This window comes from Gastrolobium bilobum, unplaced genomic scaffold, assembly GCF_033153095.1.
Source record: "Gastrolobium bilobum isolate Gb01-03AN ecotype WA unplaced genomic scaffold, APGP_CSIRO_Gbil_v1 utg865, whole genome shotgun sequence".
In the NCBI taxonomy this organism is placed as follows: domain Eukaryota; kingdom Viridiplantae; phylum Streptophyta; class Magnoliopsida; order Fabales; family Fabaceae; genus Gastrolobium; species Gastrolobium bilobum.
In genome coordinates, this window is record NW_026896338.1 from 36,320 (window position 1) to 156,245 (window position 119,926).

The 119,926-nt window shown below is 35.0% G+C and overlaps 10 protein-coding genes and 1 non-coding gene across 15 annotated transcripts; 8 read left to right on the forward strand and 3 right to left on the reverse strand.

The window, feature by feature from the left end:
* The first annotated feature begins 18,805 nt into the window (after positions 1-18,805).
* Positions 18,806-26,747, forward strand: LOC133299224 (phosphoethanolamine N-methyltransferase-like). Its single transcript, XM_061498658.1, has 12 exons — positions 18,806-18,979; positions 19,062-19,180; positions 21,421-21,558; positions 21,696-21,833; positions 22,385-22,528; positions 23,217-23,327; positions 23,427-23,568; positions 25,026-25,306; positions 25,806-25,967; positions 26,056-26,109; positions 26,192-26,266; positions 26,362-26,747. The coding sequence occupies exons 1-12, from the start codon at positions 18,970-18,972 to the stop codon at positions 26,458-26,460; spliced, it is 1,473 nt and encodes a 490-aa protein (XP_061354642.1). The 5' UTR covers positions 18,806-18,969; the 3' UTR covers positions 26,461-26,747.
* Positions 26,748-32,872: 6,125 nt separating this feature from the next.
* On the forward strand, positions 32,873-38,781 carry LOC133299231 (protection of telomeres protein 1b). The gene is made up of 10 exons (XM_061498666.1): positions 32,873-33,040; positions 33,424-33,560; positions 33,824-34,013; positions 34,354-34,415; positions 34,585-34,673; positions 37,000-37,281; positions 37,377-37,453; positions 37,563-37,621; positions 38,025-38,177; positions 38,405-38,781. Exons 1-10 carry the CDS (start codon positions 32,914-32,916, stop codon positions 38,603-38,605), a joined length of 1,377 nt encoding a protein of 458 aa, XP_061354650.1. The 5' UTR covers positions 32,873-32,913; the 3' UTR covers positions 38,606-38,781.
* On the forward strand, positions 33,106-33,200 carry LOC133299242 (small nucleolar RNA snoR113). Its single transcript, XR_009749904.1, has one exon. It is a non-coding gene; the product is annotated as a small nucleolar RNA snoR113 (small nucleolar RNA).
* Positions 38,782-39,162: 381 nt separating the features above from the next.
* LOC133299230 (ERAD-associated E3 ubiquitin-protein ligase component HRD3A) lies at positions 39,163-43,031 on the reverse strand. The gene is made up of 6 exons (XM_061498665.1): positions 42,498-43,031; positions 41,893-42,384; positions 41,499-41,714; positions 40,941-41,264; positions 40,582-40,824; positions 39,163-39,613 (listed from the first exon to the last, which is right to left on the reverse strand). Exons 1-6 carry the CDS (start codon positions 43,029-43,031, stop codon positions 39,389-39,391), a joined length of 2,034 nt encoding a protein of 677 aa, XP_061354649.1. The 3' UTR covers positions 39,163-39,388.
* A 1,645-nt stretch (positions 43,032-44,676) lies between these two features.
* On the forward strand, positions 44,677-46,421 carry LOC133299234 (ABC transporter I family member 17). Its single transcript, XM_061498671.1, has 4 exons — positions 44,677-44,818; positions 44,927-45,271; positions 45,474-45,661; positions 45,834-46,421. Exons 1-4 carry the CDS (start codon positions 44,803-44,805, stop codon positions 46,086-46,088), a joined length of 804 nt encoding a protein of 267 aa, XP_061354655.1. The 5' UTR covers positions 44,677-44,802; the 3' UTR covers positions 46,089-46,421.
* Positions 46,422-49,666: 3,245 nt separating this feature from the next.
* LOC133299239 (uncharacterized protein At3g17950) lies at positions 49,667-50,370 on the forward strand. Its single transcript, XM_061498679.1, has 2 exons — positions 49,667-49,763; positions 49,870-50,370. Exons 1-2 carry the CDS (start codon positions 49,680-49,682, stop codon positions 50,368-50,370), a joined length of 585 nt encoding a protein of 194 aa, XP_061354663.1. The 5' UTR covers positions 49,667-49,679.
* Positions 50,371-54,000: 3,630 nt separating this feature from the next.
* LOC133299226 (uncharacterized) lies at positions 54,001-54,533 on the reverse strand. The gene has a single exon (XM_061498660.1). The coding sequence runs from the start codon at positions 54,496-54,498 to the stop codon at positions 54,001-54,003; it is 498 nt and encodes a 165-aa protein (XP_061354644.1). The 5' UTR covers positions 54,499-54,533.
* A 9,045-nt stretch (positions 54,534-63,578) lies between these two features.
* On the forward strand, positions 63,579-67,242 carry LOC133299233 (uncharacterized). Of its 3 annotated transcripts, none has more exons than XM_061498669.1 (6): positions 63,579-63,696; positions 63,776-63,913; positions 64,138-64,298; positions 65,196-65,282; positions 65,566-65,724; positions 66,674-67,242. In XM_061498669.1, the coding sequence occupies exons 2-6, from the start codon at positions 63,778-63,780 to the stop codon at positions 66,746-66,748; spliced, it is 618 nt and encodes a 205-aa protein (XP_061354653.1). In that variant the 5' UTR covers positions 63,579-63,696; positions 63,776-63,777; the 3' UTR covers positions 66,749-67,242. The 3 variants fall into 3 exon arrangements, with proteins under 3 accessions (XP_061354653.1, XP_061354654.1, XP_061354652.1); XM_061498670.1 differs by having other exon boundaries at positions 64,138-64,297; positions 65,189-65,282; XM_061498668.1 differs by having other exon boundaries at positions 65,193-65,282; positions 66,674-67,237.
* Positions 67,243-72,085: 4,843 nt separating this feature from the next.
* On the forward strand, positions 72,086-83,453 carry LOC133299228 (uncharacterized). 3 transcript variants are annotated; one of them, XM_061498661.1, is made up of 11 exons: positions 72,086-72,869; positions 72,972-73,229; positions 75,907-76,149; positions 76,448-76,594; positions 76,817-78,222; positions 79,531-79,604; positions 80,622-80,703; positions 80,776-80,895; positions 81,117-81,223; positions 81,947-82,107; positions 82,696-83,453. In XM_061498661.1, the coding sequence occupies exons 1-11, from the start codon at positions 72,429-72,431 to the stop codon at positions 82,933-82,935; spliced, it is 3,279 nt and encodes a 1,092-aa protein (XP_061354645.1). In that variant the 5' UTR covers positions 72,086-72,428; the 3' UTR covers positions 82,936-83,453. The 3 variants fall into 3 exon arrangements, with proteins under 3 accessions (XP_061354645.1, XP_061354646.1, XP_061354647.1); XM_061498662.1 differs by lacking the exon at positions 75,907-76,149; XM_061498663.1 differs by lacking the exon at positions 82,696-83,453 and having other exon boundaries at positions 81,127-81,223; positions 81,947-82,103.
* A 4,446-nt stretch (positions 83,454-87,899) lies between these two features.
* LOC133299223 (ABC transporter G family member STR) lies at positions 87,900-91,115 on the forward strand. The gene is made up of 4 exons (XM_061498657.1): positions 87,900-88,253; positions 88,401-88,580; positions 88,658-88,926; positions 89,468-91,115. Exons 1-4 carry the CDS (start codon positions 87,900-87,902, stop codon positions 91,113-91,115), a joined length of 2,451 nt encoding a protein of 816 aa, XP_061354641.1.
* A 467-nt stretch (positions 91,116-91,582) lies between these two features.
* Positions 91,583-96,377, reverse strand: LOC133299232 (TPR repeat-containing thioredoxin TDX). Its single transcript, XM_061498667.1, has 10 exons — positions 96,190-96,377; positions 96,074-96,107; positions 95,841-95,963; positions 95,669-95,756; positions 95,470-95,550; positions 95,232-95,296; positions 94,993-95,133; positions 94,808-94,921; positions 94,182-94,212; positions 91,583-92,139 (listed from the first exon to the last, which is right to left on the reverse strand). Exons 1-10 carry the CDS (start codon positions 96,297-96,299, stop codon positions 91,805-91,807), a joined length of 1,122 nt encoding a protein of 373 aa, XP_061354651.1. The 5' UTR covers positions 96,300-96,377; the 3' UTR covers positions 91,583-91,804.
* Positions 96,378-119,926: the final 23,549 nt, after the last annotated feature.

Genomic DNA, 119,926 nt, shown 5'->3' on the forward strand with positions numbered 1-119,926 from the left:
ATAATTTTTACTTGTTCAGAAACTTTGTTGAGATATATAGTCCCACATCGGTTGTATGTGCAACTAATGTGGTCTTTATAAGACCTTGGGCACTCCCACTCCTTGAGCTAGCTTTTTGGGTGGTGACCTCAAGGTTCTTTACATGGTATCAGAGCCTCACCGTCCCCCGCTTTAAAAAGTGGAATTAAAAATAAAAAAAAGCACAAAAAGGTAAACAAAAAATGGGCCTGTGCAATTTCCACGCTTCTAGCCTAAAAAGGCTCTTGCGTGAGGGAGCGTGTTGAGATATATAATCCCACATTGATTAAATGGGCAACTAATACGGCCTTTATAAGGCCTTGGGCACTCCCACCCTTTGAGCTAGCTTTTGGAGTGGTGACCTCAAGGTTCTTAACATGTTGAGATATATAGTCCCACATCGGTTGTATGTGCAACTAATGTGGTCTTTATAAGACCTTGGGCACTCCCACTCCTTGAGCTAGCTTTTTGGGTGGTGACCTCAAGGTTCTTTACATGGTATCAGAGCCTCGCCGTCCTCCACTTTCTCTTGTGGACTTTCTTAGCACAGGTAGGCTGGGCCTGTTGCATCTTCCACTCTTCAAGCCCAATGGGCTCTCGTGTGAGGGGGCGTGTTGAGATATATAGTCCCACATCGGTTGTATGTGCAACTAATGTGGTCTTTATAAGACCTTGGGCACTCCCACTCCTTGAGCTAGCTTTTTGGGTGGTGACCTCAAGGTTCTTTACAAACTTGTTATTAGCAAGTTTCCTACATCAAGGACAAAGGGCTAAAATCCCCTTTATCAGCTTGCATTAAATCAGAACCCCAATACAATGTGCAAAGACATAAAGCATCTACAACTCAGAATCAAAAGCAACACTCTAAAGAACAACACCTAAGAGATCTAAACATGCATCAGATTACAAGAACGAAAAGAAAAACACACACTGGCATGTAATATCACACAAAGTATCAGATACCCATGCACCAGCTGAACCAGTGAGCTTCTACGATCTTGGATTAAAGTCACCAAGTCCCAAGCGAACAACCCAGCCGCTCCTGATCTTGATCTTCAATCAATCCTGCAAAAGAGAACAAGAAAACAGAGGTGCACACAAGGAGAAGAAGAAGCACACAGGTAATCACAAGATTAACCAAACCGAAGGGGTGATTTCTTGATGAAATCAGCAAACCCTATGATAGGGTTTCAGAGCGCTTTTGAACGAGAGAGAGAGACGAAGAGAGAGATATTTCAATCGGGTAGAATGCAAGTTGTTTCAAAATAAAGGATATCAGTTTTGTATATATGAATAAGCAAAATTGTAGCGTTTAATTAACAAACGTAAAACGACATGAAGGAGAGCAAAACACAAATGGATTAAAAACTACCCAATAACCCCTGTTTTTAGGAATAACAATGAAGTCCACATATTCTTTATTACTAATCCACGTCTAGTGCCTTGTAATTGGATGATCTCTCCATTTTAAAATTGGATATCACGCTAATGATATAGTGTACTTATGCAACTGTAGAATGACATTTGAACCCCTAAAAGGGTAGTTTAATATATAGTTAAAGTATTGAACACTTAATCTAAAATGCTAAATCATAATTGTTTAAATTAATACAGACGAGGTAAGAATTATGAACCAAAAAAGTTTTGTTGTGTAGTCTTCAGTTGAAAATTATTTATACATTTCGTTCATTCTCAAACTAAAACATAATGTATAATAACTTCATTTAAGCTTTAGAAAAACATAAATAAAACTACTTAAAAATTTATAAGATTTTTACAAATAAAAGAAAAGCTTTTGCAAAAATATGATCAAGTTGAAACTAAAAATACATATCAATTTCTCTCTCTCTCTCTCTTAAATCATCTTTGCTGAAAAAAAATTTACATCTCCTTCTTTTTCGAAATTGTAGGATTCATTTCGATATTCATATATATAGAGTTCCAATTTTTAAATTTTTAACATTAAATTTATAAAAAATTATTAATTCGTAAATTTTTTATAATCCAGTAACAAAAAAGAAAAATTTACAAAATTTTTATTAAAATGTATAAATTGACAAAAACAATTTATAAAAATTATATTAAAATCATAAAATCTAGACAATGGTGGTCGTGTGAGCACCAAAAAGAAGCGACGTTCATATTTCATTGAGTTAAATGACAAATCACAATAAATAAATTTGATATTATATCTCAAACCAAAATCGGAGATCCCAAAATAGCCCCACACAAAAAAACCCTTCATATTTCAATGGGCTAAGGAGACAAGGGCTTGACATCACATTTTAACAATTACAACAAAATCCAAAATTTTAAGAAATTAAATTCATAATTCCTTCTACTTATACAGTCATCAGTTCATCAATTCCTAACCAATTTTAAACAATAATATATTTTTTTTGATACGATGATAACACTGAGATTTGAATCTATAAGAAAATTATTAATCAATTCTAATGACTTGTAGGTGGCGGCTTTATATACGTGTGGTTTCGAAGTTAATTTTATGGGCTGAAGTCTTTTCGGTGTTTACATCGTACAGAGGTTGTGCTAAGTCGTACATGTTAGCTGCATGCGTCAGCAGTACTTATAGCATCGAGGACATATGTTTGAATTGAATGACACAGTCCCTACAAGAAGATAGCAGATGCGTATGAGAGACATAAAATGCAATGTAATAATAAGATGTCAACGTTTCATTGTGCATTATTGTTCCCATTTGCTTTCAGTCTTTCACTGAGTTAAACCCCCAACTATCTCATTGCATACATCAAGAGGATGAGGTCAAAATGCCCCTCCATAATAGAAATTGTGATGACTCAGTAATTTGGTGACAACAACTTCTGTCGTTGCTTCTTTTAATATACAATCTCTTATAAAAGAACCCTCGCTTACAAAAATTTATAAAACCCGAATGAGGTGATTTTGAGATAGATTATTAAATCTTAAGTTAATAAGTGATCCTTTTTTTTAAGAGAAAATAGTGTTAAAAATGTAATATACCTTTCACATAAACCTTTAAACTTTTGGGACAGGGTTTTATAAAAGTTATATTGTAGGAAAAGTGATTGTGTTATTATAGAGATTCGTTTTTCGTGCCGTAGTTTTTTTTTTTTTTTTGCTTCAAAAAATACGAGCCCCACAAAATGTTGTGTGTGTAAGAAACTTTTTGTGGTCATGTTGCATGATGAATGCAAACTCCTTTGGGATAATTGGTTACCTAACATGTTAACAGAGTTTTTATGACCAAGTGGTCCAAAATTGATCGTTGTTGCAGTTATTTAGTGGATATAATCTTGAGATTTTGTATGAGATAGTACTTTTATGCGAATGACACAAATATGTGAGGTCCATAATCTAAAACAAAAAAATTAACACAAAATTTTATGAGTGTATGACATAAGATAGCTTTTTTATGCAACATGAGACTATTATTTTTCTATAATCTTCTAATAAATATTGTGAAATTTCATATAGCGTGGGTGAACCTTTACATCATTCACCCTCCAATCACAATAAATAATATGAGAAATGTGTTAAAAAATATAAAATATAAATCACTTATATTTGTTCCACCTAGCACAAAAAGATAATATAAATATAATTTCATACATGGTAGTTTTTCATGAAAGATATTCAACATGCTATTTTTTTTAGTGCAAATTTTTCTTTTAGTAGACATTTTTGAGTGCTAATTCAATAAGTATCAATTGAACTATTAAATTAATTTTAACGGAATTTGATGTAGTGACTTTTTTTTTACTAAAACAGTTTATTATTATTATTATTTTTGAATACAAAAACAGTTTATATTTAAACCCAATAAACATATGCCAGTGATATTATCGAATGCAATTAATAAAATTTGGTTTAAATACATTTTAACACCCTTATTTATAAGTATAATTGTACTTTTCATCCTAGTTTTTTTAAACTTTTTCCGCATTTGAGGAGAGAGGCACTTTCTCTGGCCCCAAAAGATTTTCTAAGAATTTGCTTGAAGCAGGGTTTGAACCCCTGACTCAAGCAACCCTTGGGAACTCAGTTCTCAACTGAGCTACTCTTGGAGATTTCATCCTAGTTTTTAAAATTGAGTGTATTATGCCCTAATTTAATAAAGGGTTCGTTTTTTCTGCAGTTACTGCAGATAAGTTATCTGCAGTAAGCCCAATACGACGTCGTTTTGGGCGAAAATCATGGTGTTTTTGTAATTTTAATTTATTCAGGGTTATAATAGTCTTTATATTTATACTTTTTTAAGATTTCAATACCAAAACGACGTCATTTTGAGAATAAATGCAGATAACTTATCTGCATTAACTGCAGAAATATTTTTCCCTTTAATAAATATATTGTAATATTTTCAATTTATTAAATTAAAGGTTATTTACCAGTAAATTTCTGTAAATATATAGCGAAAAATACTCGTCATATATATTTTCTCGCTCAAACTTTTCTCCGGATTGAACCAGTCAACTCATGGTGAGAATAATCAAATTTATGTTAATTTATTAAGGTCCACATTTGCTTGATTTCAATACAGATGGAATGATATTGAAAGAATTGATTTCGATCATAAGATAAGTACTTATATTAAAAAATTGTATTATAAAAGTTAATTTAGAAAATTGATTTTATTTAAATAATACAATGAAAATAAATAAATTTAAAATATGAAAATATTAAAGAGGACATAATACTATTTTAATATTAAAAGGAGTGAAACAAAATAGCAAGCTCAAAAGAAGGGTGATATATGATTTTCATGCCAAAACTATCCTCCCAAGATTTCAAAATGTGTAACTCAAATTGGGGTTCGCAAGTAAAACAGGGATTGGACAGCTACTGGGAGAAATCCAGATAGGGGAGAGTACCACTCAACCAAAACATTAAACATGGGTTTATATTATTCTTAGTCATTCAACTACCATTTTCAAATATTCGATCTATTCTAATCAATCAATTATTGACTCTAAACCACCACTGGTTAGGGGAGCTCTAATCAGGAAGATTATTATCAACACATTAAATGAACTTAACTACCAAATCCATAATTAATAATGGAATTTAATATTATATTTCAACCCAAAACTTAATATATTAAGTTTATGAATTTCTTCATTTACATGTACTATGCTTAGTCCATTCGTCTCCTACATGAAACTTTTTATTAATCATAATTAAATTCTCAATAATTATTACATAAAATTTTTTATACTTTTCATCGCTCAAAAACCAAATCTACATTCCCAGCCGTGAATTAATGGCCAAATTCAATTCCTTTAAGTTATAATTTCTCATATATACCCTTTTGCAATTTTGCTTTTAGGAGGGGTTTGGTTGAGGAGAAATTTTTTGAATACTAAGGAAATGTAATAGATAGGGAAATAATTGGAAAGTGAGATAAAGTGAGATAGGTAGGAAAATGTAAAAAAAAAGTTGTTTGGTGGGGAAAAACTTTACTAGGGAAATTAGGTAACTTTTATGAAATCAACAGTGCATTACCCGATTTTCCAAAAAAACCATCCTCAAATTTGGTTTCTAAACAGTGCGGATATCTATCTTTCTCAACAAAAGTTGATAAAGCCATACAAATTGCATAGATGGAAATTTGGTGAAAATCTATTCAAACAAACATTGTGTTTCTAAAAACCATACTTGATTTTTCAAGGAATTTGTTGAAAAGAAGGAAACCAAACACCACCTTAGAGGGGATATTTGGTATGAGTATTTCAATTGGAATGATGGGAAAGTGGGTTGAGAAAAATTTCTTTACCATATTTATATGAGAAAAGTGAATAAAATTACAAGCAAAATTATTTCCTCACCATTCTCCTTTTCTACTACACACACCTAGAAAAATTTCTCACTAAGGCCATGGTATTTTTTTTTCCCATTCTGAATATAATGTTTTGAGCCCAAAATACCCTGCTAATACATCAGCCCATGTATAAAATGATGGATATTTTTGATAATTTCACTTCAAATTTCCATCAATATTTTACCAACAATCAAATATAGCATCAGTAAAATTAATCCAATTTTTTTGAAAAAAACTTGGCCAACCAAACACTTTTTCATAACATATCCGAGATAAAAAAATTCCTATAATATCCTGAAAATCTTTTTTTTCTGATAAAAAAAAAATTTCTCCTATATCAAACTCTCCATAAATCTTAGCTTTCACCTAATGTTCGCTTAGTTTTTTTTTTTTTTTTTTTCACACACTTTATACGTTTTCTGCATTTGTAGGTGCTAACCCCTGCCTTATAGTTACAGCTCCTACCCTCGCATGGGTGATGGGATTCTGCATTTTTTTTTTGTCAAAAAGTAAAATATGACGCATGTTTTAAAGATTTAATAACATTACGAAAAGTCAAAAAAATCTATAACAACATTTATTTTATTTGTTAATATACATATATATAGGGCTTTTGTTTCGTCCTGCACATCAACAAAGATTTTTTCCTGCAACAAAAAATGACAAGTTAAATAATAATAAAAAAATTTGGAAGAGAAACTATTTTCAATAATTTTGTTTTGTCAGTAGTGTTACATGAAAGAATTTTTTTTCTGTAACATGATTGTTATTTATCCCATATATATATATATAGGGAAATGTATTTCTTATATTGCTGCAAAAAAATTGTTTGCTGACATGAAGAAAAAAAAAAATTCAATTATAACTATGTATTTTCATGAATACATAGTTATATATATATGTGTGTGTGTGTGTGTTGGATATGTTATATTTATGAACTTTGTATTTACAAACTCTTACAAACTATGTTATGTATTCACGAGAGTAAACTTTATTAGGAATGTACTTCCGAAAGTACACGATATAGTTTGTAAACAAAAAATTTATAAACATAATCCTCCCCTCATTAATATATATATATATATATATATATATATATATATATATATATATATATATATATATATATATATTAATGAGGGGAGAGTTATGTTTACAAATTTTTGTTTACAAATTACACTATGTACTTCCGGGAATAAAGTCAATTAGGAATGTATTCCCAAGAGTACATAGTATAGTTTGTAAATATAACTTACCCCAAAGAATAAAGGTAATTAGAATAAATCAATATAAAATTCATTTTTTTTTTAGTAATTATACATTCAAAAATAATTTTGGTTGATACTATCTAAAGAATATTAGATTTGAAAAATTATTTTTCTTAATGAAAATTTTCGAACATAAATTACCAAGTGGTGTTCTATGAGAAAAAGACAAGCTAGATCAATTATGGACAATTGAGATTTATTGTTTTAAGCAGTAGGTGTAGATATATAAAAATTCATTCAAATGAAATATCTTTCAGTCGATATTGTGGGCCTATAGCCAAATAAATAAGAATAACTAATATTAAGGAAGACACTTTCATTTGTTCATATCTATATGCCTCTGTACATCCGTTTAATTAATGTTATCATGAACACGGAATCTTGTGTTATATGCACAAACATTCGTGCCATTCCAATAAAAATATAAAAAGTTCGGGAAAAGAACAACTACATGTAGATGCACTGCGCAACAGAGATATGTCAAATTATCAACGACACAAGAAAACAAGTTTAAGATAGCTGGGGAGATCGATATAATCATATAACCTTTTTTTCTCACTAGCATTAATCAAAACCAATGTGCCTAATGGCGGGATGGGAAAACGACAGTGTTTGAAGCTTGTTATATCCTCATGCAGAAAAACATATGCGGAGACAGGATCTACTCCCAAATGATTCTAATTTTACTTTGTTATTATTCATGGTGTCCATCCCTTCCTACCCAAATTTCTCAGTATTTCAAAGGAACAAATTTGTAGCTTTTAATTTGAATATGGATCAATGGACATTTAATCATGACCTTACGAAATGCCATTAATATCGTATGGCACACACTATGTAACTATTATTTATTTTTTTGGACAAGATTATTTTTTTATCAAATGTTACCATTGATTTTGAAGCATTATCCTCGGTCCTAAAAAGGTAGTTAAAAACAAGATTTTATGTAAAAACAGAATGGGGATAAAAAATCATAAAACAAAAAAATCATAACGTAAAAAGTTGTAAAACATAACAGTGCTTAGAATATTGATAAAAATGTAAAAACTCAGAGATAAAATGAGATTTTAACTACCATGGTCCTATCACATAATTAACCACAATGTCCAACCTATAGTTTTCCAATATATATAAATTATTGTTTTTTTCCCTAACGCAATTTAAGCAGTAGATTATTTGCTTTTAAATACCAGCGGTTTCACAATCACTAATATAATTATAACCAAATGCGGAATCGAACAATTATAAAAAAACATTACATGAAACAGCACTATTTATGGGTTCGCTTTTGAAATATAATTATAATTAGTGTTGTAAATACAAATATGACGTTGTTTTGGGACGAAAATTATAATATTTTTATAATTTTAATTTATTTCATAGTTATTATAATCTTAGTAATTATAATTTTTAATGTTTCAATTCCAAAATAATATTATTTTGAGAGTAAATACAGATAATTTATCTGCAGTCACTGCAAAAATAATTTTATGTTAGTTTATACTTTATACAAACAAACTTCCAGTAACAAAAAATTAATTCTTCAATCACTACATCAAGGCTTCTTATAATTATAACATATGTATATGACTTGTTCAAAATGCAGCCGTCAAATACATGATTTGATCATAAATAAATAAATAAATAAAGGTATATTTGATAGGTATCAGTCAGTTATTTACAACATTTATCTGAATTAATGTATTTAAAAGTATTTAAAAAGATATTGCGCTTGGGAGATATAAAATTTGACCACCCATCTCTAGAAGATCTATATATACCACAAAAATCTAAAGTATGCACGCACTTGTATGGGGGATGCAAACAACTTTATGAATTAGTGAGTGGGGGAATTGCCGAATCACGCAGTGACACAGAGAAAAAGAAGGTATATTATACATGCAAAAACAAAGCATACTGCATTTTGCACAAGAAAACAAACGAGGTCACTCTTGTCTTTATGAGTTTTGTGAGAGAGAGAGAGAGAGAAAGAGAGAGTTGTGTTGTGGGTAACGTTTTAATTGTCCCCCACTAACTCGTGCTGTGTCGGCCGTGCGCCGGACACTCCTTCGTGGGTTTGTCCCGTTTGTTTTTGGCTCCACTCTGCTCTTCTTTTTCGCTTTTTTTCTTACATGTTTTATGGTCGCTGAATGTTTGTTTGCTTGCTTTCTACTTTTCATTTGCATATATAACTATATAATTATTTTAAAGGTTTGGTATTTGTCATTTTAAATGACATAAGTTATGTCATTTTAAGAGAGAGATAGACACAGAAAATGAAAAATTATGGAAGAGAGAAAGTGGGTGACTTTTTTTTAATTTAAAATTTAAATAAAAAATTTATTATGTGTCTATCTCTCTCTTAAAATGACATAATTTTATGTCATTTTAAATGACAAACACTTTTCCCTTATTTTAAACCAATTTATGAAAGAAAAAGAAATATTTCAATGAAATTTTTTACATATAAATAAACAAATATGAGATCCAATTAATGACTTTGGATTAAGAGATGGTTCAAGCGATGAATAGGAAGGATCATTAAATTAGATGTTGCAATCATTTCATTGGCACGGGGAAGGTTCGCAAGAATATGCGTATGGTTGGATTTGAGTAGGTTTTTACAATCAAGATTCAAAGTGGAAGGCAAATTGAAACAAATTGAATATGAAGGACTACATATTGTGTGCTACGCATGTGGCCAATATGGTTATAGAGCTGAGAACTGCACTATGACTAACAAAATAGCTGATAAAGATGACAAGTGTGAACATGCATAACAATTAAGAGATGAAGTTCTAGGAATATCAAGTCAGAAGCACGATTCAGATGGAAGATATGGGCCTTGGATGCTTGTGAGTAAACATAAAGGGTCTGGAAGGATGCCTAATCACAAAACGTTTGAGAATATAGATAGGGGGAAGTCTCAAAAAAAGAAGCAATAAGGAATGAGTCAAAGTTCGAAGCCTTAAAGAATCTGGAGAATGAGGTTGATGTGGCATATGACGTTGAGATTGTCAGGGAAACTGCAATGGAGCAGGAGAAGAATCAGACCACAAAGAATCAAGAGAAAGGCAAAAGAGGTCAGAGGGGGAAATCTAAATTGATTGAGACCTCCACGTCTTATAAGGTGATGTGGGATAATATAGAAGCTTCTGATGTTTATAACAAGGATGAGATTGTGGATAATGTGGTGATTCTTGTTGAGAACTAGGCCTACTGGAGTATGCAATAATGAATAGAAACAAGAAGATGGGATGGTTGTAGACCAAAAAGAGAAAAACATTCAAAACAGGGTACCTCAGAGAACAAAGGCAGCAGGTAAGGCTGATTCAATGGAGTGCGATGGAAAGTCAATTGGTATCGAACAACAGGATTTTATGCAGGTGAAACAAATGCATGCACACACTCCTACTAAGTTGTAATGTCCATTTTCTTTTGGAATTGTAGAGGGGAAGCCAAGGCCAAGCTTGGTCGCACTCTTAAGACCATGGTGGAAATAAATGATATATGCATTGTTGTTCTACTGGAAATGTGAACCCCTAGTCTCAAGAGAAGAAGAATAATGAAGCTGCTTAACTTAGATAGGTTGATTGCGGAGGAAGCTAATGGCTTTGCAGGAGGCATTTGGGTGATGTGGAACTCAACTAAAGCCAGTATTCACGCCATATCTCAAGAGAGTCAGTTCATTCTTATGTATGTTGGGGTAGTGAGTCAAAAAGAATTATTGTTCACTATCGTCTATGCTAGTCCACGGGAAAAGAGAAGACATGAAATGTGGAAAGCTATTTCTCAGATTAGTCAATCAATCTCGATCCCTTGGATCATGGCAAGGGACTTAAATAATATTAGAAGTAGTTGTGAGAAGAAAGGTGGGTCCTCTCCGGGTCTTGCAAAATGTAGAAGATTATAGGCATTTCTAGATAATTGTCAGGTTATGGACATTGATTGTCCTGGACCGAAGTAAACTTGGCAGGGCTCAAAATGGAATCATCTGGATAGAGTTTACAAGAAGATTGACAGAGTGTGTGCTAATTTTGGGTGGAGACTTAAGCTTGAAGATGTAGTGGTTCAAGTGTTACTAAGAATATTATCTGATCATAACCCACTCCATCTTTTCTTTGTCAAGAAAAGTCCATCAGTGGTAGGATAGGCCTTTTTGGTTTCTTGCTACATGGTTGGACCATCCTAGTTTTGATGGATTTATGAATGATAATTGGAGAAATTCTGAGAAGGTTAATAGGATGCTTCATGACTTGGTTTTAGATTTCATCTCTACAGTTTCGGATATGGTGATGCCATCTGCTTAAACAATGGATTTCGTTAAATGCAATTGATATAATTCGTAATACTCTTCCTTCTTCGTCGGAGGATGGACCAGACATAAGAATGTGGTGTTTTTCTAGGTCCTCATCAGTTTCTGTCAGTGATATCTATCATTATTTATCAGGTTACATAGGGGTTGATGAGGATGAAATGAGAGTTTGGAAATCTTTGTAGGATTGGAAGGGGCAGAAAAAAAAAAAGGAATTTTATGTGGAAGATGCTACATCGTAGACTTTTGACAAATGCAAGGTTGGCTCATTGGGGGAGGAGTGATCTGAGGTGTCCTTGCTGCAATATTGAAGAAGAGATAATCTTACACGTTCTAAGGGACTATGTAGCGACTCATCAGTTGTGGCTAAAGATTGATCCTAGCCTTCGGGTTCAATTTTTTACTCTAGGGAATTATGTCAGTGGCTGATAGTAAACATCAATAGAGGAGTGGATGGTCATTCGACAGTTCCATGGTTAACCACTTTTCTTGTAACGTGCTGGAAACTTTGGCATTGGAGGAACATAGTCAAGCATAGGGAGGGGACCACCCTTCTGGACATTAAATATCAAACGATTTTCGATTTGGCTTTAGAGGTGCAACGAACAGTAGAAGATAAAGGATGCATGATATATGGTGCTGGTAAAGTATGTTCTATTGTTTATTGGCAATTCCAAGAGTCTGGGGTAGTCAAAATCAATACTGATGATGCAGCACGTGGCAACCCAAGGCAGGCATCTTGTGGTGGTGTGTTATGTGACTCGAGTGGCAGGTGGCTGAATGGATTTGCAGTTAGATTGAGGGTATGCTCCTTATTTAAAGATAAATTATGGGACATTCTTCGTGGGTTGGAGTTGGCTTGGAACGAAGGATTTAATAATGTTATCATAGAAAGTGATTCTTCAAGGACAATCACTGTGCTCACTTTGGATAATGAAACAGTCCGTGAGCTTCAACATGTTGCTCGTATACGGACATAGATTACAAAAAGTTGGCAGGTTCGTTTGGAACATACATACAGAGAAGGAAATATGTGCGCAGTTTGGTTGATAAACTACATCCTTAATGTCAGTGACCAGATGGTATTTGTGGAACCTCCGAGTGATATACTATTATTATATCAGGTTGATCTTGCCTTTGTAGGGAGGGAGTGAATCATTGGTATTTCTCGATTTTTTTTTTGGGCCTGCTCTTTTGTTTATTGAAAAAAAATATGAATTTGTTAAAAAAAATGAATTTAACGGTTGAAGAACATATTAAATCTAGATTTTAAAGAATGAAAGTGATGATTCATTGATTTTCCCTGAGTAGTGAGGAGTATATGTACACATGTTTATTATAACTGATATAACATAATTTTGACTATCTTATTATAAGAATAATAAATAATGACTTTTTTTATATAATAGTAAAAATTAAACAAATAACCTAATATAAACTATTCAAATCCTTCACCCCTACAACAATTTCAATGACTTAAAAAAAAAGCGCATTATGTTATAAAAAAAAAAAAAAAAAAAAAGCGCATTGCTCCATGAAGAAAAGGCATTACTAATTGAAGTTACAACTGATCATGTAATAGTGTCAAACCAAAAAAATATCCACTTAACTCCTCGAATTACTAAATTAATAACTGATTTTTAAAATTCAAGAAATTGAGGCACGGGTTGTGGTTAATAAGATCATATAGTTATGGTGAGGCCATTCTGCAGGTGTAGACGATCTCGCGGGTTGATGAAACTTAAGATGGAATCAATTTTAAAGCTATATTTATCCGAACATTCACAACTTGCATCATTCAACCCGCATAGAATTGTAAAAAATTATTTCGGGTCCGAAAGTTTAAACTGTTGGATGATATTACATAAATAATTTTATATTATATTTTTTTAACACACTTTTTTACATAAAAATCTATTAAATTTGAAGGATGAAAAATGTATCCTGTCTTATCTAACTGTGCTAAATTTTTTTATAATGTATAAAAAATAAATTCAGTCCAAAAATTTAAACATTTGGTTGAGACTCTATTAATAGTGTGATATTATATTTCTTTAACAATCATCAAAATTGAAGAGACAAGCCATTAACGGAAAATAAAGAATTTTACTATCCCTCCTAAATTTTAGAAGATAGTAGAAAGAATTGACAATGTCCTAAAGTGTTTTTAACCCCTGGTTCATGGGCCTTAGTGGCCTGATGGCACTACGGACAGACAGCAGTCTTACAAGGCTTCTAAAGGGGCTATAATTAAGGTGCAAAGTTATTAGACGCAGGGGTAAAAATTATTGGACATTCAAGTCAAAATCCAATGGTTATTGTGAGATATTCTTATTATAAGGTCCGTACTCTTATGGCAACAGTTTCATTTAGTGGTATAGCCCAAGGAGTAACCCATCATCACCCATTGGGCCTTTTCTTTTCCACTTGGAATATTTATTGTGGGGTTTATGACAGTTGAAACACTGATGCATACTCGCTCAATTATAAGTATTGGGCCAAGATCTAAATTTTCATGCCTATACCCTAGGAAGCACCGACACTTCAATAACTTTGGCGTGTCGTGTCTGACACTTCTCGACACTCTCCGACACTCCACACTCCCCGACACTTCAACACGCGTTATAGAAATTCAAAAAAAGATCAAAGGTTGCGTTACGTTAAGTTTTTAGTTCCAACTATTAGATTCGTTGGATTACGATTACTATTTTATTGAGTTTAATATAAATATATGGGATATCTTATGTTTCTTTGCAAAATTGATGAATATTATAAGTTTAGTTTTATTTTTTATTAAATTATTGAATATTAAATATAATATACCACTACATAAATTAAAAATATTATTTAATATCAAAACGTGTCCTAACGTGTCGAAATCTAACATTTTTTAGAATTAACGTGTCGGAGTATCGTGTCGTATCGTGTCACGTGTCCCGTGTCGGTGTCGGTGCTACATAGCCTATACTTTTACACTATGCGTGAAATTACTTGATATATAGTTAAAAAAAGAAAAGAATATTTTTTTGCTTGGCGTCGGCATACAGAAGGCAAAAGGACTTTTGTTTGGTATTGCACTCTGTAACGACCACGTAACCTAAATTATTGAAGAAGTTAGGACAAAGAGCACATGATGTGAGGCAACGTGAAACGTATGGATCGCGACTTTCGAGGCCAATTATGTTGGACGGTACTGGAGATTGCTGTAGCGTCGTCGTGCCTATCATTCTTTTATTGACGCCGGGATCTAAATAGTGAATACCTTATAATATAATTCTATTATCATATTCATTAAAATATATGTGAATCTCTGACTAAAATTATATCTTAATAATTTTCAAATTCAGATTTTTAGTTGTTTTATCCTTTTTGTGTTCTACAATCTGAGTTATTCGTTTTATTGATGTTTATGAAAAAAATAAAAGAATATCCCAAAATATTGATAATTGTCTGTTGGGGTGTTCTTCACTTCTTCGTGATCTATCGGATTTTGCCAATTTGCACAAGGTTAGTTTCGACTAATCCTTAAAAATAAAAATAAAAATTCACGGTGCTCCTTTAGTTAACTTGTTTATTTCAAGGTTTTAAAGTTTATCGTATTTACTCTTAAAATAATATTATTTTGAATTAAAAAATTATTATAATTATGAAATAAATTATAATTATAAAAATATTTGAATTTTCACTCTAAAACGACGTCGTTTTGAACTTAATATAAACTCTTATTTTAATTCACAAAACAAAGCAAAATGTTTCTCTGAATTCCACAAAACTAACTTGAAATTTAAACAAAATTATGGCATGCTTTATAAGGTGTGTTTCTCTTTATGGGGCGTTTGATAGACTAATTTTTTTTTTTTTATTCAAAAATCTCAAATTTCAAAAATATAATAAAAATATTTAATTTACGATAATATTCAAAAATTAAAATTTTTAAAAAAATTCAGTTTCCTAAAAATCTTATAAAATACGTTGTAACAGATATCCCCTTCCTTTTTCAAAACAACAATATTTGACCTAATGATTTCTTACAATAATAAAGTATTACTACATAATATTTGCAAGAAAGTTGCATGGAAAAGAGCTAGACACAACTTTAGAAAAGTAAATCACATTCTCTTGATTGCCGCAGATCCAGAGTCTGCACAGTGGGCATTGCCTGCTGTAGTTGACAAATCTGAAATATATAGGGCGGCACATTATATTGAATCCAAATTAATTTACCAAGTTTGAAAATTCTCAACTTGTGAGAAACAGATTTCAGAATACAACAAAATCTAGATTATTTTATTTGAAAATTTAATGTGTTGATGTGGATGTTTTTTTTTTCCCATGAAGAAAAATCTGGATTTTATAATGCAATAACCTTTCTGGTTAACCTATAAATTGAAGCACTCATTACTTCATAATTTTTTCCTTTCTCCCCAAAGGTTCTGAATGAGTCACTACTATATTGATTCACTGTCATAAATATGCCAAGTAGGAGTTGCTTTAACAATTAAAATCTTAATTTCGGGTCTGATCCCGAATTGAATTACATGTGAAACAATTATCGATTAGAATATTTAAAAAAAATAATTAAAATCTTTTAATAGTAAAAAAGAGTATTTAGTTATTAAAAATAGAGTATTTATTGTTAAAAGTAATATAATCTTTTATTGTATTTATTTCCATGTGATATGTGCCTTAACTATTAAAACACATAGTTTCTATTTGTTATTATTATTCTATTATTATTTATTTCCAATATCCTTAAGTTAATTACTTTCCAAAAAATATATCATATCAATTTCTTATTTTTAAATTCTAATTTCTTATTACAAATATTAAATTTGAAATAATAAATTTAATTCAAAGATGATAATTTTATTATAATTATTTTAGTGTTGTTGTAAATTTGTAATGTCTTATTGTTTATGTTAAATATATTATTAAATATTTGTCAGATTGAATTAATAACTTACTTATGTAGGCTTTTTGACCCTTATAACCTTTTATTATTAATTAATTACCGATTTGACCTTGATTATAAACTATTTCAAAAATTTAACCCTCTCAAAAAACATAACACCAATCTACCCCTGTTTGACCGTTGACCACCAAGTCTACCCGGGTACACCCCTCTCTACCCGAGTATTTTTTTGAAAATTTTTGTCTACCCGAATAAGGAGAAGTGTACCCGTGTATTGTTCTTCGCACCTGAGAAATTGTTTGAATTATTTACCCGGGTAGAGAGGGGTGAACCCGGGTAAATCTTCGACCACCCATTTGGTACTTGCTATAACTGGGGCAACTTGTAGCTGATGGATATAAGAACAGATGAATGGTAAGATCGTTTGAGAGTGAGATCGGATGAGATCGACTTCTTAGATCGTAAAATCCGTAGGATTGTGCGATCCCATCGTTCCGGAGATTTTGAAAAAATTCAGAAAACTGAACCCAGAAACCATTGAAGGGACTCAGGGGAGAGAGATAAAGGAAATGATTTAATAACGACATTTTTACTTGCAAGCTGACAATTTCTTGTTGACAGGTTTGGTGTGTTGTGGATTTACATTGCCAAGCTCTTCTCTTTCTTGCTAGATAACCAAATGTTAGATCTCATCTTAGTTTCAAAATCGATTCGACGGTGACGGTGAGGATGAAAATGGGGTGGTGTTCACGTTGCTCCTTTTTCCTCAAAATCAAATAAATCATATCTGTTCTTATATCCATCAGCTACAAGTTGTCCCAGTTATAGCAAATACCAAATGGGTAGTCGAAGATTTACCCGGGTACACCCCTCTCTACCCGGGTAAATAATTCAAGTAATTTTTCAGGTGCGAAGAACAATACCTGGGTACACTCCTCCCTACCCGGTAGATAAAAATTTTCAAAAAATACCCGGGTAGAGAGGGGTGTACCCGGGTAGGCTTGGTGGTCAACGGTCAAACATGGGTAGATTGGTGTTATGTTTTTTGAGGGGGTTAAATTTTTGAAATAGTTTATAATCAAGGTTAAATTGATAATTAATTAATAATAAAAGGTTATAAGGGTCAAAAAGCCTACTTATGTATCATTAATGTAAATTAATTATTTATGCGCCTATTGTGGTTGTCTTTTTCGTGCAATAAATAATTGCCAGCGAGAAAAGTTAATTGAGATGGGCCTTGGAAGCCACGTGGCGATGGACCATTGACAGAACGGGATTCCGAATCTTGTTGTTCTGACCTTTTCGTCCTTTTGCAAGCTTGCATCTTTTTTCTCGATTCTCCGTCCCGCCTCGTCACCATTGCTAACAAATCACAAGATTCCCAATGTCTACATTCGCACAAGTAAAAATAAAATATACAACTATATTGGTAAGTGTAAGAAAAAATGAGATATTTCTCTTATCAAATTTGAACTCATTTTAAGTATTATTACAAAGGAAAAAAATATGTATTCTTGCTAAGGATATAAAGTTGTGTTATTTTAAATAAAAAAAATAGATAAATCATGATAAAAAATGAGTGAAAAAAGTTTTAAATGTGTAGATTTCATCATTTTATAAGAGTGAATATACAATGTGTCATTTAAAAAGACACACTGTTTTTTCTTATCACAAACGCCCCCTTAGATTTCATATACTATTAATGGGTTTATTCGTTTTCATTTTATAGCAAATAAATTTATTTTTTATATACACATAAAAATATGCATGTGTGAGACTTATATTTTTTCTTTTTCTTTTTTTCTCACATAGACCCAACATATCTTTATATGTGTAAAAAATAATCTCCTCATTAATATACTTTCACACAATATATATATATATATATATATATATATATATATATATATATATATACGAGGTAGGATCCTTTGATATTAGTGTCAAATTTGAAATTTGACACCTTATCTGAGAGCCATTAGATCAAAAAAGATTAATGGTGCCACATGCTTACAAATCAAAGTCGTTGATTTTTTTTGATCTAATGGTTCTCAGATGAAGTATCAAAATTCAAATTTGACGTCGAAAGATTTATATATATATATATATATATATATATATATATATATGTGACATAAATTTATATCATTTTAAGAGAGAGATAAAAATAAAATAATATTTTTTATTCAAAATTTAAATTAAAAAAGAACCACCCACTTTCTCTCCCATGATTTTTATTTTTTGTGTTTATCTCTCTCATAAAATGGCATAACTTATGTCATTTAAAATGACAAACATCAAACCCCATATATATATATATATATATATGTTAGTATATCATTTAATTATTTTCTTAAATATTAATTATTATGGCATAGAGTTTTTTTTAATTAAAAAAGAAAAAAAGGAAAAAAAGGGGAAAAGGGTGTATAAATGGAGGGCGTGGGTTGAATGGAAGAAGGAAGAGAGGAAAAAGAGGAGAGTGAGGTGAGGGTAAAGGTAATGCAGCAGAGAGGGAGAGCAAATAACCGAAGATCCAGGAGTTTCACAAGGTCTCGCATCGCTATTGAAGGCAGTTAGCACACACGCTTTCATTTTATTACCCCTTTCTTTCACTGGCACCATTTTTTCTGCAATGGCTTCAGGTTAGTGCTCAGTTCTTTCACTCCTTATTCTTAATCGTATTCGCATTTCAATTTCAACTTTGTATCGGATTTGATTGTGCAGGTATGGATGAGCGTCATGTCCAGAAAACCTACTGGATTCAGCATTCCGCTGATTTGTCCGTCGAGGCAATGATGCTCGACTCCAACGCTTCAGATCTCGACAAGGAAGAAAGACCCGAGGTCCATTTCTCTCTCTTCCTTCCTCCAAACCCTTCTCTCTCTCTTTCTTTTATTCCATTCTATTTTTTATTATATATTTTTTTCTTTTAGAGATACTTTCTTTGTCAAAGTAAAGAAAATGTTAACAATTTTGTTTAATATACTTATGGTTGAGCTTGGCTTCTAATAGAAGATTAACAATAAAGTTCCTTTTATTCTTTTAATCTGAGACGTTGATTGGTGTTTTCATTAGCTGTAGTTTTGTTTAGACCAATCTTATGGCGTGTAAAAATAACAAGGGGAAAATGGGGTGGTAAAGTAGGGTTCCATTTTTCTATTTTGGGATAGATTATTCTTACTATATTTTTTGCTGTATTTGTCTATCACTCCAAAACACCATTAGATCACAATTTCAATAAGAGAGAAAGATAAATCTTAGTTAAGAGTATGATCTCATGTTTTAGAATAGTAAACAAAAGGTAGACAGAAAAAATGGTAGGTAGAATAACTTATCCCTTTTATTTTTTATTTTTTTCTTTTCCGTATTTTAAAAATCAGGTTGGATTTCTGAGCTTTTCAACTTAAACGAATACGAATGTCTCTTGGGTTATTTTAACATAACAGATCCCGCCTCAGTTACATAAAGAATAGGATCTTTGAATTGCAGAACCATTATGTTTCATAGTAGTTAATTGCGTGCAGTCCTTAGTCACTGTCAGTATAATTCCTTATTTATTTTATCCCGAGCTGTGTTCACCCCTTAATATTGGGTGTCAAGTATTCTTATTTTATTTTTTGAAATCTATTTATCCTTGCAAACTCATTGTTTGGTCTACTTCATTAAATTGTCATTTTGCACCGATGTTTTCTTAGCACATGCTCGTTCTAACAACTGTGATCCAAAAATTGATGCCGGCTAAATCTTGGACTAATGTGTGGCTTCTTGTACGTGTTTCCCTCATATATATATATATATATATATATATATATATATATATATATATATATATATATATATATATATAACTTATCGTTTCTCAAGTTGCTTGAGACAATGTTATCTCCGGCTACTAAATCATAACTGTACAAAGATGGATCAATGGTGATAAAAGAAGAGAGAGAGAAAGAGAATCGTAACCATTCAAAGGTGAATCAATTAATATAAGAAAATAAATAAACAAAACGATGTAGTTTTAGGATGACCGGAGATAAACTTATCTCAAGCAGTTTGAGAAATGTTTTTCCCATATATATATATATATATATATATATATATATATATATATATATATATTGGATGAAATATTCTTATACTAACCAATAACATAAAAAAGAATGAAATTTTCATCGATCTAGGCATTAAAATTTTACTATTCATCATATTGATCATTAACTCAAAATTTTGAGAAAACAAAAAGATTCAATAATGGTGTAATTAAATATTTCATATTTACATATATTTCAAAAGTATGTTTTATGCAATTTCCATGTGTATAAATGAAGTATAAAACAATTTTGCATTATTGTGAAATTTTATTAGTATGATTTACATAATAGGAACTTTCAATCAGAGAGAGGAGTTTGTGTGAGAATTATCCAAATCAAAAGTTATTTGATGACATAAGAGTGGTTTTAACTTGTATTGGTATCAATTGATCCCCCCCTGCCACACAACACACTCTGTGCAATTATAGTTTCACACTTTGATTTAATTTCTTAGTAGTATTTTAATTTGTTCTTGAAAGATAATTATATTACACTCTTTGCAAACATGAAAAATTTGCAGTTATGTTCACCCCTCAAGTCTATTTGTACTAGATTTGTTGGGTCAAACACAAAGTGCAATTGTTCAAGTATGGTTGAGTATGTTTCAAACCCAGTGGATTCTTTGTAATATCACTATACTTTTTTGTTAACACATTATTGTATTTGTAGTATTGTGTTCTGCCTTTTCCCCAATTTTGAAAATTTCCACGTTGCACTTTGGAATCCTACTTTTGTCTTTTCAGGAAAAGTACCCAATCCTTTTTCACATCATTTTTTTAGATCCGTCCTTTTTACATGTTCGTAAAATACGCTGCTTTGGAGTTCAATAAGCCGCTGAAGTAAATTCTCTCTTTTTCCTGTAGTCATACTTGTGATATTGGTTCTTTTCTTTCTCGGTTTCCCTTTTCTTTCTTTCCCCCCCCCCCCTTTTTTTTTTGTTTCTTTTGTAAATCTGAGTCAGTGCTTTTGCAACTCATCTATTTTTATTTACACAGGTACTTTCCCTATTACCAGCATATGAAGGAAAATCAGTTTTAGAGCTTGGAGCAGGTATTGGAAGATTCACTGGTGAATTGGCTAAGAACGCTGGTCAGTTGCTTGCAGTGGACTTCATTGAGAGTGCAATAAAGAAGGTCATTGCAATGTTCTACCATTCTGAAAATTGATATGGTTGATGCTTGTTATATATATATATATATATATATATATATATGTATATATATCCACTATGAAGTAACCCAAATCACTCATCTCCCTTGATGTTCTGCAGAATGAAAGCATCAATGGACACCACAAGAATGTCAAGTTCCTGTGTGCTGATGTCACATCTCCAAACTTGCATGTTTCTGAAGGATCAATTGATGTGATTTTCTCAAATTGGTTACTTATGTATCTTTCAGATAACGAGGTTAGTTATGTTTATTTTAGAGAATATAATTTCGAAATTTTCGTGATTTCGTTTTCAATTTAGGCATGTTGAAGTTAACAGGTTGTATGAACCCATGAGTAATGGCTCATGGTGTCATCCAATATCAAACAAGCTATAAATTATCAATTTCTATTTTGGAGTTGTAAAATTGAATTTCTTAAACATAGATGATTCAATGTTATGGTTTCTTTATTCATTGGTTCCTGGATTTGGCCTTTTTTCTTCAAGAATTGTAAGAACTAAGCAAAGATAACTTTCCATTTCCTTTCCAAGGAATTATTCTAATATCTTATGAAATTTTGTTTCATCAGTGATTGAATGTCAATTATTGGGAAAATTATAATGTATAATCCTTTCCCGAAAATCTTTTTTTTGAGGTTTTGGGAGATGCTGAGCAAGCTTGAGCTATCTATTGTCTATAATAGAATTTCAAGCAAGCGCCATTTAATTTTGAAAACTAATATTCCACTTCTTACTATTGTGGCTTCATATCATTACCAAAGGCTTTTATTTTCCCCTTGATGCTTCAGGTTGAGAATTTAGCAGAAAGGATGATCAAATGGTTGAAAGATGGTGGATATATATTCTTCAGAGAATCTTGTTTCCACCAATCTGGAGACTCAAAGAGAAAATACAACCCTACTCACTATAGGGAACCCAGTTTTTACACAAAGGTTTGTTCTTTGAATTGTAGTTATCTCTCTCCACCCCACACTCGCTAATCGGGTTTAATGGGGAGTGATTTTGTTTTTTTCTCTCCCTTAGCCTGTGCCAGATAATTGTTTCATTGAAAATGAGCTGACATCCACTTTATATTAAATAAAGCAACTTCAAAGTATAAAATTTGAAAAAACCACTCCGCATTAAATCTCGACTAACAAAGTTTTTTCCGAATTCGAAAGTGTGACCTTTCAATTACAAATGAGCGGCTTTACTCTGCTTTTTAAAATTTTAACTGAACTTATTTAATGGAAGTGTTTTGTGATGGTAAAGATGGACCTAAGGTCACGGATGCCTTTACCAAATTTTAGTATCTGATGTCTCATGTAAAATTATTTTCAGATTAAATTTTCTTTTTGGAAATGTTTACAAATTGAGTACTGATTAGGTTTGAAGTGCTGAGTTAACGTGAGTTTGTCTCACTTCAGTTTCATTAAAGGGATTTTTTTATGATAAAAAATATAATTTGGACTTTCTGGCAGCTCAAAACGAACTGGGCCAAAAAATGTCTTAATAGATGCAATTCCTGCTTGCAAGCAAAGTCCGAGTAGACATGACACTGAAACACGGTCTATTTTTTATGAGGCAAATAATACCTTATCTAAAACTTTGGTTTGATTTGTCATTTCCTTTTATATGCAGGTATTTAAAGAATGCTGTATGAGTGATCATACTGGCAATTCCTTTGAACTTTCTCTTGTGGGCTGTAAATGCATTGGAGCTTATGTTCGGAAGAAGAAGAATCAAAACCAGGTAATAAAAATGGCATTTCTATTTCTTGTAATTATTATCACTAATTTCAACTTATCTAATTGCTGACAATATATGTGTCCAATAATATCTCTGTTGCAGATTTGCTGGACATGGCAAAAAGTTAGGTCACAAGATGATAGGGGGTTCCAACGATTCTTAGATAGAGTTGAGTATAGCCGTAAGAGTATTCTACGATATGAGCGTGTGTATGGCCCAGGCTTTGTGAGCACTGGAGGACTTGGTATGCCTTCATATTTTCCTTTCTCCCCTTATATCCCATCATAGAGATATTTCCTTTTTCTTAAATTTGATATGGAAGAATGATCTTCCTTGACTGTCTGCAAGAATGATCTCCTCTTATCATTTACCCAGGCAATGGGATGGATGAAAGCTATAAATAACTGTTTAACTTGCTGTTAAGTGTTTTGCTCCATGATTTCGAGGTCTTGTGTTATGGCACCTCTTTTTTCCTTTAGGAACATGGCAATAGATTGCTTTTCGATTCATGAAAGAATGCATGTTTGGGCAAGAAAGAGATTGGCCAATATTTCCAACCTTTTCATTCTGAAGTGTAGTTTCATTGTCAGTAGCGGAGGATTGTAGTTGTTAGGGACTTGGGAGTGGGCGAGTGGCTACGGCTCCACTAATTTATTTTATATTACTTTTGGGATATATCATATATGAACATACATGTGCAATGTGGCTTTCGTCATTCTTAAGCTAGTTTATATGTTATCTAAGTTTTCATAGAAATATGTAACTGTACCTCTTTGAAAGTATATGGTATAATTGCTTTTATGTTTAATTTTTTTTTATAAAGTCAATTGTTATTTGCCTATTGAGATTTACATATCGTATTTATTTTCTAGTGTATATATATGTAGGGTTAGGATCATTTTATACCGGTATAAGTTATATTCTTAATCTTAATCGTTGATTTTATTTATATTAAACGGTTCTGATTTATTAAATATTTGAACCGTTAGATGCGAACAAATCAATGTTCAAGATTTGATATAAGACTCCTCAATTTTACACCGGTATAAGACAATATCATTTCCCATATATATAATTTGATATATATATCTCTTTGAGATAAAATTTGCTTATCACATTGATGTGGCTATTGGTTAAATATATTTAGTTTTTTTAATGATTAATTATATATCATTTACAATTACATCTAGTGTTAACGAAAGTTGTATGCTTATTTCAAAATATAATGTTAAAGCTTAAGTAAGAAATAATTGATGTATATTTTAAGGGAGAAGCTAGTGATAAGAAGAAATATGATATAAAGCAGTATCTTTACCCTTTGAAATTCCTATTTTTGATGCTCAAGGTAAATAATGAAACACGAGGATGAGCATTCTTCAAAGATGGTAAGAATTGAACCTAATAAATTTGACATTAATTCTTTAGAACATAGCTTGTAATGGCACAAACAAGTATGTACACATTGTTTGCCTCCCCAAACAGTTATTTCAGGATCCGCGACTGTTCTTTGTTACTTCATATTGATCTAATTATGATAATTTCTTATTCTTAGACTGCTTAATATATATCATACTTGGGGATTTCTTCTTTTTTCTTCCAAATAATCTATCGTCCTGATCGGAATCTTTAAGGTTAGGTGCTGTTTATTCATCGTTGTTGTTTATATGTTTCTAACCTTTGAGGTGCTTATTGCTTGGGCAGAAACAACAAAAGAATTTGTGACAAAGCTGGGACTAAAGCCTGGTCAGAAAGTACTGGATGTTGGTTGTGGTGTTGGGGGAGGTGATTTCTACATGGCTGAAAATTTTGATGTTGAGGTTGTTGGCATTGACCTCTCCATAAATATGATTTCTCTTGCTATTGAACGATCTATTGGTATGAAATACACGGTGGAATTTGACTGTGCGGATTGCTCTAAAAAAAGATATCCGGAGAAGACATTTGATGTAATTTACTCTCGTGATGCAATGTTACACATCCAAGTAAGGAACTATCCTTTGTTTTTTTTCTTGATTAAATTTTGTATTTTATTAGAACTAAGCTTTATATCATTGAATGGATAACTTTAACCCGATAGGTGTATGCAACTGTAACTGTAAGTATGTAGGTTATTTATTCAAGGGACCATGACGTATGTTATCACGTGATATTCTGAGGAGGAACAAAATTATGTTCAGCAATTTAGAAAATATATTAGGCCTGTGACATCAAATATATGGTTTTCTCCCTCTTGTTCTAGATTTTGATTTGATCATTCTTTTTGTTGGGCAATGCCAAACTTTTTTATACCTTTAGTTGATTAAATATTTTAATGCGTCTTATTTACTTTTCTTTTGTCTTATTTATTTTTTTGTTTTCATCAATCTTTTCTTTTTATTTGGTTTAAGGGATTGCTCACCCCAACTAGTTTGGGATAATGCAAAGTTTTTTACCTTTTACTTCTGACATTTGTTTTCTGCAATTTACTCTGGATTAATACAGGAGAAACCAACATTATTCAGATCATTGTACAAATGGTTGAAGCCTGGAGGTAAACTTCTAATTACTGATTACTGCAAAAGTGCTGAAAGTCCATCTTTAGAATTTGCTGAGTACATTAAGAAAGGAGGATATTATATCCATGAATTGAAAGCATATGAGCAGGTATGGTTGCCTTTGCTATTAGTGACTTCATCTGGCTTCTCTTTCATTCATTATTTGAGTTAACATTTCTTTTGCATGACATCCGCAGATGCTCAAGAGTGCTGGATTTGATGATGTCATTGCTGAGGATCGATCTGATCTGGTTTGTCTGACACTTTGCTTGGCATTTGCATTATTTATTTTTCTTCTAGAATTCTAATAACTTTATTACTTGTTTGGTTCAGTTCGTGAAAACATTAAAGCAGGAGTTAAAAGCCCTTGAGAACAAGAAGGACGATTTTATTCATGACTTCAGTGAGGTGGGTTTCTCATGTTTTTAAGATGACTCCTTTGATACTTAATTTCAGGAATTTGCTTCTCTTAATTTAAAAGCATTCATTACTATTGCTTTCAGGAAGACTACAATGAAGTTGTCCAAAGATGGAAGGCAAAGCAGATCAGGGGTGAATCTGGAGAGCAGGTCTGGGGCTTGTTCATTGCCTCGAAAAAATGACATGCTTTTGTTCTTGTCATATTCCTTGTTCTACCTATATTGAGTCCCGTGTGAACGGAGTTTTCCAAATAATAGTTTGAATAATTATCCATTTATTAGTAGTGTCTTGGACAAAAAAGTTCATGTTTTGAATACGATGACCCGTGAAGAGGAGGAGCATGCTCTTCCATTTGAATAAGATGCTAACTTGGCATTATTGCTTCCATGCTAAAATTCTATTTCAATATCCTGTTTTTGCTTGGTTTGACATATTTGGTATGTTTGGCGTAACGATTGTTCTCATTTTCCCCAGTTGGAACATTGAGAAGAAAACACTTCATCCTCAATATTGCTCTATATTTGGTATGTTTGTCATAACGATTGTTCTCCTCGTTCCCCCACTAAAACAAAATTTTGCCCTTTCCCTTATTAAAAAAATTAAGGAAAAAATGTGTCATTTTAAACAACAAAGTTGTGTTATTTCTTAGATACAAAGAGATGAAAAAAATAACGGTGTCTGACTTATATCTTTTTGTGTTTATGAAATGATACAACTTTACGTTGTTTAAAATTATACATCCTTTTCCAAAAACTAAATAAGTTTGAAGTCACTTTTCCTTCTTCCCTTTCTCCCCTTTACTAATTATCTAAAGATAGCAGTGACTTCTTGTAGGCTTTTTAAATGTGCCGTCAAGATTAATGCTTTAGAAAAATTACGACAATTTGGACACAATCTTTAATAATGTTAAAAAAATATATTCTAATTTTGAATAATACCAAAGTTTTGGACCGTGAAGAAGTTGCATGAAATCTTTTCATATGAAGAAATGTAGCATAAACGCAAAAATTGAATCTAATAAAGTTTAAGGAAAGGAGGTTTTCCCATTCTAAAACCAGAGTATGAAAAACTATCGGCATTTAATTGAATTCAAGACTCTAGTCCTGACGCAATTCAATCCTACTAGTTAAAGTAACCTTAACGGGTAAACTAATACATGTTATTTCTCATTAATTTCCAGAGGTTAAGCATCGCAGCTCTATCTTCTTCTTCTCGCTAAATGATTTTAAAGTGATGTTATTTTTCTGTTGTGTATAAAGAACGAAGACATAAATGAAGTTAGGATACTGCTAATGCTGTAATGCAGATAAAACGAATGCAACTATATAATCGCTATGGCACAAAAGCTGGACACCTTCTTCACGGGTCATAGTGTATGATTTTTCTTTTTACTAATAGCTACCAAACTCTTGTGGACATATTAACCATCTGGGCTCAAGGATAACGAAAACTTTATCGTTACACATTTTAATTAATAGCTACTTCAACAGTAGTTCACTCAGAAGCCAAAACCCAATGGTTCAAACTTCCTAATTTCTGCTTTCCACTATTGAAGGTAAGTTTCGTCTATATACATTCCAATGCCAGTGGAATGTGTCGCTGCACCAAAAAAACTTCTCCTTTGAAAGGAAAGGAGAAGTTGTTTACCCATATATATTTCTCCTATTACATAGAAGTTACCCTCTTCCACATAAACAAGGAATGGTACTGCAAGAAAGTTAATAGTTTCTTTCGGACAAACTATTAACCCTATATATATATATATATATATATATATATATATATATATATATATAGGGTAAGTATCCGTTTATAAAAAAAATTATAAATTTTTATAAATTATATTATGTATTCTTGAAAATACATAGCGTAATCTAGTGTATTTTTAGATTATATATATATATATATATATAATTTTTATTAATTTCATGTTAAAAGAGATAAGTTATCTCATATCATAGAGATAAACTTGTGGGCTCCACCACCTAAAAAATAAAAATAAAAGAAAAGAAAAAGGTGACACATTTATCGAATGATGTGTAGGAGAAAAACTTATCACATGTTTTTCCTATATATATATATAGGAGAAGTTTTTTTGGTGCAGCTCACACACTCTATTAGCATTGAAATGTGTAATATTTTTTTTTTTTTTCCAAAACAACCAATGGACCCATCAAAAAAAAACTTCTCCTTTGAAAGGAGAAGTTGTTTACCCTATATATATATGGGAAAAGTGTGTATAATTTTGAAGGACGTAAAGTTGTGTCATTTTAAGAGAGAGAAAGAGATAGATAAAGGAGGAGAGAGAGTTGACAAAAAAAAAAAGTTGTGGGTCCCACCTCTTTGTGAGAGTGAAAGGATGTAAGTTGTGTAATTTAAAAGTATAGACACTTTTCCCTATATATATATAGGGTTTTATAAGAGTTATGTTGTAGGAAAAGTGATTGTGTTATGTTATAGAGATTCGTTTTGCGTGCCAGAGTTTTTTTTTTTTTTTGCTGCGGGCCCCACAAAATGTTGTGTGTGTAGGAAAATTTTTGTGGTCATGTTAAATGATAGATGATAAACCCATATATATATGGGTTTTATATATATCATGTTGTAGGAAACTTACAATGTCATGTTACTCTCACAAAAAGTGATGGCCCCACCTTGTTTTATTTTTTCTTCTTTTTTTTTAAGTGGGACCCACATCAAATGTATTAGATTAACATGACACTACAAGTTTCCTACAACATGACATATATAAAACCCTATATATATATATATATAACAAAATCTATCTTTTTTGTTTTTGTTAATATGCAAGTTTCCAATATATATAAAATTTTGTCTTTATATTTTAGAAGTTTATAACTTGATTGATATAATTTTAAAAATTTCTAACAAAACTATTTCTTTGTTTTTGTTAGTATGTAAGTTCCAATATTGAATTCTTGTATTTTTAAAATTTCTAATTAAATATTTATTATTGAGGACTGTAACAGAATTAACAGTTATTAAAACAAAACTCAATTATAAACTCTTTTTTTTTTTTTGGAAAAAAGGAAATTAAAACAAAAACACAACAAAAAGAAACTAGGCACAAAGCCTAGACCAGTGAACACCTATAGTGTCACCATACAGACTATCAATACAACCTGACGGTGGACAATCAAATTCCTGAATTACCCAAGAGTAAGAGGCTAGAAAGTCCGCTACTCTATTTCCTTCACGGTGAATGTGAGACATATAAATCTGCCAATCTCGCTGCATCAAATTTCGAATACGATTCACCAAATTAGCCGCAGGGTAATCATGGTGGCACCCATTTGTAATGAGCTGTTGAGCTGAAAGAGAATCTCCTTCGAGCCAAACTTGCCTAAAACCTCTATCCCAAGCTAGCTCCAAACCAACCAAGCAAGCCCATAACTCAGCATGCAAAACTGTACAGGTGTGTTCATTACCGCAAGTCACCTGTGAAGAGATTGATAGGAAGATTCGAAATTTTGTTTGGGGTTCATCTCCACACTCTAGACGTTCTCATCTTGTGGCCTGGAAGCAGATTTGCATGGATAAAAAAAATGGAGGCCTTGGACTGCGGAGTATGAGGGAAATGAACTCAGCATTTATCATGAAGGTTGGGTTCAACCTCGTAGCTCATCCAGATGCCTTGTGGTCAAAGTTCTTACGTGCTAAGTACAATGTGGAGGCAGGCATGACACCAATTATTCATGCTCCAAACAGCAGCTCCCAGCTTTGGAAGGGAATTTCGTGTCATTGGAATATTATAATGGATCATAGTCGGGTGCAGTTAGGCAATGGTCAGTCCACTATGTTCTGGCTTGATAGCTGGCTGCCCGATTGTGGTCCTTTGATCTCATATACAGGTTCTCAGTTTTCTATTAGTGATACTCTTCAGAAGGTGGTGGACTACGTGGATGAATTGGGGCAATGGAAATGGAATTCTCTTCGACAATTGCTTCCAGATTCTGTGCTGCATCGATTTATGAATTTTCTTCCTCCTTCTAGTCAAGATGGCCAGGATCATTTAATTTGGAATGGAACGACAGATGGCAAGTTTACTGTTAAGTCAGCATATGCAATATTAGCCATCAAAGATACTACAATCCAATAGTTTCCTTGGGAAAGTGTTTGGAGATGGCAGGGGCCAGAAAGAATTCGCTTTTTTCTTTGGTTAATGGCAGGGGTGAAGCTGATGACTAATGTTTGTAGACTCCGCCGTCATATGGCTCTTTCAGATCCGTGTCCTAGATGTAATCAGTCTAGTGAAACTATCCTTCATACTATTCGCGATTGTCCACAATCAAAGGAAGTATGGTGCATGATAATGCCTCATATAAATCAGCGTGAATTTTTCAACCTCAACCTGCACAATTGGATCATTTCTAATTTAGACAGCTCAAAGGATTGGGGGATGGGGTCGGACTGGCCTCTTTTATTTGGAATCTTAGCCTGGAAAATTTGGAAATGTAGGAATTCTTGGGTTTTTGAAGGTGATCGCCAGAATGCTTATTCACTTATCCGTTCAGCAATTGGTTTCAGAGATAGAGTCGCTCTTGCAGCTAACCCTGTTTTTGGAGCGGGCAATCAACCAAGGAATCGAATAGAGAGATTGGTTGCTTGGTGTTGTCCTCCTGTGGATTGGGTTAAGCTTAATGTTGATGGTGCATGTGATGCTAATGTTATTAGGACTGGGTGTGGAGGAGTTTTTCGCGATGCCTCAGGAACTTGGATCGTCGGATTCTGTAAAAATTTAACTCAATTATAAACTTTAAAATGTAGAAATCTAATTAAAAATTCCTAAATAAATAGCACAGGAATTGACATAGCTTGAAACTATAAACTTCAAACTTGAACAGTGAAGTAACTGGACACCGCCGTTCGATGCGTAGTGCCTGTTGGTTTTAGATTTTTTGTTTTTTTGGTTTAGTATTTGTTCAAGGAATATGGAGTTGTCATTTTAAGTAAAAAAAAAAATATAAATAATGAAAATTATGAAAGAGAAAGTATGTAATTTTTTAAAGAAATTTAAAATTTAAATAAAAAATATTAAGTTGTGTCTTTTTTTCTATTAGAATAACACAATTATATATTATTTAAAAGGATAATTTTTTTTAAGTACAATTTTGTTTTAGATTTTGACAGTGATAAAAGTAGGGGTGTCAAAACGGGTTGACACAACACGAATACATCAACACTAACACGACACGAATTTTTATTCGTGTCAAAATCTTCAACACTGACACGATACGAATTTTTTGCGGGTTGACGCGACACGTCACGAATAACGCGCAAAATAGGGGTCAAAACGGTAATTGACAAAAAAATGGTTTAAAATTAAAAAATAATAAAAATAAAATAATTAAAAAAAATATGGGTCGACACGAACACGAATACCTCAACACGAACACGACACAAATTTTTTACATGTCATTTTTTCTAACACGAACACGACACAAGTTTTTTATGGGTCAACCTGAATACAAATTTTGGTGTCGTGTCGCGGGTCGACCCACGTGTCATAACCATAAATAAAATAACGTTTGTGACGGTGGTATGCTTTCTCCGTTTGAAAAAAGACATGGCGTCACTTGGAATTAATTTTAGTGAAATTGAAAATTTCAAATATTATCACCTTTGCTTTCATTAACATTAGGGCCGGTAAAATGGAATTTGCTTTACGGGCCGGGCGGATGGACTGGACCGCTTATTTTGTCTCTAAGTCTAACATCACATTTCCATTAAAAAGATGTATATAAGTTTAATAATTATTCGGCCCTGTATATCAATATCATAATAAGAGGTTTTTTTTTTTTTTTTAAATAGCACAACCTTTAGTTTAATTTTTTAAATGACACATTTTTTTTTTAAATTTTAAAATTCATTATGCATATATAGTTTTTATATTCTTTAATATATGTTTGAAATTTCTTGAATTTATTATGTATATTTATATACTTTTAAAATTTTTAAAATACTATTTCCTTTTTTTATTTTTTTAAATTTAAGAATATTCCTTGAACGTATGAAGTAATTCCTAGTAATATATTAAATTTTATTACATTTCAGCAATTAATATTTAAAAGTAATTCTATTTTATTTCATTAATTTTAAAAGTGATTTTTTTTTGTTGCTAATATGGAGGGAATAAAACAACCCCAAAGAGACTATTCTAAATGTGATTCTTTCTCTTTTAAAAAAAGTAAATTTTATTTCTTTTTTATTTTAGAAGTCTTTTTTATAAAATTTAAAGTTATTTATATTTTTATAAAAATATTTAATTTTTTAAAAAAATATTTAACTTTTGACTTTTTTTTTTTAGAAGTTACAATTTTTAACTTTTAAAAAAAGTAAATTTTTGACTTTTTTTGTGATTTTTATTTTTTTTAACGCAAATATCCAAATGAACTAAAACTGAAAAGTAATTAAAAAAAAAAAAAAGTAACTTTTTTGAAAAGAAAAAATCCATCCAAACGAAAGCTGAGTAATTTGAACAAATAGTGATTTAATAATTCATTATTATTTTTTAGCGGAAGGGGTCCTCGACTTTAAATTGGTTTGTTCTCTGGCAAAAGCAAAACCCTAACTCTCTGTCTCTGTGTGTGTGTGTGAGAGAGAGAGAGAGAGAGAGAATGGGAATAAGGGATTTTGATTACAAGTTTCTTCCAATACGAGATGCGCATACATCTATCAATCAGAAAGTGAATATTATAGGCGTTGTCTTTGAGTTTGGGTTCCCAAAGCCAACTAGGGGAACTGGTAAACTTAACTTCAACTATCTCTTTCATTTCAACCTTCAAAGTTTGGATCTTTCCTCCTTAAACTGGCAATGATGATAAAAAGGCCGGTCTTACGGCTGCCATTTACTTCCTTGGTAGTAGATTGATGAATGTTTTCGTGAAAGTGTGTTCTGAGCCAGTTTCACTCTTTTCATGTTTTGCACTCAAAATTTTATTTTTCATTTAACAAGTTTGAAATATTTCATGTTATGCGCTTGTGTCTTTCTGGGTCCTCCTACTTTTACTGGACACTTAGGTCGATTTTTTATTTTTATTTTTATTTAGGGTTGAGGTTTCTCCAAGTTATTAGCATGAAATATCCTCCTGCTACTATTGCTTATCCTTCATAAATAACTTGTGCAGATTACTGCTGTACCCTCAGAATAATTGATGAAACACATCACCAAAACGGCATGTCTGTTAACATTTTTGCTGAAAATGCAGAAAGACTTCCCCGTCTTGCTGCTGTTGGAGATATCATTCAGCTTTGTCTTGTTATGGTATTCCCTGATTGTAACCTCTATTTGTACAGATATGTTTGCTGTGTTTGTATATATGTATGTATATTCATATCCTTAAACAGACATGTTATTTCATGATTTTACAGAGCTTATTAAACTTGTATTGTAAAACTGAAACTACATTGAACATCAACTCTGCTCATTTTCTTACTGCTGGTGCATGTTCAATGGAAATAGACTTTCTCATGTGTAGATAAACATATGTCTTTTTTCTTTTAAATTTTTTATTTTATCTTTTGTAGGTAAAAACGTATGGTGGGGAAGTAAATGCTGTTTTCAACAAAAAATTTTCCTCTTTTGCTTTATATAAAGGGACAGATGGTGATGATTTGGTCCCTTATCAAGTTTCTTCAAAATTTCACCCCAGAGATGAGGACAAGATGTTCATAGCCAAACTTAGAAAATGGCTGGTCAATTTTCAGTTTTGTGAAGGTATTATAGGATTGCAGCTTTTAGTATAACTTGATTTCAGTTTATTTATCTTTAATTTCTGTAGTCTATTCTAAACTTAATAAGGACATGCATACTTGGACACTGTTGCTTGTGATTTCTGGGAGAGAGAGTATAATTTTGTGTTACAATCCTATTGTTGTTCTTATGTATAAATTCTTTAGACTTAAATTACTTAAGACATTGTCTAAAGCATTCATCAAAAGAAGAATTGAACTGAAGAAGAAATGTTGTTTGAGGTAGGTTGCGTTCATCATCTAGTTTGCTACTTTGATGCTATATTTTGATGTGTGAATATTTACGGTTTTAATATGCTGTGTAGATACAAGTGATTTTCCTATGTTAAGAGAAATCAAGGGTGGTCACCTTAATTTGGTGTGCAAGGTAATTCAGCTGTATTTTAGTTCTGATTTTTGTATGAGTGAATTTTATAGTCCCTTGTATAAATATAATAATTAGACTACATAAGCTCTTTATAAGATTTTTGAGTCTTTTTAATCGTTAACATTCCAAGGTGTTGAATCCTTCTTCATCCTTTTCTTTTCTCATTAAGATACTTCATTGCTGTGAGGCTGCAAAGGATGAATGGTTTTTCTTTGTTTGGGATGGTACTGATTCCCCACCAAACACCATATGTGCAAAGTGAGTTGATTCAAATTTACCTTAACATTGACAGTTCAGCTCCCATTCCCTCAAATGTATGTGCTGTGTTTGGATAAAATTGTATTGAATTCTGTTTCTGGCAATTTCTTATAACAAAAGCAGCTGCATTTTCTAGTATTCTGTGTATAATATCTTTTCAAAGGTAAGGTACTGGGCATAGGCATAAAATGTAACAATGGGCTATTGGTGTTTTATTGATCTAATACAGAAAAAATACTGATAACCTTTATCTGCCCCCCCCCCCCCCCCCCCCCCCCCCCCCCCCTCTCCTTCCTTTTTGTACTGGGCTGTTGGGGTAATGGAGTATTGGACAGGTGATTCAGTGGAAATGACCTGCTAAGAATTGTATAATTATGGGTTAGAGAAAATGTTTATATGATATGATCAGGAGCATCACTTGTGACCATCCATCCTACATCTAGCTTGGATTAATGCATATTTCACTTAATTAGGTTTGAACCCGTTTGGTTTAGATCCTTCACTATATTGAGTCATGTTTGAGGCGATGTATTGCCTCAAATGCTGCAGCAGAAAAATGTAATGGTTCCTTATATGAGTTTTTCACATGAGAGGGTCTTGTGAGAAGAGAGAGAGAGAGAGAGAGATACTCAGACCCTAAATAGGGCCCCACTTGGGTTAAGGTTTTCAGAATCAATTTTGACTCCAAGAGTTGAATCTAATTAAATGAACCTTGGCTTACTTCAAAATTGATTTTAAGGTGGAGACCACGTGATTTTCTGGCAAATCCTTACAATCAATTTCAACAATTGGGACCCATTCATTTCTCAAAGTTATCCCTAGAATTATGCTTTGATGAGACCTTGGGATGCACTACTCCAAAAGCTAGCTCAAAGGGTGAGAGTGTCCAAAGCCTTATAAACCCCACATTAGTTGGCCATACAACCAGTGTGAGATTCCAAGTCCCATACCTTGCAAATAGAACCCAACATTGCACCACGCTTCCCTAGTGCGTGCCCCCACGCACAACTCCATGTGATAGATGCTCTGATTCCATTTGATGAGACCTTGGGATGCACTACTCCAAAAGCTAGCTCAAAGGGTGAGAGTGCCCAAAGCCTTATAAACCCCACATTAGTTGTCCATACAACCAGTGTGGAACTCCAAGTCCCATACCTTGCAAATAGAACCCAACATGCTTCAATATTGATTTTATATTACAACACCTTGACAATATCAACATCACCTTTACCTTGAACTAGTTGGGGCATACGGTCGATGAATCCAAATGAAAGTAAGAAAAGATTGAGGGAAAAGAAAAATAAATAAGAGAAAAAAAAATATAGTAATAAATAAAATGATACATAAATAAATACAAGAAAAGATTAAGAGAATTTTTTTAATGAATAAACAAAATAAAAATAAAAGAAATAAATAAATATAGTAAAAAAGGACTAAAAAGGGCTATTAACAAATTGTAAGCTAATCTATTTTTCACTCAATTAAATTTTGTTTTACCACTTTCTCGCAAGTTTAGGTCTTTGTGTTTTGCTCTTGTAACAAACTCCTATTTTTGTGGGATAGGAATCTTCGAAGAAGATGCCCAAACAATCTTAATCTACTCTCATCTTTCTAGCCATTGGTGCTACTATTATTTTTCTTCGGATATCTTTATGTCTTATCTTATGCATCTACCTAAATATTATCATTTTGCTATTCCCATTCTATGTTAATAATGCTTATATGTTGGCCAACATTCAGCTCCGTATAGCATTGCAGACCTTACTGTCATTCTATAAAATTTTCCTTTAAGCTTTAGAGGGAGTTTGCAATCACACGAAAATCATGATGTATTGCGCCACTTCGTCCAACCTATACCTCCTATCCTAACATATGCACCGAATCTTGATGCTGTTCTCTTGTCGCAAACTAACTTCATGTACTCATCCTAACAATATTAAAATTATTAAAATCAATTTTTTTCTGTCAGTTTGTTTGCATTTACAGTCAAATCTTCTAACATAATTTTCATTTATAATCTAAACCCAAAGAGGGCACTTCACTGGAATAAGATTTTCCAAGTTAGGAAATTGACTTACGGATGAGCTAGCTTAGAAGGCTCTCATAAGCATAGTAAAATATTTGATGCGATGTGGAACATAGCTGTTGTATGCACATATGATGAAAGAGAACATATATTGATACTTTGTTAGCAGAGGCTAGGCTTAATTTTTTCTCTTCTATATAAATCACTAGGCTGGATGCCACTTGGCAATTGGTTTATTTGTTTGTGTATAACGTATTAATATCCTAGTACGAATTTGATTTGCTTCTTTATGAATTGCAGGCTAGAAGATGAAACGAATTCTCCACTTCCTTTACATCTGGAACCTTCGCCTTTATCAAGAGAGTTATTATGTACTTTGCCTACTGTTGGATCCATCTTGAGGATAACTTTTGATGTAGGCATTGAGAAGAATCATCTCCACCTTCTAAACATTGGTAAATGGATCAAGTTTATCAATATGCGTCTCGAAGTGCATGCAGGACTTTGGCGTGGTGTTTTTACCCCTTTTACAAAGCTTCGATATACACCAAATGAGGACTGTCTTATTATAGAACGCCAAAGGTGGTTGCTAAATTAGTTGACTCGTAATTTATGGTTTGGATATATTAGCTCAGTGCACTAAAGCATCTATATTCATTTTATTTATATTGAGTCAGGTTGTATGATGAGCGGAAATCCTTGAAATTGGGAAGAATGCCTTCTTGCAGTTTCCCTAAGCCTTCATGTGTTACAGGTATTTCAATTGTGTAGCACTAATATAAGTCACTGATTTTTATGACTGTCATAAATGTGAGCATTTCTTAATGGGATAACCGGATAACAACTGTGCTTTATCCTTACAGAGGCTAAACATGATCATGTGCGGCATGTTACTTTAATGGATGTCCTCACCCATTCAGAGGTACTGCTATACTGCATTTTCTTCACTAGTACCCACACTCTGAACTTCATTGAAATGCCAGATTAGAATAAGAGACTTATCTGAGAGGTCAAACTCTTTTGACAATATAACAACACACTGATTCAATGATAGTACGGAAAAATTCTAGATTTTCAAGGGATCAAATTAGGAGTAGTGGTGAAGCTATTCTTTTGTGACTGAAAGATTACGGGTTCGAAATTGAAAAACAGCCTCTCTACATATATGCAAGGACAAAGCTGGGTATAAGAATTGTCTTCGCCCCACCATCGCCAGTCGGGGTTTAATTCAAGGGATCAAAATTTAAGTTTTGTTGATTGATATTACATAACTCTCTCTCTCAGCATCCCTGTTACTTTTTGCTTAGCCAATTCGTATATTGAAGGTGACAGCTAAATTCAAGTGTGTTGTTCGGATGGTAGCAGTAATGCCATGCCAAGCTGAAAAGATTCGCTCTCCTGCTGGGACATATAGAATGCAGCTGACCCTAGAGGATCCAACGGCCAGAATCCATGCTTTCGTAGTTGCTGAGGATGGGGTCAGAACAAATTTTAACCTTTATCCTTTGATTTAGAATTCTTGGCACTAATTATTTTATCCACGCGTGGACGGCCGTTGTTGTTTCTAACTTCTATGGGTTGCAATTTTCCACACTAGGCATACAAGAGAATACTTCAATTTCTCCAATTTTCTTTTTTTATTTGTTAAGTTCTTCACCTTCTATATGACTGATCAATTTTCTGTTCGCTTCATGATATATTACAGGAGACTCTCTTTGATGGTTATCCGGCCGCTGACATTTTGACGAGGAAGCTGAACAGATTACTAGGAGTAACTGAATGTGATGATATAAGAAATCCCCCATGGGTGTCTATTTGTCTTAAATCGTACTATGTTTCTAAAACTGATGTGTGGGGCTCTAGACACTTTCGAATATTTGACACCAAAATAGCGGAAGCATCATGATATATATTGTTAGGAAGGTTTTTCTTTTCTGTCTGAAAGAGAATGCGTCGTAGGATGTGTATCTAGGTAGGTTCATTAGAAAATGTAATGTAATTATATTAAGCTAATATAGGATGTGCATAGAATGTACGAAAGCTCTTCTATGCTTTTTGTCCAGAGCTTTCATGGTGTTGGATTTTGACTGTAATATGTAAATGAAATGCAGAAATTACATATGGTCAATTTATGTCTGATTATTATTGTGTGCGGCATTGTTTGGGTGTTACCATATACCTCCATCGAAGGATCCCCGCCTTCTGATGTGTAAACATGTTTTTAAGGTCTTCATACAAAACTAACCTCGTGACAGACATCGACACACCAAGTATCTACCTTTTTTTCTATATTTATTTATTTTTAGGGTTCAAGTCATGCTTCACTTGCAAGTAGCACCTAGGCTGAAACTCTAAAGAGGTTCTGTACTGATTTGTGAAATTTCTGTGAAGTTCATTATCAAAGCATTCCCGTGCGAACTTAGACAACAGTGTACGCAACTTTAACTTTCATCTCTTGGGTTAAACGAATGTGTAAAAGCGTGTTACCACTACCTTGCAAAAGTTATGATTAATATCTACAAATTCACTTATTTCCACCAATGTAAGCTTTCCTATGGTACAATTTGCCCTAAAGCTAAATAACTATTTCCACCGAAAAGGAAAGAAAACCTGACACCCCGCATATTATATTGCACTCATAGCACCTTCTTGTATTCTTGTACCTTCTCAAAGCTAGTAGTGCCAGGAACTAGATGAGTGCAGGTACACCAAGCTCATTAGGGCGGTTTGGCTGAGCCACCTCACCAACTACAACAGCAGCAGCTTGCCTCCGTTGCCTCTCACGGAAATATAGCACAGTTAGCAGGCATAAAAAGAGGGTGAGAATTGTGGCATTTCCCTCCTCCAAAAGCACATTCTCCACCCAAACTTCTAATTTAGGATATACTTCTGGCAATGAATCAATCATATGGACCTAATAAGAACAATAAGCACATTGCAATCAGGATCTAGGATCTAGAACAGCGAGAAATCTGAAATAATATTGGAAAAAATGTAAAAGCATGGCTATTACAGGAAATAGTTTAAGATAACGAGGACATACTTTAACACAAAATAACAATGGCGAAGTGTAAGACATGTTAAAGACAAAAATTAAACAGTAAAAAACTATTTCAACCCAAAAGCTCAAGTTGTTAGATGAGGTTACATTTCATGGTTTTTATATTTTTTTAACACGCTCCTTCACAAGAGAGCCCATTGAGCTTGAAAGGTGGATGATGTATCAGGCCCAGATTAGCTGTGCTAAGAAATTCCATAAAGAAAGTGGGCGGCAGCGAGGATCGAACCCAGGACACTGAGGCTCTGATACCATGTAAAAAACCATTTCAACTCAAAAGCTTAAGCTGTTGGGCGAGGATACATTTCATGGATTTTATATTTCTCTAACAAAGCAAATTCTTATTTCATTCTCTTTTCATTAACCTAATTTTTTTAATAAGCCAAGAACTCAAAAACTTAATATAATGACCGCATTGTGTTGTTCAACCTATACAAAAATAATGCAATGCTATACATCCAATCAAATTGAAGAAAAGTGTAATGACTGAGTATCTACTACCACAATATTAAAGTAGTTCTACCCCAAATATGTGAGTTATTGTCCATTACATTGAAGAAAATGTAGTGACATATATATATGGCAAAAATCTAAGCTTTGTTAAAGAAATGCAAACTGCTAAATTGGCCATTTATTAAGATCCTTGGGTAATTGAGAGAGAATATGTTATCATTATCATAATCTATGTCCTAATTCAACACAAACTAAAACAGGTAACTAAGATAGCATGAAAAAATAAAAATAAAAATCATCAATAGTTTCAAACACTGTCAAGTGTGACCGGTAACTGTCAGCATTGCAGCAAGTAAACCAGAGATACTCACCAAGAAACTGTCAGCATGGTTCTTACGAACCCACAAGCTACTTAGAGCCAGTGTGACCGGTAACTTTGCAGCAGGGTCATGCTCTAGAGCCTCATCATAGTAACGCTTGGCTAGATGAAGGTCAAATGGAAGCCCTTGGCCATGTTCATGCATGTATCCAAGATTGAACATGGCTTGTGCATTAGATTGTGATTTGGCATGCATATAAGCCTCAGCAGCTCGCTCATAATCCCTTGCAGTTCCCTGACAGAAGGAATAAGAGAAACAAAAGAGAAAGTTAAGAGAAGTTGTGGGGAAAGAGAGCACCATGGGTTAATTGAATGTTCAAAGCATGAACATTTCATCCCAAAACCACATACCCGACCATAGTAATATGCATCTCCAATGAGTAAAGCAGCATGTTCATTGCCCTGCTCAGAAGCTTGCCACCACAGAGAATGTGCCCGCTGATGCCTTTCTGCATCAGTGCAATATCCAGATTCACCAATGCACATGCTCCGTTCCCCATATTTGTCAAGAATCCATGCAGCATTACTCTGCGCAACCTCATAGCCCATCTCAGCCATTCTAGAATACAACATAAATGCCTTGCCAACATCACCTTTTAAGTATGATTCTAGTGCCCATCTAGACAAAGAACTCCATGGTCCCCGCTCCGCAACTAGTTTGTACAGTGCAGTAGCCTAAGACCACAAAAATTAAAACTGTGTAGGCAGAGACCTCTGATGATAATAGTCATTAAGGAATGAAAAATATAACAATTCACAACTTCAAATCTAGGCAGGTGCCAGGTACTCAAAAATCCAATTTACCCAATAATAATGTTACTTGTATTCTAAAGAATTATGCATATAATCTCGAGTGGTATCACCTGAAATAAATATACACAAGGCTTTGTTGTACAATAATCCACTTACCAAGGGAATATTTTTCTTGAACCCAACCCCAATATGGAAAATCTTTGCTAGCTGGAAGAATGCCTTTGGTTGACCATGGTTAGCAGCCACTATAAAGAACTTACATGCCAACTTCACATCTCTTTTCACTCCAATCCCCTTGAGATACATGACCCCCAGGTTATAGTGCCCGCCAACCTCATCATTATCAGCAGCCTTTTCGAAGTACTCTTTTGCCTGTAATTTGCAAAAGATATCAGAAATGAAGCATAGATGTACATACATACAGGAAAACTCGATAACGATAAGGTCGCTACAAGAAGCTAAATAAATTTCCTCTCCAATCCAACACTGTCTAAAGGCATGCCTTGATATACACGGGAAGAAGATAGAAAGCAGATAAATATAATCTTACTTTAGTGTAATTCTTCTTGTCGACTCCATAGCCTTTGACGTACAAGTAGCCCATGCCATTATAAGCAGAATATAGGTGGTGCTTAGATGCAAGGGTGAGCCATTCGAAGGCTTTGGTGTAGTTTCTTTCAACACCAGCTCCCCTAGCATAGATCTCACCGAGAAGTTCCATAGAGCGAGGCTCGCCCTTCTCGACAGCCTTCAAGAACCATGAGAGTGCCTTGGCATGATCACGCCTCAATCCTCGGAGGCCAAAGTAGTAAAAGAGGCCAACTTTGTACATGGCAGCAGCATTCCCTTTCTGAGCTTGATACTCGAGTATCTGGAAGTCCTCGTCCTCTTCCCCTTTGGATTTTCTGAGAGCTTCTTTGTTCTCCTCAGCTCCACTGTGGAGCCTTACGGGTTCAATGACAGGTGAGTCTTTGGAAATCAAAAAGCTATTCACAGCAACTTCTGCTAATTCAGCATAAAGCTTAACTGCTTTTTCAAACATCTGCGACAAAGCAACCATCAATTGAAATGAATGCAGATCTCTATATAATACAGAAATGAATGGAAATGGTAAGAGTAAAGTATAGAGAGAGAGAGAGAGAGAGAGAGAATCACATCTTGGCGCATGTAGGTATAAGCCAAAGCCATCTTGGACTGCATATTGCCACCCTCAGCAGCAAAGTGATGGTAAAGAAATGCCTTCCCTTTGCTACTCTCTCTCGAAAGCCCAATCCTCCACAAAAACCCTAACACCGATTGGGCACCCGGGTGCCCCCATTCAGCGGCGGACTCGATCTCACCTGCACCCTCCTCCATTAGCTTCATCTCCCCTGACATAAGCTTCCCGACGCCAGAATAGTACACGGTCTCCGATTCCGATAGGGATTGGGTGGTGGAGGAGGATGGAGCAGAATCGGGCTCGAAGATAGGGCGCCATGAAGCGGGGTCCAGTTCATCTTCGGACTTGTGGGGATCGGAGTCGCCGAACTCGTCCCACTCGGGGTTGTCGTCGGGATCGGGGGGTGGAGCGTCGTCCTTGAAATCTTCCTGAGAGAGGACGAGGACGAAGGGGCGGGCGTGGGCGGTGATTGTGCGAGAGAGACACAAGAGAGAGAAAATCAGGAGAGAGAAAAACAACTTGGCGGTCATTTTTGTGTTTTGGAAGTGAGAGAGAGAGAGAGAGAGTACCTCAAATTAGGGGGGGCATTACTGGAATCTTCTTATTCTAAGTATGCATGCCACGTTTTTTTGGCTCCTCTCACCAATAGAAACCCTGCATGTCAGCAGGCTTACCTCATCGTCACTGCCAACCCCATGGGCCATTGCCTTGTGTTTTGGGCTAGCCCAATTACTTTCGGTTCACTTTAAGCTTTGAACATATTTAATTCGGTTGCAACCCGACCCACAATGCGGCCCAAATAAAGAGCGAGTTAGATATTCTTTGGGTCCTTTTTTAATTTTATTTTTGCATATAAGGAGGGAACTAGGCAAGAAAAACATAAGAAAGTCTAAGAAGAGAAACTAAAGCATTACATCTTTTATTTAAGGGATTTATTAATCTCTTTTAATAGAAGATAGCTTGTCTCATTCATAGAAACAAATTATGTGGGTCTCACCATTTTTTAAAAATAAAAAAAGAATGGCACAATTTTTTATACCTCACTAGCATAAGATAATTGTCTTCTATAAAAAGAGACAATTTAAACCCATAAAAAAGAGAAACTAAACCTAAAGGAGGAGTCTGGAAACATGAGGATGGCTTCCTATCTTTGAACCTAATTTAGCTAACTAATAGACCAATTCTTCTGTAACCTATGATGCATGGACACAGGACATGGGACACGACACGCCTACACGTTAATTTTAAAAAATGTCATATTTCGATATGTTGGGACATGTTTTGATATTAAATAAAATTTTTAATATATACAATGTAATTTATATTTAATACATATAAGAGTCCATAATAAGTTATATAACCAATCAAATATTTAAATTCATAACATAAATATAAATATAAATAATTTTTCGTACTTTGCTAATAATTTTTCATGGCAAATTTCATAATAGAAAAAAAAATTAATTTATAAATTATTTCTTTTATATTTAGTTAACAAAATAAAATTAAGATTAAAAAAAAAACGTGTCCGAGCATTGACCGCGTATCAGAAAAAAGTTGACTGGTGTCGGAAAAACGTGTCGGAATGTGTCGAAGAGTTGACCGCGTGTCTCCAAATGTTGACCATGTATCAGACGCGTGTCCGAACGTGTCTGTGCTTCCAGTATGTAACCACTAGCATAAAAAATTTGGTCAAATAAATTATATAAGGTATTACACAATATGAATAGTAACTTTTTTATTTTTAAATTTACAATATTAAAGTTAAATATAAATTTTCAAGATCTATGAAAAAACTATGCTAATTTATTATATGAAAAAAGAAAAATCAACACGAAATAAATATTTGAGCAAATTACCTTTGGCAATAATATACTTATCACCAATTAAATTTATCATTTCTTACCATCAAATTTTAAACGTTAATTTTTGTAAATCTAACGATTATAGTTTATTGGATGATACTTATTTATTAATTAATTATTAATTTTAAATAAATTATAATCGTTATATTAACAAAAATAAACGGTTAAAATCTGATGGTAAGAAATGATAAACTTAATTGACGATAAATATATCATTCTTGAGTTACTTTTTCTAGTAATTTATTGAATAGTAATAAATAAATAAATAAAAAACGAGTGTTCCGTGTTGTATTGTATTGAAGAGGAGGACTCATCTGGTGAACGAACAAGCAGAAGAACGAGACCTGACCTGACCTGACCTGGGAAGGTTGATTCTGCTCTCACTTATTTATTCATCATCATATTCTCTCTCTCACTCACTCTCTCACAGCTAACCATGTCTTCTCTCTTGGGTAAAGTTTCAATTCAATGATTTAATATCACCAAACACCCTCACTGAAATCTTCATCTTCATTTCAATTTACACTTACGGGTGTGTTTGTTTGATTTGACTTTGACAGATGAGTCCAGGGAGCACTTGCTGGAGGTGGATGGCTACGCCAATGGAAATGGAGGGGAACAGGAACATACCAAACCCAAATTCCAGATACGAAATCTGACCAGAGTCTCCGACGATGGAGTTCACATACTCAAAGGCATCAACGTCGATATCCCTAAGGGTGTCATCGTGGGGATCATAGGCCCCAGTGGTAGCGGCAAGTCAACGCTCTTGAGGGCCTTAAACCGCCTCTGGGAGCCACCCTCCGCCTCCGTCTTCCTCGACGGCGCTGATATCTGCGATCTCGACGTTCTCTCCCTCCGCCGTAAGGTTGGCATGCTCTTTCAGCTCCCCGCCCTCTTTGAAGGTGATTCAATTTCAAACACCCATTTCTTTCAATTGACAAAATATGCCTTATAATTAGACCCAATAGTGAGTTTGTTCGATTGAGTCAGTAATTTTCAAAAAATTGGAAGAAATTTTAATTTTTTTTTGTATATATTGAACATGCGATTAAATCTTGGGACGAAGGAAGGTTTGCTTAATGTTGGAGGGTATCTCTTCTACAGGCACAGTTGCAGACAATGTGAGGTATGGACCACAACTAAAAGGGAAAAAGCTAACCGATGATGAGGTGCGCAAGTTGCTGATAATGGCGGACATAGATGCTTCTTTCCTGGAAAAGTCTGGTGCTGAGCTCTCTGTGGGTCAAGCTCAAAGAGTTGCACTTGCCAGGACTTTAGCTAATTCACCAGAGGTAACAGTCTAACACTAACGCCTAGTTGATATATATATAATCATGCATGAAAATATTGGCTATGCGTTTCTTGCTAGTTTATGGATTTTGTGTTTTGACTCGGGCGATTGCTGATTTATTTGTCTTTTAACAGTATTCTCTGGTTGTATTTGTAATTTGGTGTTTTTTGAAGGTTTTGCTGCTGGATGAGCCAACTAGTGCGTTAGATCCAATATCCACAGAAAACATAGAGAATGCCCTGATGAAGCTGAACAAGACTCGGGGCATGACAGTGATCATGGTCTCTCATAGCATCAAACAAATCCAGAGGATAGCTGACATAGTGTGCCTGCTCGTTGATGGTGAAATTGTTGAAGTTCTTAGGCCTGATAAACTCTCTGAAGCCAAGCATCCCATGGCACAAAGGTTTATTGAACTCAGTTCTTAGGGGGTCCTAACCTAAGTATTGTAAAATTCTGTCTCCACTTACGGGGTTTAGAACTATGAGTATGTCGTTGAAGACAATTCTTAAAGCCAAGATGATATACTTGCTTATTTATATATGTTGCTTTCCATTAAGGCAGGTTGATCACATTTTCCACTTATAGAAATGTGATATTGCAGGATGTCATCAACCTGCAATACTTATAGATGTCCACATATGCCGGAGGAGTAGTTATACTACTGATTTACATGTAGTGGCTGTTAGTGTATAATAATGGGAATGGTCAAACATTAGGGTTGATATTTTTTTTTCTAATTAATTGGAGGAGTTAAATGTGTAAGGAAAAATATTAATGAGTTTAAATTACGATTTTTTAAATTAAACTAATGACGAATATTTTCTTATCTATTCACTTTAAACATAAATTCACTTTGTAAGAATTTTGTCCGGTAGTTAATTGATGAATGTCGTGAATGACATGGAGCAATTAAATGAGAAAAAAGAGAAAGAAATTGATTCTGGTGAGTTTCATAAAAAAAAGGTTGAGGATGATTTTTGGAAAAGTTGGGGCTATAGTAACAAACAAGGGTTTTATTAATCTCATGTTAAAGGAGATAAGTTATTTCATGTAATAGAGATAAACTTGTGGGCTTCACCACCTGAAAAATAAAAAGAAAAGAAAAAAAAAAGATGACACAGTTATCAAAGGGTGTGTAAGAGAAAAATTTATCACATGTAGCATAAGAGTAGTTTTTCCCAGCAAACAATTGCATACCGTTTTTAGTTCCGAGGCTTTGGAAAGAGAATTAGTGTATGAAATAACACTACTATTGTAAGTATTATTACGAGGTGTGGCTTAACAAGAAACATTTATTTATGAGATATATTTCTCTTGATTTATAATTTTCATTCGAAATAACACAGCTCGTTTAAGCATTATAACGAGATGCGGCTTATTAATAAACATTTTTTTTGGATGAAAATAAGAAACATACATTTATGAGATATAATTACGGGTGTTTGCAAATTAAAAATTTGGCTAAGAATTTAATGAATTTATACTAGTTTTAAAAAAGTTAGCCAGTTAAGATTTGCAGGCATACTTTTGACGTTTTCTCTTAATTTAATTTTAGGGGCTTTTGGCAGGGAAGTTTTTTTGTAAATTTCAGGAAAACTGATATTGTGAGTTCTGTTTATTCATATGTGGTACAAAAATTGTGAATTTTTTTTCTCAAAATAGTCAGATTCCCAAAAAGGCCAATTCAAAATACCACTGGGTGGGTGGCATTTTGAGATTTCCACCCGATGGGAATGTTTTTTTTTTTTTTTTTGGGACATAATTAACCGTATCTCTTCTTCTTCGTTGATTTCTGTTTCTGTCATTATCTGCTCATCCTTTAAACACTGTTAATGTTCCGTGATTTCTACTTCTGACCCTTAATCGTAGCTAATAGTACTTGCACCGGCACTGGTTGTTGCGAGGCTTCTATCCCCGAGGAACTATCCACTATCGTTTTTAAATCTATTAGCACACAAAATAGACACACTACTGTACACGACTTCAATCCATGTGATCATGCGTTTTTGGTCGAAGAAGGAGCTTACAACTCGTGTCCACAGAAATTGAAAACTTGCGGAGGACAATGTTTTCGGTGGTGGTGGATTGGTCGTAGTAGATGGTAATGTCTAGCCCATATATATATATTTTTTTATTTTTTTATTTTTTTTTATGGGCCTAACATCTATTTATGTTTACAGGAAAGCCGTTTACAATTTTTTTTTATAAATTTTTACAAATTATACTATTTCCTCCCGAAAGAACATAGTGTAAGTAGTGTTCTCCCAGGAGAAAATAGTGTAGTTTGTAATAATTTGTAAATATAACATGCCCCTATGTTTATATAGGAGATGATTTTTTTTTTTTTTTTTTTTTTGCTAAGCATAATTTTATTTCTTATAATATGAGAAATAACCTTTTTCTTTTGTTTCTCCGGAAAAATAATGTCAATAATTAACTTTCCATATTTAAATCTAATTATTAAACACACACAAAAACTATCATTTTCTTCTTTTTACCTAAATCTCTTTTTTTCTTTATTTCCGAGGAATTCAAAGTTCGAAAATTAACTTGCATTTACATGGCCAACTTACCATTTTGATTGATTTGGGATACAGATCGCGTCAAGTGGAGCCAAATTTATTTCCTTTTTGTTTTACAAAAATATTTTCCTATTTTCCATTCTGTAAAATATTTATATTTCCACACTCTCTCATTTTAAATGATAAATATTAAAATTATCAACTAATATATTATTATAATTATTAATGATAATATCTAGTAATTGATGATTATTAATTTATCTTAGACTTTAATTAATTTATACCGTGAACAATTACTTTAAGTAATTAGTAATGGTAATAATTCTACTAATTATTAATTATTAATTAGTGTTTTCCAATTTAATTATTGAATATTAATTGTATAAATTGATTATAATCAATTAATGGATTTACATAATATTTTTATTAAAAATATTTAGTTATTAGTAATGATAAAAAATTATTAATATTGTTATAAAAAAAATATTAATATAATCATTAATAATTGTAAAAAAATATTAATTAATAATATTAATTATTTATTATTTGAATTATGTGAGTTTTGGAAAGATGTATTTTAAAGAAAGAAGAATAATAATTTTTTTTTAAATAAAGAATAGGGGTTGAGACTTGAGTTAATAGTGTTGCAAGGGAGGAGGAGGACTTTTCCCGTTTTCCGGTATTGTCGATGTACATACATCGATACTCAAATTGGAAAACTTTCTGGACTTACAGAAAAAGATATGGATTGAAGTATAATATATTATTTTTCTAATTAAAAAAAATGAAAATACTGAATTCAGTACTCTCGTAATGTTAAAAAAAAAAAATTCGGAGAGGAGGTGGTGCAATTGCACTTGTAAGGAATTTTTTGTACATTAAAAAAAAAAGTAAGAAGAAAAGTCATAGCCTCGTAGAAGATGGAGGAACAGTAACCATTTTGTCACGTTTGTACACAGTGTAGCGAATTACTTGCATGTATAATTCGCTACACTGTGTAGCGAATTATACCGCGTGGCATTTTGACGAAATTTACTGTTAACGTGACAGTCTGATAATTTTTTTGTCCAAACGTGACACATTGATCACTGCCCCAGAGATGGATGGGTACCAAAATGACCACTTTAATTGGAAAATATATTTCTAATCACCGCATTTGGAGGTGTGTTTATTTATTGGAAAATATTTTTTTTATGTTATAAGAAAATAATTATTTTATATTATAGAAATAAAATTATAAAAGAGATTCACATTTAAAATAAGAGGGAAAAAAAAAATGAGCGGCAGGATTCACTCTTCTTTTTACGTGTGCAAAAATTATTTCTCTCGTAAAATCAGATAAATATAAGTCTTATTTATTTACTTATTTAATTAAAGGGTCTGTCCAATATGATTCGGACAGCACCTTTTCCTTTTCGTCTTTTAATACATGATTCTTGATCAGAACTGTGATCACTGCATAAACCACAAACTCAAAACACTCACGACTCAACAATGCTAGATCCAGCTACTGAATTGGTGCCACCACCATCTTCACCAACTAACTCTTCCATTTCATCCTCTGATCTTGACTCTCAGGTATCACTTTCAACTTCACCCAGTTCTTTTTTCTTTTTTCTTTAACTTTCCTTTCTTTACTAATTAATTTGATATTTTTATTTTTTATTTTTTTGGGTTTTGATAGTCTACGGGATCGTTCTTCCATGACAGAAGCACCACATTGGGTACTCTGATGGGGGTGAGCTTCCCAGCTATTGCCTTCAGAGCACCGTCTCAGCACCGGGACCCACATTCTCCCGCTGCCGCCACCTCCGCCTTGGGCGGCTCTAGGAAGGCGGCGGCCAAGTCCAGGAAGAAAACAAAAGTGAACGCGGTGGCCATCGTCGTGGCGGATCGGCGGAGGAGGTGGTGGCGGTTGTGCAGTGACGGCGACATGAAGCCGGCTTCGCTAGGTGAGTTCCTCGAAGTGGAACGGCGGTTCGGAGACGGCGCGTTTTACGGCACGGCGGCGGAGCTCGAAGGAATGGTGATGGATCCGCAGAGGAACCATGGGCGGGCGTTGTTTGCCGACGGGAGGATTCTTCCGCCTGCCGTCGTCGTCGACGACGGAGCATCGACTGCGGTGAGTCTTTGTAGTAGATTTCCGGTTTCTCTCACCGGGATTTGCAGCGGCGGTGCTGGATAAGATAAAGTTTGATTTTTGATTTTCTTTTCTAATAAATTAAAGAAATAGCAAAGATTGTAACCAAAAAAAGAAAAAGCAAAGATGATTAAATCTTTTAGGATTGTTTGGTTGTTTGTTTAATTGATTAGTATATTACGTTTCTTTTACCTGTGTTTGAGCGCAAAAAAGGTTTTTTGGCTTTAGATTTTCACTGTTATTTGGATAATATTTGTGGAAATAAAACTTTTTTAAAAAAAATTATATGGCTTAGCCTAAAATGAGAAAACAAAAATCGAAAACAACGTGTAAAACTATTAATTTGTATGTACATCTTTTTTGTAAAAATATGTTGAGATCCCATATGTCATCTTTGAAAAGATTTTAAATATTTTCATTGTTAATCTTTATACTTTGAAAAGAAGGGGAGAGAGGGAAAGAGAACAGAAGCAGATTTTAACGTGGGAAAATCTTCTCCAATGAAGAATTAAAAACTTACGGGACTTAGTCCAGTTTAAACGTCTACTATGAAGATAACGGATACAAACAATCAAAATTCACCAAAGTGTTGATTAACACAATCTCTCCAACAATGATTATAATCAAACTTTCCTAGAGATGTTTCACTCAAACTCTCTCTAGAGATCTTTCAAATACAAAGCTCAAAGTTTTGCTCACAAATCTCTCAAATAATTTTTTTTTCTCAATCTAACCTTGTTCTCTCTAATCTTGCCTCCACCACAACTAATGAATATATATAGGAGGTGAAATCTAGGGTTTAGGGTTTTTAAAAAATGTCATAATGGGCTTGGGCTTAGTATAGAAGGAGGAAGCCTAACATTTGTGTCACCCAATTTATAAAAGGGGAAGTGATAAATGAATTGAAGCTTATTGCTATAGAGAAAGTTTAGGAACAGTGACCAAAATGTCACTGTTCATTAAGTTTTTTATTCAAATGCCATGCGAACAGTGTTATTTCCCAATATGCCACGCGGGCAAGTTCACTATAGTGCCCAGCAAACTTGGTAGCTAGTGATTTCGTTACACGTGGCACATTTTCGCAGGAAAAGTTAACCGCCACGTGTCCAAGTTCGTTACGACTGGTAGCGAACTTGGTAGCCAATGATTTCGTGACACGTGGCACACATTTGCAGAAAAAGATGACTAGGCAAAGTTCGCTACCAGCCTACCAGGGGTAGCGAACTTGGTGTGCTATATGGCACAATCTCGTTGCCCAATCAGAATTAATATTTCAATCACAATAAAAAACAGAAAACGAATGAAAATGACAACTAATTGTCATTAATGTATTAATCACAATTAATGTACGAATCACGAATCACAATTAATGTACCAATCACCAATCGCAATTAATGTATCAATCACCATTCACAATTAATTTTGATCACAATTAATGTACCAATCACAATTAATGTATCAATCACAATTAATTTTGATTGGTACATTAATTGTGATTGGTGATCGGAACATTAATTGTTTGGGATATTATTGTTACAAATTCGAACAATGTTTGTGAGAGATAAAACATGACAAATGAGGTGTCATTGAGTGGATCTCGAAAAATTATGTGAAACAAAATAAAAAATATCTGATCTGGATATCCGAATTAAAACTTATGGCCCTCCGAAGTGATTGGTGATTTATACATTAATCATGATTGATACAATCAAAAGTTAATCCTATTGGTATGCTAATTGTGATTAGTACATTAATTGTGATGGATGATTAGTACATTAATTTTGATTGATACATTAATTAAATAGTCATTTTCCTTCGTTTTTTTTTTTGTATTGTGATTGGTACATTAATTCTGATCGGACAACGAGATTGTGCCACGTAGTGCACCAAGTTCGCTACACGTAGTAGCGAACTTTGTCCATTCAGCTTTTCCTGCAAAAGTGTGCCACGTGTCATGAAATTATTGGCTACCAATAGTAGCAAACTTGGACACATGACAGTTTACTTTTTCTGCGAAAATGTGTCATGTGTAACGAAATTATTGGCTACCAAGTTCGCTGGGCACTGCAACGAACTTGTCCGCGTGACATATTGAAAAATAACATCATGTGGTGACATTCGGATAAAAAAGAATAGTGACATTTTGATCACTGTTCGGAAAGTTTAAGCGGATGAACGAAGCTAAGCCTTCTGCTATAGGAAAAAAATAAAAATAAAGGGGAGTCTTCTGCTGGTGATAAAATTGTAGTTGAGCCTGATTGTCAGGAAAGGGGGCGATTATACTATAGAGATGAATGAAGTAGAAGCTTATGCAGATAAAATTGAACTTGAGTCTTTATCCTTACAGGGGCGCACTCTAACTCTTCCCTGCTCCGTCACTGCTCACCGTTAAGCATATATATTTGGTTACGGAAAATGTCAAGTTCGATAGTTAGATCAAGGGAAAAAGAACTATCATTTAAAAGGACGTGTCTTTTTAGATGATTTACACAAAGTATGACCAGGTCATACTTTGTGTAAATTATAAAAGTTACTTTTTTTTTTTCTCTTCAGTCACAACTGACGTGTAAAGTGAAAAAAACAATTTTTCAGAATTATATAGAGTATGATCGGTCATATTCTGTGTAAGTCACTAAAAAACACAACTTGTGTCCTTTTAAATACTTTAAAATGACACACACTAAATAGATCAAATATGTTGTTGTTGATTGTTGATTTCCCGGTGCTTTGAAATTTACAACACTTAACAATAAGAGATAAAGAAACATGATTAGTCTCACATTCACTCAGGCTTTGTGTGCTTAGAATCCCAGTGCTTCCTCCATAATTCAACACCATAAAGATGGGTCAGCTATTTTTTGTGTCTGCAAAGAGTCAAATTCTTTTTGTCTACTCTTTTCTAAATCTTCTACTTGTGGAGTTTAGCTTCTCATATAAATTTTCATAATAAAAGAATGCTGTTTAAAATCTGGTAACAAAGACATCAGGGTGAGTTTAGCATTAGAGGAAACCTGCGATAGTTAAGGCTTCAAACTGTCTTAATAGGCGCAAATGAACATCCCACTTTGATTATTAGCTAATTATTATTGATTTCAGAACAAATATGAACATTTTCATTTCTGTAGGTTTGTTTTCCAGTTCAACTGTTAAAGCATATTTGATTCTGGCCTGAACTAGTTCTAACAAGTAACAACAGTTTCCCAGATAAATAGAACTAATCTACTCTACTCTTATTTGGAAAGAGAACCACATTTCTATTAGAGAAGCGACCAAAGAGAAGGCAATGGCATTTTGGGTGTGTCTGAAGATGCAAAATGAGCATGATGCTGTATCAAGGCATTGGCTCTTTTCCATATTTTAGAAAAATGAAATGCTACGATTACTCCCACCCAGTCAGGGCTTTAGAAATAAAAAAGACAAAATCTTGCTTTTTCTTGAAGGAAAACTCCTATAATTGATACATAAACAAGCTATGGAGATTGCAGGGAAGGATTTACATGAGAATTATTTCCTTTAGATTATAAGCCAATCATGCATCTCAGATATTTTGGTTATGCGAGTGGCGCAAGATGAAAATCATATGGACTAAATCTAACCTGAGCGTACAAAAAAATCCAATAATTTCTACCAGATAAAATGAAGAAAATTGAGACAAAAAGAACATTTTATCTTCATTTATGGAGTTTCATCAATGGTCTCCAGTGCTGGTCTCCAAGATCTCTGCTTTGAGTACCTTTCAACTGGCTCAGGCTCAGGCTCACTCACCGCCAGACTATCAGCTTCTGATCTCTTTGTCTCTGAAGGAAACATACAAAGCTCACTAAACACTGGAAAAATCTTTGCCAAATTGTTGAAACTACTATGCTTCATTGCCCTGGATGCTTTGTAATTAAGAGAGCTCATTTCTTCATGAGTTAGCACGGAGTATAGCAGTTCCATTGGTAGAAGGAAGTAAAATTTGCGCCTTTCAAGTTCTTCATCAGCTAAGAGCCCTTGAATACGGTGACCTACTTTGAGGTAGCTGGAGTCACAAACAAACTGTCCAGGGTATTCTAGCATGAGTTCTGCAGCTCTCATTGGTTTTGTATATGCCTCTAGTCTCCCATCTAAGTATAGGACCTTAAAGACCCCATTGGCTATCAAGGAAGGAGTACAAGAAGCAGCATTGCCCATTTCTTAAACAGAGACTAGGGGTTTGAAAAATGGGTACTTGCAATTCCCCCTTAGAAATGTTGGCAAGTTAGAGCTGAGGAGGTAAACAGCTTCTCAGAATGTGACTGTATATATTAGGCAAGCTACCTGTCAGTTAAGAAAGAAAGAAAGAAAAATAGTTGATTGTCTTTTTCTTTCTCAAGGTCCATAGTTGGGTAATCAGTTGGTATATCTTTACCATATTTTTTATTTTATTTCTTTAATACTCAAGTTGGTCATCCTTTGAGTGGTATGTCTTAGGAACAAAGTTACATCTCTGGCAGCAGGTTTGTTTTATGCAGATACGAAATTAAGAGAAAGTAGGTATGTATCTTTGAGCATTTTAAGCATATAATCTATGTTTCTTGCGTCACTTTAAAAGCCATCTTTTTTTAAATCTAGATTAGAAAAGCCACAATAAAGGAAATATGGCCAACCTGGCAAATTTGGCCTTTTTTGACTTCAAACGCATGGAAAATTCAGTGCACATAACTTTCCAATTGGTTTAATTTTGTATTTCTGAGTGTCTTCTAGCTAAAAGGATAGGAGACTAGTTTATTGGGGTTGCACATGGAGAGGGATGGACAAAAGGCTAGCCGACAAAGATAACCTCAATTAAGGACACCACCAAACTAATGATTAGATATGGTACCAAGTAATTTATCTGATTTTATTCCATTAACAACGGCTTCAGCTAATATTTTCTATATTACACATGCACTTTATTTTGGATGATAGCCGTATGCATTTGATGGCAAACGTCAAATCTTTGCTTGGTATGTAGTCACCATCCAATGCTAGCTTGCAATATATTCCCATGAACTCATAATATATTAAGTGCAAAAACATTTCTCTTCTTACACCTATAGGGTCTACCAGTTGTCATGAGCTCTGCCATATTAATATTTTCCACATAATTATTGGCCGAACACGCAATTAACTATATAAACAGTCTCAAATCTTAGGAAATAATTGAAAGAAAATCAATCATTTTGGCATTTGTTATTGTTGGATCAAAATCAAATAAATGGCTCTCATTTGATGTTGTTTTGTAACCATTGATTTGATTTTGATCCAACGATAATAAGATTGATAATGAGAAATGATAAGAAAAAATGGCTATAAATATAATCTCTCTCTAATTTTCATAGGGTGTTTTCATATAATAAATTTCTTGGGAGAGTAGGTGATTAAGACCAAAGTCATTGGGTATAGAATTGATTGACACAAGTTGGTATAACAGAGTGAGAAGTATTGAATTTGTTTGCTTAATTAACAAATGAAGAATATTAAGTAGGACAACTAAATGATTAAGTTTCGTTTTGGACTTAGCAAATAATCAGTTGTTAAAGAGGTTGAATGTTTGATTTGATGGGTTTTCTGCTTGTTTCCTATTAAACAGAAGGAATGATAGCCAAGCAGTGGTTCGGTTGTTGCTGAGATGGTTGGCATCAACAACAGCAAAGACACAGTGCACAGTGTTAGACAACTTGCTTTCATTGCTCATTTCTACAAGCCACCGTTTGTTTATGATTGGAATGAACATATATAATCCCAAATGCAAAACATACCAACTTGCTTACTGCATGAAACTTTGCATAAGAAAATCGAAGAAATGAATAAAAAAACAACAGAAAAATATTTCTACAATTATGCAAATAAGTTATCTGCATTTATTTCCAAAACAATGCCGTTTTGTGATTGAAATTGTTGTAAATATTTGTTATTTTATTATTATTAGTATTTGTTGTATTGGGCCAAGCCCATTAGGTCAAGTATTAGGGTTTTCATTATCTATAAATAGAGACCTCTTTGTATAGATTATTTACACAATTCAATAATATTTCAAATACCATTTTCTTTCAAGTTGGTATCACAGCTCTCGATCCTGAGGGCTCTGCTTCCGCAATTACCGCTTCTCCTTTCCTTCTCTTGCTGCCAATCAGCCGCCACCGGGAATTTTTTTCGGGGACTTTTTTTGGACCGAGAGGACCTGTTTTCAAACCTTTTTTCTCTGATCTATCAGTCTGCGAACCTTTTACAATCAATTGACGGCCGGATCTCTTAAGAACGACTCAAACCCACTACTGTTCATCACTGGAACAGTACTTTCTGGTGACCGTTTGGACTCTGCTCAGCCACAGAAGGGACCGCCACCTCCGGACGACCTCACGGTGAAAATCCCAGCTCCGGCGGCCGCCGCACGCGCTCCCATGCGCTGCCACACTCCCGGCGAGTGAGGCCTACTCGCAGACACCTCCACCGGCGCGTGGAGGCGCGTGACTGCTTCTTTCCAGCTCCGGTCAACAACGTTCTGATCGTCTCTTCATCCTCTTTCTGGATCTGTAATTTTTTCTCAGATCGGACGTCGTTTGGTATTTTTTCCGTATTTTTTGGATACTTGGTGCTATTCTTTGACAAGTTTTGTGCAGTATGGCCTCTTCTCAAAGGAGTTCCTTTACCAAGTTTTCTGATGGTGCATCTTCTAGAAGAGATGATCGATGGTGTTCTTATTGTAAAAGAACAGGTCATATCAAAGATCTATGCTTTCGCCTCCATGGAAAGCAAACTGTCTTAGAAAAGATGGCAAGGTTGCGTGGTCAAGCACATTTTACTTCCTCTGAAATAACTCCTGCACCTAATAAGACCCAACCTGCATTTCGTCCAGAAGAGTTGGAACGGCTCCGAACCATTCTTGATTCTATGAGTAAGCCATCTGATACTAGTGCTTTGACTATTACTGGTATGAGCTCCAAAACTTATTCTTTCCTTTCTTTATGTAATGATTTTAAACATTCTTGGGTTGTTGATTCTGGTGCTACTGATCATATGGCTTGTTGTGCTGACTCCTTTACTTCTTATCATCCTACCATTGGAACTCATACAATAGCCGTAGCTGATGGCTCTCATACATCAGTTGCGGGTTCTGGTGACATAAACTTACAGCAGTCCTTACATCTTAAGGATGTTCTTCATGTTCCTAAACTCTCCACGAATCTTCTTTCTATTCATAAAATTACAAAAGATTTGAATTGTACTGTAACCTTCTATCTTACCCATTGTGTTTTTCAGGATCTCGCCACGGGGAAGACGATTGGTAGTGCTAAAGAGCAAGGTGGACTGTAATATCTGGTGTCACAATCTCCTGCAAATAAAGTAACAGATCACATCTTGATGTCTCATGGTCAATCAACTGCTGATTCTTTGATTTGGCTTCATCATAAGCGCTTAGGTCATCCTCCATTTAGTTTACTCAAATCTTTATTTCCGTCATTGTTTTTGTCTAAGTCTGTTGAGTCTTTTCATTGTGATGTTTGTGAATTTGCTAAGCATCATTGTGTGTCTTTTCCTTCTAGTATTACTAAGAGTATTGAACCTTTTGATCTTATTCATTCTGATGTTTGGGGTCCCTCTAAAGTCCCTCATGCTTCAGGAAATAGATGGTTTGTTTCTTTTATTGATGATTGCACTCGTGTAACTTGGGTGTACTTAATGCGTGAAAAGTCTGAGGTACCACAACTGTTCTTTCAATTTTATAAAATGGTTGAGACCCAGTTTGGTAAAAAAATCAAGAGACTAAGAACAGATAATGGTACTGAATATGTTAATCGTAGTTTTTCCCAATTTATAAGAAATAACGGTATGATTCATGAACTTACTTGTGTTGACACCCCCCAACAGAATGGGGTTGCTGAAAGAAAAAATCGTCACATTCTTGAAGTGGCTCGTGCATTAATGTTTCAGACACATGTACCCAAATACTATTGGGGAGATGCTATTCTTACTGCAACATTCTTGATCAACCGTTTACCCACTCGGGTACTTGACCATGTAAATCCTATTCACTCTATGACTTCTTTTTTCCCTTCTATTCCAACTATGAGTCTTCCTCCACGAGTGTTTGGGTGTGTTGCTTTTGTTCATGTTCATAAACATCATCGCAGTAAGTTGGACCCTAGGGCTATTAAATGTGTTTTTCTTGGTTATGTTCCTGATAAGAAGGGCTACAAGTGCTATCACCCTAGTAGTAGGAAATTTTTTGTTTCTATGGATGTTACATTTCAGGAATCTGAGTCCTTTTTCCAAGGTCCTCATCTTCAGGGGGAGAATCCTTCACCAGAAATCTCATCACCTCCATTCTTTGAGTTTGAATCTTCAGTGTCTACTCCTTTACCTGTGTCAGTGTATCCTCCTCTTGGTCCTGTTCCTCCTGTGTCTGATCCTCCTGTGTCTGATCCTCCTGTGTCTGATCCTCCTGTGACTGATTCTCCTGTGATTGATACATCAAGTACACCAGAGATACGGAAGATTATGACACCTGAAAGAAGGAAACAACCCACATTGTCTCAGCAGCAACCTCAATCGTCTGAACCACTGGTAAGTCCTGAATCTCATATTTCTGATCATGATGTTAATACTTCTGATGACTTACCCATTACTACTGATTCTGATGATTTACCCATTGCTCTTAGAAAAGGAAAAAGAGCTTGTCCCAAGAAATCTTGTCCCTCTTGTACTCAATACCCTATCTCCCATTTTGTTTCCTCTGCTAATATTTCTGTGCAGCACAAAAGCTTTATTTCAGCACTAGACTCTATTGCAATCCCAAAATCAGTACATGAAGCCTTGAAAGATAGGAATTGGGCTCAAGCCATGCAAGAGGAAATGAATGTGTTGGAGAAAAATAAAACATGGGAGGTTATTGATAGACCTAATGGAAAGAAAGCAGTAGGGTGCAGATGGGTTTATGCCCTGAAATATAATTCTGATGGAACTTTTGAGAGATACAAGGCTCGATTAGTTGCCAAAGGTTACACTCAAACCTATGGCATTGATTATGAAGAAACATTTGCTCCAGTTGCAAAGATGAATACGGTGAGAGTCTTGTTATCCCTCGTTGCCCATTACAATTGGGATATAAATCAATTTGATGTGAAAAATGCTTTCCTCAATGGTGAGTTAGAAGAAGAAGTCTACATGGAAATCCCGCCTGGTTTTGATTCTGTGAAGGGAGAAAATAAAGTTTGTAGATTAAAAAGGCCTTGTATGGATTGAAGCAGTCACCTCGTGCCTGGTTTGGAAGGTTTACTAAGGTTATGATGACCTTAGGATACAGACAGAGTCAAGGAGATCACACTCTTTTCTTCAAGCACTCCCATAATGGGAAGCTTACTGTGCTCCTTGTATATGTTGATGATATTATTATCACAGGTGATGATTTTGTGGAGAAACAGATTCTGCAAACACGGCTTGCCTCTGAGTTTGAAGTCAAAGACCTTGGGAAACTGAGATATTTCCTAGGGATAAAAGTAGCTCATTCAAGGAAAGGAATTTTTATCAGCCAAAGGAAATATGTTCTTGATCTTCTCAAAGAAGCAGGAAAGCTCAGGTGTAAACCCTTTAATACTCCTATTGAGCAGAATCACAAGATAGGCTATGAAGAAGAGAGTCCTCCAGTTGATAAAGGACAATATCAACGACTAGTTGAGAAATTGATATATCTGGCTCATACTAGACCAGACCTAGCTTATGCTGTTAGTGTTGTCAGTCAGTTTATGCACGATCCAAAGGAGAAACACATGCAGGCAGTAGAGAGAATTCTGCAGTATCTTAAAGCTACTCCTGGTAAAGGATTGTTATTCCGACGTGATGGCAATCTCTCTTTAGAAGTTTACACTGATGCTGATTATGCTAGATCCGTGACTGACCGTCGTTCTACCAGTGGTTACTGCATGTTTCTTTGCGGTAACTTGGTGACATGGAGAAGTAAGAAACAAGATGTGGTCGCCAGATCAAGTGCAGAAGCTGAATTTCGAGCTATGGCTCAAGGTATTTGTGAGTTACTGTGGCTGAAAATTATACTTGATGATCTCAAAATAAAATGTGAGGGACCTATGAAGCTGCTATGTGACAATAAGTCCGCTATTTGTATAGCTCATAATCCGGTTCAACATGATCGGACTAAACATATTGATGTCGACTGCCATTTCATCAAAGAGAAACTTGATAGCGGGTTGATTACCACTCCATACATTCCCACTGGGCGTCAATTAGCTAATCTATTGACAAAGGGACTTCCTTCAGACAGATTTCAAGAACTTACTAGCAAGCTGGGAATGATAAATATCTATTCCTCAGCTTGAGGGGGAGTGTTGTAAATATTTGTTATTTTATTATTATTAGTATTTGTTGTATTGGGCCAAGCTCATTAGGTCAAGTATTAGGTCAAGTTTAGGTCAAGTATTAGGGTTTTCATTCTCTATAAATAGAGACCTCTTTGTACAGATTATTTGCACAATTCAATAATATTTCAAATACCCTTTTCTTTCAAGTGAAATATTAAAAAATATAATCATAAAGACTATAATAACCCTGAAATAAATTAAAATTACAAAAATACCATGATTTTCGTCCCAAAATAACTTCGTATTGAGTTTACTGGAGATAAGTTATTTGCATTAATCGCAGAAAAAGCAAACCCAAAAAACAAAGATGGAAAATAGGAAATTTTAAGGACCAAATAGATCGAAAACTTATTATACCAACATTCCAACTAGTTCCATGAAAGCCAATATTTGTAACTGCGTGGATAGGATAAGAATCTCCGGTCATTAAATCATAATCGGATAGATTAAAAATGATAAAAGAAGAGAAAAAAAATCATAATTATTCAAAGATGAATCAATTAATATAAAAAAATAAATAAACAAAACGACGTAATTTTTTGGATAGACGGAAATAAATATATCTGAAATATTTTTTTTTCTCTCTTTCTATATATATATATATATATATATATATGTGTGTGTGTTGTGAGATAGGATCTTTTGATAGTTGACACTGATGTCAAATAAAAAGTTTGACACCTCATTTGAAGGTTGTTTAATTAAGGCAGATCAACAATGTCATATGTTTATAAATCGAGTCGTTAGATTAAGGCAATATCAACGACTCTCAGATGAGGTGTCAAATTTTTTCTTTGATACCGGTATCAAATGATTTACTATATATATGGACAATACTTTTCTTATATTGCATAAGAAAAATATTATCTTTTACATTCATATTCTTTAAATGGGTTCCACACGAATTTTTTTTTTCTCATTGCTAGTTTTTTCTCTTTACTATTTATTGTTTGGGTAAGTGATAATACTTATTTTATACAACATAAGAAAAATATTATCTAATATATTGTTTTTTTTCTGTATTTTAAAGAGAAACTTGCGAATTTTTTTTGGCCTATATTTTAGTGTCTTCATGACAAATTGGCTACAGCTCCAACTTTTTTAAATATCTTTGGCCAACTCAGACTGAAATAAAACAAGGAGTTTAATTGTTGAAGTATTGCACTTTTTGGAGCAAGGAAGAAGGGCGGGAGGGGACTGATATTTCATGGAATTATATTTTTTTATGCAATAGAGATATTTATCTTATGTTGCACTTACAATTTTACGTGAGTCTCATTACCCGGAAAAAGAGAAAAAAATTAAAGTGAGACTTATATTTTTTTGAGTGTGTAGGAGAGAGTTATTGTCTCATGTGATATAAGATTAATATTCCTCATATTTCATATGCATAAGCTTAGGAAGAATAACAACATAATTTTAACAAAAGCAAGCTTCTAAAAAAGTGAACGAGGTTGGTCGGAATTGGTTAAGGATTAAGTTCATATTTATAATTAATAAGAACCGTAATTTTTTTCAAAAATTCTAAAAGAAATTGGAATTTGCGCTTACCCTAACCCCATCTAAATTATTAATTAAAAAACAAATTTCAAAAGAATAAAAAAAAATCAAATACTAAACTTTTAATAAATTGAAAAGTTCGATTGAATGTATCAACCAGCTTTGAGATTTGAATGAAAACAAATTTCAATATTTCATTAAGTATAAAATATATTTATTTAAAAGATAAAATATCGCTATATTCCTTACAAGTTAAAATATGAGTGTAAATAATACTCTAATCAAATTAATCAAATAATTGATAGATCGATTAAAAAATAATATATAACCCTAATGTTGTTTGGTACGAGAGTTATTGAACAAAATTTATTACGAATGTCTAATATATTATTTGTTTGGAGTACAGAATGTCTAATAATTAACCATGCTTGGAAAGAGCAAAAGAAAAGTAAAAATTCCACCAAATTCATTCATTAGAGAAATTTGGTATTAAATAATTTCTTTTATGTAAATATTTAGCATTTTTTTAAGGGTTATATTTCTCTTAAAGAGAGAAATCAAATTCCTACACATGTAAAATAAAGATGAGTTTCTCCTCTTTGTTTTTTTTACTCTCTTAATACTTGTGGGTTTTATCTATAAAGCACCGACACTTCAAAATTTCTGACGTGTCGTGTCCGACGCTTTCCTACCATCACCGACACTCAATACTCGTTACAAAGACTCAAAAAAGTTCAAAGGTTACGTTTGATTGCATTTTGAGTTCCAACTATTAGATTCGTTAGATTATGATTACGATTTTATTGCATTTAATATAAATATTTGAGATATATTATGCTTCTTTGCAAAATTGATGGGTATTATAAGTTTAGCTTTATTTTTTTGTTAAATTATTGAATATTAAATTTAATATATATTACATAAATTAAAAATATTACATAATATCGAAACATGTCCTAACGTGTTAAAATTTAACATTTTTTAAAATTAACGTGTTAAAATATCGTGTCATATCGTATTTCGTATCTCGTAGCGATATCCGTGCATCGTACGATTTCATTCGTGATTTTGTCTCGCACTCTCAGTTAAGGAAAAATTTAATACGCTCCAGGTCCACCACTTATTCAGTGGTCTCTTTTTTATAAATAGAAAATTTTCTTTCATTTCTACTCTTTTTTTTTTCTTTCCCTCTCGCACTTTTTTTTTTCTATTTTGGAAAAGGATCACCATAGTCCAGGCCCACTAAATACCTTCTCCTCGGTTAAGTAAGATAATTATGTAGAATGAAAAAATGATTTTTCTTTTTCTTAAAAGATATTTTATGAAAGTTTCTGGCTACAAGGGAAGAGTGGGACCCAACGCAATGGTTAACTGGCACGTATCGAGGAGCGGGAGCTAACAGCGCGTTTAGAGTGAAGTTGAACAGAAGAATCTCATCTCAAATGCGTTAACCTTCTCCACTCGTCCCCTGCAGCATATTCTTCTCCTTCCACAGGTATTCCTTATGCAACATGTTTGTGCTTATGACTTCATAATTCTTAATATGCAAAGTGCTTTATTTCTCTTTTCTTCAGGGATGGCTTATGTTCCACATGTAAATGTAAATGCAAATTGCAGCTTTTTATTCCAAAAATGTGCAATTTCCTATGTCGGTATTCCTGCTTTGTCCCTCTTGCAACCTCGAGTAAGAGCTTTAACATCTTTTAAGAGAGGTAAATTAACTACTCAATTACTTGTATAATTTTTGTTTTGCTTCATCGCACTTGTTGTTTAATATAGTAAGCTTCATAAGCAAGTGCAGAGTTCTTTCAATTTAACTCAAATTTGACAAACTGTTCACTACTAATATTATTTATTCTATTTCTCTGCTCAGAAATAAGAATGATGATGCTTCTTCATTAGTTTGGTTTCATTAATTTTTCTGCTATATGTTCAGGAACAATCGTTCCCCAATGCTTAAATGGAAAGAGGAATTTTACTTTACCAGAAAAGAGATTTAGTGGGAAGTTTTCAAAGAAAGAGAGGTTCTCTATCCTTAGAAGTAGTAGCTCTTCAAACTCTACTGGCACTACGGACGACCGCTCTGATCAGACAAAGGCACGTATGAGCGAATACTAATGTGATGATTTTGTAGGATGCTCTTAGCCAATGGCATTTGACTGAACTTGGCTATCAGCTTATATTTTGACCTTGAAACTTGAAATTTTTGACCCCAAATATATATGCTTAATGGTCATTTTCGAATTTACACTCTAAGAACTGTACAAAAACGTACAAAACAAATAGACAGTGGCTACTTTTCAGATGGTTGGAAAATAAAAATATTTTTCCACATTTTTTACGGATAGATATGGGGCATTTGATCTATTAGTGGTATGATTCTTGTTTTCAGATGGTTGGAAAATAAAAATATTTTTCCACATTTTTTATGGATGGAAATGGGGCATTTGATCTGTTAGTGGTATGATTCTTGTTTTTAAGGTTGCTTCTTTGTGACTAGAAGGCTATGAGTTTAAGTATAGAAAACAACCATTTTGCAAAAATATAAGGATAAGCTGTATACAATCAACCCGCCCCTACCCTCCCAAATTTGGGGAGCCTTTGTGTAATGGGGTTTTCTCTTTGAGGGATGAAAATGAATATAATTATTCTTTTTAGAGATTTCTTCTCTTGTCCGTAAGTATATGTATAATAGAGTTTGATCTTATAGACTCACTTCCTTCTTGTTTGATATGTTATGCTTTTGTCTTCTGAAAGTACAACCATTCACGTGGTGATTAATATTGTGTTTTGGTTGTTGAAATACGTTGAATAAATGGGGAATAGAATGTCTGCTTATGTCCTCATCTGATTTATTACAGAAAATTGTTATTCTATCGTCTGATACTTGCACTTAAATTCTCTGGTCACTCTATCGGTCTTGCAATTACATAAAATAAACAGGCATATAACAAAAGAAATCTGATGCTTATACTTTTTTGGATGTTTCAGAAGACACCATTTGGGTATACAAGGAAAGATGTCCTATTTATTGGACTTGGGGTTACTTTTCTTGGCATTGGGTTAAAAAGTGGACTAGAGGTACCTTGCTTTCTGCCCTTATGTATTCGTTGGAATATATTTCCGTTTTTTGGTTTCTTATATTGTTTCCTTCATCTTCTTAGCGCTTAGCTTATTCCAGTTCATATATGAGAAGTACATAGTCTGAAGGCTATTAACAAATGGGTCGGGTGCCTTGTGAAAAATAGAACTTAGCCAATGTGCCCTTCTTATAACTGCTTTCGCCCATGATGTGAAGGACACCATGTATATGCACTAATGCACTAGGATTAATCAAGCAACTGTTCTTGGTTCCTTTATGCAGTTTGCGGGAGTTGATCCACTACAAGCAGGAAATGTGGTTCAGCTGGTGCTGGTTTTGGGCCTCACAATTGGATGGATCTCCACGTATATCTTTAGAGTTTCAAACAAGGAAATGACATATGCACAACAACTACGTGACTATGAATACAAAGTGATGGAGGTACAATAATATTTTTTTTAGAGTTTCAAACAAGGAAATAACAAGGTTGCTTTTCTCTTGTTTTAAGCAAAATGAACTAATTGTTTTTTTGACTTACCACAAGAATTGCAAGTGCATGACTGGGTATTGGCAATGAAATTTCTTGGTCAACCTTGTCCTTTTTTCTGAATCTTTTTCTTTATCTTGTAAATTGATAAAAGGATTTCTATCTAGTGATATGATATCATACCATTTTCCTTTAAAAAATATGAATGAAATTAAAAAAAAAAAAACAGTGGTCCTTCAATTGTTGAAATTGAGTAGCTTAAAAAGAAATGTAATCACAATGTACTGGTGCTGCTACATTAGCTGGCTATAAATAAAATGGTGTCCTAAAATTATTTACAGTAATTTGAGGTGGCCAAACTTCAGTCAATTGGGTAGTAAACCAGAAAATATCATTCATCAATTGTTCTGTGCCTTATCATTTCTTATAGAACATTTTACGAAGCATGTTGCTTTTTTTTAGCTACTGCGTGTCAAACAGCTGCTGTGTGTTTGCATTGGTTATGATACTACTACACCTTTCTATTATTGGAGAAACTGTTCTTTATAATGCCCAGGACTAAAGAAGAGTTGGATAGATGCCTAACTTTCTTAAAACGTATTACATTTTTCTTTGATATGTCGAGTAATAAGTCCATTGATAAATACCTGTGGTTGTAGTTCAAAATTCTCAAATTGGGAGCAGCTGCATTCCATATGACACAATCTTACTCTAATTTCCTCTTTTGAACTGAGCCTGAAAGTCTGAGACACATTCAGATATCCCAAAAAAATGTGTTATTGTAAAAAATTTCTTTCCAAACATGATTGAAGCTTGAAACTTGGGTCTGCAATATGTCGTGTGTTCACATTATTTCACAATATAACATGCCATAGAATAATTTTGCCTCTATTGAATCTACAGAAACGGTTGGATTCCCTAACTGAAGCAGAGCTAGTAGCACTGCTTGAAGAAGTTGAGGAAGAGAAAAGTCGCTAGCTAGTGGTGCGCAGGTGAATTGAAGTAGCTTGTTTGTATATATACACTGGAGTTTTACCACAGTAATTGAAACAGAAATTTTAATCTATATGGAACTAGTTCAGAAAGGTTCATAGCTTCAGTCTACTCACAGATAAAAGGATGAGATTTCTAATCCATAGTATTCACAAAAAATTCCTGGTGGAAGTAATCTGTAAGGTACGATGATAATGCTTTTAAATTCATATAATTTAGCGGCTGTTCTTAGTGCCGTTCACCATTGCACCTCATGTCATGATGGAGAATGTTGAAGGTGAGTTTGGATTTTGGCCTGGAGCCATTTTCCTCATACCCAGAACTGCTAACTCCAAGAGAAAAACGAACTGCACATCCTTTAGGTACATAATTACCAACAAGTCAATGGGACCACTTGAATTGGGATGAAAACATTTGGACAATTGTGAATCTTAGCAATACGTACTCTGCACTGCCCTTTATTCGAAACGATTGTGTTCAAAATAAATAAATAGATGTTTTTTTTTTTTGGTAATCTGATAAATAGATGTTAATTCCATAGAAGGACTGCTCTAAATTTGAATATTTCCATTGTTTCTTCTTTCTGTGTACGTTCTTCCCCATTTTTTGAGAATAATATTTGGAATAGAAGTAATGACTGAGGAAAATGTCTTCTGAAATGAACAAAAAAGTAAACCTCTTTCTGGCGTTTGCTAAGGTATTGATTGATAATTATCATATCCAGATTGATATTGAAATGCTTAAGCCAAAATTATTGGTCATGTACCAGAACCATTCACGTGCTGGAACAGCCCCTAATTCATATATCCCTTCCCTTTTTTGCATATATGAGGGAACCATTCACGTGCAGGTTTGAGGGGACCTTTGACCCTTAAACTACCTTAAACTAACTGTTGAATATCATAGATACAAGAGGAATTGATAGTAATCCTTGTTGTATTAAATTACACAACATTGGTGCTATTATATAGCAAACCAATTGAAGAATACAAAGAGACACACTCAATGTGGGACTTCTATACTATTAACACTAACACTCTTAACACTCCCCCTCAAGCTGTAGCATATAGATCATATGCTACAAGCTTGATACATAAATAATACTCCCATTAGGAACCAAAAACAACAATGCTACATCAACGAAATGAAATGACCAAGTACAACAAATCAACTGGAATGACCATCAGTGTGAAGAGCTGATAAAGAGACAGTGCTGAAATGGACATCAGAGCATGGATGGTGCCGGAATTATCATCGGCAAAGACAACTGAGCTGACCAGGACATCGGCATCAAGATCCTTCTCAGACATTTCATTTAACAGTTGGTGAGCAGCCGTGGTTTCCCCTTGACTATACTACAAGCTTATTACAAGAAAGACCAAGTAACATAATATCAAAATAAATCTCCTAAATGAGAAACCAAAAATCAACAATGTGCTAAAAATGGCGTCGAAATGAACATCAACATGGAAGATGCCGGAATGATCATTGACAAAGACAATTGTGCTGGAATGACCATCAGCAACATTGACAGTGCTCCCCCTCAAGAGGAACTTCTAAACAGTGCCGGAATTATCATCGGCAAAGACAATTGTGCTGGAATGACAATCAGCAACATGGACAGTGCTCCCCCTCAAGAGGAACTTCTAAACAGTGCCGGAATTATCATCGGCAAAGACAATTGTGCTGGAATGACCATCAGCAACATGGACAGTGCTCCCCCTCAAGAGGAACTTCTAAATAGTGGCAGAATTATCATCGGCAAAGACAATTGTGCTGGAATGACCATCAGCAACATGGATAGTGCTCCCCCTCAAGAGGAACTTCGGTATCAGCGGAGACAACATCAGCAACTTGGACAGTGCTTCCCCTCAAGATGGATGATGAATAGTATAAATACTCCATCTTGGGAAGAAAGAAGATTAAAGAAAAACAAAGCTTCGCGGAATCGAAAAAGTCGCCGGAGACGGCGGTGGGTCGTCGGAAAAGTCGTCGGAGACGGTGGTGGATCGCCGAAAAGTCATCGGAAAAGTCACCGGAAAAGTCGCCGGAGACGGCTGTCAACGGTGGACGACGCGGTCAACGGTGGTCGGTCAACGACAACGGTGGTCAACCCAACAACTTCCCAAGGATCATTCTTTTCTGATGTGACAGATCAGTCTAAGCTGCAGTCACAGAGCATACTAAGAAAAACCCGAAAAAGAAATAGCAACGGGAATCCCTCAAGGAGGGTGATATCTCTCTATAACCATATTGAAATTATGGAAAATAGAACTAAGTTAAACGGATTAAGATTCCTCTTGTTAGGCTCTAGATACCATGTTGAATATCATAGATACAAGAGGAAATGATAGTAATCCTTGTTGTATTAAACTACACAACATTGGTGCTATTATATAGCAAACCAATTGAAGAATACAAAGAGACACACTCAATGTGGGACTTCTACACTATTAACACTAACACTCTTAACACTAACAAAAGAAGCAAGCACAGAGGGGACCTTGCAGAACAAATTCAGCTCATTCTAAAATCCAAATCAAGGCAAATAATGCCACGCGGTACTGAATTGCGTACAAAGCTAACAATGGACCCTTATTGTTTTCTTTTTCAATTTCCAGTTGTTGAGATATATAGTCCCACATTTAGTTGTATGTGCAACTAATGTGGAGTTTATAAGACCTTGGGCACTCCCACCCTTAGAACTAGCTTTTGGGGTGGTGTATCGCAAGGTTCTTTACATGGTATCAGAGCCTCGCCGCTCCTCACTTTCTCTTGTGGAGTATCTTAGCACAGGTAGGCTGGGCCTGTTGCATTGTCCACGCTTCAAGCCCAAAAGGCTCTCGTGTGATGTGGCGTGTTGAGATATATAGTCCCACATTTGGTTGTATGTGCAACTAATATGGAATTTATAAGACCTTGGACACTCCCACCCTTAGAGCTAGCTTTTGGGGTGGTGTATTTCAAGGTTCTTTACACCAGTTGTTACTTGAACAGTGGAAGCAGCATCTTTTTATTTGTGTTCAAATTTTGTCCTGTAAACTTGTAAGAAAACTCATGCAGACATTTATATTTTTTGGGTTTAATGAGTATAATGTTGCATGATGTAAGAAAATTTTCTTACATTCACAATAAAGAGGATAGAGAAAGTGGAATAATGAAAGAGAAAAAAAAATATATAGACCCCACCTCTTAGTTATATGTGTAAGAAAGTTTTCTTGGGTCATATAATATTACACTAGTACAACTCTTAATTTTTAGTAATAAATAGAGAGGGAAAACTTTTTCTCATGTTGCATGAGAATTCAACTCTCATGTTAGTGACCCTTCGATTTGCGTGCAAAATTTTTCTTTTCTTTTTCGTTTTTTAATAAATATGGGACCCACCATTAATTGAGTCACAACATGAGAATTAAATTCGAGAAAATCAAATCCCAGGAATAGCTAATGCCAAAACAATAGGACTCATTAAAGTTGCTCGCTGTAAATACAACATAAACTTACGTGTGCTGTGAAACTCTCTGAAGTTTTAATAATGCGGCCGTATTTAAAGGGGAAAAGAAATCCTGCTATGACACTTGGCACAATAATTTAAACGGAGACTTAAAATAAGAACGATATTATGTGTAATTGGAAAATTAAAAAATTCAAATGAAAAATAAAAAAATGAACACAAAGGAAAAAAAGAAGAAGAAGAAGCTTACTTTAGTGTTGTTTTTTAATTATGAAGATCTGACATCTGATGAGTTGAGTGGCAATAATTAAGGATTACTTTTCTATGACTCGCAAATGTACTTCAATATTTAATATAAACAATATATAGTTGAACATATTACATGAGATTTGTGTAGAACCTATATATAGAGAGAGAGAGATACACTTAATTCCGCTGCTCATTTATCGTAATCACACGGATTCTATGGATAAGATTTTGTATATGTTTCCCTCTTATCTATAGTTAATTACAATATTTGTTGGCAAATCACATCAAAAAAATAAAAAAAGAGATCAAAAAATCATTGTTCGGATATATTGAAGCACTATGAGGTTAGGTAAACATCTTCAAGATAAAAGAAGAAAAAGAGGTTACAAATTAATATGGTGGATCGTAGATGTCCAATCAAATAGCCGTGGGTCTTATGGGATCAATATGTTATCAGGTATTTATAAATGAAATACTTTAGAAGTTTGCAAATTATTGTATATTATGATTGACGGCATAGCAGACCGAAGTGTATGCATATACACCGAATACAATGACATGACAAAAATTAATTATTTTTTTTAAATTTCACATGATTTGTTAAATGAAAATTTTGTATTTATATCTATCAAGAATAATATAAATTATTAAAAAAATTCTTATCTAACACCTTAAATTTGTGGATTGAATTAGTTTTTTATATGGTATCAGAGTCTTTTTAATGATTTATATTATTCTCTAACACTTCTCCTCACGCAAGAGCTATTTGGATTTGATTGAACTTCTGATCTTATGGTTATTAAAGTTTTGATACCATGTAAAAAAAATCAGTTCAACCTAAAATCTTAATATGTTAGGTGAGAGCTTTTTTAATGATTTATATTATTTTATAACAATATCTCTCTTCACCTTTATTAAATAGGTGAATCTCAATTATCATTAACGAAGAAAAAGAGATACAAAAATGTCACATGAACTGGCTATTTGAAATTTTAATATGAGAAAATTCATTTACAGGAAATAGATCCTCTCTATAAAAAAATCATAATATTATCATGTGAAAAGATCATATTTATATAAAGATACATTAAAGTTATAATTTTATAACAATCTATTTTAATATTTTTTATATTGTATGTATGTACGGTTTACCATACATAGTAAACAGTTTGCTTGGTGGATACGTAATTGGTCTGGCTGTATACTGGAAACTGTTGTAAACCGTATTAAGCACAATAATACTTGATTGAAATTATCAGTGAGTTGTGTGCATAAGGTATGGTATGGCGAATCTTATCTTAGGGTAAATAATAGAATATGAACATTGGGTTCCCTTCCCTCCTTCCTACGCATGTCCTTCATTGAAAGTTTAAACAGGTGAAAAACTGACAGGTCAGTGCAGTGACAGAAATAGAGGCATCCAGATCACGCCACGTGTCCTTTTTCATCCCATGCTTTCGTCACACACACTTCCATTCCCATTAATATCATTCGTTTGAAAATTTCCTCATATTCAAACACCCAACCCAATCATTACAATTTATTCACCACAACACAACACAACTCATGTGGTTTTCTTCCTTTTACTACCCTCTATTTACAAATATAAATAAATAAATTTAAAATAAATAAAATAAAAACGTCACTCTCTCTCTCTCTCTCGCTAACGCTTCATCCGTACCCATGGCCGTTTTTCTTTCGCCCATCCCTCCCAATCCCAAACCACCTTTTCATCTCTCTCTGTTCTGAATTTCCATCTTCGTCTCCATATTCTCTCTCTCTCTATCACTCTCTCTCTCTATATATATATATTTATACATATTTTCTTCTTGTGCATCTCTATCTGTTTGTTCGTTTCAGTATTCACCCGCGTTTTCCATGGAGTCGGCGAAGATTGCTGGCTTCTCTCTGAAAACCCTAATTAGGCCGTGAAACCTACCTCATCGATCTCGTATTTCGAAAATGGCGATTGTGACGGGAGATCGCTACCTGGAGAAGCTGGTGCAGTTCGTGGAGAAACATGTGGGTCCTCTGGTCGAAGGAGCCTTGGTCCTGAAGCTTAATCCGGCGGGCCTTCACTATGTCCAATCCAGGCTGGAGGCACTGCACGAGCTCGAAAGCCTCTTAGCCGGCGCCCCCGTCGACTACCTCCGAGCCTACGTGTCCGACCTCGGCGATCACCGCGCCCTCGAACAGCTCCGGAGGATCCTACGGCTCCTCACCTCACTCAAGGTCGTTTCGGTGTTGCCCACGCCCGTTAGGGATCCCACGCCCTTGTCCTTCTTGCCGTTTGGGCGATTGAAGGTTCTGGAGCTCAGGGCTTGCGACTTGTCAACTTCCGCCGCCAGAGGCTTGCTCGAGCTCAGGCATACTCTCGAGAAGATCATTTGTCACAATTCTACCGTGAGTTTGAATTCCCGATTGTGATTATGGAATGATAGTTTCTGAATTGCTTTCTTCATAATTTATTGAGTGAACTGAGTCTAGGAATTTTGTGTATTTTAGAATGCTCTGCGGCATGTGTTTGCTAGCAGGATAACGGAGATAAAGGATTCTCCGCAATGGAACCGCTTGTCGTTTGTCTCTTGTGCATGTAATGGTTTGGTCCTCATGGATGAGTCTTTGCAGCTTCTTCCTGCTGTTGAAACACTTGACCTTAGCAGGAACAAGTTTGCCAAGGTAGATAATCTACATAAGTGTACGAAATTGAAGCATTTGGACCTTGGTTTCAATCACCTGAGTACATTTGCACCTTTCAGCCAGGTATGTGGTTAAACAGTTAAAGTATTCATTATCTGGTCCGGTCGAGATGATTACATCCAGTATTATATGCTAGACCTTGTATGTCTCGGATGATTTATATTTTGTTTGTTTTAACTGAGTATAAGTGGAATGCTATAGTTGACTTTATCAGTATCGTTGTAAAACTGGAGTTTCTTCTTCTTCTTCTTTTTATTGGGTTGTTTTGGTTTTTCTGAATCTGAAGTAATCTTTCATAATCTGGGCTACAAAATTGTAAGAATTTTAGTTTGGAACTTTTGGTGGATCTGTTAAAGGCCATTCATGGAATTGTTGAGACTTGAGAATAAAATCAACTGAAGTAAAATTCTATCCAGGTTATCCTTGTAACTTAAATTTTACTCTCAACATTTAACACCGTATGACATTGTGGGATTTTAGAAATTGTAAACTCGAATATAAATCGTTTTATTCATACTTTCTTGGTTGCGACAATTTTTTTCCCCCAGCCACCTTTATTGAGAATATTAGTTAGCTTGGTTATGGTTTTCTCTTAGATGTCAAGGATCAAACATCCCCAAAGCTTAAGTTATTAGATGCAGTCCCATGAATGTCTTTGTCTCAAGCAGCACACTGGCTATTTCAATGGATGGGATGTGGGTTTGGTGTCCCCAATTGGAGTTGATTTGGTTTGATTTTTTAAATTCAGGATAGGTTCTTCGTGTAATTACTGCGAGATTGAAAATTCAGTATTCTGCTGCTGATCCTGTGATGAGCAATCTAGTAATGGGTTAAGTGGAAGCTAAAATGGTGTGGGATCAGCTAAGATATGACCGTTTAAGCTTTGATTGACTTGTCATCCTTTGATTATCACTATTCTGCTATTTCTGTGGTTGTCTTTGATAAAACAATAATGATCCTAGTGGGCTTTTTGATACATTTATGTTCAGAGTATTTGAGGGTTAGTCTGAACGATCCTAGCATGATCATGACCGAACTATTGACCAGGTGGAATATAGATTTGAATGAAACTAACCTTGTAAACATTTGTTTCATAAATTATATTTCCAGAATCCAGATTTATTACTTGGGAGAGCCATTGCAAGAGTGGAATTCAAATCCTGCAGAGTTGGCTCAATTGAAGTTGTAAATATAGGTATAGAATGAGTTTCTGATTGCACATTATAGTGGGAAAAGTAAAGTTCATTAGGTGAGGGTTTATGAATGTTGTAAATGTCGTTTTCATGTTGATCACACCATGAACAAACATATAAGGAGTAGATGCAGACATGCCACACAATCACCAGGTTAGATCCTTAGAAATTGTTATGTTCCCATAATTAGCTGCCGTTATATTTATTTTGAGCATGTTCTTTTTTGTACTCCCTCTACACACTCTCTTCACAATGAGATTCAATTCATAGGAATCAAAATTAATGATTGCATTGACTTCCCCGGCTACATGTAAAGAACAGCTCGGTCCTCCGAAGTTAATCTGCTTGCAGTTCTGAGATTCATGGAAATATGGATTGACATTTTGGGACTGAAAGTTGAATGACTTTTGCTTGAGACTTCAAATTTATTGTCCTCAGAACTGGATATGGAATTTCATTGAAAATTCGTCTGTTTGTGCTAGCTAGTTACTCAGAATACTTAAATGCAGTGAAAGCAAATTATTTTTAGGAAAGTTCTTAATATCTTGTGTTTTAATTGCATAGTTATCAAATGCGAATTGCGGTCTGATGCGGCCAACCCTCAAAACCGCTATAGCGTTATTGCGGGTTGTGGTTGCGGAAATAGCGGAAAAAATATATTTATTAAAAAAATAAATTATATGTGTATATATATATGTGTGTGTGTGTGTGTGTGTAACATAATAAATTATTAAAAAATAATAACACTTACAAAATATACAAATAATAAAAAAAATTAAAAATAAAGGTAGAGTTGACATGTTACCTCTTAGCAATAAGTGTCCAAACTTTAGCTATAGTTGTACTACCTTTAGTTGTAACTATACTTTACTGATTTACCAGATTTATCTTAGTTACTTTAGTGTTTTACCTTAGTTACCTTTTAATGATGCATTCTTTTTATTTTTGGGATATAGAAATAGTTTTACCCACTATCACTATAACCAGGTTACTTGGTTACCGTGAATTGTGAATCACTTTTCTGACAAATGTACTTTTCTTTTCTTTGAATAAAGATAGTTTAGAATCTTTTTCTCTCTCACTTTTTCTCTTTCATCCGTTCTCTCTCACACAGTTTTTCTTTTTCTCCTTCATATGTTTTCTCTCTCTCTCTTACTATTTCTCTCATTTTTTCTCCTTTTCTCCGTCATCTCTCTCTCTCTCTCTCTCTCTCTCTCTCTCAAAGCTTTGCTTCTTTGTTCATGGCTTCCACATTGAACTTCAATATTATAAGAGAGAAAACGAGCGCGATAAAGAAAGCAAGAGAGGCAGAAGAGAGACACACAACAGAGAGGCAAAAAGGCAGAAAGAGAGAGTGGGTTAGGGTTAAAACCATAAAAAGATACTGTTGTGGCGAGCAACAGCCGCTATTGCGATCTGGTGCGGCGCGGCATGGATAGTTGCGGCGAAGCTCCTCCAAGCGCAACTGGCGCGGCTTTATGTTTAATTGTATGCCTTTCGTTTAGGAATCAGCTCTGGACTCATACCAATTTTGTTGGATCATGCAGGTTTCCTGTCATATTGTTAAACTAGTTTTGAGGAACAATGCTCTAACTACTTTGCGTGGGATTGAGAATTTGAAGTCACTAGAGGGACTTGATGTTTCCTACAACATTATTTCCAATTTTTCTGAGCTAGAGTTCCTTGTGGGCCTTCCATATCTTCAGAGCTTGTGGTTGGAAGGAAATCCTTTGTGCTGTGCTCGATGGTATAGAGCACAAGTATTCAGTTTCTTCACCAACCCAGAAAAGGTAAGTTTATATTGTTTGCTTTCACATACTCTGTCTCCATTTCTGTCTATTTGTTTGTAGCTTTGTGCTGCATGCTCTTATTTGAGGGTGTGATTATCCATGTGTCTGCTTGTCAGTGTTGTGTTATGCTATATTAGATTTGACTATACCTCAATTTCATTTTCAGATATCATTTAATTTCTGAAGTTTGCAGCATTTTTGGTGTAATATTATCTTCATATTTTTTTTTCCTTTTTAAATTTGGATTTTGTTCTTCCCCTTTGCTAAACTTACATATTTTCTTCTTTGTGTTGATCAGTTGAAGTTAGATGAGCAGGAAATAAGCACTAGAGATTTTTGGCAGAGACAAATAATTATTGCCAGTATGCATAAGCGACCTGCCAGTTTTGGAATTTATGTGCCCGCAAAGGATGAGCCTCTAGTGGAAGGGGGCAATGGTGGAAGGGTATGTAATTGGTGAAATTGGATATGTATCTGTAAAAATGAAAATAATAATTTATTTATTTTGCACCTTAGGTATGTTGCTAATTATTCTCATTTCTGAAAATTGTACCTGAGAGGCCAATTTCATCTGGACATGTACCTATCATGACTTTGAGAAGCGTAATACTTTCTTTTTTGATCTGCATAGAGATTAGCATCATAATATTCTTGTTTCCTCCTGCAGAGAAAGGCCTCTCGCCTTGCAAGTATTAAGAGTGAAGAAGAGATCACTAGCATATGTTCTGACGAGGAGTCTGTGTCATGTGCCAGTGAAATGCAAAATGGAGAGGATCCTGATTTATCTAATGAAGAAGCTGAAATAATGGATTTGATAAATAGAGTTGAAAATATGAAGAAAGAGCGTTCTAACCTTTGGTTGCGGGAATTTAAAGACTGGATGGATATTGCTTCTGATAAATTGGTAGAAACTAGGAAAGAAGGCAGAGCTGAATTGCATCATCGGAAAGAAAATTACATCAGAAACAAGACAAATGAGGAGCAGCAAGGTGGAGTTCAAAGATATGCTTCAGACTCTGTTTTAGCCTCAGGAGATGAGAGTAGCATGAATATTTTAGAATCTGATAGTTCTTTTGTAGATACGTCTGCTAGTTTTCATGGACAGCAGTACTTTGATTATAGAGGTTCGCTTGGTAATGCTAGTGGGGCCTCTCTTTCTGAATTTGGAGGAGTGGATGTGGAGCGTCTGAAATCTTTTTCACTTGAGGGAATTAGTAGTTCACTCCCACAATCTAAAAGTTCTCATTCTGACACCACGTCCAACCAAGGGGCACATAGACTGGCTGAAAATGTCAGCATCTCACCATTGACCACCATTAATGATATATCTGAGTCTCAGTCATCATCTGCATGTCCTACATCTCCTCCTCATTTTCAAGAAGACCTTCTTCATCGCCGGCAACACTTGATCGAGGAAATTTTGCAGTTGTCAGCAGATTCCTTTTCAGTGGCATCTTCTGATAGTAACACAAGCTGTAGTGAAGTTGATAACAGTGAATTTGAGCCATCAGTGCCTAAAGTTGATAATTTCCCATGCAAATTTTTTATGAATGAGAGTGTTGATGGTAATATATCTCAAAATCAACTCAAGGAAAAGTCTTACAACCCAAGACAAGGAATTCCTCATGCAAAACAAAATGGCATATGTTTATTTGGTTCATCCAGTGACCAAACTTCTAAGCAGCATTCAATTGATTTTACTGCTGGTGCTGACAATGGTGAGAGTGCTTTTTCTGCCAGTCGAGATGCTGATTTGTTGGAGAAAAGAAAAATCAGAAAAAAAGCCAAGAAGAGAGTTATTTCAATATTAGAAGAGAATCATCCGGATGGCAATGCATGTGATCTCGAACAAGAGCAGATAAGTAAAGGACAGATTTATACAAATTACAAACAAGAATTGGATGTTGATGATTTTACTGATTTTTCTGGGGGTTATTCCTCTACCCAAGAGAATGATGATTTTATTGTGACATATTTCAATTCGAGTATTGCTGACTCTGAAGCCAGTGAGATCTGTAGTCATTGCATACGCTGTAATTGTGTCCTTGAGAGGGAGACTATCTATACAGAAAGGTAATTATCAATTCATAAGCAATTAAGTGAACTTGATGGGAAGAATCAAATGGATAATAATTTCATCTAATGCAGTTTTGGTTGCTTGGTATCTTTTGTTATGTCTGCAGTAATTTTTTCTTTTCAGGGCTACAAGTCAATTATTGTTCATATTTATTATTTTTATGTTTTAACTTTTTACTGTTCTTTTCTGATTCTCATGGTGTGCATCTCATCTGCAAATGAAATTAAGATATGCTCAGTTTGTTATTTCACTGAATTCTGTGAATATTTTGTTTCGAACTCACCAAATGTCTTACCTTGCATATAATCACATATATTGTTAATATTTTATACATGGTATCTATTTTTATCTTCTAATCCTTCTTAATCGACTAGTTTTTCTATGATACCAACTGTTGAAGGTACTTTCCTATAGTTTCCTGTTAATTACATTCAACAGTGTCTCCAAGGAGTTGCAAAAATATTTGTATTTGTCTAAATGGCCTTCCTTTCCTCAAGTGTTCAAGTAGAAACCTCCCTTCTTTTTTCTACCCGGACACTTAACTTGTGCAGAAGGTGGAAGATTTAAGACTAAAAGTATCAAAGAATTTATAATTTTTTCAAAAAGAAAATAGATAAGTCACCTAATTTTTATAGCAAGGGTAGTAAAATAGCATTGAACGTGACTTAAAAGTCATCCTTTAAAATTCTCAGTACTTAACCTTTTAGTGTACCAAAGATCCTATTTTGATTTGAAAGGAATGTAGTAATTATTGAAGATAAGTATCATTTTTTTAATCTTAATCATGTGAAACTAACTGTAATTTAAAATTGAATCAACGAGAAAACTTAATTCATTTTAATTTTATTTAAATCAAGAGTAAAACTAGTTCTAATTTTTGTCATTGATTATTGTCAAATATTTGCATTTGTTTAGTTAATGTAAATCAATAAACAGGATCATATAGATAAATTTTTATTGTGAAAATTCCTAAAACACATTTCATAATTGATGTATTTTATAATACAAAAGAGTGTCATGATAAAAAAGATATAATTAATTTCTGCATTACAGGATTCTGTACTTTCTTCTTTTTCTCTTCGTTTTTTTTTTGTTTCCTCTTCCACCCCAAAGTTCAGTTCTAGATCCATTGCTATTACCCTCCATATAGATTATATGATACTTTCTAAAAATAACACTTTTGAGAAATGATTATCACTGAAAGTATTCCTTCCCACATTGTTCTGCGCTGATTATAGTTTGTACTCTCAAATTTTTGCTCATCCCTGCTATGGCATATGTAATTTTGATTTTTCCCCATGTAGAGAAGTTGCAGTATTGCTGAGTAGCCATAAGAAGCTCTATGTGCTGCTAATCAGTGTTGCTTCTGATGGATCAGGTTAGGCTATACCCTTTCTTTTCTGTTGGCAAGCGTTACTTAATTGTTTCTTTCGTTTTAGTGCAATCTCTTTGCTCCTTTTGTCCATGCTTATCATATTAATTTCTGTAAATTATTAAACCTCCTTTTCTGCACTGGAGGTTAAATGATTTAGGAGGCTCGGACTGCCATTTGTGTTTTTTAAAATGAGGTTCCATAGCATTTATCGTGTTTGGCTACTGTATTGCTGAAAATAGGCGTGAGATTGCATTGTTCAAACGTCAAAATTAATTCAAGTGACAGCAACTCCAGGGAGCTTTTACTTTTGCACTGTTGAAATGTGCATTGATAATTTACCATCATACCCTCATTTCTCTCTTCATTTCTTTTAAGGTTACATTGCGTTCTTTTTGGTAATTTTACCCTAAATTTGACTTATAGAAACAAAAACAGTTTTTTAAACCCAACTTTTAAAATAGAGTAAATACTCTTTTTGATCCTCAGCAAATTTCACGATGCCCATTTTAGTCCCTAGCAAATAAAAAGGCCCATCGTGGTCCCTAAGAAATTCAAAATGGACTCATTTAGTTGAAATCGTGATCCTTCACAAATTCAAAAAAGACCCATATTAGTCCCTAAAAGGACTAAAATGGGTCCATTTTGAATTTCTTAGGGACCACGATGGGCCTTTTTATTTGCTAGGGACTAAAGCGGGCATTGTGAAATTTGCTGAGGACCGAAAAAGGTATTTATCTTTAAAATATCATTCTCAAACAAAAATCAATTCCTTTGAAATCAGTTCTACAAAATTTAAACCAAAGTGGCCCTTAAAAGGCCTAATTTTCACTTCCTTTGACTGCAAACAATGGCATTTCATACATACCAAGTCGCCAATATTTTATCCATGTTTTGCAGCTTAAAAAATAAACAATACATTTTAACCCTCCCTTATTAATTCAACAAATTACATCTTGAAATCTTTTTTCATTGATTGCTTCTTTTATAGCTATTAAAATCCCTCTTGAATATGCCATCCAGGAACACTTCTGAGCGTATTGAGTTGCCACAAGATTGAAGAAGTTAGTGAAGTGGTTGTTGGAATGGGACTTCAGGTGTTAAGGTTAGCGAACTTGTATACTTACATGAACTAAAGAAGTGGTAACTTTATAAATGTAATTCTTTGGCTCGTCAGGGTGAATTTCGAGAGTGGTGAAACATACCTTTTTGTAACAAGAAGTATTGAGAAATCAAGAGAGTTATTATGTACCATACACGATTCATGTGGAGGGAACAGTAGATGCTTAATAACAAGGTGATTTACCTTATGCCTTACACTTTAAATTATTAATTTGGGTGTCAATGTATGCCTATATTTGTATTTTTTTTAAAAAAGTTTGTCTTTATGAAAGTATGTAATGAATATTTCACTTTGATATTATTAATTGCTTTATAGTTATGAATATATTTCATTTCTTTTTTATTTTCAATTCTTCCTGCTATAATAGACTGGGGTTTTGGAAATTTAAATGGCAGTTTGGAGCAGGTCCAGGTTGAGTTGTTTGACAACCAAATATGTGGTGGTTCAAACGGTAGCATATATCAGTATGCAATGGTGCTCGTCTGTTGTAACAATGACAGTGGTATGCTTCTCTCTAGTCATTTTATGTTGTACACTTTTCCTTTATATTCTATTCATAATGAGAACAACAGCGGTCAGTTCTTGTTTATTTTAGTAAGACTTCTTTGAGATTAATTTGCAGCTCTGAATTCTGAAAGATGATATTTTATAACAAAATCTCTTAAAAGTAGGTATGAAATGCTATTGTTGGAAAAAATTGTTTTATTAGTTGGTAGGAACAATGAATGCATAACTCATTTAGATGGTTGATTATGTGAATCCACTAATTCGCTAGAGTTTTTGTTCAAGTTTACCTTCACCATTATTACCTCTTGAAGGTTTCAGAGACTATGTTGTATTTTTAACTGTACTGGTATTGATAATCTTTAAAATATGTCTTGTATTAAAAATTGCTAGGACTTTTATATTCTTTTTGGAGGGAGGTTATATTTACAAACTCATATATTGCACTTTGTACTCCCCGGAGTATATAGGCAAACTATGGCCACTACCCATACAATAGCAGTTCACATAGACCAATCAAGCCATAATCTAACATTTAAAATAATTCCCAATGTGAATGACTATTGTATGGGTACTAGCCATAGTTTGCCTATGTATTCCGGGGAGTACAAAGTGCAATATATGAATTTGTAAGCGAAAAAGTTTGTAAATATAATCTTCCTCTTTATTTATTAATTAATAGTTTACAGACATAAACTTGTCCTTAGTTTTATACCTACAGAGGAAGCATGGCTTTCGAGATCGCTGTTTGTGATTGGAGGAGGGTATATGCTTTTATGCGTTGAAGATGTTAAGCAGCTGTACTCATTTTCATCCGATGCGTCGGTGTCTCCATATTTCAGAATTGATTCATATTGCTCCATTACCGACCTAACTGAGATGGTAAGTACCTTTTTGGGGCGTTATAAAGTGATGCAGAAAATACCGGACGTTAGAAACAAACAAAGCCAGTGGGTTTTGAATTATCATCCCAATCATCCTCATAAACAATACATAACTTGGGCCATCTTCTTTGAAGAGCAAAACTAGCATGAAGACGTGAAAAACACCCTTTTTTTCCTGTTGAGATATATAAAACCATTAATGTACCCTCATCTTACAGCTTAAGCTTTTGGGTTGAATTGGTTCTTTACATGGTATCAGAGCCTCGTGTCCCGGGTTCGATCCTCGCCGCCCCCCACTTTCTTTCAAGTGGAATTTCTTTGTTCGCACAGGTAGGTGGGCCTGTGCATTGTCCACCCTTCAAGCCCAGTGGGCTCTCGTGTGAGGGGGCGTGTTGAGATATATAAAACCATTAATGTACCCTCACCCAACAGCTTAAGCTTTTGGGTTGAATTGGTTCTTTACATTTCCTAATTAAATAACTTCTCTAAAACTCCCCCGGGCACCCCGGAACATTGACTGTTCTTTACCCTCCCTTTTGATTAAACATTCGTTAATTGGCTTATTGTTTAATGTTACTCTTTCCAGGTCATTGAGGTTGGTGAAAGCTGCTGTGTGACTTTAGTTCTGACATGTCCAATGGCAAAATTTCATCCCTCTACCAGAATGAACCTTGAAGCTACCGGTCATGGAAACACAGCTCCAGGCTCTCTTAAATTGAAGCTTCAGTGGTTCTCCAAAGATAACCTTTTGAAGTTCGGGTCATTGTTGAAGGCAATCCATGCAGAAAAAGGGGTATCTCCTTTGGTAGTAAGATGTATATCGTAAATCTTTTTTGCTCTCTATTCATATTCATTTCATTCATTTGTTTTTGGTTTTCATTTTTTTTTTTTTTTAAATTAGTTTGCTTGCTTAGCGTGTTGGGTTTATGATAGCTTCCTTCCCTTTTAATTCTTTGATTTATATCCACGCAGTGGTTGTTCATTTTCAATGTATAGAATTGTACAGTTTCACTGCACATTGTTAACCTACTTGTGTTGCTCCTTCCTCCCCTGCTTTCCCCTCTACCTTGATGGAAAAATATGTGATGAGAAAGATCTTCATGGAAATGTTGCAGCAGTTGTTTCTTTATTCAAGATGCCTACGCATGAAGCTTATATGTTGTATAAAAGGATGAATTTTGTAGAAAATTTATTAGAGTATCACTAAAACCATTCCCCATGAAATCCCAACTTACAAGGTTAAGTGTAAAGAAGATATTTATATGCAGCCATACTCTTGTCTATTTGCGGCCTTATCAGTGCTCCTCGCTCACCTAAAAAGAGTTTGACTAGTAAATGTAATCTCTTGCCATTTTCTAATTTGTGAAGACTATGCATCTTGGAATCTTGTGTGCAACTTTCGTTATGTTTACCAATTGAAAAGTATTGTCAAAATCTCATTTTCTGTTTGTAAGTTACATATCTTTTCTGCTCTTGAGCCAGAGATATTGAGAGGAAATGGTCATTGCGTATTATGGAATGCTACTTGTTAGTGGGAATAAAATACATAAATCAAGCTGAATCAAAAAGTAGATTGCCTCTGCTTATCTGGTTTTTTGCCAGGGCCAGTTGGAAACTTTTTGAATATGCAACCAAATCTGTAATTGTTAGTAGTCAACTTCAAGAACCATTAAGAATTAGTGCAGCAATTACCCTATTAAACTGCTCAGTGGACAGCATGACTTTGAAATATTACTTCGGAACGTAAGTAGGCAATGTCCCCTGATATCGTAATTTGAGGGATGACGCAATTTTAAATGATGATATATAAATCAGTTATTCTGGTTCAATTTAAAACCAATTGAAAAGTTTGCAACAACAACCAAGCCTTGAATGGAATATACTCACTGTCCACGTTGGGACTAAATCTTATTTTCATCTTTTAAATCTTGCCAAGAATATTATTGGGAGTAATAAAGGAAAAAGCTGCTGTCTCTCGTTGACTAAAATAAACTAAAGTATAAATCATCAAATAAAAGTGTGTAGGCTCATTTGAAGAGGAGAGAGGAAAAAAGAAATGAGCCCGACACATTTTTATGTCAGTGTAAAAAATAAAATTATCTCTTATATATATATATATATATATATATATATATATATATATATATATATATATATAGTCCGCTTTTTTACAGTTAAAGATAACTTATCTATATTAAGCCCAAAACATGACGATTGACGTCGTTTTAATGCGAAAATCAAGATATTTTCGTAATTATAATTTATTTCATGGTTATAATAGTCTTTTTCATTATAATTTTTTTTTTCAATTCAAAACGACGTCGTTTCGGAATAAATATAAATAACTTATCTACATTAGAAATATTAAAGCCATATATATAATTCACCCAAATTTAAAATAGTAGTACTACGTTTTTACCCAAAAAATAAATAGTAGTACACTACGTACCCGAACATACGACTTCACATCACTACTTGACCGTCCCACATCGCGATCTGCATCCGGTGATTCAAAACTGTTTTCAAATTGGGTCATCCAGTCCTTAACCGTACTTTCTAATAGGCCCAAGGACGGCCCAAATTAAATCTAGCTAGGGTTTCCTATCCTCCCAATTTATGTAGTATATATATGTATGTGTAGGTGTATGTGTTGGTGCAGCACGATCAGATATCAGAGTGGGACGTAGTTGGTTGCTACGGTGCCAATGTTTTCTGGGTTATTTGTTGTGCTGATATATAATTAATCTCAAAATGAATTTTTGTTCGTTTTTCTTAATTGCTTCAAGTTTGTTATTTAGTTTCAATTTAGCGTTTTGTTATTTCTGAGATGAAAATGGAAGGAAAGGCAATTAGATAGCGTCACTGATGCGCTTTGTTTGATGAATAGCGTATTCAGCCCTTTTCGTTGCCGAAAGTGATGATTGAGCAGATATGCTTGCGATCGCCGTTCTTCTTTCAATACGGTTCTTGCATTCAGATGCTCAAACATTTATTTGTTTTTCTTTTCTTTTTTTAATATCTTTTTTATTTTTCACCATTTCAATAAGAAAAACCATATCTTTCAAATCAACAACAATAGAAAGACATGCTCTGTAATCAATCACCATCATAAAATGTTTTGTTTTGTGCTGGGTTATCTTTGAGCATGCTCAAGAATGCATAAACTACTCATAAACCGTAATTCTTGAAAGATTATCTTAGTTAGGTGTTAATTTTAAGGGAGGATACTAACACGCTCGAACTTTACGTCATACAAGCTCATAATTAATTCATGCTCGCGTATGTGCAAGCCTGTAAATTTGTACCTTTTATCTGGCATTCGAATCGAATATACTGTGTAGGCCTGATTGATTGTATTTTTTGGTTTATTTCTAGAGAGTATTTTATAAATTATTTTTTCAAAATAAAAATATCAATAGTGTGTTTAGTAAAACCATTATTGTAAACAATTCAAACCTTAAAAAAGAGTCAAAATCACGCTTGTTAAATTGTTTAGATATTAAGATTTGAAAAAGAAGAAAATGTTATATTAATTTTTTTAATTTGAAAGTTTCTGGTTTTGGAATATCATATCTTTCTGTCTTTTGTTTGGCACGGCCCGTGGTGTTCTCTCTACCTTTCCCTTTTTGGGAGAAATATTCAAAGATACAAAGTTTTGGCAGCGTATGTTGGATATAATCATGCTACATCTGCCGTTTGCCATGGATGAAACAACTATGGAGGTTGGAAACTGTAGCCAACAGGGTGGGGTTCATGATATCGTGAAAAAAAAAATATTGTAATTTTCCTTAAATTGATAACAAAATGGAAGCATAAATAAGGAATTATTAAGGTAGAGGCTATAAAGGTTAGTAACACATACATGATACACCTAACATTTTCTAGAAAATATTAAGGTAGAGGCTACAGACTTAAGAAGATTATGTCCGTTAAAGAAAATCAACCTTAAAATCATGAACCTGTTTGTTCCTAAAATCAGGTTGTCTTTTCCTCAAGTAGCACACGGAAAATATTTTCTAGACATTATAAACCTGTAATTCTACCTTATTGCTAAATCATATTCATATCATCTCATAAGCAGGTCTCTACGTCCAAATCATTTGATTGTAATAATAATCCTTTTATCTTATTAAAATGACTCAAAACATTAATTTGAAATTTTTTAGTAACCACAAATAGTTGAAGAAGAAGTAATTTGCAGAAGTTTCCATAATCCAGATATTATTGGTCTGTCACTGAAATAATGATCAAGTTTAAAGTAATGCTAACCTGGTCTTCCTTCGTTGAAATCAAAACTTTCACCAATGCAGTTAGAGAGATATAATAATCCGGTCATTTTTAAGGAGCCTGTCATAAGAAAAACTTGGATCATATCAATCAAACATAATGATCAAGTTTAACTTAACTGAAAATAACTAGAAAGGAAAAATTAAACAAAAGGCACGCGATATTGGCGCGGCTCAATCAGATCACAGGGTCAAGCCATATTGATTGAAGCTATGATCAGTTTGAACCGTTCCAACACCTCGGGTTGGTGCCTAATTTCGATTTTTTCCACCCCCACATTTGTACCCAATTATAGTTGCTGCTGCTGAGAGATTGAATTGAAGAACAACACTATGATGCTTCACAATTTGTGCAGTGCATTGAACCCTGTTATAAAGTAATTATAGCCAACAATTTTCTTGTTTCTTTATTAATTAATGTACACATTTGGCCATTGATTTGGTGGATTGTCAAAACAAAGAGAATCCTCTAAAAAGAAAGTGTGTGAACTGATCTCTCTATGATTGCCGGCCAGCTTCTGCATAACTGCACATATAGCCGGCCTTTTAATTCTCTAAATATTCTCACCTTTCATCATTGATATTCTCTTTGTTTATATTTATAAATATTAAATTTAAGCCCGACAAAAAGAATTCACATTATATATCAATAATCTCAATAAACACTAGGGAATAGTTAAGTGATGAACTGGGGAGGAATGAGAATGGTAAATTGGGAACTCATTTTCCATACAATAGGAGTATGTATGTACTCCTTTTTCCTTTAACCAAAAAAGAAAAAACATGGGATATGAATGAAAATAACTATAAAGATACAGATAATGTAAAAGTATTACTTTTACTTGATATAACATAAATTGAAAATATTTTCATAAATTGGATAGATTACTTGTACGAGTTCTGTTGTATCAATTTAATTTGTGTTTGCTCACCTAAAGGAATAATTAGGGTGATGGAATCCAATTTTTACATATGTATTAAAGAAAACACCATTAATCGTTATTGGCGTTTCTTTAAGAAGTAAGAAATGAAGTTACTGGATTCTTCTGAATTAAATTTTGAGCCAACCTAAAAATTCCATGCAACAAATGAAATGAGTTTCTTATGAAAAACACATGCTTGATCTTCCTAGCTGACACAAATGCCAGCTTCCTTGCCAGCCCTAAATGTTGAAGTCTTAGAGAAGCAACACAATCAATGGAAGTTAAAGTTGTCTTGTCTCTATCGCTGAATGAAACAAAACTATGTCATTCTTCGACACAACCCAAGCAAATTTTAACGACAAACCCAAAGGGAAACAGAAGTGGGACTTGTACAAGGTTTGCCGTCTGATGCTTTGTTCTGTTTATATTGTCTTCCCCATTATTCACAAACTTCCATGTCATTGAAATGCTTTCATTTTAACCGTCACCTTTTGTCCACAGCTCAACTTTAGTGCTTTAAAGACCCATAAACACCAGCAGCAATCAAGGAGAACCAAAAGTGGTTGCTGAAGTTCACCGCAATGGCGAGGCTTGACAGGATGGGCAGAAATAAAAGCCTAGAGAGTCTAATGGATTCAGAAAAACCAGGAAACGCAAGAAATGTGAAGCAACTGAGGCCCCAGAAGTCCATTCCTGGCCATGGCCTTGAATTCAGTAACCTCTCGTATAGTATCATAAAGAAGCAGAAAAAGGATGGAGTTTGGACCAAGAAAGAAGCATATCTTCTTCATGATCTCTCTGGTCAGGCAGTAAAAGGTGAAATTATGGCAATCATGGGGCCTAGTGGTGCTGGCAAATCCACCTTCCTTGATGCCTTGGCCGGGCGAATTGCGAAAGGGAGTCTAGAAGGATCAGTTAGAATTGATGGAAAACCAGTAAAAATGAACTCCAACTATTTCATGTTTTTGCTTTAATGAAATCACCAAAAAGCAAAAAAAAAAGAAAAAAGAGAGGAGATATTTCACTCTTCTTTTCTTTCTTTAATTTAGGAGTGCTCATGTGCGCATGCTCTAATTATGCAGGTATCTACAAGCTACATGAAGATGGTATCATCATACGTGATGCAAGATGACCAGCTCTTCCCTATGTTGACAGTTTTTGAAACATTTATGTTTGCAGCTGAAGTTAGGCTTCCGCCTTCCATTTCTGGGGAGGAAAAGAAGAAGAGGGTTTATGAACTCCTTGATAAACTGGGCTTACAGGTATAAACCTTTTGTTTCTCTCACTCACATCACATGCACACATACAATGGCAGATTAATGACTTCATGACTGTTCAGAGTACTACGCATACCTATATTGGTGATGAGGGAACGAGAGGAGTTTCAGGAGGGGAACGACGAAGGGTATCTATTGGCATAGACATCATTCATAAGCCTTCACTTCTGTTTCTTGATGAACCTACCTCAGGCCTTGATTCTACAAGTGCTCTTAGTGTAGTGGAAAAGGTTAAAGACATAGCTCAAGGTGGTAGCATTGTCCTTATGACCATACATCAGCCTTCATATAGAATTCAAATGCTCCTGGACAAGATCACCATCCTTGCAAGGTGAAAATTTCAGAGCCTATATTTTTATAGCTGATAAGCCTGGTATAATGTTCATTTGACTTTCTGAAGTGCCTAAAATGAGGAGATACATATAAGGCTTCATCATATAGACCATTGAAACTGATAGGGAGTTCAACAAATATATTGAACACATTTATGAGATGATAAGAAGGTAAAACCATATGACAGACACATATAAGGACTTTTGGCTTAATCCTAAGATTGTAAGTCGAATGGATCTCAGTTGGATACCAAAAAGTCTCTACAGTATGCCTATGCATAGAGCACAATATGAGTCCAAAGCTTTTGCTCGAAGTTGTGTGATTAAAAAACACAAACAAACAAACAAACAAAGAGGAACTCCTTATCTATTACCTTACATCTATGAACTTGAATAACATATTTATGACATGTACTTGGGTTTAACTCAAGGGGAGTGTGGATGAGATTTGGGTAGATATTGTAGGCTCAATTTACTTGTAAACAAAAAATATATCCATGTCATGACCAGATTTGCTACTGTATTGACTTGGTGTTATAGGGGAAGACTGATATACATGGGAAAGCCAGATGCACTTCAGGCTCACCTTTCTGGATTTGGAAGGCCAGTACCTGAAGGAGAAAACAGTATTGAGTATCTCCTGGATGTGATAAATGAATATGATCAAGCAACGGTTGGGCTTGACCCCCTTGTCCAATACCAACATGATGGCCTCAAACCTGACCCAGCAGCCATGACACCTGTTCCAAAAGCTCAAACACCTTACAGAAGGAACAGCCCTGCATCCAAACACATGATTAGCCTACGCAGCCAAGGATTTACTGCTGGAACCCCACAGCCAGATTCTGCACAATTTGGTTATCAAGATGAGGAAGATGATGATGATGCTGAGAATTTTGATAGCTCCATTGGAAGGAGAAGTGTTCATACACCAAGGAATAATATGACTACTGGTGTTTACCCACGTTTGGCTTCTCAGTTCTACCAAGATTTCTCAGCCAAAGATTTCTCTGTGTGGCTTTATCATGGTGTTGTAGGAACCCCCCGTCGCCAACCATCATGGACTCCAGCAAGAACTCCAGGATTGACACCTGGAAAAACACCCATCATGTCAGGACCAAGAAGTGCTGTTTCCAACCAATATTCTGCAGCTTATCAGGAACCTTATCGCCCCAAAACGCCTGCAGTGGGTAGCCAGTCTCTGGACTATTCTGCAACTTCATATGCAACTTCATATGAAGAGTTTCAGATTGAGGAAGTGCTTGATGAGCCAAACCATGGATCCAAGTATGCAAATCCATGGTTGCGTGAGGTTGCGGTGCTATCGTGGCGAACAGCACTCAATGTAATTCGCACCCCAGAACTCTTCCTCTCCCGTCAGATTGTGTTAACTGTTATGGCAATTGTCCTGTCCTCCATTTTCAAAAATCTAAGTCAAACTTCTTTCCAAGACATCAATAGGCTCCTCAATTTCTACATCTTTGCAGTGTGCCTTGTTTTCTTTTCTTCCAATGATGCAGTCCCATCTTTTATAATGGAGAGGTTCATCTTCATCAGGGAGACTTCCCACAATGCTTACCGTGCTTCTTCATATGTCATCTCTTCCCTCATTGTTTACCTCCCATTTTTTGCAGTTCAAGGCCTCACATTTGCTGTCATAACCAAATTATGGCTCCACTTGAAAAGCAGTCTCTTTAATTTCTGGCTAATACTTTATGCCTCGCTTATAACTACCAATGCATATGTAATGCTTGTTAGTGCTCTTGTGCCTAGTAACATTACAGGCTATGCAGTAGTCATAGCCACAACAGCACTCTTCTTTTTGACCTGTGGTTTCTTCCTCAAAAGAACTCAGATACCCATTTACTGGAGGTGGCTCCACTATATTTCTGCAATCAAATACCCATTTGAGGCATTGCTCACAAATGAATTCAAGAACCACCGTGGCTGCTACACAGGAAACAAAGCAGATTTATCCCCCGGACCATTAGGAACCGTGAAGCCCAGCAAACAACATAGTCCCAATCTGCCTCCTGACTGCTTATTAGGAGCAGATGTCTTGTCCACAATGGATATTACAATGGAAAACATATGGTATGACATCATAATACTGCTAGCTTGGGGTGTTCTTTACAGGTTCTTCTTCTATTTGGTTTTGAGATTTTACTCCAAGAATGAGAGAAAGTGAAACATTACCACCCCTTTTTCTCAGGATTGCCTTTAGATTATATGTCATGCCCTGTTAAAAAAACTGAAGGTCATAACAATCACGTTATTTCTTGTGTTTTTGCTATCATATTCATAAGATATCATAGTTTTGTTAAAGCAGCTTACGAGTTTTTGGCTTTTCTGTCCCGAAAGAGCGAATGACAATGCTTACGCTAAATTATCAGTTAATTGCTCTTGGAAAAACGAAAAAAACATTATTAGTTGAACCCCAGCACTTATTTAGCAGATGAAGTGTGTTGTTAAAATACACTGCTCTTTTTTTTTTTTTTTGATAACAAAATACACTGCTCTTTAATTACAACATGTTGCATCCTCAAAAAATATGGCCCGACTTCAAAATGAGAAAAGATTAAAAAAAAAAAATTCAAGTGAAATTAGCCCAGCCACAACTTTCCAAATAAGTAACCGTCCCCTAGGTTATACATTCTTGTTTCCCCATTACAGTCATCATAAACCTAAAATCAGCTTGTAAAATCAACTTATTCAAAATCAACTTAATCGAAATCAACATTAACATTTTCTACACGCAAGCGGACAGAGAAACATCAAGCCATAACACATAGAAACTGTCGATTAATATTTGTCTTTATATAACAGAAGAAACAGCAAGGAAATACTATAGTATCAGGGTTCTTATTAGGTATTCACTTAAAGAGAGCCGGCATGTTGCGCAATCTTCCTTTCAAGTGCACTTTTGTCTGCCCCAACCACACTGTCAACCTCTTTGCCATTTTTAACAAAGAAAAACGTAGGAACACTGCTAATATTCCAACGTGCAGCAACATCCCTTGCTTCATCTATGTCAACTTTCAAAAAAACCACTTTTGGGTACTTCTCAGCCAAGCTTGTATAGAGAGGCGAAATGAAGCGACAAGGACCACACCATGTTGCAGTAAAATACAGGATGGTGAGGCGAGATGTCTTTGATGCAGCACTCAACTTTGTTTCCAATTCACCAGCAGAGTGAATACCAATGACTTGCCCTTTTGAATGCCACAAACATAATAGGACATTAAATTAATATAAATCATCGATTTGTTACTTTAAATTCCAAGGAATGGGAGATATGCCTCAAAAATACCCTTTTAACTTAACAGGTCAAAGAGAGAAAAGAGGGGGACAAATTGAAAATAAAGACAATTGTAGTTTTTCTCACAATCAACATGATGAGAAATGACCCTCAAAAGTATAGTTTTTTCATGTCTTGTTAAGATCATTTGTAGCTAATTTGGCAATATAAGGTGTGCATCACAACCATTCTGTTTTTTAGTCCTGTTTTTGAATAGAAAGAGTTCCTAGACAAAATAGTTTTTGATAACACAATTTATTTCTCCTCCAATGGAGAGAGACTATGTATTGTATTTAATAAATAATGTGTATTTAATCCTGCAACACATTCTACAATGTATGCATTTAACAAAAGTGTGTCAGTGAACAAAAAAGCGACAAAAAAAAAATTAAAAAGTTGTTTCTTATTTCCATCAATTGGTGTTCCTAAGCTAACGGTTTATTGACTAGAACTGAAAAATAAATTGGTTTCATCAAACATTATTTCTAACCATTTCAACTCCCTAGATTAAAAAAAAAATTAGTGAAAATGTTGTCATGCACACCCATAATGCCCAATTTGCCAATTAGTCTTCAAATCACACACCGTAGCATGGTCTGTACTATATCAAAATCCAAGCCAATATATGTGTATTACATAACACAGAAAACAAAGGAAAACAAGCCAAAATGCATAAATTTTCCCAGTGCTTTCATCTTTTATCCTAGACAGTATATAGCCAATAAATCATGAATCAAATGCTTGGACAAAGGCTCAGTGTTATTTTTCTTGAGAAACAACATAAAAACATTTGCTGATCACTATGTTAATATATTTATTGGAATATCCAAACCAGAAGATCTAACACTAGTTATTATCTTGAAAAAGTTCTAAGGAGCAAGCCTACAACCTACGTTATTAATAGTGGTGCTATCACATGCTATACCGCTACATATGCGATTAGTGGCACCCAGCCGCTATTTCTGCCATGCAACATGATGGTTTGCACTAGTGGCCGCAATCGCAGCCATAGCAAAACAATCACAGTGCTACGGTGTAGGAAGGGCCAAAAAAGGTACTTTTAAGGGGTTATAATTGACTTTTACCCCCTTTTTATGTTGCATACCCAATTTGGTATGCCTCTTTCTCAATATCAACTCTCCTGCCTTTCTCACTTTTGCTACTCATTTCAGGTGGTTTACCAGCAAGCCCACTCACTCCTCTCTTCGACTCTGTTCGGGCGACCTACCAACATTGCTAAATTATCTCCTCTGTTTTCGAGCGACCCACTCATCAATGTTGGTAATGACACACAACTAGCCTGTAAGGTGAGTTCCTCTCTTTTGACTTAGACCCATACCTGATGTGAAGATAATGCTGGACTTATCTTCCGCCTGTAATTAATCACGAGCTGTAAAAAAACATATTTTTCATATTTCCAGCAAGTATCTTCCCAGACTGCTCAGCTCTAGTATTTCCAAATACAGCTATTTGAAATGAAAGTGACAGTAGAATTAATTACGAATGAGTGTTTTTAATTTTGGGTATTCTTATTTTTGAGCATTTAAATATGTCATATGTGTAGTATAATTTATTATAGCATTTGTGTGGACTTCTTGTAACAGCTATACCACTACGGCACTACCTGCTATACCGCTATAGCTATAGGGGTCAGCCCCTACCCACGATTGATAACTATGCCTACAAATACAATCAATGTATGATAGTAAACGCTGTCCAAGAAAAAAATTTCAAGTAGGTCAATATACTTCATATGAATTTTTAAGGCTGTAATGCAGGTGAGGAATTATGAGAAAATATGTGTACTATCACAGGCTCAGGAACAGTATGATGCAAGAAAAGTACCAGACAAAGAGGTATGGAGCACTGGTTTTTATTAACCAAAAGATAAGCAAGTCAACAAAAAGATTTAGAGAAGTTTAATACCATGAGGCAGATGGAAAGACAAAGACTTACCATCTTTTAAAGCAGACAATGCATCTTGATCCTGCAGAAAGATCAAAAGAATTTTCAGCTATAACTAGATCATCTCATAGCATTGTTCTTGAAGTGTATACAGAGGGAGCCAACTTCCCATCACTACATATTGCACGTCAGCTGTAACCCACCCAACCCTTATCCCACTCTCTCATATTGACAGGAGAAGAAGAAAGAAACAGCCCTAACTAACATAATTGGACAACTACAATAAAAGTATGGATTCATTGGAAATTAAGAATTGATTGAATTTGAATATATGTGATATCTCAACATTAGCATGAACAGTAGCCTAGAGAAAGAATATCCGCTTTAACCTTGAATGATAATGGTACATGGTAAAATTGAACTATCAGACGACTAGAGCATGGCAAGACTACCCAACTAAAATGAAATTATCTGCTTCAGCAGAAATTTTATTTCATAAAAGCAAAACTCCAACTAAGACCCAAGCGAGAAAAGCCGATGACAGCATCCAGATTGCTACCGAAGTTTGTTGTTGCAAAAAAGATGCTAAATTATTGATCCCTAATATGTTACCGAGCAAAGCCTATGCTGCCTGTGAAAAAGATTGTTCAATGATGGAAACTAAACACTATACTTACTTGGGCTTCAGCTTTTACTTGCTTCTTGAGTTGAGCTCTTTGTTGCTCCTTTTGCTTTCGTAATCGTTCATATTTTCTCCTATGCTCCTCAATTTTGCGGGCATTAGGTTCAACCTGTCAAGTCAAAAAAATATTAAAAAAAGGTTCCTTTTGCAGGCTCCACCCATAGAAAGCAGGCAAAATACCTTTTTAAGTGCCATAACAATCTCTTCATCATAATCTAACTTTGAAGCCTCATGAAGATCACTTGCTGCTTGTTCCCAGTGTCCCAACATAGCCCTCGACATTCCTCTTATTTTGTATCCTTTAGCCGAGTCTGGATTAATCTGGGACAAATAATATATCTTTGAGTACACACGTGCATGTTGTGCAGAAATTTCTTTTATGCTATGTATTTTATGCATCAATTCAAGAATAAATCAACCTTCAGGGCAGTGTCAGCATCACGGATAGCAGCATTTGGTTTCTTCAATTTCATAAAGACACTAGCTGAAAACAAGAAATTGAGATTTCCAAGGAACGAGGCAGAAGGTCAAACAAACAATAAAGCAGGTAAAAAAAAACATACACTGAAATATATATATATATATATATATATATATATATATATATAAGAGAGAGAGAGAGAGAGAGAGAGAGAGAGAGAGAGAGAGAGAGAGAACCTCTAGTAGCATAAAGTATGGCTGAAAGCGGATTCAACAAGATGGCTTCGGTCAGTTGGTCCAGTGCTTGATCCAACTTACCTGGTTTAAAAATTAAAAAAACCCTCAATTAACAGACTAAAAGAATGTCGAAGAAACACAAATTGAGAGATTGTGAAAGAAAAGAAGACAAATAAGTAATGACGATTGAAAGGCATGCCTTGTGATATAGCATCGACTGCTGCTGATTTTGCTAGTTGTGAAGCATCCCTCTGGTCTTCAGTTACTTGAGCAGAAGGATTTCCCATCTGCCATTAAATTCAGATTATAGATTTCTATAGACGCGGACGGCATGACAATTACATCCTTCAACTTCAAGATACGTAACATACCTTTTGAGGAGGGTCATTATCAGGTTCAACAACATCACTATTATCCAACTCTATATCAGATTCCATAATGTCATCTTCATCTTGTGCAGGATCTGACACGTAATTATCAAAATCAACAGGTTCCTGCATAATCATATGCATGCAGAAGCTTTGGTTTTACTGTGAGGGATAACTGAAAATGCCTAAATTACTTTATTTCAAAATTAAGAAGACATAAATTGAAGGATGCTTACCGTTTTGGGTTGGGAAGGGATGCGAGCACCTAGGCTGCAAAAGCACAAGTGTTTGAGAGAAGAGAAAGAAATAAACAAAACAAAAAAATTGAGAGTGAAGATTTTACTACTGTTACCTGAGAAGATAAGACTTGAAGAAGGAAAGAGATGGGTTATGGAGAAGGGAAGGATCGGACTTGCATTTCTCTATAAATTGCTTTAGCTCTGCTACTTTGCCCGCATCCATTGTGAGGAGAACTGAGAAGAAAACAGTACTTCTACAACTACTATTTAGGGTTCGATCTCTGTTAACAAATCCACCTTTTCAAACCCAACTCTATTTATAACGTATGGTTTGACTCTTATTACAACGCTCCCACACTTCAAAACATAACCTGTGAGTGACTTTGGCCCACTTTATCTTTGTTTCCAAGAAAAAATTAGTCATAATAATGTGTTCGAATTTTGAAAGACTGTGGAAAATATAATTTAGGTTTTTTTAACAAACACGATAGATTCAATATTATTAATAATTTTCTCAAGTTTACCTTGTAATATTTTTATGTTGTGATTTGATAATACTATTGTAGAAGTAGAATACATCAATATACTCTCACTAATATCAAATAATATTATTTACATATATTTATAAATAAGTATTTACTCAAAAAAACGAAAGTTGACCTTGATAAAATATTTTAATGTATTCACCAAAGACTCTTTTTTAGAATTGTTATGGTATTCATGGAGAGTATTTTCAGTGAATTCAGATTAGTACTCACTCGGTAGTACAGGCCAATCAAAAATGAATATTTTCTGTGATATGTGTACGGAGGAGAGAGAAAAATAAAGTTTTAATTCACGTGTCACATTTTCGGTGAATCGTCCGGATTATCACTCGCTCGATGGTCCAGGTCAATCAAAAATGAGTGTTTTCTGTAACATGTGTACAGAGAAGAGAGAAAAACAAAATTTTAATTCACGTGTCACATTTTAGATGAAAAGCCTACATGATCCGAATTCAGTGAAAATATTTTCGTATCCATGACTCATTTTGATATAGAATTGCATCATATAAATGTCAGAACAACTTTTTAAAATGGCGATTTGAACGAGGGTAATGTACCTGCAACAACCGGAAGGGTTGACCGCAAGTGCTAATGAACACTTAGTTTGTGAATTGAAAAAGTCTGTTAATAGTTTGAATTAGGCTTCTAGACAATGGTAACTAAAATTTGATGAGATGGTAACTCCTCCCATAAAGACTTCAGCTTGGTGAAATGCACATTAATAGAGGTCTCGTCTTGGCTTAAATTGACAAGTCCCTTCCCAATTGAAACTTGAAAGATGCGAATTTCATTGCTTCGTTCAAACCAATCTTAATAATATTGCTATATCTCGAAGGCAGACTCCGAATAGACGATACTAACAGAAATGTATCTGAGAAATAAAATTCAAGATCTAAGAAGTATTAGTATTATTGTTCTAAAACGGAGAATGAAAAAGACTAGGGTCCATACCATCATGTGGAACACAAATCCAAAAACTAAAAGCTAAAGAAATAAAGAAAAAGTTATATATTATTTTCTTATAATAAAAAGCGATATATTAGAATAAATAAAAAATGAGCTACGTCAAGTAAACACAAATATAAAAATCTCAACAACCACAAGTGATCCTGGCTCACGACGGGCGTTCCACTAAAAGAGTGACACTTAGAGATTTTTTCTCTTTTCTTTCTCCTCTCTCCTCACTCTCTTTCTCTCTCTCCTCCGGCCCACTAAATATGCACGGGAAGCACAAATTTAAAGGCTCGCATCAAACTAATATTTGCTCATAATCATAAGTGTATCTTAGGAATCTCCCATAATTAAATAATTTTACATGACTTTTAATATGTAGAATTTGAATAGACCTCATATACTATGAGGTACTGCAAAATAAAATCATTTGTATAGATGATCTCTGCAAACCTTCTTCATATACTTTTTTCTATGGGATAGGATATTGTGCCTACTCCCATCTTGCCTACCTTTACCTACTTCTCTCAACATCGTTGGATTACAATCTCATCTAACGGTTCAGATTCAAAAAATAAATAAAACCCTTTTACTCTTTTTCTCTCTCTCTCTAACTCTTCTCTTTCTCTCTCTCTAACTCCACCCTTTCTCTCTCCTCGCTTGTGTGCGATGAAGAAGACGCCCAAGTCTACATTTTACGATTAGGAAAATATTCTTCATCCTTTGTCCATGCACTTGTATTCTGAGAAGGGTTGAATTGGAAAAGAACAAGTTAATTGGAGTATATAAATTAAAGTGATAGAATTTGCCAGAGCATGTTAGGGTTCCGTCTCAGAATGAAATTGATAACTTTGTCTTTTTCCCATCTTAGGGTGGTTTCTGTATATTTGGATTTTTGATTTTGTTGCCTTTTTACGGCGGTGTTGCTTGTCGACGACTGATGATTGATCCCATCTTTGTGCAGAATCTGGGCCTCGCTGAAACCTAAACCAACAGAGATGGGAAAGGGCTTTTTGTTTCCATTAAATAGACTCTCCCTCTCTCATTCCAAATGTGATCTAACAAACGTAGTGTTAAACGATTCGATATGGTTTTATTTACCTTTGTTTCAACCCAAACAACCCTAATTATTCAACGTCCTAAATTATGGCTTATTTTCTTCTAAGGGTAACAAAGCAGAGTACTGTAGAAATTTGTATTTTCTTCTTCTTTTCTTCCAGGATGATAATATTGGATACTCAATTTTGAGTTTATGCACAAATACTTTGGTGTTTGCAGCTTTCGAATCTTTAATAATATTTGTCATTCCTGTTTTTTTAACAAAGAAAAAGATGATGTCGTATTATTTGTTCTTCCTTGCATCGTAGTTCTTTTTAATATTTTGGTTTTTTTTTTTTTAATCTGTGGATGTTAAGGCATGAATTCTACCATCGATTTTGTTTCTTAGCAACGTATCTGGTTTTCAATGGGAGAGATATTTGCAAGTACGTCTTCTTTATCGCAAGCAAGGGAGGAGAGAATAAGGGTGGAGTCAGAGAGATAGGGGGGAAGAAGAGTGGAGTTAGAGAGAGAGAAAAAAAGAGTAAAAGGGTTTTATTTAACTTTTGAATCTGAACCGTTAGATGAGATTGTAATCCAACGATGTTGAGAGGGGTAGGTAAAAGTAGACAAAATGGGAGTAGGCACAATAACCTATCCCTTTTTCTATAGTATACAGTTTAAAGTGTTGCTGCATTAATGGATAATTAATTATGATATTAGAATCAATTAAACAAAAATATTTTTAATTATACAGGGGGAAGAAAAGTACGCTAGGTGGACTTTCCACAGACATTCAGCAAAAAAATTTAATTGATGGCATTTTTTTCACATAACATATTACAAGGCGTCACATGAAATAATATCATGTGCAAGATAACATACATTTAATGATGTTTTTGTTTTTATATTTTATGGTAATTTGTATTTTTTTTATTAAAATAAACAGGACGGTTTTTTAGCCTATTTTAGTTCTTAAAATTAAGGAATAGCTCATTTGAAGTGAGTTTGCCTTTATTTAAAGTAATTAGATAATTCTATATTCACCATTAATGTAAAAGTATCTTGATCTTACCTCGCTAAATAATTTCAAGGTTATTATCTTAATTCGGTTATTATCTTAATTCACTACATTTTATAACCTTTTTTTTTTTGTAGACACATTTTATAACTAATTTTATTTACTTAGGGCCCGTTTGGATAAGCTTTTTAAAAAATGACTTTTTATGCATTGCATTTTTTAAAATAACTTTTTAAAAGATAAAGTTATTTTACGTTTGGTTGTATGATCTGAAAATCACTTTTACATAAAAAAGTTGTTTGGATGTTAAAATAAAAAAAGCACTTTTTATATATAAAATTACAATAAAGGAGAGATAAAATAGCACGATCGTGGAATAAAGAGAGATAAAATAGATATGATAGGATAAGGTTAAAATTGTATTTTAAAAATTTATATTATCTTTTTTCCAAAAAAAAAATTTAAATTATCTTTTAATTTCTGTTTTTTTTCAAAAGCAACCAACTGCTGGCTATAAAAAAAAGCAGCATTTTAACTTTTACTTTAAATTTTTGATTTTTAAAAAGTTGTTATCCAAACATCTAAAAATTTTCAAAAGGACTTTTATTTTAAATAAAAGCAACTTTTTTAGGAATAAAAATCCATCCAAACGGGCACTTACTGTTTCTATCTTCCTTTTTATCCAAAAAAAAAAAAAACTTCATTTACTTACTTCATTGACAATGTCCCTTTAAAAGAGTATTTTCTTTGAAAGTTATAGGTGATATTAATTTATTCTTTCAAAGAAATTTAACATTAATTATAAAATTTCATAGATGTTATTTTTTAGGAAAAATATTTGTCATTTTAGGAGAGAGATAGACACAAAATAAATTTTTTTACTTAAAATTTAAATTAAAAAAATCACCCACTTTCTCTCTCCCATGATTTTTTTTTTATGTCTATCTCTCTCCTAAAATGACATAACTTATGTCATTTAAAATGACAAACACCAAACTCTATTTTTTATTATTGATTATTAAATTAATAATAATGTTATTAAGTTAATCTCATATGATTTTCAAATATTAAAACGAGTGTTTAATTATTATTATTTTTAAAAAAAAACGAAAATTTGTTTCACGCTATATGTAATCAAATGGCGTCAACTTGTAAAGGCGGACCTACAAAAACTGTCATCAACTTTGAAAGAAGATGCAGAATGGGACAGCAATAGAACAAAAGACAAACGCACCCCATGTAGTAAAATGTTGAGATGTCATCATTTGTTCTTCACCACAATTTTCATTTCAACTGGTCATCAATTATCTAATTAATCTGAATCCGAATCGAACACGATTAGACCTATTATAGGGAGACAGTTCTCCCAAAATCATTTTTGCTGAAGCTCAAATTCAAAACTTCTAATTAAGGAGAATAAACTCCTTATCACTTCAACCTTCAATCAGTGATTGTTGGTTCTTCCCATCAATTCCTGATTCTATGGTTTCCAACTTTCCAACCTTTTATAAATTTAGCCCTATTGAGATATGTAAAACCATTAATGTAGCTTCACCCAAAATTTGGGTTGATTTGATTCTTTACATGGTATCAGAGCCTCGTGTCCCGGATTCAATCCTCACTGCCCCCTACTTTCTTTCTAGTGGAATTTCTTTCTTCGCACAGATAGGTGGGCTTGTGCATTGTCCACCCTTTAAGCCCAGTTGCTTTCGTGTGAGGGAGCGTGTTAAGATATATTCACCCAAAACCTTAAGCTTTTGAGTTAAATTGGTTCTTTACAAGCCCCGCCGTATATATTAACAAAAAGACGAGGAGGGCCAAGATGCCCTCCGCAAAAATGCGTCGCACATGCTTATTAACTTTCATCATTTACTCACCAGATGCAAATTCATTTTAAGTTCCTGCCTGTGCCAATGCCAATCCATGATTGATGTTTAAATTTCAAAATCTACATCAAGAAAGGACAATAAAGCATTTAAACAACTCAATGCCAAAATTGACTTGTGGGGACCAAGATAGCTGACCTTCTAAGTTTACTCTGCAATGTCCCAATGTGAAGAATTTGTTAAATTAGTTTATTAGATTAAACCTTTGTTAGAATCCTATTAAAAGTAAATTCTGTAACAATCACATCTTTTACACACATGCCATACCTTTCTGACCTTAGATTTCATAAAATCACTTTGACATTTATGATTTATCCATATAGTACCTAATAATTTTATGTAAATGTAATCTTAAACCAACTACCATGAGGAGGATGAATTAACCAAAGTTGATTCCGAGTATAAATCATACATCTTTACCAAGGTGGTGATCACGTTTACAACAAACCTTTTTGGCAACAATTAAAGAGGCGATATACGCCACCGACGAGACATGGCAACCAACCAATGACAGCGACTTTAACATCTCAATTACAAATTTTCAACGGACATGAGGTTTTAAGAAAAGCAAAAGCCATGTTAAAGCAAAAGTAATAATTACATCAACCAGAATCCAACAACAATAACTAATGGAACAGATATCCACTGCCCCCAAGGTATTAACTGGGAAGAAAAAGAGATAGATGGCACAATGGAGATTTGAAGAGAAAATGTGGAAGAAATTCAAAGTTGGGTGCCAAAGAAATTTGAGAATAGAACATACGCAAGTAAAATATGGGCTCTGACTCTGATAAAGCAAAGTCTACCAAGAAAGATGGTGGCAAATCCATAGCAAACTCATGAAGAAGATACATCATCTATGATTCTGTATCAATGATCAGATCATGTTGGATTTGGTCTTGATCCTCTTTCAAGCTAGACCGACGCAACTCTTCTATGCTCCGTGTCACTTCAGACATTGAAGGACGCTTATCAGGGTATGGTGCTGCACAATCAACTGCTAGTTGCAACAACTGAACCATCTCCTCTTCAACATTTTGATACCTAAGGAGCTCAAGATCAAAGACCTCAGAAGTCCACTCTTCTCTAACCACAGATTGAACCCATCTGGGAAGGTCTACACCTTCCTCATTAAGGAGAGCATGGGTAGGTGCCTTCCCAGTCAGAAGTTCCAAGAGCAATACACCAAAGCTGTAGACATCGGCCTTTTGAGATACTTTGCGAGGATCAGTTACTTCGGGCGCACGGTAGCCAGCAACACGGTTGGGAGTAGAGGAAGGACCAACGAGGTGTGCTAGTCCGAAATCAGATACTCTGGCATCATAGGATTTGGTTAAGAGGATATTAGATGACTTTATGTTTCCATGTGAAACATTAGGTCCTTGTGAATGTAGGTACTCAATGCCACGAGCTGCTCCAAGTGCAATGCCTGATCTGATTTCCCAATTCAGTGGTGTCCTACCTGCTCCTTTATTTCCTGTAATAGAAAAACAGAAACAACATTGTACCATTGTTCATGCTAATGAATTTGACTCAGGCTGTGTTTCATGTTTCTCATAGTTTCAATGAAGTATATGGGATTTCGAAGTTGATGAAATAAAGGAAGCCAAATTCCAAATTTGATAAAAAAAAAAGAACTTAAATCTCTGAATTATCACCATCTATTATTTGCTTCAGCGTAATAGAAAATGGACAATTGAGACTAATAGCCATTTTTGTGATGCTATGGGACCTAAAAGACATGAAGCCAAATCACATCTTGACAAACCCCATAAGAGATGTAACTTGTAAGAGTAAACAAATGAACTGCATCCATCTCAGATTGTAATTCCTAAAGCATACTACGCACTGATGGGACCCTTCTTTTGTCAGGCGCAATGCAATCAACAGTCATCAACATAGCTATTATCAATTCCCCAGAAAAGATATCGCACAAAACCCAAAAGAAGGTAAATTTAAGTAATCATTCTCAAAGAATTGATAAAAGCCGAAAGTCATAACACAAATATTAAAAAAGACAGAGCCACAAGCAGGTAAAAATTAATCAGAAAAGATTCAAAAGCTCACCATGCAAAAGTGCAGATAAGCTTCCCATTGGCATGTAATCATGAACAAGGAGCTTCTCATCCCTGCTGAAATAGTAAGCCCTGAGAGGGACCAAATTCTCATGATCCATTGCTCCCACAACTTCAATCTTGTCCTTGAACTCCTTCTCAGAAATCGTGACCTCCTTCAATCTTTTCACAGCAACCACCGGCCCCACCTCCAAAACCGCCTTATAGGCTGTCCCGAATGTCCCTTTACCCAAAACTTCCGCCGAAGCTCTAAGCAAATCCTCCAGATCAAACCCCCTCGCCGAATTACCGAAAAAAACTAACTTTTTTACCCCACCACCATTGGCTTCAACCTTGTTGCTGCTCCCCGTCATTGCTGCCGCCGCAGCCGCAACCACAGAGTACCCATTGCCGTTACCGTTCTCAACGTCGGAAACGGGCTTCTCGGCGGGAACTTCCGAATCAGGATGCTTCACAGTAGCAACGTCAACGGCGCTGGTCTTCTTGCTACTATTGCTCCTGCACAGAAGAATCAAAACGAAAGCAACCAACAGAAGACCGAGCACGGATCCAATGACGATTCCAGCAATGGCACCGCCAGACAACTTGTTCTTCTTCTTGTCATTGCCATTCTGAGAAGAAGAAGAAGATGATGTTCCATCTCCAGGGCAGAGACTAAGGGGTCGACCACACAGAGAATTCCCCAGAAAGGAATCTTGAGAAAAAGTCTGTAGCTTGTGTGGCACAGACCCATTTAGCAAATTGTTGGAGACGTTGAACTGTTCGAGGTTCAACGTGTTCAACTCGGGGATAGAACCCGAAAGCTGGTTGTTTTCGAGGAACAGGGTTCTCAATCGAGTCAAGTTGTTGAAGTCCGTCGGAAACGCACCGGAGAAATTGTTGAAGCCCAAGTTGAGGCGAACCAAGTCCGGCAAGCGGAAGATGAACTGTGGGATTTCACCGGAGAGCAAGTTCCGCTGCAAGTAAAGGTTGCGAAGGTTGACGCAGGAGGCCAGATCTGAAGGGAGTTGACCCGTGAGGGCGTTGAAACGGAGGCTGAGGGTGCGAAGGTGGGTGAGGTTGGAGAATATTCCGGCGGGTATTTGGCCGGAGAGTGCGACGCCGGGGAGATGAAGCTCGACGACGCGGTCGTGGTCGCATTGAACGCCGGCCCAGTTGCAGGGGGTCTGGTTGGTCGCATTCCAGAAAAGTGTTCGACCGCCGACGGAGGAACGGAGAGCGAGCAATGCTGTTCGCTCTGAAGGCAGATCTGCATTTGCTTTTCCGGTTGCTAGAAGAAGAAGAAGAACTGAGAGCGAGAGAACCACATGATTGTGAGGCAGCATTGGCATTGCTCACAAATCACAAGACCCAGAACAGCTCTCAGTGTTTGAGATGAATGGTTATGATTCTGATAATGGTAATGGTAATGGTAATGGTTGAGTTGAGGGGTTGAATTAGATTAGGATTACGGGTTGCATTTTCGTGAGTGAGTCACTCATCAGATTAACCAAAAAAAAAAGGTTCAAGGTTGGCCATTCTCCAAAAACAATAAAAAAATATAATAATAAATTGGGAGAGTGAGTTGGAGGGAGGTCCAGGCTGTGTGGTTATCAAGACACATTGCCAAAAAAAAAGAAAAAAAGAAGAAAAAGAACCCTAGCTGTGCTGTATCTGTATCTGTATCTGTACAGTAAAGTGTGGATTCGGTTGCTCTCTTTCTTTCTTGCTTTTGTCTTTGCCTTTACTAATTTAAGGAGCTGTATTGGATTAAAATTTATAAAAAAAAAATTGAACTAAATTTTTTTATAGGTTTTAAAAGATTGTTTAAAATTGGAGAGATTTTAAATATATTTTTAAAAGATTTTTTTTAAAAGTTTCATAAGATTAGATTTCAAAAGATTTTAATAGAATTTATAAGATTTGAAAGGACAATATGGATTTATAAGATCTTAAAAAATCATGTGAATATTTAACAAACATTAAAAATTACAAGAGTCAATAAAAAAGGGAAAGGTTACAACCTATTTTTGTTTATGATATTTTACAATCATATCTTAACCGTTGATTTTCGTCAATCAACTGTTATCATTCATTGCAAATTAAATATTAATTAATGAGTTTGATTTGCGAAAATAATAATCGTTGATTGACGAAAATCAACGGTTAAGATATGGTTGTAAAATGTTGTAAACAAAAATAGTTTGTAAGATCTTCCCCATAAAAAAATAACAAAGAAATGCAATGAAATTAATAAAAAAAAGTAAAACCTAATATAATTTTCTCAATCAGTAAAAGTAATACAAAAATCACACGCTTTTGTGCCCAGAAAAAACCGTGACCCATAACACTTTTTAATCTTCCAAAATTTCTCAAAAGTATGTTATTTTTGAAATAGATTATATTAAAATCTCGTTGGTTTGATGTTTCTGGGTTGCTTTGTGATAAAAATAGCTAAAAAATATGCTTTATTTTTTTAGTTTTGACGAAGCTCTCATGGCGGAATCCAATTTCGAGCAGTCAATTTGTCAAAGGAAGAGGAAAATACTCCAATAGAAGAATCTCAATAAATCCTAGTGGTTAGGGTGAGATTGTGAGAGATGCGTCCTATTTATATTTTTTACTAAAAAGTCTCACGAAATTCACACCAATGGATTATCTATTAAAATCATCGGATTTTGGAATACCACGAGATTGTGATTCCATTGTTTGAAATCCTGATTGAATACCAACGTATTTTTACAGATTCTAAAATAATCCATTAAAATCCTAATCGGATACCAACGGATTTTTTTGTCCAAAAATAATCCATTAAAATCCTTTGAAATCTCAATCCAATACACCCCCTTAATTTACTCTATGTAACAAAAATTAAATTAAATTGTATCCTCTCTTTTTAATCAGAATTAAACACATATAAAATAAGAAAATAATTAAGATCAAATCAGTTATGGTAATTAAAAAAACTTTTATCAATAGAAACTTGACCATCAATTAATCTCAAAATAAAATTTTAAATTTAATTTATTTTTTTAATACAATAATAAAAATTAAACATATAACCTAATATAAATTATCACAGTTTTTAACCACTACATCAATTCTAGTGGTTTTAAAATCTCAACCTTCAAAACGCACGTCGTTGCCTTACTTGAAAACGTGTGTCATACTTAGGGTGTGCATGGCAACCATTCTGTTTCCTGACACTGTTTCTGAAAAGAAACAATTCTTTTCTATTTCTGTGCCTTGGAACAATTTCTGAGAAAAAAAATTTGTTTGATAACATGTTTTATTTTTATTCCGAGAATGAGAATTGCATTTGATAACACAACAAATAATAGAATAAAAAATCATTCCTATTAAGCATAAAAAATTTTCGGATCATCACTTTTCTTTTCATATGGTGTGGTGGTGATGGTGGCGGCGACGACGGTGGTGGTGGTTGTAGTAGTGGCGTTGTGGTGGCGGTGGTGTCATGGTGGTGGTGGTGGTGGAGGTGATGGCATGGTGGTGGTAATGGTGGTGGCAATAGCGGTGATGGCATGGTAGCAGCGACGACGACGGTGGTAGTGGTGTGGTGGTGATGACGGTAGTAGCTACGACGATGGTAGTGGTGATGGCAATGATGGTGATGGTGACGATGATGGTGGCGGTGACAGCAGTGGCCGCAACGATGGTGGTGACAATGGTGATGATGGTGGTAGCAGTAGTGGTGGTGATGGTGACGACATGGTGGTGGTGGTGGTGGTGATGGCAATGACGTGATAATGGTAGTGGAGGAAGCAGTGGTGGTGGTAATGGGGGCATAATGGCAGTGGCGGCGATAGTGGTGATGGTGACGACGACGATGGTGATGATGATGACATGGTGGTGGCGGTGGTGTAGTGGTGGCGGTGGCAGCGGCATGTTAATGGTAGTGGTGGCGGCGGCGGTGGTGGTAATGGTGGTGGCGATGGTGATAACAGCAGTGTCTACGACGATTGTGATGGAGATGACATGGTGGTGATGGTGGCGGTGGTGGTGGTGGTTGGGGCAGCGGCGATGGTGGTGGTGGTGGTGGCAATGGCTAGATGATAGTGGTGGTGGTAATGGTGGTGATGGTGGTGGTGGTGATGGTGGTACGATAATGGTAGCGGTGGTCGTGTCAGGATGGTGGTGGCGATGGTGATGATGGTAGTGGTGAAGAGTAATTGAGAGAGATAAGTGTTTCTCATCCTGTGCCCAGAATCAAAAAAACAGAAATTTTTTGATTCTTATTTCTGCTCCCCAGCACAAAAAATAAACTGGTTCATTCCAGGAACAAAAAAATAAATCGATTTTACCAAACGAGTTTCCTATCCATTTATGTTCTCGGGAACAGAAATTAAAAAAAAAAAAAAAAAATTCCGGGAAGGTTGTCATGCACACCCTTAATGAATCATAAATTTGATTGAGATTATGATCTATATTTTATAGGCTTTGATTTTCTCATATTATTTGAGAATCGAACTTTCATGTTGTGATTCAATTTGTTGTGGGTCTCACACTTATTAAAAAAAAAAAAAAAATTGCATGCAGATCGAAGAGTCACAAGATGATAAAACATTCTTATGCAACATGAGAAATGTTTTTCCCATATTACCCAAAATATATTTTTAAAAAAATAATTTATTATTTTGGAAGTATTTAAAATATTATTTTATACCATACTTTATGAGACGTCGCGTGAAATAATACGTGATTAGTTATTCTATCTATTATTTTTTTCATATATACTTTTTCTATCACTCTTTAACATCATTAGATCAGTATCTCAAAAAAAAATTGAAATTATAATCTAACGACATTAGAAAATAGAAAGTACGATAGGCATAAAAATAAATAAATAAAATAATCTATCCCAAATAATACTATCTAAAAAATGGACAGTTTTTGTTCACATAAAAATCATCAAATCCAAACTTCCTTTTTTTTAGGGACTTTAATGTATTAGATAGTTATTTCGATATTTCAACAACAAACAAAAAATTATTTGGATAAAAAATCAAAATGATATTAATCAAATTTGTATTTGCAAAGCATTATATTATTAGCCTCTTAATTAATTAATGATTGGGTTGAATATTTGTAAATAACATTTATTATATTATAAGAGGCAATTAATTTGATTCGAATATTTTCAAATGAAATTGAATGTATCAAGGAGATAATTAATTTGATGAATTGTACTCTTACAATCAATTAGCAGGAGAGACAAAACAAAAACAAATTGATTAGCAAGATAGGGGGAAAGTGTACAGTACTACATGACTGCTACATTATTGTAGTAATTTTTTTTATGGAAAAAATGTGTATCATTTTAAATGATGTAAAGTTGTGTTATTTTAAGTGAGAAAAAGAGATAGATAAAGGAGGAGAGAGAGTGAACAAAAAAATATAAAGATGTGGATTTCACTTCTTTGTGAGAGTGAAATGATATAATTTATGTCATTTAAAAGGACAAATATTTTTTTCCTTTTTATATATATATAAAGGGTAATATTTTCTTCCTTTTACATGTTAGAAGCAATTTTTCTACTCAAACATAAAAGTGGGACAATCAATTCTTTTACTTTTCTTTTCTTTTAAAAATAGTGGACCCTACAATTGGTTGTCTATATAAAATGACCTAAGAATTTTTCAAATATTTGTTTTTTCCATATATAAATTGCAGTAATCTTTTACATACGCTAGCTAGCCACATGGCATAATTAATATTTTTTAATAAATGCTGTTATATTTCTTTTTTTTGGAAATACAATGAAAACTAAAGCAACATAAAAAAAAGCCCTATACTGGGCACAATCTTGGGAGACTAACTCCCCTCAAGTCATTACGAAGCAATTCCAAACAAGCCGTTGGAGGGACATCCAGCACAATCAGCTGTCCATCCTGATGAGGTGCATGAGTAGCAAGCCAATCAGCAACAAAATTGTCTTCTCTATAAGTATGACTAAGCTGAATAATCCAGTCTCTTTGAAGCATGCTACGAGCTCGGATGATTAAAGCAGAAAGAGGATGACTTACGTCACACCCTTAACATAACCCTCAGAGGGAAAATTCCAGTAAATAAGACGTTCCTCTCTTCTAAGCTCCTGATGACCAATCTTAATAAAGGTTTCATTAGCCAATTGAATATTACCACAAGTATAGGTAATGCGCCTAATGAGACCATACTTCGAGGTGATAGTTTGATCAAAGATCGCCTTATTTCTTTCCCCCCACAAACACCAAGCTATCACCCCAAAATACAAAGGCCAAGTTCGATCAGTTTGAAACGGACCTTTTAATCCTAGATTTGTCTGAATCCATAGGTGAAGATCCATGGAGAAAAAGTCACTACGGTTATCAGAAGGAACCCAATGCTCCCATAATTCCCTGGCACCAGGACAATCTCTAATGGCATGTAAACTATCCTCAAGATTATAATGACATCTCAGACACCCTGCATCTGTAGCCATGTGACGATGCACTCTATGAACATTAGTTAAAAGAGAACCTCTGTAGAGAAGCCATAAGAATTGTCTAATACGTTCAGGACCAGGCCAAGCCCAAATTACCTTCCAAATCCTATCCTGATGATAATGCGAGGTACCCATGAGATAGTTATAAGCTGATTTCACTGAAAAAACCCCATCTTGGCTACCTGCCCAAATAACACGGTCCGGAGAAGGATCCACTGTAGGAGGGAGCACACTACGAATCTTGTCTAATACTGAAGTAGGAAGAAGGTGCTGAAATAAAGGCCAGTCCCAATTACCATAACAAGTTACAAATTGAGACGTAGACCAATGAGTCATAATAGGAGGAATAGGTTGAACGGCCAGAGAAACAAGTTGAGGACATCCTGGCACCCACGAATCCATCCAAAAAGACGTATGAACCCCATCCCCTAAAATGATACGAGAATTCTCTAGAGTTTGAGGCCAATACTTAACAATAGCCTTCCATAAACCAGAATCGTTTGCGGAAGCCGAGATACTTGGAATGAGCCTTTCCTCCACCTTATACTTGCTACGAAGGACCCGAACCCATAACGAATTACGATCAGTCATGATTCGGTGACCTAGCTTCATGATAAAAGCCATATTATTCTCTTTAATTTTACGAAAACTAAGCCCCCTTACATTCTTCGGCAAACAGACCGTCTCCCAAGAAACCAGGTGAGCTTTCCTTCGTTCAGAAGTTGATCCCCAAATAAAATTCCTAGTTACACTCTCAATACGATCACACGTACCACTAGGAATAATACAAGTTTGCATAGGATATTGAGGAATTGCAGTAAGAACTGACCTAGCCAAAGTTGATCAACCTGCCAATGAAAGAGTACGTTGATTCCAGGCATTTAAACGAGCTTGCATCCGATTTAAGATATAGCCAAACATACTCTTTGTAACACGACTATGACGAAGAGGAATACCCAAGTATTTACCCAAGTCATTTGTAGGAGAGTAGCCCATCAACTGGCTTAGATTTTGCACTCGGGTATGATTAACGTTTCTGGAGAAGAAGACTTTTGTTTTTTCCTTGCTAACCTTCTCACCAGAGCACCTGCAAAAACAATCAAGAATCTTATTAATAATAACAGCTTGCCCTTCTGTGGCTTCTGTAAAGAGCAGAAGATCATCTGCAAAAAATAGATGGGAAAGCAGTGGTCCCCTTCTATTGAATCTGATAGGCTTCCAAACGTCCTCTTGAACTGCTACATTAATCAAATGAGCAGGTCTTACCATGCAAAGGATGAAAAGATAAGGAGACAAAGGATCTCCTTGACGAAGACCTTGATTAGGAGAAAATTCTGTCGTAGTTGATCCATTCCATAACAAATTCATTGTACATGACGAGACACAACACATGATCAGAGAAATTATATTCTCAGGCAAACCAACATCCACAAGCGTGTCTTTCAGAAACTCCCAAGAAATCTTGTCATAAGCCTTTTCTAAATCAACTTTGACAGTCATCCAACCCTTATCTCCTCTCTTTTTATTCATGGAATGGACGATTTCCTGAGCCACAATGATATTATCCGCTCCTTGTCTACCCTTAATAAAACCACATTGATTAGGCATAACCAAGTGAGCCATATGAAATTTCAGCCTATTAGCCACAATCTTAGTTACAGTCTTGTAAATAACATTACAAAGGCTAATAGGTATGAAATCTTTAAGTAATTCAGGCACATCAATCTTAGGAATCAGACAAATCAAAGTTTGGTTAACCTCTTTGATATTATCCGGATGAAGGAACACACCTTTCACAAAAGAGATAACTGACTCACCCACCTTATCCCACTGAGATTGAAAGAAAAGAGCATTAAGCCCATCCTTCCCAGGCGACTTGTATGGACCAAAAGAGAAGACTACATCTCTGATCTCCTTACTGTTTGGCATAATACTCATCGTGTCTAAAGCATGCGCTTCAATAACTGGAAAAAAGCCACGAACTGGAAAAGCCGGTTTAGGTAATGGATCTTTTGTGTACAGATTTTCAAAGAAAGAAACAGCCATTTCCATTAAAACCTGTTGATCACCAATCCAAACTCCCTCAGAGTTTTTCAACGTATCTATGCGATTCCTCCTACGTCTGGCAACCGTCACAGAATGAAAGAAACGCGAGTTCCTATCTCCAAGAGCAAACCAATTCAATTTCGATCTTTGAAACCAAGTAATTTCCTCTTGAAGATAAATCTTGTCTAGTTCCCTCCATAGATCCTTTTGCAAGATCTCAAGGCTATGACTGTACTGATAACTAAGACATCTATCAATACCTCTAATCATTGCATGCAAATCATTCTTTCTTTTCAGAGCAATCCTATAAACATTTCTATGCCATTCCGAAGCATTAATCTGAAATGTCTCCATAGCATGCATCCAGTTTACATTGTTTGACCAACATCCATTAACCACCTCATGAAAAGTGCTCTCTGTTAACCAGGACGCTAGAAAACGGAAAGGACGCTCCCCTCTCGGATAAATAGCAGGTTGACCTTCCCATAATAACACTGGTCGATGATCTGAGCCAAAGAAAGGCAAGTTGAAAGCCACACGGTTAGGGAAAACCAAGTTCCAATTATCATTAGCGCAAACCCTATCAAGACGTTCCTGAAGATTTCTTCTTTGCCAAGTGAAAATAGGACCTTGATTGCCAATGTCAGACAAGCTACATTCATCTAAACAATCACGAAATTCCCTCATGCTATTCCAGTTATGCCCATTACCACCTAGCTTCTCATACTCATACAAATAAGTGTTAAAATCACCTGTTATCCCCCAAGCTGCATTCCTCATGGACTGATCAAACAGTGAAGACAGAATTTCCCACAGCTGAATACGTTCCTGTCTTCGTGGACTTGCATAAATAAAAGTCATGAACTTCTCTCTATTTTCTTTTACCCAACAAATTTTAGTATGGACAAGTTGGTGATGAGAAAAAAGAACATCCACTGAAACTTCATCAGTGTTCCAAAGCACCCAAATACCGCCAGAAAAACCAACAGCATCACGATGAAAGTGACCAGAAAAACCAAGACGCCGAATAGCTCTATCCGCCATAACACTACTCAATCTGGTTTCTAACAAAGCCATAACTTTAATACTGTATCTATGAGAAAGATCCCGAATTAGAGGCGGAATACTCCTTTTCCCAGTCCCTCTACAATTCTAGGTCAAAATATTCATAAAAACAATCTTAAATTTATCCGAACAGAAACCGGCCCTAAGAAAGAGCATTGGTATAGACCGAAGTCGCACCCAAAACGTCCAAATTATCCAAAGGGATAGAATCCTTGTGAGTTTGATAAAAATTCCTCATTAACGTAAGAGCATATGGTGGTCTTCCATGTTTACCTCCATTATCCAAGCCACTAGAAGAAGGAAGAGTCACTTGCTGATCATTAACCACATGAGACGTCTTCCTCTGGAATTTAGATAAAGAAGGGTGCAAGACAATTTGTCTATCTTGGAAATCCTCCGAAATATTCTTCTGAGAATCAAGTTTAAAATTATTCTTTTGAGATTCTGCACCTTTTGAAGCATTTAATCTGCCTTTGCTAATATTAGCATTCTGGACCAGCTGATGAACTTTAGCAGAGATGCAGTTGCTTTCTTCTTTTGGTTCTCTTTGAATTTTACTCCTTGACTTTGGACCTCTTTTCTCGACTTGCCCGCGGATAAGTTAGCAGATGGAGAAACTGTTTCCATTTGAATATCCTTTTTCACCAACGGTTTTTCATTATGAGCAATTAATTCCCCATGATTAATTCGTGTCAGACCAAATTCAATGCTGATTGAATCAATCACTGGAGAATCAGAAATAATTAAGATATTATTATCCTTTTGAGCCAACTCAGCAATAGCTTGAAATCTTGAACCTGATTGAATGACCTGTCTGTGATTAGGATGAGAATTGGAAACTGCCTTATTACGTCACGCTGCTTTATTAACAATGCCAACTTGTCTCCTACCCGATGGTAATGATTCCTCCTTTGATTGTGCTATGCTCCTTGATTCCTCCCTTGATTGTGCTATGCTCCTTGATCGACGGTTACGCTGCACTAGCATCCAATTCCCAAACGGTTCCTCCTTCGCCAGAACAGAATCTTTTTCCGGCTGCTTATGCACCACCGAGTCAGAAACTTCAGGAGAATAAGCCGTAGTATCTTGTTGAAGATTACTATGGGAACACTGATCCCTTCTATGCCCATACTTTCCACAAGCAAAACAAACTAAGTGGAGACCCTCATATCCAACATGGAAGATACGATCAGCAATCCGGAATTTGGACAAAAAGCCTTTCCTAAGATCAACTTCGACACAAATTCTAGCAAACTTTGCTCTCTCTGTAATATCACCTTCACCAGAATCACGTTTCCTGATAGAGTTCCTATCAATCTTCAATGTGCGACAAAAAATACTACCTATATTCCACAAATGATGAGAGGTATAGAATTCAATAGGAAGTCCTGGAATACGAATCCAAACTGCCAGCTTTCTGATCTCATCATCATAAGGATTAAAAAATGGACGCCACCGTTGAACTACCACATAATGATCAGCTATGATCCAAGGACCATCCTCCAAAACATGAGAGTAATCATTCTTATTTGAAAATCGGAACAAAAAGTAGTCATTCTCCATATCGATGAACTCATATGTGCCTGAGATATTCCACATTCTCAGTAAACGATTGAGTAAGAATCTAACTCCAACTTTCTTCCCCAGAAGTTTCACAATCACTGCCTGTCTCCAAGGTCTGCAACCTTCTAAATGCAAGGCTTTTGGAAAAGAGTACGTTGGGCAAAGAGGATCCTCCTCACCATCAACCGTAACAAAGACCTCATCCCCTTCTTCTTCGTCCTCTTCCTTACGTAGTTTTTCTACCCAATCTTCCTCATCGCTATCAGCAACATGGGGTACAGTTGTGCCCCTCTATCTCATTATTTCTCACTCTAGTTTTTGCCCCCCCTGCATTTCTTTTCTCTATTTATTATATTGATTTCGTCTCCCGCTCTGCCTTAGGGAAGTTTCTATACTACATATTGCAACGTCCCATTAATTTTACTTCTCACATTTTCTTGTGTGATGCTACTTTTTTGTCATTAAAATAAAAGAAAATGCAAATATAAAATAGAACAAACAATTTAACGTCGGAATTTTTTTCATCATATACAAAATGGAAAAATTATTTATGCTTTGTTGTAAAAAAAAATTCTCAAGTTACACTTATATAAAAATGAGTGAGCCCTATTTAGAAAAGAAGAGAAAAAAAAGTTAATAAGACCCACTTATTTTTATGTAAATGTGACAAAAAATAAATGTATGTAAAAGTGAAAATATTAAATCCCAAACAAATAGATATCAAGACATTAGTCAACTTCAACGATAAAGATAGAGACGAAAATATGTGAAAAAGAAAGGTTATCCTCAAGCAAGTAAAGTTTGTTGGGTCAAGTCGGACCATCAAGTTAATACCGAAAGCAAAACAGTAAAATATAAGAGTAGAAAGATGGAGAAAAACACGGTCAATTTGTTTAACGTGAGAAAACCTTCTCCAATGTGAAGAAGTAAAAACTCACGCGACACTATTCCAAAATCAAACTTGCACTATAAGAATAATGGGTTACAATAATAAAATTTTCCTAGTCTTTCACTAGAGGTACAATCAAACTTCACCTACAATGGTGGTAATATCAAACTTCTCTAAAGAGGTCTCACTCGAATTTCTCTCTAGAGGTATTCAAATTCTTTTCCATATCTCTAAACCTCACACACTACAAGCATATATAGGGGAGAGAGATGATTCTAGACATTGAACCACTCAAAGGATGTGTCCCTTGAACCTTGCACCTTCATTTATGGAGAGACATTGAACCACTCAAAGGATATGACCCTTGAGCCTTGCACCAAAAATGGAGAGTTCCAACCTCTTGAGACTTGAGCCAAGCATTGAATAAGGAACAACTCCCAACAAATCTCCCCCTTCTGACTTCAATGCGTCGGGATCAGCATCAGTCCAACACCTTCACAGCAGTCTTCGAATTTTCTTGCTGGTACTGGTTTTGTCATCATATTGGATCAATTCAGGTTGCTGTGTACTTTGCCAAGTGCGAGCTGTCCATCCTCCACCACATCCCTGATTCAGTGATACCTCACATCAATGTGCTTAGTGTGGGAGTGATAGGTCGAGTTCTTCGCAAGATAAATTGTGCTTTGGTTGTCACACTTCAGCTCGTACTTGTCTTGGTCATGGCCCAGTTCAGAGATAAACTTCTTCATCCATAACATTTCTTTTGAAGCCTTAGTCGCGGCTATGTATTCGGCCTCAGTTGTCGAAAGTGCCACACACTTCTACAATTTTGATTGCCAGGAGATAGCTCCTCTTGCAAATGTCATCAAATATACCGTCGTCGACTTTCTCGAGTCAAAATCTCCCCCTAAATCAGCATCTGAGTAGCCTTGCAACTCAGCTTTACCTCCTCCAAATCAGAGGCATAAATCAGTTGTGCCTCAGAGGTACTTAACGATCCACTTTACTGCTTCCAGTGTTCTTTGTCGGGGTTTGACAAATACCGGCTTACCATTCCAACACCATATGTCAAGTCGGGTCTAGTGCAAACCATTGCATACATCAAGCTTCCGACGGCAGATTGGTATGGGATTTTCAATATCTCATCTTTATCTTCATCAGATCTCAGACATTGCTTCTGGCTCAGCTTTATGTGTCCAAATAAGGGGGTGCTAACTGTTTTGGCTTTGTCCATGCTGAATCTCTTCAAAATCTTCTCAATGTATTTTTCTTGACTTAGCCACAGTAGTTTCTTTTGTCTATCTCGGATAATCCTGATTCCGAGTATCTGCTTTGCAGGGTCGAGGTCCTTCATTGCGAAGGATGAGCTTAACGCCTTCTTCAAGGCGGCTATCCTCGATTTGTCTTTCCCTATAATAATCATGTCATCAACATATAATAACAAAATCAGAAAATCTCCAGCCTCATACCTCTTCACAAATATGCAGTGGTCGACCTCAGTCTTCACAAACTTGTGCTCAGTCATGAAGGATTCAAATTTCTTATACCACTGCCGAGGTGCTTGCTTTAAGCCATAGAGGCTCTTCTTCAACCGACATACTAACTCTTCTTGTCCTGGAGCTTGGAACCCTTCAGGTTGCTCCATATATATCTCTTCTTCTGAATCACCGTGAAGGAAAGCTGTCTTCATGTCCATTTGTTCTACCTCGAGATCCATCGAAGCTGCCATGGCTAACACGGTTCGGAACGAGGTCATTTTCTCCACAGGAGAAAAAATCTCCTTAAAGTCTACTCCCTTCTTCTGATTGCAGCCTTTCACCATAATTCTGGCTTTGTATCTCAGCTTCTTCCCGTTTTCTTCATTCTTTAATCTTGTAGACCCATTTATTTTTTAGAGCTCGTCTTCCTTCAGGCAGCTCGGTCAGCTCACAAGTCTGATTCTCGTGCAGAGACTTCATCTCGTCTTGCATTGTCTTTTCCCATTCTTCTTTGTCTGAGCTAGTCATTGCCTCATCATAACTTTAAGGCTCACCGTCTTCAGCAACAACAGTGTATTCATCAGGTGGGTACCTTGTAGAGGGTTTTCTTTCTCGAGTTGGATATCTCGGTTGTTCTTCAGCTTGAGAACCCGGTTCATCATTCTTATCCCGGATCTCATTATCAACTCGGAGCTCAGTATCTTAGTCATCATCAACTTGTTGCTGGTCATCAGTTTCTTCATTCTCTTGATTTTCTCCCCCTGTTTCAGCTCAAACAGGAGGGATGAATTCTTCACGTTTGACAGTAACCCGGACTTTGGGCTTCGAAATGTCATAAATGGTCTCATCTTCATGAAAGATCACATCTCGGCTTCTCGGTATCTTCTTGTTGATTGGATCCCAAAGTCGAAAACAAAACTCGGATTTTAGTGAACCGAGATAAATACATTCCTTTGTCTTTGCATCTAGCTTCACCCTTTCATCTTTAGGAATATGCACAAAAGCTCGGCATCCAAAACCTTTCAATTGATCATAGGTCGCTTTCCGACCTGTCCAGACTTCTTCTGGAATTTCTCCTTCAAGTGGTCGTGATGGTGAGAGGTTGATCAAGTCAACAACAGTTCTGACGGCTTCTCCCCAGAAATATTTCGATAATCCAGTAGTGGGCAACAGACTTCGAAGATTTTCTTCAATTGTCCGGTTCATTCTTTCAGCAAGTCCATTCAGCTATGGAGTCTTAGGAGGCATCTTCTCAAGTCGGATCCCGGTGGCTCTACAATAAGCATCAAATGGGCTACTGTAGTACTCACCACCGTTGTCAAATCAGACCACTTTAAGCTTCTTGCCAGTCTCCCTTTCCACCATAGCATGAAACTCTTTAAAGGCTTAAAGTACCTGATCTTTAGATTTCAACAAATTCACTCACACTTTGCGGGAATGATCATCAATAAAAGAGACAAAATATTGAACTCCTCCAAGGGATCTCTCCGAGATGGAGCAAACATCAGTATGGACGAGGTCAAGAATATACCTGCATCGTCTGGGTTGGTCCGGCTTCACAAACGAAACCCGGTGCTGCTTTCCAGCTAGGGAGTGCATACAACTCTCCAACGCTTGCCCTTTCAACCCGGTCAATGATCCCTTCTTGTTCAGAATTTGGAGCCCTTTTTCGCTCATATGGCCGAGGTGCTTGTGCCACAACTCCAAGCTATGTCGATCTCGGATAGAATTGGCTTCTCCGCTATTGATCTTTCCTTGCATTATGTATAAGGAGCCTTCCTTCTTACCTCAGGCAACAACCAAGTTTCCCTTGGCCAACTTCCATCTACCACTACCGAAGTAGTTCACTAACCTGGCATCATCAAGCTTACCTACCGAGATTAGGTTCAATCGCATGTCAGGAACATGCCTTACATCTTTCAACACAAGTTGGCATCCAAGATCTGTAGTCAGAGTTACATTATCGACACCAACAATCTTGCTGATCACTTGATTTTCCATCTTCACAACTCAAAAATCACTACCTCGGTAAAATGAGAAAAATCCTTTCTGTCGAGTAACGTGGAAAGAGGAACCATAGTCAACAATCCAAGTGCAATCATCATATGCAATATTCAAATAATTATCCTCACCAAGGAGGAATATCTCGGCATCTGAGTTGATAGCCACCGCAGTGGTGTTCTTGTCTTCTTTCTTTTTTGAAATAATCTGATCTGGCTTTACAGTGTCGTTCCTCTCATCTTTCTGCAGAGTCCTGCAGTTCGTCTTCTTGTGATCGGGCTTCCCACAATAGAAGCATTTCACTTCATATTTTGGCCTAGACCGGCCTCTGGAATTGTCACGACCTCGGCTCTTGCTACGACCCCCGGGCTTCGGACCTTCCTCTATTCTTGGTCACATTTGCCTCAGATGTGCTAGTTACACCTCATTTTCTTCTCCTGGATTCTTCATTCAGAAGGCTGTCAGTCACGGCATCCATCTTCAATTTTTCTTCTGGAGCCGAATTACTCAAAGTCACCACCAGAGTATCCCAGCTTTCTGGTAGCGAGCTCAACAGCAGCAAAGCCTGCATCTCGTCATCAATTTTCATCTCAGCTTTTGACAGCTGATTCATAATCCCTTTGTAGGTGTTGAGGTGTTCATTCATGCTCATGTCATCCTTGTATTCCAACTTCACAAGTCGGCGAACCAGGTGTGCTTTGTTCCTAGGAGTCTTCTTTTGAATCATGGACTCTAATTTGTTCCATAATTCGTACACGTTCGTGAACTCGGACACATGCTCAAAGAGACTTTTGTCTATGTATTTTCTGATTGTAACTACCGCCTTACGAC

What these genes read in the sequence shown, in the direction of transcription:
- LOC133299224 (XM_061498658.1), top strand. An exon ending in TGTGAGCACTGGAGGACTTG is followed by an intron (nt 23,569 to 25,025) that starts GTATGCCTTCAT and finishes TTGCTTGGGCAG; the next exon opens with AAACAACAAAAGAATTTGTG. An exon ending in AATTGAAAGCATATGAGCAG is followed by an intron (nt 25,968 to 26,055) that starts GTATGGTTGCCT and finishes TGACATCCGCAG; the next exon opens with ATGCTCAAGAGTGCTGGATT.
- LOC133299231 (XM_061498666.1), top strand. Translation starts at nt 32,914, where the DNA reads ATGGGAATAAGGGATTTTGATTACAAGTTTCTTCCAATACGAGATGCG. An exon ending in TTCAGCTTTGTCTTGTTATG is followed by an intron (nt 33,561 to 33,823) that starts GTATTCCCTGAT and finishes TATCTTTTGTAG; the next exon opens with GTAAAAACGTATGGTGGGGA. An exon ending in TAAGCCTTCATGTGTTACAG is followed by an intron (nt 37,454 to 37,562) that starts GTATTTCAATTG and finishes TTATCCTTACAG; the next exon opens with AGGCTAAACATGATCATGTG.
- LOC133299230 (XM_061498665.1), bottom strand. Translation starts at nt 43,031, where the DNA reads ATGACCGCCAAGTTGTTTTTCTCTCTCCTGATTTTCTCTCTCTTGTGT. An exon ending in ATGCATATTACTATGGTCGG is followed by an intron (nt 40,825 to 40,940) that starts GTATGTGGTTTT and finishes TCCTTCTGTCAG; the next exon opens with GGAACTGCAAGGGATTATGA. An exon ending in ACCATGCTGACAGTTTCTTG is followed by an intron (nt 39,614 to 40,581) that starts GTGAGTATCTCT and finishes TGTTCTTATTAG; the next exon opens with GTCCATATGATTGATTCATT.
- LOC133299234 (XM_061498671.1), top strand. An exon ending in GCTCCCCGCCCTCTTTGAAG is followed by an intron (nt 45,272 to 45,473) that starts GTGATTCAATTT and finishes TCTCTTCTACAG; the next exon opens with GCACAGTTGCAGACAATGTG. An exon ending in CTTTAGCTAATTCACCAGAG is followed by an intron (nt 45,662 to 45,833) that starts GTAACAGTCTAA and finishes TGTTTTTTGAAG; the next exon opens with GTTTTGCTGCTGGATGAGCC.
- LOC133299239 (XM_061498679.1), top strand. Translation starts at nt 49,680, where the DNA reads ATGCTAGATCCAGCTACTGAATTGGTGCCACCACCATCTTCACCAACT. An exon ending in CCTCTGATCTTGACTCTCAG is followed by an intron (nt 49,764 to 49,869) that starts GTATCACTTTCA and finishes GGGTTTTGATAG; the next exon opens with TCTACGGGATCGTTCTTCCA.
- LOC133299226 (XM_061498660.1), bottom strand. Translation starts at nt 54,498, where the DNA reads ATGGGCAATGCTGCTTCTTGTACTCCTTCCTTGATAGCCAATGGGGTC.
- LOC133299233 (XM_061498670.1), top strand. Translation starts at nt 63,778, where the DNA reads ATGGCTTATGTTCCACATGTAAATGTAAATGCAAATTGCAGCTTTTTA. An exon ending in GACCGCTCTGATCAGACAAA is followed by an intron (nt 64,298 to 65,188) that starts GGCACGTATGAG and finishes TTTTTGGATGTT; the next exon opens with TCAGAAGACACCATTTGGGT. An exon ending in GGTTAAAAAGTGGACTAGAG is followed by an intron (nt 65,283 to 65,565) that starts GTACCTTGCTTT and finishes TCCTTTATGCAG; the next exon opens with TTTGCGGGAGTTGATCCACT.
- LOC133299228 (XM_061498661.1), top strand. Translation starts at nt 72,429, where the DNA reads ATGGCGATTGTGACGGGAGATCGCTACCTGGAGAAGCTGGTGCAGTTC. An exon ending in ATGGGACTTCAGGTGTTAAG is followed by an intron (nt 80,704 to 80,775) that starts GTTAGCGAACTT and finishes TTGGCTCGTCAG; the next exon opens with GGTGAATTTCGAGAGTGGTG. An exon ending in TTACCGACCTAACTGAGATG is followed by an intron (nt 82,108 to 82,695) that starts GTAAGTACCTTT and finishes TACTCTTTCCAG; the next exon opens with GTCATTGAGGTTGGTGAAAG.
- LOC133299223 (XM_061498657.1), top strand. Translation starts at nt 87,900, where the DNA reads ATGGCGAGGCTTGACAGGATGGGCAGAAATAAAAGCCTAGAGAGTCTA. An exon ending in TTAGAATTGATGGAAAACCA is followed by an intron (nt 88,254 to 88,400) that starts GTAAAAATGAAC and finishes CTAATTATGCAG; the next exon opens with GTATCTACAAGCTACATGAA. An exon ending in TTGATAAACTGGGCTTACAG is followed by an intron (nt 88,581 to 88,657) that starts GTATAAACCTTT and finishes ATGACTGTTCAG; the next exon opens with AGTACTACGCATACCTATAT.
- LOC133299232 (XM_061498667.1), bottom strand. Translation starts at nt 96,299, where the DNA reads ATGGATGCGGGCAAAGTAGCAGAGCTAAAGCAATTTATAGAGAAATGC. An exon ending in ATGCTGACACTGCCCTGAAG is followed by an intron (nt 95,134 to 95,231) that starts GTTGATTTATTC and finishes TATTTGTCCCAG; the next exon opens with ATTAATCCAGACTCGGCTAA. An exon ending in TTGTTATGGCACTTAAAAAG is followed by an intron (nt 94,922 to 94,992) that starts GTATTTTGCCTG and finishes TTGACTTGACAG; the next exon opens with GTTGAACCTAATGCCCGCAA.